The following is a 112,121-nucleotide window of genomic DNA, read 5'->3' as shown; positions in this document are numbered from 1 at the left end:
TGCAAAACCTTAAATCACCCATTCCCTTTGCACTGGTTTTGCAAAAGGCAAAAAGCATACTTCCTATGCTTTATTAGAACAAACAGAGCAGGAGTGGTTTAAGAAGTTTTCTGTCAACACCACTAATTTTGGGAATTTGGTATTCATCTTCCCTGATTCAGCCTGCAGTGGCAGCATTGGACATTCCCTGGGGCACTGCTCAAGCCTTCCACAGCACAGCATTGAGACAGCTCAGTTCATTGTTCCTCTGTGCTTTTTGCCCTCATTCAGATCAGGAATGAAGTGCAGTAGTAGCAGAATAAATGCTATATAGAGTAGAATTAATCTGATCTAATTATAGGAATGTAAACCTTTGGGATATCTAGTCTATATTATTGGAACAGGCTCCTTCTCAAGACAAGCCAGTAAAAAGACAGAGGTGCTTCCACAGGGAAATTTGTTTACCTTGAATGTTTAGCTAAAATGGAATGAATCCTCTTCCTACTCCATGATGCAGGGGGTTCTCTTTGCAGGGAAAGCTCTTTAATTTCCTTTACCACTAATACTATTCTGCTTCACAGAGATGTTGCCAAACTTAGAAATTTGGTAAAGATATTGTCTGTGTGATGATCACAGGCAGTGATCACATCCATAAGGAATTTATGTCCTATTGCACTTAGCTCCTTTAATTAAATGTCTTTATGAAGTGGGTAATTTAAAAAAAAAAAATAGTTACAAAGATAAATCTTTCCTTCAAACTTCAAAAAACTGCTTTTAAATTTATAGCTGAAACATTTTATGTACTGCTTTTTACTTCATTGTAGTATGACTGAAACTTAGTAAGAATCCTGGCGAGTTTATCTTGCTTTGAGAATATTGTTGAGAAATGGAAGGGAAAACTGTATTCAATGCCTTATGTAATAAAAAATTAGTTGGTCCTCTTCAGATAATACAAAAGAATGATCCTGGATGTTGTTTTTAATTCCTGCATGACTTATCACAGCAATTTGAATATACTTACAAAAATGTAATAAAACGAAGAGGAGAGAAAACATTGCAAAGAAAGGAAATAAAGAAAATAAATTAGAGGATGTTATTCTAAATGAGGGATGGCTAAAACATGGGCAGATCTGTATTTCACTCCTTTCTATGGAGGCTGTCCTGGGATTGCAAATGGAGACTATTGACAAGGGCCTGGAGTGACAGGACAGGGGGAAATTGATTCACCCTGAGGGTTTAGATGGGATTTTGGGAAGAAATCCTTTACTGTGAGGGTGCTGAGGCCCTGGCACAGGGTGCCCAGAAAGCTGTGGGTGCCCCATCCCTGGCAGTGTCCAAAGCCAGGCTGGATGGGACTCTGAGCAACCTGGGATAGTGGGAGGAGTCCCTGCCCATGGCAGGGAGGGGTGGAATTGGATGATCTTTAAGGTCCCTTCCAATCCCAGCCATTCTAGGACTCTGTGATTTGCATGTCTCCCCTCCTGGCATGACAGCCTGAGTGGTTATTTGGTGGGAAAATTAGAAGTTTCTCTTGCACGTGAGGTTTATAATACTGGGGAAGATTTCTTGCTTAGAGGGTTGCCAAGCTTGGATGAATGGAAAAGTGTGAGTGATAGAAGTGGGAGCAATGTGCCTTTTAGGAAGGCGCAGCCCAACAATTACATCAGGAGAGGCGTTGCAGAGACCACCATGGGTGCAAATGAGTAACTGTTTGCCCTTTGACCATTCCAGCAACATCTGTAAAAGCAGCAGCCTCAGTGGGTGAGCATGTATTTCCTCCTTGAAAACCCTGATTTCTGAGTGAAAGTAGAACTATTCTGGGTTGTTGACAGATTTAAGACCATCAGGGAACATGTCATTTTTTGGCTGTATGAAGGAGGAGACCACACTGTATTTTTCTTTAGATATTCCCCTAAGACAGCTGGGGAATAGGGACACCTCCATCAGTGCCCCATCATACATGCACAGCATCCAAAAGAGGAAGAGGAAAGACAGGAGGGCAGCTAAGTTCTATCTCATTATCCACACCAAAATAATCCACACACTCATTATCCCACAGAGCAGAGCAGCTCTGCACCAATGCCTTTAAGAACCACAGACCAAGGTGCCACAGTTTGACATATAATGCCCAACGAGAATCCAACCCTTAAGAAATTAATTAATTTTCATTTTCCAGTCTGTCAGTCTTGTTGAAGAGATTTTGCTCACTGTATAGCAAGGTTGCTGTGACAAATTTTGACAAAATCCAAGTTCAAGTGTTTTTTGGTTTCGCAAGCATATGAGCTCAGTGAGAAAGAACAGACTGAGATGACAAGGAGAACAGCCAATCCTGTTATATTTGTCTTTCTTATTACTGACTTGCCATGATAAATATGGAAAATTATATTTGGCTAGAAGGAGGCTGAGAAAGGGAACAGATGGCCACCAAAAGAATACTAGAGCAGCTAATAGTCACTGGCATATTTCCGGGAGAAAAATTTAAATCTGAAGCCAAGCAGAAGCATTATCCATTTTTTTCTGCTCAGGGCACTGTGCATGGAACTGCTCCTGCTATGCTCTGACTAGATGAAGGTGGGCTTCCTGAAATGCCTTCGCTGAATGGAATAAACAGCTCCTGTCCTGCACTTAACAGCTCTTGCAGTAATGCTGACAGAAATAGTTGACAAGGTGGGGAAAATGTTTGTGTTCCTACTGTATTTTCAGTGAGAGAGTATATTTGCTGTGGCTTTTTAATGTGTTGCGTGATTTAGCACCTGTGTTGTATTCTTTCCATGTATTCTATGGGCTTCATTCATTTTTGAGAACAGGGGAAGGAGAATGCCTTTGTGAATGAAGAGGCAATGGGGTCTTTATTTCATGTAGTTATGTATTTAAAATTTCCAAAATTTAATGCATTTCTGATTTCTGTGGCTAACATGGTAATGAAAAAATACTCTGGTATTTTGAGAATTACGGAAGTGTGTCATGATGCCTGATTTTGCAGAATGCTGTAAACCTAAAACTTGGTGACTGCGGGCTAGAGGGTGGATGAGGAACCTTGTTCTGTTTCTTTGGTGGTAACTGGAATGAGCAAGGTGCTCCAGGATTTGAAGGGCTGGAATACCAGGAGATGATAGTCTGGGATTGCAGCATTGGAGCTGTAGGATAAGGCTGAGCGCCACAGGAACAGGGAAACCAGGAATGAAATGGAGTGGAATAGTAACAGTTGCTGCAGTTTTTCTTTGGAGTGCATCTGCCTGACCAAACTCAGCCACAACAGCTCAGCTGCAGAGCCCATAGGGTAACTCCAGGGTTTTGCTAGAGCAGTTCTGCTGGGTCACCTGGATCAAGACCATCAAATAAAGCCACTGTATGGACTGTCCAATAAATCCACCTGCCCCCCACTCAGCCCCCAGCAGGACTGGTGTGGGCACAGATCAGTTTTTCCACTAATAAAAATTTATGTTATTTACCCATTTAGGGGAATTTTATGAAGGTCTGACTTTATTGAATAAATTGCCTAAAGAGCAATAAATCCATAGTTAGTAGGTTTTGAGAAAGAGGACAAAGAGGATCACAGATTTCCATGGTTTAAAAAAGGCATGGTTTTGCTTTTGCACTCTAAAAGGAGAAATGTCTGCCTCAAAATCTTGGTAATCTTTCCCCACTGAATGGAAATTAAATGTATTCTAAATTCTGTCAGCACATCTTGACACCCACTCACCTTCCTCCTTAGCTCTTGCTTAGTTTTAAAGATGTTTTTTGAATTTTTCATGCTCTGTTAATAAATCTACTTAAAAATTAGTAATATGGACATAACTTCCTAGATTTTTAAAAGTATTGTTAAGAAATAAAATGCCATTTTGGAGTCAAGATTCTGCAGTCTGCACAGGTACGTGAAGTCATTGTTTCTTTGGTTTTCAGTGATATCTTTTTCTTTATAAAATCTTGGCTTTGTATTGATTTGTAGCTAGAAAAGCATGAAGCAGTTAAGGAACTACATTTAAATGAAATGCAGTATTTTCATCAGCTCCAGGAATTGAAAATTATAGCTTGCAAGGAATGAAGTATGGATGAAGTGTGAGGAAAGAGTATAACATGCACTAAAATTAATAGTCTTACTAAGAGCTGGGCTGATATAATTAGTAGTTTTGAATGTGTATCCCAGACTCACCTTCATAACAAATGTGATTGTCCCTTGAAATGCAAGTTACAAGATTTCATGAGAAGATTGTCTGTAGATTGTCTGGTAAAATACCCTGGGACTGAGTTTTCCATGGAATCATCATCTTAAGAAATTCATACCCCTAAGGATACTTGGTGGCCTCAGCAAAGTTTGTCGTGCTCTAGTACACTCCTGCTTAGGATGCAGTAGTCTAGTGACCATCCTCTGTGGCATTTGCTGTGCTGGCACTTGTAATATTTTGGATTTACAGCACATCATCCCTTATCCCTGGCTGGGTGATCTCCTCTTCCAAAGATGGGAATTACTGTGTCCAGCAAAGCCAGATTTTAGTACTTATCCCTTTCCTGCCATTCTCCTGTGTTTCACAGCCATCAGTGACCCTTCATCTCACGCCAGAGCTGTTCTCAGTTTGTTCTAAATCTGAAGTTTGCCCTTGCTGTAGGGTTTGTTTATTCATTTGTGAACAGGAAGAGCACACACAGAGCACAGTTATCTCAGGGGCAGTTTCCAGCTAGTCTGCCTGGCTTCAGTGGTGTCTTCCTGCTGATGGTGACACAGCTGAAACCTACCAAGAGGCAGCATTTCCGCCATGTGGTCAGGTAGATCTGTACACAGAGTTTTAGCTCCATATTTCCTTTGGAAAAGTCCTTTAGAGTCTCTAATCTATGCAAGGGTGGATATGCCACTGGCTCTGGAGTCAGTCGAGAGGAGGCCATCAAGATTGTCAGAAGGATGGAGCAGCTCTGCTGGAAGGAAAGGCTGAGGGAATTGGGATTGCTCAGCCTGGAGATGAGAAGGCTTTGGGGTGACCTCACTGTGGCCTTGCAGTGCCTGAAGGGAGCCCAGAGGGAAGATGCAGAGAGACTCTTGACAAGGGCCCAGAGTGACAGGACAAGGGGGAATGGCTTCACACTGACAGAGAGGAGGGTTAGATGGGATTTCCCATGGGAAAGGAGGAAGAAATGGGAGGTAGGAGATGGGAGGAAGAAATTGTTCCCTGTGAGGGTAGTGAGACCCTGGCACAGGTTGTCCAAGAGGATGCCTGGATCCTGGGGCTCTGTGCAGCCTGGTCTCATGGAAGGTATCCCTGCCCGTGGCAGGGGTTGGAACTGCTTGGTTTTTAAGGTCCCTTCCAACTCAAACCAGTCTTGATTCTGTTCAGGGCAGGATGTGCCAGAGCCTTTGTCAGGATATGTTCAGTTTGATCTCCCTGTTTGCAGCAATACTAATTTGCCCTGAATATATATCAATATTACAGTGTGTGTGTGTGTGTGTGTATCAGCTTGCACGCAAGCATCCCTTACCCGTCTCACACCCAATTTATATATATATATATATATATATATATATATATATATATATATATGTTTATCTATGTCTATGTCTATGTCTATATATGGATCTCTGCAGTGTATTGGCACAGGTGCAGCATCTCATCTGAGTTGTCCCTGCCTCTTCCAGGCTCAGACAGACTCTTTCAGGAGCCCTTTTGATCAAATTCAGTGGGGTTTACTCCAGCCTATAGAGCAGAGCTCCAATGTGCTTTAGCCACAGAATTTTCTCAGTCTAAATTATCCTAAAGATTTGTACATTTCATTGCAGTTTGTTATTGGGCAGAAGTGTACAATGCTACTTAGCATGTTTATTGAAAAACTGCTGAAAGCAGCAGCAAACTCTTTAAAATGGTGAGCTGCTTAGCACTTTCCCCATATGGTTTATTTTTTATTTATTGCTGATACTATCTGCCCATTGGAGCCAATGGGGTTTTTCTATATTTCAGTAAACCTAAACCCTGATTTTATTTTTAGAAGCTGAATCAGTTTAATGCTTCTTTTAGCAATGTAGGAGCTCAAAATCTACGTAGTGATGCAGTTTAAAGTGGTCCTTCCAAGCAGACTTATTACCAGCTTCCAAGTACATATTTAGGGATGGCAGAGGGCCCCTTTCCCCTTGGCTGAGCACAGGGGCACACCAAACATCTGAGAGGCATAATAACAAAATAAAATGTCTCTGCCCCATCCTACAAAACAGCAGCTCAATTGAGAGAGCCATTGCCAGAGTGTGTAACGTGTTTTCAGCAGCTTTTGTGGCCCTCTCTCACACCTTGTGTTGGCATAGGCACTGTCACAAAGGAGGGAAATACAGAAATCAGGCAGGGGCTCCATAATTTTTTCCTCCAGAATAATTTTTATTAAAGCTTCACTTTATGTTTGCAGTCTTCCCACGTGGATGCTTTTTCTCAGTCTCAGCTGACTGTTCAAGAGAGGGAACATCTGGGCTCTAACAGAGTCTTCCATCAGGTATGTGACTCTTCAGCTGACTTCAAAAGTAGCTGAATTCTTGTTTTTTAAGTGATCTCTTATAATAAATGAATATGGGCAAGTCTTCTATTCCTTGTCCTCTTCCATTTTCTCTGTGGCTATATGACTGTCCCAAATGCTTGCAAGTATTTTGGTTTTCCTGTGTTCAGTAGTATTTGAGGCATTTCTTCTGCCAAGTTACTTTTGTTTCTTGAAGCTTTTGGGAAAAGTCTACTGGAATCCCAGTTCTAAGATTTTAAATGCTATTCCACAGTACTGGAATAAAAAAAAGTTGATTAAAGTTGATTGGTTTGAGAGCATTGCTCCTTTGCATTTTAAGAAAATATCAAACCTCACTCTTGTTGTCAAAAGCTTGCCAAATATGTTTCTATGCTTCCCTGAGGAGAAAAATTTCACAGGTTTATGTGGGCTGTAGTTTTAGCTCTCTAGACCTTATTCTGCATTTTACAGTGCATAGTTGATCTATTTCAGATTTATTTCAAATAATTGTTTTATTATTCACTAAAGAAATAGTCTACCTGAAAGAGTTTTCTTTGCTTCTAAGAGTTTGACTTCTCTGACTTGAGATTCAAGACGTTGATAAGACATACAAAGCATTCATAAAACCATGCCCTTTAATGTCTGACTGTAATTAACAAATGATATAGAAGTGTTTTGCAAATAATAAATGGGAGAAGTCAGGAAGAACTAGTAATCCTGGATTATTTAAATGAGCATAAGCACTTATTTCTAAGCAAAGTTTGCTGAGAGCTTGTCTTTTCCTCACTAATAAGGAGTACAGCAAATGAGCCCAGTCAATTTGAGCTCCATATAAAATGAGGGGGAAGGAGATATGGAGAAGCCGTGCAGGGAAGACTTCCCACTGTATCCACCCCTGGTGTTTGGCAGCAGTCCCAGTCTCTATTCTGCCACTGGGAATAGTTAATGATATTTTCTCCCATTGACACTTCATGGCTACTTACTACCCTGTGTGGGCTTTATTTTCCCTTCTCACAGGAGTCCTGCTACCTGGAATGGCTGCTGGGCTTCCAAACCTAGCCACCCTTTGCAGCTGAAGCAGTCGCTGCCCTGATGCTGGATGGAAGTGTTCTTGTGAGGAGTCTCATTCCCTAAATTGTGCTGGACTGCATGAACAACCTCCTGCTGCTTGTTAGTACAGCTGGAGCTGCCTTAGCATCTGCTCATTTCCCCTTTGCCTTTAGGTGTCAGAAGCGAACCACACACATTTTCCAAGGAGTTACATCCCTCTGGAGTTCACAGATGTGGCACAGAACTGCTTGCTAGGCTGTTTATGTGACATTTCCTTTTGCTTTCTATTTAGAGAGTCAGTTGTGGTGTCCTTGCTCTCCCACATCTGGAAGGTCAAGTGAAGCATGGTCTGGCTGCAGACACTGCAAACCCTCCCCCCTTTGAAAGCAGCCTGCCTCAAAGAGCAAATAAGAGCTTGCAGAGTGTCCTCCCCTCTTTTCAGGTGAGTTATAAAGCTCCTGGACAACTTGTTTGCCTGCTGAACCAGCCTCTCTCTAAGTACCACTGAGAGAGTGTCAGTGGCAAAGTGTCACAAGTGTATACGTGTGGGGGAAGAGAGAAGAAGGGTCAGAATTAGAGACAAGTATGGAAAAATGCTTCATTTTGAAAAGAACCCATTTTTACTTGCACACATCCTTAACTCAAACCCCACAACCACAAAGATGCTTTTATTGAAGTGGTACCAGTCAGGACTTCTTGCAAGGATGTGGTGGACCAAGCTTGCCCACTTATTAGTCCATATCCCATCACTTGGGTTCTGCTTCTCTTGGCAACCATGTGCTGGTTTTTGAATATGGCTTTGGTACCCTTCTGACACGCACAGACACTGAGCTGTTTTTTTGTCTCCACCCAGCCCTACTTTCTCAAAGGATGAGAAATAAATAAAGGAATCATTTAGCTTGGAGGAGACCTCTGAAGGATATCTGGCCCAACCTCTCACTACCGAGCAGACTTGGAGCAGGCTGCTCACATAATGATCCATTTATCCAGTTCATTTCCCACTCACTGGGCTCCAGTGTCACAGGCCCTGCTCAAGACAAAGTCCACGATGCTCAGTGCTTTTCTCCCACTGGCCAAGCCAATCACTTAATCAGAGAAGACAACAAAGCTGTTCAGACACCATTTGTTGGCATATCCATACTGGTTATTCCAAATAAACTTCCTGTCTTTCACTTGGTTTGGTATGGTTTCCAAGAGGGAAACCACAGCCCTCCAAGGCTGACCAGCATTGGTATAGATAGCATTTCTAGAAAGTCTATATACTGAATGAATCTGGAAGATGAACTTCCTTCTCTCATTTATAGAGATTTATCTTTCCATAGTCCAACAGCCTTTAGTGCTTTTGGCAGAATTTGCAGTCTGAATAAGCAGGGTGTTCTAGTGCCCAAGCTTGCTTGTTCTGTCTCAGCACAAAATTGACAGAGATTACTCAACTAATCCAAAATAAATATATTGCAGCTTTGACTCTGTGAATATAGCAGTTTTTAAATTTTGATTTTTTTTTTTTTTTCTGCTTGGCAGGAAAATGGAACTCAAGGCAATTTTCCTCAATTTAACCTTCCAGACAGTCTTCCTGAGAGTGATACCAGAGTCCATACAAAACCATCTGAACTGGAGAGCACCAGCATTGGGGTCAAACTGCCTATGACAGCTTCAGGTAGAATATCCCTGGATAAACTGAAAGCGCTGGAGTGACAGGCCTGCACAGATGAGGAGTGTGTACAGTCAGGACACTCAGGGGCCAGAGTTACCATGTTAAATGGCTGCTGAAATATTTAGCAACTTAGAGCACAGCAATATGGATGGGACTAAGTGATTTATAATTATCCAGCTTGGGGAACTACCCAGTAGGGGAATGATTTGACTAACACAAATACAGAAGAGAACCATGCAGTATAAAAAACAATGTATATTTATCTGAGACTTAGGTGGGGTAGGTGACAGCAACATTCCATTACAGGGATAAAACCCTTTCCTACTTCCTTGTGTCTGTGTCCCATTTTATTGATGTGGGCTAAATTGCATTTTGGGAGTTTTTGGATCTAGAAAGTTTCTGACAGAGTTAATCTATTTCTAGAAGGAGTCTAGGAAAAAAAAAGTAGTGGCCTTTTGCTTTGAAATGATTTAGCATTCCTGCATTGCTGGATGAAGATCTGCCACTGTTTAACAAAACACCCACACATGCATGCAACACATAGATTTATAATGCTCCTGTCTGAATATATATCCACATATAAATGATGGGAGTGGAGGTGTTAGGGCAGCTGAAATTCTATGCAGGAAGAATCAGAACTAGGAGAAATGCAGATTTGGGCTCCATTTAATTCCTAATCTCAAGCATCTGACTGATGATTTTTATCAGAAAAACAAGTACTTGAAAGCTTTGGTTAACTAGTCATTACTGACATTTTATAAATATAGCAATCAAACCAATAAAAATGTGACTTTTCATGTAAGTTATGGAGCCTGAGGGAACAGATAGACAACAGATGGAATTTTCAAAAAATCTATATACATAACTTCCCTCACAATTAAATAATTTTTACCTAAGCTCTCTTAAAAGTCTTGCTGACAGATGATGAGTGCTTTATTGAACTTAATACTGCAAGCCAGAAAAAAAATAGAGATTTGTATGAAATTGTAGAAAAAGAGAAATTTGAGTTGGAAGGGAACTCTAACAGCCTTTCTCAGCATCCTGCTCAAAGTGGTGGGCTGTACTGTGAAATGTTCCATTGTAAAAGCACTTTGCCATCAGGTTTCTGACATTTTATTGATTTTTGGTTTTACGTTCTTGTTTTCTGATTTAGAAGCCTTGAAAAATTTTAGAAATCAGCTAACAGTCTATGAGCAAAAAGAAATTTTCAATTATACAGAGCTCTGGTTTCTTGGCCTGGAAGCTAAAAAGATTGAAGGTTTGCCTGAAACCCAGAATAATAATTGTTATGATGATGAGCATGGTTCCTACTTAAAGGTAAGTGGAAATATTATGGTATTCGTTTTGAGCTCAGTAAGTTTGTAGTGATTTTATTTCAACTCTTTAAGTGTTGTCTGTGAAATAAATGTTATTTCTAGAAGATAAAGATTCACACAGTGAAAATGTGCCTTTTAAAGCTCAGGGGAGAATTTACTTTGCATGTCATGCAGTGTTGATGCAAGGTAGGTGGGCTGTGGAAGCATCACTTGGGATTTTCCTTGTTACCCTTATTTGATGTGGACTTCACCTGCGGCTAGCACACCATCTGTCATGGAGAGCAGGCTCAAACACACAGGAGCTACTGGGAAGCCTGGTCTTTGTTGTACTCCTTGAATCTGAACTCTTTGTGTTCTTTTGAAGGTTTTGCATGACCACATTGCCTACCGCTACGAAGTCTTGGAGGTCATTGGGAAAGGGTCATTTGGGCAGGTGGCCAAATGCCTGGATCACAAAACCAATGAGTTAGTGGCATTGAAAATAATAAGAAATAAGAAAAGGTGAGGTATCTGCTGACTTTAAACCAGTACAATCATCATCACCAGTGACAACATGAACAAATCAAAATCAAACCTCCTGTACATTCATTAAACACAGTGAGGGCAGAGTGAGGAAGGAGGATGTTAGGAACTGACCTGGACCCAGAGGAGAGACAGCCTAGGAAAGCAAGCACAGTTTCTCCAGGCTTACAAGGAGGTCTCTCTATGTGTTGCACAGTGAATACACAACCCAGGTAACCAGCTGTGCAGGCATGAGAGCAGGGAGCATCCCCACAAGGCTCCAAAACCACAGAAATATGCTGGAAGGCACCCATCACTTGCTTGAACGTGAAAAATTTTACAGTGGTCCTAAGCAACCTGTTCCTGTTTAGTGGCTGGTTACAAATTTGTGAGCTTGAAGCAGAGTCAGTGAAACAGATGTTCAGCTGTTTTCCTCCTCAGTGAACACTAAGTGTAAAGATGCTTTTCAAAATACACTGTCTGACTGGTAGGTGTGAAACATGGCCCTGTTCAACGAAAGTGAAGCATTTCCATAGATTTGAGAGCACCAGGATTTTAGTCTGGATGCTCACTGGAAACCTTCTCATTTAAAGGTTTTTTCAGACAAGTCAAATTAGGTACCCTGAAGTGTTATGTAAGGCCAGTGTATTTAGACTAGGAATCAACCATCAGAAATAAAAATTACAGTGGTTAACAGGGTTGAATGAAAAATTTTAATAATTGTTCCACTTGCTGAGCTTACATAAGCTTGTGGTGTTTGTAGCATTTGCAGAAATACAAATGCTACCCTGAGTTGATGTCACCATTCCTGTGTCATGTGATATTTCAGATTTCACAGCCAGGCTTTGGTAGAAGTGAAGATCCTTGATGCTCTGCTGAAGAAGGACAAAGATGATACTCACAATATCATCCACATGAAGGAATACTTCTACTTTCGCAATCACTTCTGTATCTCCTTTGAACTGCTAGGGTAAAGTACATTTTCCTTTACACACACCTTGAGGAGAATTGTAGCTCTTGTGCCTTACAAGATTTAATTTTTATGTCTTCTTCAGAAGAATTGGCAGCTAGAAAAGAACACTATCTAAATACAGACTGCATAACTGAGCCTTTGATCACCCAAGGTGAACTGAAAAAGGCCACGTTCAGACTTCACACGGGCAATGACATGATCCATCCCTTATTTTCTGTGCTGGGTATTGAAGTCTTCTTCCCCGAAAGACCTATGAGGAAAAGAGTAAATTCAGGACTGGTAAACTTCAGGGTATACAAGTATGAATAATATCAAATAATTTAAAATTAAAACTGCATCTTGATTTTTATACATCTTTGCTGCAGGGCATCTTAGGAGGAATTCTGGAGGAACTTTGGAGAAGTCAGATCATTTTATTCATCAGCCTTCTTGTAATCAGGGAATCAAACTGGAGTTATCCAGGCTACCCCCATTTCTCCACCCCTTAGGGTAAAACCGCCACTGGTGTATGTGCTAGAGCCCCTGCTGAAGATTCAGCATCATATGCACAGCTTGATCCCAGAGAAACCTAAATCCCTTGTGTTGCTGTATATGAGTCTGTCACTTACAGGCACACAGGGTAAGAGGTAACTTCATTCCAGGGAAGACACAGACCAGTCTTTTCTGAAAGCTGCTATGGAAACACACAGGAAATGGGATAGCCACTATCTTTAGCTCCCCACCATGGAGTTGAAGACAGGTTGTCATAGAAAAATGTTTGTCTGGTAAAATTTTCACTGCCTTTAAAATACCATGAAAAGCCTTTGATTTGTGGTCTTTTCCATTAAGTCTGGGAAACTTTAATTCCAAAGGAATGGGCCGTGCCTGCCACCAGTGGACACTCCAGTGAGGAAGGCAGAAAGCTCCAGTTGGTCATGTCCTTGCAGATGTGTGCTAGTGCTGAGGACACCTCTCACAGGGAAGAATTTATTCCTAATATCCAGTCTAAACCTACTCCTTTTTCAGTTTGAAATCATTACCTCTTGTCCTATCACTATCACTTCAAAAATATCTCTCCCTCTCCTTTTTGTAGGCCCCTTAAGGCACTGGAAAGCTGCAATGAGATCTTCCAGAGCCTTCTCTTCTCCAGGCTACTTGAAGTTGCTAAGATGTGATGGTCACAGGAGGGATATAAAAACCTAATGAGACCTGAATTGATATTGGGACGGGTTATCTAGAAATATTTACTGCTGGTTAAAAACCTTTAGACAGAAATTATTTACTCAAGATGCCAAATCAAGGAGAAATGACAGCAAAAGGAGACAGAAGAAAATTAATTTTGGTTACTGAATGATTATTGTTCTTGGTGAAAATCAGCACAGCTGCTTAACAGCAGAGAATTTATCAGGAAAGTTCACTGGTTTTACATCTGCTCTAGATCTGGGAGGTGTTTGTGCATATCACATGCAGAGCAGTGTTTGCAGGGAGGAAAATAGCTCTCCTTTTCCTCTGCATGAGTCCTCCATGTGGGAAGAAAAGCTCTTAACACACTGGAAACTAATCATGCCCTTAAAAATAAATTCCCCAATCTCTTATCTGCTCTCTGTCTGCTGCTTCTTTCTCCCCCACAGGATAAATTTGTATGAGTTGATCAAAAAGAACAATTTCCAAGGCTTCAGCCTGTCGTTGATTCGCCACTTCACTCGGTGTGTGCTGAGGTGCTTACAAGTGCTCTACCAGGAAAGAATCATTCACTGTGATCTGAAGCCTGTAAGTACAATCATTTCATCACCTGGTATTCTGTACAGAATAAATGAACTTGTCCTGTTCTTTATTGACTGAGAGGAACTGTCAGGAGAAACCCTAAAACCCAGTATGATGTTTGTACAGAAGCTGTAATTTATTTCAAATTATGTTCATGCTACAGTCAGCTGATTATTACCATTGATTCAGTTCATTCACCGAAGCATTAAATGAGATTATTTGGTTGCCAAAACATATGCAAATATGAATAAAATTCAGATAATGACTTTTTACTTAGAGTAAAAGTACTTGTAAAATTAGGTATTTCAAGATGAGAGACATTGTAATGCGAGGAGTATTCACAAGGCAGCCTGTTTCAGGTTATCTTGTTAAGTCTATTTAATTTCTTAGGCAAAACTATAAAATTAAGTAGCCTAGTAAATGGCAAAGGAATTCTGTGGAACAGTATTTAGGGTGTTCACCTGTTTTTGGAGGAACATCTGTCCAAAAAAAATCTTTGCCAGACCAATTTGCAGTGAGAAGAGAGACTTGCAAGATAACCCAAATATCTGAATCAAAAACGATTAGCCCAATGGGAAATCTGTTTCCAGGCAGCCACTGGTAAGGAATGATGTTAGCAGCATCACTTAGTGTAGTCTGTATTTAAATAGAGCAACATATTAGTGAAAATGTAGTGAGTTAACTAAAAGACAATTTTGTTCTCATTCAGCAACTGTACAGTTTCATGAATTTATGTTGCCTGAAACTCACATCTGTTATCCCATCTGCCTCCTATGATATTTCTTAGCACAAGGTAGAATATGGAGTTTCTCTGGCCTTTATGCTAGGTAATCACTGCCTCCAAAGCCTGGTTTTCCAGCTTTGATCAGCTCCTTTGCATTGTGAGGGATTCAGTATAAGAGACAGTCCTATGTGCATGAAGGGATATCGAGCTGCAGAGAGGGGATGCTGCTTCCCTTACTAGAGCACCTGGATTGTGGAAGTCAGTCCTAGCCTTGACTTTCACCAGCAGCAGCTTCTACTTCCTGGCACATGAAGCATTTCCTTATGTGCTAGTTACCCAGGAAACCACTTCATCATTATTTAGCATCCACCTGGGAAGTGTTCAGCCCTTTAAAGCCCTGACATATAATCACTGTAAAACTGATAAAAGTAGCCACCTGTCTGGTGAAGAGCGGAGAAGGAAATCCTTCATTTAGACAGACTTTTAATGAGGATAAAACTCAGCTTTGCAGAAGAGAGCTGAAGGCTGTGTTTGCTCATCAGTGCACATATCCCTGAGCTGGCTGTTTAAGGATCACTTCTCCAGCTGGAATTGCAGGAACCCAGTGCTATACCCACCTGCACCCAGCTAGGAATCCATATGACCCTGCCTTGTCCATTTATCCCTCCCTTGAGACCTGTGCCTCACACAGGTGGGGAGGGATGAGCTGACACAGAGTCTGGGGAAGGCAGTGCAGGGAAGAACTGAGGAGTGTGGCACCTTCATAGGCAAGGGGCTTTCTGTGCTTACAAAAGGATAGTTCTGGTTAATTCAGCACAGCACAAAGCCAGGTGCACTTTGGCTTTTACTAGACAAGCAACCCTGACTTTTGGGGAGCTCCCTGGTTGCCCTTTCCTGCAGCCTGGGTACCTTTACAAATCTCCTCTCTGCTTTGCACAATTGCACATTATTGGCTGTCTCTTCATGTTAGCAAATGCATTCCAAAAGAGGTTGAATTTTGAAGCTCTCATTATGCAGAGAAGTGTAAATGAGATTTGCATTCTGATTTTCACAAGTGTTCATTAACTTAATATGGTGCTAAACCCTTCTTTTCCCTGTGATTTTTTTTCTTTTTAGGAAAACATACTATTATACCACAATGGGCAAGGTTCAGTCAAAGTTATTGATTTTGGATCAAGCTGCTATGAAGACCAAAGAGGTTTGCAGAAAAGTCAATTTGATGTAATTTTCTTAATAAGCTTTCTTAATTTTAAATAATGTGGAAAAACTATTTCTTGGATTGGGCTAATATATTGACCTATGCCCATAATTAGAACCTGGTGAACTGTTCAGCCACTGATGGTGGAGCAAATACTGTTAAAGACAAGTAAGATATTACCATTCTTTTTCTTTGTCCCAAGCCTGATCAGCTCCTCTACTCCTGGTGAAATAAGAATTGCACTTTCAGGAGTGGTTAGCTGGAACAAACTTAAGAGGATAATCTAAATATTTTGCTTATGAAGAAATTTGTCAGATCCAGAGAGCCTTTCTCTGTGAGATGGTTAAATTATAATTGGTACTTTTTGTATGAATACCACAGGGAGGGAAATGGGAACTGTGCTTTTAATTTAGGAACTGTTGATTGATGCAAATGGAACACCTTCAAATAGGAAAATGAGCATGGATAAACTCAATCACGGCATTAGTAAAACAATTTCCTTCAGTGAAACTTGTTGAAGAACAATTTCTAAATAGAACAGGGGAAAGTGTATCACCCATTACTTTTAGGATGGGATTTGAAAATGTTTCCAGAGCCTATGTGAGCAATCTGTGGATAGACAGATTTATGATTCCTGAACATATGCCACTTTCCTGTGAAATCTGCAAATTGATATTTCATTTCCAACTGTGATATTTTTCTTCTTGTCTAACTTTTGATCCAGTGTACACCTATGTTCAGAGCCGCTTTTATCGCTCCCCTGAGGTGATTCTTGGTCATCCTTACGCTATGGCTGTTGATATGTGGAGCTTAGGCTGTATCATAGCAGAGCTTTACACAGGCTACCCACTGTTCCCAGGGGAAAATGAAGCTGACCAACTTGCCTGCATCATGGAGGTAACTTTTGGGATTGGTTTGCACACCCATTTGATAAACTACACCACCAGAAACAAAGAGAAACCTCAAGCAAGAAGGGAATATGATTGGCTGCAGCCTGGCCCTTCAGAGGGAGGTTTAATGCAGCCAAATGGCTTTTCAAGCCAGAAGAGCCCCCTGAGCCTCTCTTCCTCTAAGCTGAGCCTCTTTCCCAGCTTCCTCAGCTTCCTTTCATCAGACTTGTGCTCCAGCCCCTTCCCCAGCTCTGTTCCCTTCTGTGAACATGCTCCAGCCCCTCAATGTTCTTCTTGAAGTGATAGGTCCAGAACTGGACACAGGATTTGAGCTGTGGCCTCACCAGTGCCATGGAGAGAGGGACAATCACTGCCCTGCTTCTGCTGGCCATGCTATTTCTGATGCAAAGACATGTACAGGCAGCACTAAGGAATCCTTCAATTCCTTCCACAATAAGAGAAAATATTTTGCAGACATTTCACAGTGAATTGCAACATTCAACTTCTTTTCATAAGAAGGGCAAAATGCCATATCTCACCTGATGGTTGTTGTGTATCTTTATGAAATGAGGAGTAACTCTATGAATTCATTTTCTGTGAAGGTATTGGGTCTTCCACCAGCTGATTTTATCCAGGCTGCATCAAGGAGGAGAACATTCTTTGGTAATTTCTTCTGATTATTCGTCCTTGCTGGGTGCCTCCTGGGTAGTTAATCACTAATTAATAGCACTGGTAGAGAGTAGAGTCAGAGATCTTTAGCTAATTCCTAGTTAATAAAAATACTTCCAGGAAGAGGTATGGAAAAAAAGCAAAAGGATAAAATGAGACCTATAAACTAACCCTGAGCTCTGCTCTTCATGTCTTATGGGCCTCCAATTGCCAAAGTGATAGAGAAGTTGCTTTTTAAAAGTATTGCTGCTGAAAGGAATGCAGTGGGCTCTGGGAACTAGTTTGTATTTTTCATTTCTCTGTATATAAATTGGGTTTGGAAATTGCTCAAAGCAATCAAACCAACAACAGTGGTCTCTGGGATGTAACCAATCCTGTTTGCCACAATTCTGGTAGATTATCAATCCAACAGGGCAAAACTGGAGTTAGTGGGATGAACATATATACTGTTTATGCAACTTTTTAAAGTATTTAGTGAAAGTGTTTAATGTAACTTTCTGAGGGTGTCTCTTTTTTTAAGATTCCAAAGGTTTTCCTAAATCAGTAACTAACAGCAAGGGGAAAAAGAGATGCCCAGACTCCAAGGATCTAAGCACAGTGCTGAACACCCATGATGCTGGCTTCTTGGACTTTTTGAAAGGATGCTTAATGTGAGTTCATACTGTATGCAACAAGCTAGTTTTGACTTTGCTTTCATTCTTTTGTGCCTTTAAAATCTTGGCATCTCTTGTGTTTGCTTTTTTATTTTTCGGTGAGATGTTTTGAATTTGGTTTATTTTTTTTGTTTGTTTTGTTTTGTTTTCCACATGGCATCATTTGTATAACTATTATTATTGACATTTTACTATGCCTTCTTTAGCAGTGATTTCAAATTTCTTTCTAGCAGTTCAGTAGCACTTTCCTAAAGAAATTCTAAAGAAACTGCTAACTTGTGGTTACATGGGGAGGGAAGAAAAAAATCATCCCACTATGTTTCACAAGAAGGTTGCTTTCAGTGTTCTCTGTTTGCCAAGTCTGTGTGAATCACTGATTCATTTTAGTTTGCTGGTTGAATCCGAATTTTCAGAAAATAATTTCATTGGAGCAAAAAACCAAGCCTTAAACAAGAATGTTGGGTCCCTACCCTGATAGCAGCAGGAACTGCATATTATAAAAATGGTTTGATGCTGCAGAGGGTTTGATCAGCATGGTACTGACGTAAATGGGTTTTGAAGGCTGAAGAAGATCACATAAGATTTTTCCATGGTTATTGGATAAAAAGAAAATTTTTTTGTTTCAAAAAAATGTTCTCATGACCTGACTTTCAAAAGACAAGGCTGAATCTCTTGCCTCTTGCTAATTTTCAGATAGAAATAGTTGAATAATGATTTGTCTCCCGTGGATTTAAGGTGGGAGCCTTCCCTGCGCATGACTCCCGATGAAGCGATGAAACACACGTGGATCCAGGAGCCAAAAATCTTCCGGAAAACACAGACCCCAAGGAAGATGAGTGATGGCTCATTCTCTGTACTGGAAAATAGAAGAGAGACTATTCGTAAGCATGTTCCACCTCAGAACTAAGTGCATTTATGTCAGTATTTGGTGTTTCTTTGTGTTTAGTGTCATCTGCCTGGAAGTGTGGAGATAATGGATGGCTCCTGAAATGGGGTGGGTAAAGGCAGCATTCCTCACTTGTGTAGAGCTGCATGCCTTATGTTTTAGTTCAGATGTCTGCAAGAAGAGTTGGAAGTGCTGAAGAGTCACACGGAAAGCCCTTTTCCCTGCTGAGAGCAAAACACTATCTGACAGCACACCACAGTGCATGTCACTTTCAGAGCAAAAGAATGCAGCAGTGGGGGTTGTAAGATCCCAGAGAAAACTTTCACCTGATTTGCTGGGAATTTGTGTCAGTCCTGTGTTTTACCTGCAGTTAAAAGTCTGCAGTCTTAACCCTCTCATTTTAATGATTTATTGTTGCAGAGAATCTCTGGAAGAATGCAGCTGACAGAGTGAGAAGTGAACTGGCTGACAGACTGACTCCTTTCACAGGCACAGCAGAAAGTGATGTGCAGAACACAAGAAAACATGCTATTTCAGAGAAATATTTGGAAAACCACATGGAAAAGCCTATTAAATATGATCAAGCAGAATATAGTGGTGAAAGAGCTCTTCCAAAAACTTCTCTTTTTTTCCCACCGATTAAGTAACACAGAGCATAAGCTATGATTGGCTCAGTTGCACACCTAGTGTATTTCGTAGGTATTATTTGTACTCAGGAATATAAGCTATATCTGTCTGTTCATGGGCTGTGCACATTGTAAGTATATTTAATGTTCTTTTTACCCTGAAATCATCTAGTCAACCAAAACAGAATTTGAGAACCATTCCTTTTCCTCATCTCCATCTTTGTGATCAGAGATTCTTCACAACCAGCAGCAATAAAATGGAGACTGTAGAGGTGGAGAGTGGCTTATTCTTGGTGTTTTAACAGACTTTGGAATTTTATATTTTCCTGGATCTAAAAGAACAGATGTGTTGACTGAAGAATCTGAATCCTTTTACTTACCGCAGCATAAGACAGGAATAATTCATGGATAAGATTACGGAATTTACTTATGTATAAAACAAATAGGAGAAATCAAACCCAGCATCCTCATTTTCCTCCTGCTCCATCTTCCTCTTTTTATAGTGAAGCTGCTAGATGAAAACCATTGTCACACCTTCCTAGTAGATTTAGAAATGTAAATTTTGCTCTTTAGCTCTCTCAAAACAACAGAGCAGAGTGGTATTCTGGGCCCATTTCTGCAGGGACTCAACAGAAAGAATGGATTAAAGCAAGCTGATTTGATTTGGGAAAATTGTCCTTCGTAACAAGTTTAACTTGATACTCTGAAAAAAGCCCAACTAAAACCAAATTAATTTCTATGATCCCTATGGCTTATGTGCTTAATGTGTTTAATTTAGGTATTTCACTCTTCAAGCAACAGACTACTTTTTCACTGCATTTGTAAAGCACCCACCTCATTACACCTCTTGCATTTACTGGAGCTTATAGCTAGAAATTCGGTTGAAAAGGGATAATGAGAAAACTATCCTACCAAAAGCAGCTGCTACTTTAGTAGTGACACTCCAGCAGCCCCCAGGGAAAGAGGTGTTCAGAGGTGCTTAGAGTCACCATAGCAGCAAACTCCCAAAGGCTCTTTTGCAAAAGGAAAGGAAAGGAAGGATATAGTCCTCAAACAGTTCCAGTGTTACAGGAGTAAACAAGCCACCTGAGAGGTACAGCTGAATCATGTAATGGTAGAAGTCACCTCAGGGAAAATGGACTGCTGTCATCATCCCCTCAGCTTCAGGCAAATCCTGGGACTCCTGAAGAAACACCTGGAAAATGAGTGACCCAAAAAGGGCACTAGCCCATTATTGAGGGTAATTGATTGAAGAATTACAAGGATATTTTGGCAGACAAATACCATCCTGCTGTAATAATGACATTCCTGACAAGAAGGCCAGCTTTCAATTACAGAATTATTTGTACCTCTGGTGTCAGAGAGACTCCTTTGCATCTGAACCCTCGCGGAAACCATAAATGCTCCTATTCCCATTCTTCAGCAGAATGATGTACTGGGAAAAGTGAGATCTGTTCTGCACCATGTTATGGCACAGCACAGGCAGGGTGGGTGCACTGCAGAGTGTGGACAGAGCCCTTACCACATTTCTCAGACCCTTAGAACAAGAATTTACTGTTTGGTGCAGTTGCTGCTCATTCTTCATCTGCTGTGTCACATTCCTTTCACTGCTTAGGCTGCCCCAAGTTACAATATCTAATTCTCACAACTGTGCACTTGGGTTTTTGTCTGCTCTACCTCAGGGGTAAAGTTTGGGCTTAATTATATTGAGGTACCCTTCACCCCTGGAATTGATGTCACCCTAATGAAGGTGTAAATGGACTTCTGTGCTGGAGCTGTGTTTTCTTCACAATTAGTATATTTCAGTAGCTCTTTGTAGTAAGCATCATCATATTTTTTCTCATGGCGTATGTTGATGCGTTTTCCAAGGCATTCAGTGTTGAGGGAAAAGTGGCAAAGTCATCTAAGCCTATAATTCAGTTTGATCATCTTTCCGTATAGAAGGGAGATGGATGGTATTTCACTGCTGCTATGAATTTGCTGTCTTCCCTTCCTTGCTGACCTGCTGTTCTCTTTTAATTCCTGCAGCCTTCATGGTGATCTCCATCTTCAAAATCTTTCCTAATAAGGGCTCTTGTGGATAGCTACTGGATTTTTTCAGAGATGACAGAAATAAATAGAAATTACTTGGCAGAAATATCTAGCCCTGAGATATCATCACTGCTTTCACATTCCTCTGCAGAAACAAGTAGATCCATCAGACACAGAGGTAGCATCCTCATCCCTCTGCCGTTTGAAAGGAGATAATGAGAAAATCCTCTGTGTAAGAGAACAACCTACAAAATGCTGAGAATAATCTTCTGACTCATGTTCAGCTGGAGCCACCCTCAGACTTTTCATTATGCAGTCTCACAGAGAAAAAAACACTGATAATTTGCTTTCTTGAAAAGCCCAATCCATACATCATGTTTTGTTTCTCTATGTATTGTCATTTTTTAACCCCATTTTCCAAGAAAATGAGGTAGTTGCTTTCTTGTCCATCTCTGCAGATTGGCCTGTCTGTCTGGTTTAGTGGAAGGTGTCCCTGCCATGGCAGGAGGGTTGCAATGAGATGATCTTTAAGGTCCCCTCCAACACAAACCATTCTGTCATCTTATGATTCTATCTTCCAGTTGCTGGACATTTTTACAGCCCATTTTTTAAGTGATTTGGGGTGTGAGGCTGAGAGGGGTATCACAGTAGGGAGAAGTTCTAGGAATCCAACTGAGTTGAAGGGAAGGTGCAGCAGTGGGTATTTATAGGATGTCAGATCTTCAGATAACTGAGCTGTGAGAATACAAAGGCTCAGTGACCAAGCTGTTAGATTACTTCTGTCTCTGAAACCTCATAACAAAACTGTTTTGTTGTCTGTAAATAACAGCCTTTCTGGAATTGAATGCTTTCTGCATAATTGCACTTCACCACTGCTCCTGGGAGGGTATAACTGCAATACATCAAATGCACAGTCATTGCAGAGTACACATTGCTGGCCTTCAAAAGCAGAGACTCTCCTGATAGCTCCTGATCTACTGTGCAAGGATTTACCAGCAGGCATCAATTTCTGCAGCTCTGGGTGTGCCTGTGGCCTCCTGTTTGCTATGTGAGATGAGTAAAGCAAATTTATCAGCCTGGGAACTGTTAATCTTCAACCCTCTTTGTGCTTCCAGTGCTCTGAGCTTCCAGGTGACAAGTCTGTCCAGGAAATGGCTATGTAGGCACTGTTTATATTTATTCCAAAATGCCTTTAGCCATCATCTGGGATGCCCCTGCCTTTAGCAATATTTTTGGCACCTCTTTAAAGCTTGAAAAGGGAAAGGGGAAAAAAGAACTGCAGTCCTACAATTCCCCATTCCATAAATATCCCTCACATGCTGATGTGTCCCTGCTAACGCACTTTGCAAATTACTTATTAAAAGGAGAATCTCCACCTCTCTATCCTCAGGTTTTTTTGGCATCCAGGATTTTCAGCCTGTGGAGAAGGAAAGGGTTTTTCACAGCTGCAGTGGGACAACTCCTAGAACAGGAGGATTTGTGCAACACAGCTGTGGATAAACAAGCCCAGAGCATTGAAAGAGCTGGGAAATTACATTAAGTAAAGGTGAAGTCCTTTCACAAGGCAGCTTTTGAAAAAGTCTCCCTTATGCCACCTCTTTTCCTTCAGGATTGCACGTGTTACTCAACAAGGAGCTTTACATCTCCTGTGCTCCTTCCATATGTTCCTTAAGATTTGGAAGAAGTAGCCCTGCAGATGTGTGGCAAAAGGTGAGTCAGCTTGTCACCATCTTCCACAAGGGCTATAGCTTTTTGAAATAAAGAGAATCTGGGATGGATTCAGACATGGAAAAGAGGGATGTCAAAGAAGTGAGTAGCTGAATGTAAGGTTATTTTTTAGCCTAGTTACAATAGGTTCAAGTTACCACTCTGTTAAATACCCATTTGGGTATCAGCCTTCAGGCATTTTTAAACCCAATTTCTTTTTAAGTTGAATTTTTTGTTAAAATTTGTCCGAAAAGACCAGAGGTGTTAAATAACCTCACCAGGATGCAAATACTGTGAAATTATATTGACATTACTTCAATTGGCTCTATATAACAGTACTCTGCTTCTTCCTGCACTGCAACAGGGAGTTGCTGAGCTGGGGAGGTGTGGGGTGGAAGTTGTCTGTGAGTCAGGGATATGTGTGCTGCCAGCAAAGGATTTCAGCAGTGGAACAATCAGGGCTGTTTTGAGAGTACTGGGCATAGCATTTTCCTTCCTCCTCACCTTCTGAGTTTGTTGCACGTCATTATAATCCCCAGAGAGAAAACTGAGTGGAACTTCACTGCTTTCCTCTCCTGTCTGTCTCTGTCTGTTGCCTGAGGCAGATACTCAGAGGTGCCATTGCATCCTGTGATTCTGACTCTCCTCTTTCTTTTCACACTTGGCTCCTGTAAGAGCATTTAGTTTTCTACAGGAAGCAGATTTTATCTTCCTCCCTCTTCTCAGGTCATCTATAATTTTAAAATCTTCCTTGGCATGCTTTTCACTGCCAATCTGTGGTATCTTCCTGCTCCTGCACATCTCTCCCACGCCTCTCAGCAGTGCCATGCAAACACCACCACATCCTGTTCCACCCAAGAGACCAGGCAACTCTAATCCTTGTCACACAGCCAAACTACTTCTCCTTGTAATTGCAGGAGAGTTGCACATTCCAGCGGTGTCTCAGTTGCATCCTCCAATCTCACACTCTTCTCCATGTGAGGAAGGGATTTTCTGCCTAAAAGTGGAGAACAAGTCACCCATAGGCAGCTCTGCAAGATGCAGATCCACTTGCCTTTTTCCCTCCCCACTTCATGATTAGTTCTGTCTTTGGTTCATCCTCCAGACAGGCCAAAGTCTCTCAGTTTTGATATCCCTGTGCTGTGCTAACCTCCAAATACTCAATTTGCATTACTGTATCCCTCAGCCCTGGCTCCCCCCAAAACCAGAGTCTTGGGCCTCTGGAGCAGACAGTATGAAAAGTGTCAGCATTTGATTAGAGAACTGAAATAAGAAGTCATAAATATACTTGCTGTCTAAAGCAGGATTGTCAACAACATGACCTGGGATTCAAGCAATCTGTATGCAATTTGATCTCTTTAAACCCTGTGCCTGAGGATCAGATAGGTAACTTTCCTTCTCTATCGTTCATCTGTTCTTCCAACACTTGCCCCAGAAAAATAACACAAATGGCTTTTCTGCATTTTCCCTGCAAGTTAATAGGAATAAACTACCATATCCTCCAGAATCCACAGATCTGGGATAAGTTTTGTAGTGGATTATGCAATTGGGCAAATTGGAGACGATGGACAAGGCAATTCCTGGCAGAACTGGTGAGAAACCTGCTGAGGGTTATTGTTTTTATGTCATTACACTGAAAGGCCTCAGGCAGCACAAGAGATGATGCACTATTCTCCATTGACTCACTCCCACCAAGGTATACTACATGGAGCAGAGGCATTTTTCTTATTCTGCTCTTCCAGATTGCTATCACAGGAGCCCTTTCCATGTGCCACAACAGCTTCCTCTGATAAGCCCTGGCATTAAGACTTGGCTTCTTTCCTACAAACTTGTCCATAACCATCCCACCACAGTGGCACAATCAGGATTCATTTTAGAATCTGCAATGGCAAGACAAGTTCATCAGAAGAGCCCCTTTTCCTTGGTGAGGAGAGCCAACATTCACCCACCCTGAGGAGTACTGAGTAGGAGGTAAGCACTTGGCTGCCTTGTTTTGGTTCTGTAGGGCAAAAAAGGTGCTAAAAATGTTCAAAGATGTATATGAGATGGCTTAGTACAGTTTCACTCAGGCAAGGTGCCAGGGCATGTTATGTAAAGTGTTGGTCTTTCCTACATTTTAAATTGAATATAGAACAGTTGGGTTCCATCCCTCCTTCCTGGCAACCAGCCCAGCCTTGGGCACTTCCATTATAAACTGGGTTTCTCCTAGCTACCCAAGGTACCAGCAAGACTCAGAGACTGCAGAGATGATGGTGATCTTTTCAGGAATCAAGAGAATGCTCTTCCTCTTGTTCCTCTCTTGCCTCTGTTCTGGCCAGCTTGCATCTCCACTGCTGTGTTTCCCCACCTTCCTGGATTCTTCTAGCATGTTCCACCTCTGCTAGGACCATGAGGAACAGGAGCTGATGGGGTTGAGCTGCACATCCACACTGCCTCATCCACACTGTAGATTCATGGAGAGCTGCCTGGATCTGACATTGTGACAGGAGGTGCCTTCTGAAATGGCAGCATCTGCTTCTCTGTAAGTTGAAAAGATATCCTCTTCATTCTCCTTTGCCAAGGGTCATGCTCCAAGTATGTTGGAAAAAAAGGTATATTGAAAGGCTAAGAGGATTGGGAATCTTCAGCCTGGAAAGGCTGAGGGAACTGGGATTGTTCAGCCTGGAGAAGAAAAGGCTTTGGGGTGACCTCATTGTGGCCTTGCAGTGCCTGAAGGGAACCCACAGGAAAAATGGAGACTCTTGCCAAGGGCCAGGAGTGAGAGGATAAGGGAATGGCTTCACACTGACAGAGAGCAGGTTTAGATGGATTTGAGGAAGAAATTTTTCCCTGTGATGGTGATGAGGCCTCGGCACACTTAAATATGTCAGGCATAGGATAGGACATCCCTGGGAAATGTTTTTCCACTGTCAGGAAACCACTAAGTACAGATGTCTGATGTTAAAGCAGCTGGAGTTTAGAGAGAGAAAAATGCCACCAAGGCTGCTAAATAAAAACCAGGCTGTTGTTTTGTTTTATTTTAAGTATAAAAGAGAAATTGGCAGCTTTATTTTACCCAGATACAGAGAGAAAGAATTTATACCAGTTTGCCAGTTTCAGTAGTTTTGCTCTGCTCAGCTGTTTTCAGTTCCTCTTTCACATAACAGTAAAATATATGTTGCACAAAATGTGTCACAATGTTTGTCTAAAAATGGGTAAACTTTGGAGGGAGTGAGGTAGCCAGCCTTCCTTATGGTCATCAGCTGATTGCAAAGTGATTCTTGTCAAAAGCACTTTTTAGATCTTTTTTTGATTGTGACCCAGACAGAGACCTTTTGGCTCTGAATTACTGCAGGAAAAAACAGAAGAAACACTTGTTCTTATTGGTTTAGTAATGATATCTAGAAAGTGATTTGGGGTAAGCCCAAAGCATTTAATTTCGCCTAAAATAACATCCTGAAAGGAAAAATTGAAATGTTTGCTTTCAAAAGTATTAAACATTCAATTATTTTCAGAAAATATATTTAATGTTAACGATTATTTTTTCCTCCTTGGCAGCAGAAACTCTTTGTTTATATTAGAAAATAATTTTGGTCCCAGAAAAGTTACAGGTTTTTTCAAATCTTACATATGAGAAAATCTTTCAAATCTTACATATCAGAAAATATCTCCCAATTATTTTAGGTCTGGATACAGTAAGCAAGCACATTAAATCCAGAAAAATCCACATTTGCTCAGCTGTCAAGTACATCCACTGAACCCAAGGAACAGATAGTTTGAGGGATAGACATCCTAGTTACTGTAAGTGGAATTTAAGTGAGGTTTTTCTATTTGAAATCTTCTTTCTAAGCCTCTCTCTCTCACATCCTTGGTTTTTGTTTTAATTTTCCTTTTTACTACAACCAAAAAAAGTCATTATCCGAGTATTGTCAAGGGGTGAAAAGCCAGCCCAAAGGCTTGCTTTCACAAAGGAGGGTTGTTCTTCCAAATGTTTACTCCATTCTTTGTCCATAATGTATATTTAAATATTTCATCTATTTCAGAATAGCTGATTCGCAAACTACTTCTCTTTGAATTTGGATATTGTAATGAAATATTTACCAAATCTGTTTTCTTGATGAGGTACAGAGACGCAGTGGACTCAACTGACCCCAGAAGATTCTTCACCTCTGACCTGGGGCTGCACAATGTAAGTATTATACTGGTATGTTTAAAATCTCCCCTTCTTCTGTCTTTCCTGGTCATGGCCACACTGAGTTTGGGATTGCAGAGGCTGAAAGATGGACATGACTCTTCTTGGAAACATGGAAGTAGAGCTGGCAAGAGTAGGAGTGAAGTGGGAGTGTGAGGGGTTATCTGTTAGGAAAATGCTGTCAGATGTTGCCCATGTCCTTAGCTAGAGTTTACGAAACCAAATTCATTAGGTGCTAATGAATTACAGCAGAATTATTAACACAGACATCTCATTATTAACACAGACATGCAGGCCCATTGTCCCATCCATATAGACACACATTAAAATATCTTTAAATTATTGAAGATATTTACCACTCCCCATCATAGTTTTGTGGGAAATACACAATACCACAGACACATAATAAGTATACATTTAAATGCTGAAAAGTGTGGCTAAGTGCTAAGAAATACAATACAAACTACCCTGTGTGCTATCTCCAGTATTAAGTTATGCAGCATCTCAGTATCACATAAAAGGATTTACAAGGGGAGCTGGAGCCCTGTTTTAACTTCCCCCCCATGATATTTGCACCATCCTTGTCAAATGGAGTTCAAAAGCATCAACTCAGTGGGGTATTGCACCTTCCTTCGTCAAACAGCACCGGCCCACACAGTCAGCACTCCCTCAAGATGCAGCACAACCTGCTAATCAGTGTAGGCAATATTCCACAGGAGGGAGGGGCACTATTTTTATGGCAAAATTTGTGGGATTGATGCTATCATGTGCTTGTCACTCCAGAAAACCAGCAATAAAAACAGAAAAAAAGTTGATTGAACTCAATGGATGTTTCCTACACTCAAATTAGCAATGTAATTCCCTAATAGGAAGGAAAAATCTGAATGAAAAAAAAAAATTAAGACTTGGTGGAGCTGAAAAGTCACAGAATACTTTGGGTTGCCCAGAGAAGCTGTGTCTGCCCCATGCCTGGAAGTATCCAAGGCCAGGTAGATGGGGCTCTGAGCAATCTGGGATAGTGGAAGGTGTCCCTGCCCATGGCAAGGGTTTGGAACAAGATGAACTTTAAGATTCTTTCCAACCCATTCCAGCTTTGTGGAGATGTGGAATGGCTTCCCAACTTTGTTGTGACAGTGGTCCATTTTTTATACTCCTAAACAAACAAGCTGACATAATTTCTAGTTTCATTCCCCTATTGGATTTCTCCCAAAGTCTGGACAGGGCTCAATGAGGAACCAAGGGACTTGTCTTTGATTGTGTACCCCCCTAATTAGGCCAGATGTGGCCTTATCCAGCTTCTGGATATGGAAACATAAACACATGTTTTGCCAATAAACAAACACATATAACAATAGTTCATTAATGATTGAATTTATATATATAACATTTGGTTGGAAGATTCATCTAGAGGCAACTTTAGCTCAGGGCCTGTTGTTCATGCTTCAGTCAGGGTCTGTTGTTTAGACCTCAGTACTTCATCCTGTCACAGAATTTCTGGACATATCTCTCTGTCAGGTCTGAGGGCCACTGCAAACCTTCATTTGAACACAGTACAAACTTCTGAGTCATCAACCACCACAGAAACTGCTTCACTTCCTCTTCTTTCTCACACACAGTTGGTGTTTGCTTGGCTTCTCTGGGCCTCTGATTATGGGACATGAGGCACAGTATACTGTGGGAACCCAGGGCAAGGGGACTATCCCCCTGTTCGAGCCGGGCTCAAACCCACCACCCGGGGAGTATGCCAGAACACACCCCTGGCTCTTTGAAGAAGCCTCTGTGGTGTTCCAGATCTGATGGCTCTGAGAGAATATATCCATAACACAAAATTGTCTTTCTGTGGAAGAAATAGGTTCAATCAGAATTGGTATTTATTTTATTTAAAAACATTCAACTTTGTCTTATAGTTTGAAATCAGAAAAGCCATGTGTTATATTTCTAGAATGACAATAATATACAGAATGGTTTGGGTTGGAAGGGACCTTAAGATCATCTCATTTCACTTTCTCTGTCATGGATAGGGACACTTTCCACTATCCCAGGTTGCTCAGAGTTCCATCCAACCTGACCTTGGACACTTTCAGGCATAGGGCAGCCACAGCTGGGGAATCTGTACCAGGGCCTCACCAGCCTCTCAGAGAAGAATTTCTTCCTAATATCCAATTTAAACCCACTCACTGTCAGTGTGAAGCTGTTTCCTCTTGTCAGGCACTCCAGGCCCCTGTCAAGAGTCTCTCTCCATCTTTCTTGTAGCTCCCTTCAGGCCCCAGAAGGCCACAATCAGGTCACCCCAAAGCTTTTGCTCTCCAGACTAAAATATCTCATTCTCTCAGACTTTCTTCCTGGCAAAAGTTCACTAGCTTCTCAACACTTTGTCGGCCTCATCTGGACTCTCTCCAACTGTTTCATGTTGTTCCTGTGCTGGGACTCCAGAGAGAAAAGAGCCTCAGCCTTTTTTTTTTTTTCTCCAAACTTAACAAACCATGGAATTCTCAGCTTCTCCTCACAGGACATTCCTTCCAACACTTTCACCAGCTTTGTTCCCTTCGTCTGAGCCTCCATTAAAGGACCTTCACATCCTTCTTAAATTCTAGGGCCCTGGGCTGGTTTTGGCTGGGATAGAGTTAAATTCCTTTTTATCAGCTGGTATGGACTATATTTTGGACTTGTGCTGGAACAGTGCTGAGAACACGGGGATGCTTTAGTTTTTGCCGAGCAGAGATTAAAGAGAGTGAGAGTCCTCTGTTTGTCATCCCATCCCACCACTGAGGGGGCTAGGGGTGCACAAGGAGTTGAGAGGGGACACAGATGACCCCAACTGCCCAGAGGGATATTACAAACTTAAAAAGCCAAGGGATTGTTTTGTTTAGGCTGCACTATTCCTGGGGCTGCTTTTGTATATTAAGCACCTTTTGGGCTTCCCAAAACAGACTGGACAAATCCCCTGTTCTGATCCCCATTTTGCCTCTCAAATTCCCTTGTAGAGAAGCAGACAATGTCTGTGAGCTGCACAGAGCCCACAATGCTCAAGACACAGCAGGACAAAGTGTTTTGTGGGTGGGGGGGGGTGAAGCAATGGGAATTCAAGACACTTCCAATAGCTGAACCACTTCCCAAGACAGGTGACCTCAGGGAGCCCATCAACGTATATTTCCTCATGGTACTGACATAAAACCCTGTGCCATCAAAAGATGAAGCAGAAATAAACTTCTCTTTTCACTAGAAGTTGATGTGTGACCAGAAGAGTCATGAACTTCCTCCTGAAGGTTAGAGAGGGGAGGGACCTCTGAGTTGTTCCCAGCCCAGAGTGCCACTGACAGAACAGCCAAGGGAGGAAAGAAGAGAGTGGAACAAAAATGGCAGAAAACGTCCTCTATGCTGACTTGAACTTACCTGAACCAACGAGACCCAGAATCCTGACGGTCTCAGATGTCCAAGGTAGGTCCAGTGCTGAGCACTGAGCTTTCTTTGAATTCTCCAGTCTCTCTCCCACACACATCTGTTGAGAGAGGTCCTTGGAGCTCCAAAGTCCCAAAGAGCACAAGGGAAACATGAGGGCCAGTGCTGGAAAACTGCAGGTGGAGTGTCCAGAGAGGGTTTTGTTTTTGTTTGTATTTACAAAGGCAAGTTGTTGTAAGATCTACTTTTCTCTTGCTGAGGTGCAAGTGTGAGGCAGTGTCTGTGCTGTGATATTAAGAGTCATTTTTGTCCATTTTGGAGAGCATTCCAGAGCTGAACATCCATTGCTCCTGGCCCTGGCCAGTTGTCCCCCAGCAGGCTGAGATTCCTGCAGCAAACTGCTCCGGATGGAGTGGCTGCTGTTGCTGGTGTTCACAGCAGTCTCTTGCACAGCTGTTCCTGCTTCCTGAGCACAGCACCACTGCCTGGGGGCTTCTCCTCCTGCTCTGGCTGTCCAAACTGCTTGTTAAATGCACAGGTGGGAAATGGTTTATAGACAGGTTTAGTCTTATTTAGGATTAAGCACTTTGCAAACTTCTAACTGAGGATTTATCTTTCTTTAATGAGTTTAAAGTGATTGCATATCTGTCTGCAATATCTGCCATGAAATTAGATCCTAAAAATTAGCAGACTTCATAGAGTGTTTCTCTGTATTTAATTTTCATTTTTCTTTCCTTTCTTTCTATCCCCTGCTTTCATTCTGGCAGAAATTATTTATTGCCATCTAATTCTTGTCTTTAGCACAATGTGTGAACCCTCTGCACGTCTTTTCGGATGGGTGGAGTTATTAACACCAGGAAACAGGGTTTTACAATCCCTTTCAACAGATGAATTCAGGGCCTAATTGACCACAACAGATGCCACCTGATTGCAAGTTCCATATTCCTTAGAATTTTACCCTTGTATTCCTATTCAAAATTTTGATCAATTTCTAGTAACATTTGAGTGTTTTCTTTCTGGAAAGCTCCTATCCACTCTTCTATGGTGTTCACTGAATTTATGCACAAGATTTCCCAGATATCATCACCATCTTCTGAGAAGAGCTCAAAACCCTGACTTCTATCTTAGCTGTGTACAGAGATAGAACCCAGAAGGCTCAGTGTTGTATATCCTGATGACTTTGAGAGATTTATAACATTACAACGTCCTATTTTTTACTTTCTACCCACTTTTTATCTCCCTCTGACCTTGCTTTCCTCTCCATATGTTTTCTTTCCTGCTGTTTTGTATTTATTACCTGCAGATGATATAATAGAATTCACCACGTTATTTTCTCCACGTTATCGTGTTAATTTTTGATAAAATCTCAAACCACTCCAAATTTAGCATAATCTGCAGTTTTCAGGCTTTGATGTTTTAGTCATTCTCACCACTCCTGTCTGGGTGAACCTCCTTAGGCCACCCTTGGCACATTTCTTCCCTTTTGTCAAGACTGACAATGTGTTTATATGCCCCTGTACCCTCTGGTGTTGTCTGTCTTGGAGAGAAACTAATTTTCTTCCTGCCTCTAGCAAGTGCTGCAAGGGTGAAAGTGTCATCATGGAACATAGAATATCCTGAGCTGGAAGGGACCCACAAAGATCATCCAGTCCAACTCATCGCCCTGCACAGACACCCCAATAATCCCACCCTGTGCATCCCTGAGAGCGCTGTCCATACGCTCCTTGAGCTCTGGCAGCCCTGGGGCTGTGACCATTCCCTGGGGAGCCTGTTCAGTGCCTGAGCACCCTCTGGGGGAAGAACCTTTTCCTGATATCCAGCCTGACCCTGTCCTGACACAGCTCCAGCTCTTCCCTTGGGTCCTCTTCCTGGTCACCACAGAGCTGAGATCAGTGCCTATAATGGAGAAAAATACAATTTGTGCATAGTTAACTACAGTCACATCAACCAGCTGCTGTCCTTTGTTCAGCATTTCTCACCATTTCAGTAATTTTTGTTTCATTTAAGTTGATTCTCAGATCTCTCTGTGCTCTCTTCTTGGTCCCAGGCTCAAGTTGTACCTATGCAGAAGTGAAAGTGAAATCCCAAGAGACAAATGCTGCAGCAAACTGCAAATCATCAGGTGAGTTTAATTGTCTGTTAAAGTGATGAGAATTCAAACAAGAAGGGGAGAGGGGCTGATCCTGATGCCCCAAACATGCAGTGACACAAAACCATGAGGAGGCAGGAGGATACAATTGTCTGCTTTCCACACTCAGAGCAGGAGCAGCTGAGGTGTTGCATTCTGTGCCACTAAACACTTGTTGGCTTTCCTGGCAGAGGAATAGAAGGATGTGATGGGCCACACCCAGACAGTCCCGAGCCCAGGCTCCTGTCCCCCGCAGCACTGGGAAGTGAGCAAAGGAGATGAGGAAGCACAGGGCAGGCACTGATTGTGAGGACTCTCCTCCTTTTCAGCTCTCCTCAAACCCATGGCAGGTTGGCATCTGTTCAGTTCCTTGGGTGCAGGTGACCAGAGCCAGCAGGGAAACACCAGGACACTGAGCCTGGCTCCAGCCTGCAGATCTGGAAGGTCCCAGATTCCCAGTGGGAGCCTGGAAAGCGCACCTTGGAATGCAGGGCAAAGGTGCTTCTGTCCAGCTGCTCCCCTAATGTTTCTTTTTCTATCCTTCTGTAGGTAAAAGCCGTTGTTCCAGAAAACATGCTGCTATATTGGTGGTGATAATCCTCGTACTGGTCCTGGCAGTATATTTAATAATCACATGTAAGTTCTTTTGTTAGTGTCATAACAGCAATTAATTTGTGTCTCTCTCCCATGGTCTGAGGTACAGGGCATGACATATAAAGCCAGTAGGAATGGAAGTTTGGTTTGAAGGCAAAGGACAGCAGTTTTTAGCCAATCATAGCTATAAGAGGAAATCTGTAAGAGAGTTGAATGGTTTGAAAGTTGGAAATTTAAAGAGATAAAATAGCCAAAATCCCAATGAAAAACCGACAACATTCAAATGACAAAGAATTTATTATACACATGATTTGATGAAACAAGTGATGATTCGATAATGCCTACCAGTAATACAATTGCTATCTGTGAGAATCCCACAAGCTGATGAGGTTGTAGCATGAGACCAAGATGTCCATAACACCACAAATCTTAAAATAATTACGAATTAGAGTTCATTTGAAGGAGGCAACTAAATCACATCTTACAGGAGTTTGCTTAAGATCATAACAAATTTGAGCTACATAAACTGATAAATGATATTTTGTAGTAAAAAAATATCTTATTTTCATCAGAAAAAAATAATAGACCCAATTGGTATTTCCTTTAAAATTTTTAAAGAACCATTTTAAAATTTCAGGTGGATTTTTTTGTTTCTTTCCATCCTTTGATAGCTGAGAAAGCCTGAGAAGCTTCCACCACCAATAACTCTCAAGTCCCAGAGTTTGCCACCTGCTCAGAAATGCACATGTGGAAGGCATGGCAAAGTCTTTGATCCTTGGAACTTAAAGAATAGGGCTGGGGGAGGCAAGTCATTCTGCTTTTTTAAGGCAAAGAGTTCAGGATTGATATCTGACAGTGCTCTGACATTTATAAACATCCAACAGCAAAGGGTGGGGCAAATGAAAAACAAATAATAAACCAACAGAAAATAAAAGGATCTAACATTGAAAGAGGAGTCCTTAGACTTAGATCCAGGTCTGGCTTCAGTTATAGTTCTTTTGTGGGTCTCAGTATTGGCTCAGAACAGCTACAGACCTGAAAAAATACGCCTAAGAAACTTGAGATCAAGATCAAACTTGAGAAATTAAATCAAGGCAGTTCTTAAGTTCAAGAGCACACAGGTTTCACGTGTTCTCCAAATAAAAACTGTTGCTTTATGAGTTTATGCTAAGTTTTAGTTTTGTATGAATATTCCAATAGGTCTTGTTATTAACAAATCCAATGTTATTAAGATACAACTTGTTTAAATGGACTAAAGTGTTGCCCTTTACTCAGTGGAACATCACCTAGCTATTTAATGATTTTTATAGTACTCTCATGAGCAGAGTTTGCATTCTGTGTTGGGTGAAGGGGCTCAGTGAGGTGCAGCAGAGCTCTGACAGTGCATGGCACAGTGACCATTCCTTGCAAGCAGAAATCGTGTTCTTATTTCCAGATGGTCCAACTGCAGGCAGCCAAGAGGACTCAACAAGAACCATCCCTGAAGAGGCACTAGGTGGGTAATCCTCTGTCATTGCAGAGGGAGTTTCCAGAAGCCTGTGGCATTGACTGTGAAGGGGACAGGGGAAGCTGTGTGACTGGGTTTTGTTCAGAAGGGACACAAAGAAAGAACACCCCTCCCATCTCAGGAATACAAACCTTATCCTGGACACCCCCAGGATGAGCTCTGGAAGGCACTGGAGGAACAATCCCTCTGGAAGCACAGCACTGCTGAGAGCAGGATGCACAATAGGCTTCAACTGCTTTTCCAAGGCCCTCCATTACCAGCCTTTCGACTCAGTGCAATCCCCTGTGGCTGTTTAGGATCTGCTGAGCAAAGATGGGAAAGGCTGGATCATGTTTGCTGTGCTGCTCCCTGCCTGGTGATTCTGGGCTGCTGTCAGCTCCAGAGGCTGTGGGAGTCCCTGGTGCACTGGTGACAATTCCCAGCAGGAGCACACAGGCATTTCTGGGGCTGGAACTGCCTCTCTCACCTCTCTGTTATCATGGCATCCTTTGGTTAGTATGAACATGGATTTTCCACACCTCTTCTTCCCTTCTGCAGGCTGCCACCCACGATGGGAGAAACATGGGAGAAATTGCTACTTCTTTTCTCCAGAGGCAAAACCAAAGAGCTGGAATGCCTCTCGTGCAGAATGCACTGCCATGGGCTCAGACCTGGTGGTCATTGACAGCAGGGAAGAGCTGGTGAGATCCAACTCCTGGGGCAGCTGCTCGGGGGGCTGGAGCTGCCTGGCCAAGGGCTGAGCAGTGACACTTGTGCCACCTCCTGTCACATGTCCTTGGGCTCTGGACCTGCTGCGAGCCATGGACACGCCAGCCCTGGCAGTGGGAGCAAAGCCCTGCACAGGGAGAGGCTTCCTGGGGCTTGGAGTCCTTCTGTGCCCAGGCCTGATCCCATGGCAAGGAGAAAACTCCCTGCCCAGCTGGCTGGGGTTTTGCAGGGATTTAGTTCACAGGCCAGGGAGGTTGAACAGACACTTCTTTGTGAGAGCCATGGCTGTGACAAAACCTGAGAAGGCTTTGCCAGCCCCATCAGAAGGGAAAAGTGTCCCCGGGTATCAAGTCACACCTGTCTGACTGCAATGTACAGCTGTAATGGCACCGGTGTATTATTACATTTATTACAGTCATAAGGGGCATTCAAAAGGGTGATGACCTTCAATAGAAATGGAGAAATTCATCCTGTGGAGCTGTGAGCAGAGGTGCTGTGGCTGGGGGCACACTGCACTCTCTGTGCTGCCTGTGCAGCACTGAGCCCTCTGTGCCTCTGGTGGAGAAAATGTCATTTTCACAAATCCCCATTGTTGGCTTCCTTTCCAGAGCTACCTTCACTCCCAATCAAGATATAACTACTACTTACTTGGGCTCACACGCCCTGAAGAGGGGCAGAAGTGGAAGTGGATCAACAACGTGGAACTCAACCCAGCCATGTGAGCTCATTCCAGCAAGTCCCTGCCATGCAATGTCTGGGAGAGGAAAATCCCAAAGGCAGAGCAAAGAGCAGAGAGCCCAAGGGAGATCCAGGACTGTGGTTTGGGGGAAGGGGATTCCTCGGGATGCAGGTGCTTCAGCACATGCCTGTGCCAAGGAAAGGGAGCCTTTCAGGCCAGGGAGCACGGGGCTGTCCTGGAAGGATGGCAGGAGAGGACACAGCTGTAGCTCTGCTGGGGAAGGAAGGATCTGGCTGGATGCAGTTCCTGGGGAAAGGAAGCAGACAGGATGCAGGGACAAGAGAGAGGGTGATGTCAGCACCATTGGGTGCAGGGGACCAAAGCAGGGGAATGTTTCTGGATGGGAAAGCATTGCCCAGAAACTTTTGTGGAGCTGTGGGGAACAAAAATGTGGGATGGGAGGGGGATTCCAACAAGGCAGTTCCTGGTCCCAGTAGCACAAACACATCTTAGCAGCCAGGTCAGGTGCCACTCTGCCTTTCACTGCATGTCAGTAATGTCATCAAATTTTTCTTTTTTCCCCTGATCAGGTTTAATCTAAATGGATCTTACCGGGACTATCACTGCACAGCCATTGGATTTGGTGAAGTACATACTGCACCTTGTGATGGATCCCAAACAACACAAAATATGTGTGAAAAAGCTGCAACAATTCCATAAAGGCATCAGAAGGAGAGCTTAATAAAGAGGTGCGGGCTGATATGTTATGCTCAGCTTCCTGTAGGACCCGTGGGTGGGATGTGTCTCATTTCTCTTTAGCTGCCCAGTCTCTGCTCCCAGGCTCTCCTGCAGCCTCTCTCCAGACTGGTGGCCCAGCCCAGCCCAGCCTTTCCCTGATGGTGTCTGAGGCTGGAGGGATCCCCTCTGCAAGAGCTGGCACTGGCACAGGAGGAGTCTGGGACTGTCTCGTGCCAGAGATGGCATTTCCAGGCAGGCACTGCCAGGGGAGAGGAGTCCAGCCTGGGGACAGGGGTGATTCCAGCCTGATCCTGACTCTGCAAGTCACATCCATCCACAGCCCTTTGTTCCCAGCCCTGCCTGGGCACAAGGGGACCTTTCCCCACCTGGCCACAGCCTGGCCTTGCCTGCAGCCACAAGGGAAGGGCAGCACAGATTTCTGGTTGGGATCCTGTAGGGAAGGGCAACCCCACTCCTTGCCAGGATGGACAGGATAAGGTCAGGTGGGGTTGTATATAAATCTTCCCCTGTCCCAGACTGTTCCATGAGCACCTCGGATCCCTGAGCTTGTGGGGAGAATGGGAATCAGCGCAATCCTGTGTGGGGGAAGTGAAGGAATGTCAGATTTATGATGTGCTGGGGAAGGGTACTGAATAGAGACCAGCAAGGCCTGGAGAACAGAGTCCCAGGAGAAGCTGATCTGGACAGAAAACAGAAAAATGAAACCCACAGTGACCTGTGAAGGAGCTGCTGAGAAGTGTGAGAATGACCCACACAGAATGGCAACATGGTGCTCTGCCCTCTTTTCCTTGGAGATTGGTCATGTGAGGAAATAATGCCTGAGGGCTTTAGCTGCTCAGAAAATTCAATCCAATAGCAGAAACAGGTGGCACCAGGAAAACAGAGCTGTTATCAGGAAACATGGAATGTCACCAAAGCTCTGCCACTCTTCTTCCCTGGCTCTTGGGACCCTGGGCCTTTTTTGACTCCAAGAATTATCCTTCTTGCAGTGTTCTTTCAGGCTGAATCACTCCTCCTTTATTTGTGCCTTTTATGGCTTTCTCCTTCAGCTGCAGGATGGAGAAAGCTCTGTGAAGTCCTTGAGAAATCCAAGGCCTGGTTTTACCTCTTGGAAAAAAAATTGCTCAGTCAAAAAATCTGTACATCAGCATGTTGTGGCTATCGGAAGAGAAAACAGAATCTTACAAGAAAAAATTCTCTTTTTAAATTGAAAGCACATTTTGATGTCCCTCACACTCACCATCCTCCTCACTAACTACTTGCATCAAGATGCTTTGGAAACGTATTTGCAGTTCTTTCCCTGATTTATAATCCCCAAAGAACAGTGTAAGAACATGAAGCTGTAGCAGAACAATCCCAGTGTCAGACCCTAGGATCTTATTTCAGAAGGATTAGAGAATATGAGGAAGAAATTGTTCCCTGGGAGCATAGTGAGGCCCTGGCACAGGTTGCCCAGAGAAGCTGTGGCTGCCCCATCCCTGGCAGTGCCCAAGGCCAGGCTGGATGGGGCTCTGAGCAACCTGGGATAGTGGAAGTTGTTCCTGCCAATGTCGAGGGGTTGGAATTAGATAAAGTCTGTTCCAATCCAAACCATTTTATGATTCTATGATCAGTGAGTAACAAAAGTTAATCAAAGATTATTTGTGGTAGCAGGAGGCAGCAGCACAGGATCCAACTCTGACTTTTCAAGTCAGTCCCATGGGAGCCCTCTTGTAAAATGCCATGCTTTTTCCTTAGAATGTTTGCGTTTTTCCTCCTTAAATCATGGCAACATTTTAAAGTAATTTTCCAGTATTTTAAAGTAACTTTTCCAGTACGGTGGGTATTTCTGCCTTTAGCCTTCAAGAAATTCCTGTCATGTTTATCAACATTTATTTCAGGAATTGTCAGGAGGCTTTGTAGCCAAACTGATGAGGAAAAGTGAAGGTGAGTGTCTCGGTTACAAGCATCTGAGGTTAATAACAGTAGTTTTAGAGGATCAGATAATTCACAACTATGTTGACAGCATTTCTCAGGGGTTTTTTTGCCAGCCTGGAGAATCTCCTGTAGCTGTGAGAATTACCTTCTGTACTCGTGGATGAACATGAAGAGAGCTTTCACTCCTGAATGCTCTGTGGTTAAAAGCCACAATACTCTTTTTTGACCTCAGTGACAGGCAGGACTGAATAGCAGGAGCCCAAGCCACTCATTCAGAGTGAATAAATGCTGAATAAGCTGTTCTTAGAATGCCTGCTGTGCACAAACCAATATTCCACTGTCTCCTTGTATGTAAAATGTGCTCTGCATCAAGCATGTTCTGAACCTCCCTGCTGCCCTAATTCTACACACCCTTCTCATCCTCTCCTCCTCTGGATTCATGTCTTGCAAAACCTTTGGAAAAATCTCAAGCTTGTGCTCTCTGGACCCATTCCTTCTTCTCTCTCCTGGGGGTCCTCAGTTCCCTAGCCTCCCTGAAGCCACCATGCCTTAAGCCTTGTCACACATATCTTTTGGATTCTTCTACATCCTTTTATCTTTCCTTCCCCAGTGTCTTCCTGGGAATTTTGACCAGTCCAGCTCTCCCAGTTTAGTGCTTAAATGAACTCCTGCTGTGGGTAAAAGCTAAAGGCAACTGCAATTCAAATTATACTTATGGAAATATAACGTTTATATGGTTATTTATAAGCTGTCAACAGGAATACCTGGTGATGATTTTCAGCAACTCACCACTGCTCAGAATCCTTGACAATGAAAGTAATTGGAAACTGCAGGGAAAGCTTAAAGTGTAACCCCCATTCCCATGGTTTTCTGTTTGAAGTTGCCTGCCCAGGTACAGAAGGATGTTTATTTTGGATAAAGCACTGCTGAGTTCCTCACCAGCCTCACAGAGAGCTCACATGATGACATGATGAACTGGGGAGAGCTGCGTTCCTCAGGCTGTTTGAGCACACAGCACAGCCCGGATCTGTTCTAAGTACATCAGTTATTGTGCAAAACCAACAAATGAAATGGATGATATGCGTGGGCCTGTCATCCAAGCAATGCTGAAATTTCTATTGCACCTTCACTCCACAGGCAAGCCAGCATCATCAGGCTTTGTGTTCTTCTAGGTGAAGCGAATCACTAGCCAAATTTTCCAAAGAAGTTTAAGTAATCAGCACTTACATACTTGATTTTACTCCCTCGTCCATACAAAAGAAGAAAATAAATAAATATGAAATAAATAAAATTGGGAAAAAAGCCCCAAAACCATAAAAAAACCCAAAAAAACCAAACCCAAACAAAAATTCCCCACGCGACAAAACCAAACCAAACCCTTCTCTCTTCGTGTTAGTTCCTGGAATTTGCCGATGTTACAAGATCCTAGTGAGATTTTGTAGGAGCCGACTTCTTGTAAAGAGTCCTCATTTCCTATTTCTCGGGAGTTGCGGGCTGACTGCTCCCGGCTCGGAGCCCCGCTCGGCACCGGCGAGCCCCGCGGCTCCGTGGCCATGCCCCTGGGGGCCGGCAGCGGGGGGAGAGAGGGGAACGCGGGGAGCGAGCACAGCGAGGGGAGCGAAGGGAACGCGGGGAGCGAGCACAGCGAAGGGAGCGGCTCCAGCGCGGCCGGGCGGCTCCGCGCCCCCCAGCCCCGCGCCCATGGGTGAGCGCGGCGGCTCCGCGGGCTGCGGCACCAAAGGTGATGGGCCCCCGGGGGACATCGAGGCGCCGCGCTGGGATGCGGGGGGGATCCGGGACATAGGGAGTCGGGGATGCTGCCCCGGAGCCGCCGCACCGCTGGGAACGCTCCGCGTTGGCAGCGGGAGCGACTGCCGGGAGAGGAGAGCCCCTGCGGACACCTCGTCCCCACCACTGCCCCAACAGCCGGGTACAGGGCGGTCTGTGCTTCCAGAGCCCTGGTTAATGCTTCCAGAGCATTCCAGGCGAACAAGATGAGATTAAAAAGCTGTGGCTGTAGGATAAGGATAATTTCTCAGGGGTTTTGGGTTCCAGAACCGACGGCTTTTCTTATTTCGCTTATCCACGCCGTGTTTAGGCTCTTAGTGTCCACCGTCATTTTATCCCCGTGTTTGTTTCTTTCTCTTTGGATCACTTTACATTCTGGATGATGTAACTGAAGTTTCAGTAACTCGGAGTTCTTGTTCGCTGATAAGCCTTGTGAAGATGAGTTAAAAGTTTCTGCTCCCAGCCTGCTCTCCACAGAGAGCTACTTTTTAATTTTTTTTTCTTCTTTAACAGCTTTGTGTGTCCTGGGCTTTACTCCCCTGTCAGCTGGTTCTTATTTGTTATTTTGGGTTTGTTTGTTTTGGTTTGGTTTTTTTAAATTCCTTTATTTAATATTTTCAGGTCTGTTCTCAAACATCTGGCTGTGGCGAGCTGTCGCTGGAGTCCTTACCTCTGCTGTCATTTTGATTTCATGTATTCATTTTGGTGAGTAAGAAATTTTAAAAGAAAATATAATTAGCAATAAAAAAAAAAGACCAGAGTTTGGGATTCTATACTCAGAGGGTGCTGGGGCCCTGGCATGGGCTGCCCGGAGCAGCTGTGGCTGTCCCATCCCTGAAGTGTCCAAGGTCAGGTTGGATGGAGCTTGGAACAGCCTGGTCTGGTGGAATCTGTCCCTGCCCATGGCAGGGGATGGAACCAAATGATCTTTGAACCAACCCAAGTCACTCTGTGATTCTGTGTGAATCTGTGATTTCTGTTTGAAATTGTGGGCCGGTGCAGGAACGACTCCACATGCTTCAGTGGGGTTAGGGAGGGCTCAGTTTAGTCTTAGTTTACTTTTGGTATCAAGTTTGTCAGATCACTGTTGGTCTTAATCCAAGTTCAAGAAAACAAATAACAACAGGAAGATTGTCCTACTAATCTGCAGTCCTTCAAAAATGATACTATAATAAACAAAGTTATTAATTCAACTGTGAGGAAGCAACACATGCAAAAAACTGGAGTTGTTGGAATTTTTAAGTTGTAGAAGAGTCCTTGGGTGATAGTTTATGATCACCTTCTCAGCTACTTCTACCAACGTGTCCCTGGCCACCCTTTTAAGGATATGTCAAGAGGCAGAAGGGTGCAGGATCCAGAATACATAATTAGTTTACAATAATTATTTCAGCTGGTCAGAAGTAACAATGATGTGGCTAGATTTGGATTATTTTAGATGATGCAGCCAGAAAGCAAATCCTTTCCCAGCTGGAAGAAATGGGTAGATTGTTTTTTATCTTTTCCCAGTAAAGCCTTCTCTGGCCAAAGAGTTTCCTGTGTGTCCTTCCCTGGACCTGTGTCCATCAGGCTGGCTGTACTTCCAGAGGAAGTGTTACTACCTCTCAGAGAGTGAAGCTGCCTGGAACTTCAGCCAGAGCAGCTGCTTTTCCCACAATGCTTCCTTGCTGGTCATCGAAAATCATCAGGAGCTGGTAAGGGAACCAAGGGGGATCCTGTTTTCCCCCCAGTTCACTTCTTCACTTCTAGGGAACTGCTTCTCCAGCCTCCTCAGCTGAACAGTTAGGAAGCTGATGCAAGACCACAACGAGTCACAGCCTGCAGAAGACTTTGTGGCTCTTTTCCCGGAAAACAGGAAACATCAGTTACACAGTTCATGGTTTAGAGAATGTGTGAATTAAATTGGTGCTGCTCACAGCTATAAATAGTCATATTGAAGGCATTTATCCAGGTAAACACTGTTGCATCTCTATCTGTTTATCTTTAATTAAACAACTGGTTTCTCATATTGAGATAGGTTGATGATGCAGAAGTTGGCAAATACGTTAATTGTGACCTTTGGAGTTAGGAGATAGTTACCCAAAGTGCAGCTTGGAGCATTTTCTTTTCTATTATACCACAGTATTAGGAGAGATTCCACCCTGCACAAAGGCCTAGGAGAATCTATTCTGGATCTGTTCCAGACCTTGATAGCAGACCTTGATATTTTAGAATATCCTCTCTATAGGTTGGTCAACCCTATCCCAGTCAGCAGTCTCTGTATATTTAGATTTAATATTCTTTCTTCTGCAGGAAAGGCTAGATGGTTGTTTTGCTTTTGCCCTGGATCAAAGACTTTGTATTTTGATAGCTGGACTGAACATGCAGAACTTCTTTTCTCATGTGGGTTTATTCCTACAGAGCTTTATGATCAAGATAACAAAGCAAGACCCATGGATTGGACTCTATAAAAGAAATGAAGAGTTCTTTTGGGTAAATGGAAAAGCATTAGACAATGAACTGTAAGTTGATGTGGAGGGGTTTTGTTGGTGATATTCAATTATAGGGGAGTAAGAAAAATAAAACAGAAATAGTGACTTGTAGGAAATCTCTGTTATTATGTTGAAGGAATGATTATGGAGAGGGTTATGGAATGCAATTAAGATTTCACATGGCATTGTTAAAACTGTGGCAGATGAAAGTTGGGGGATAAGTTTGTAATGTTGAGAAGCAACACCAGGCAGGCTCATGGTAACAGACATCAGAGAAAGCAAAACCAAGAGGCAAAAAAGCAATGGGCAGAAGGGAATGGGGGGAGGAAGGGAAGGTTACAGTAACATGAATTCCTCATTATAGAATATACTTTGCAATAATACAAACTTGCATGTAAGCTGTGTGAGGTTTATAGCAAAGAGATGTGGGAGACTGCTAAAACATGTTTTCATTTTTATAGAATGCTCCTCAGAAAGAGGCTGCTGGAGGGAAAGGAAGATGTGAATTTATGTTGCATGGGCTGCTCTGTGGCCAGGGCCTGGTGTTCTGTGCCACCAGTGCCAGGTGTGGGGCACTTTGTTCCTCTCCCTGGCAGCTGTCCCATTTCCTCAGAGGCTGCTGCAGCTCATCCTGGAGCAGCTGCTGGCAGGAGTTGGCAGAATTACCACTGATAGGCATAAGCAATGAGATTTCACAAGTCTGAAATTACCTCTAAAAAATGGAAAATTTAAATACTTTTAAGTCTGTGACATTACTGGTGATTCACTTCATCCCCAGGCCCTGAAGGCTTCATCTGACAAAGGCATTTAATGTGAGATGTGAGGAGCACGTGGGCACCTCAAATTGAAAACTGCAGTCCTTCCCACTCTTTTATCCCATCTGCAGTACAAATATCCACTGTTGCTTTCATTTTCAGTGAGGTTCTTCCCATTCTTAGACTTCTGCCTCACCACTTGCCTCAAACTGCCCCTCCTGAAGGGGAGGGCAAACACCTCGATACGCAAGCTCAGGTGATACTACACTGGTGGGGTATCCCTTGGCTTTTCCAGAGACCATTCCAGTGTGCTTGGACTATCCACAGAACTTTATAGCACTTTGTTTGGGAACAGAGTTGCTGAAGGAATCCCTTACCTCTTATGTAGGGACACCTACACTGTGGAAACTGAGGTTTGCTTCTTGTTTCTCCCCACCCCCTTAACCATGGTGCCTGTTGGGTTCTGAGGAAGGGAGAAATTAGAGATGCATTTCCTTCACAGCTTTTGCTGGAACCTTTTCTCTGGATAGGAGGATGTGGAAGTGCAAGGTGGTGGTGCCCATCTTGATGGCACAACATCCCTGAATTTCAGTCTCCATTCTAAGGATGTATTTCACATTAAGTGACCACTAAACAGGATGCAGGAGTACTGCAAGTCCTGGATTTTTATTCTGGGCACAAGATACCATTAAGAAAATACAATCTCAATGGTGTTCTCTTCAAGGCACAAAACATAATCCTTCTGTGGTGCCTTGCCTGAGATAAATCAGGCTTTATTCAAAGAGAACCTGAGATGCCCGTAGCTGCCTTTGCTCTATTGCAATATTTGATTCTGGGTGTCCTAGTAATCCTGTCTTCCCTTCTCCCTGACAGGTTTGAAGTAAAAGACTCTGGCAGCTGTGCCTATCTGGATTCCAAAGGAGTCTCAGCCTCAGGATGTTATTTAACCAGGAAATGGGTCTGTAGCTTGGATATCAACTCAGCACAATAAAGGTGGACAAAGCCACCACCCCGACAGAGCTCTGATATGATGCCTACACGGGCTATTTTTACACTTTGGGACCTGGGAATGTGTCCCATCTCCTACCTAGAGGTGAATGACTTTTATGGTAGCCAGAATTCTCCACCCATGGAGGAAGGCTTTAAAGATACCATCTAAAAGGCTGTCTTCAGCATCTTGATAAGTCATTTCCTTGCTCCATTTTTCCAGCTACTTCCCAGCTGTAGTTTCTTTTTGTGTGCCATCAGTATTTCTTCCATTTACTCTTCTTTTGTAGGAGCAGCTGCTCTTTCTTTCCCTTTTGGGTGTGCAGTTGGAGGTTTTTGTTCTGCTTTTCCTTTTGCCAGGTTCTGTGTATGGGTGTTGAAGTGTTGTCTGCCTGGAGGGCTGCCAGTGCGTCATGGATACAGGGCAATGCAGAAGTGAACACTGTTGTTTTAGACAGGACCACAGGAAATTCCTCTCTTCCCATTTGATGGGATGTACCTTGCGTTGTATTCCATGTTTTGTTTATGTTATGTTACATTAATTTTGTTAAATCCCAGTGATAATGCTGTCAAGCTGATTTATGTAGCTGCACTGCACCTGAAGTTATCCTCACAACACTTTCTTTAGCCAAAAAAAAGTCACAGTAGATAAGAATATTTATTTACCTGAGCATCTGCACTGATGGTAGAGAGAAGAGCTGGAACTGGAAGAGTGATAGTGAAGCTGCAGGCATTAATGTGTAAATGTAGAAATAGTCCTCAGTGCAAGGAGGCAAAATCAGAAGGGAATGAGAGAATTAGCAGCAAGGGATGTTTTTCTGTGTTTTCCTCATGCCCTGTGCCTGTCATGGTGTGAGGCTTCTCAGCAAGGGGACATTTCCAGATGGACAGTCAGTGTTTCCTTGTGTAGGTGACATTTTCAGCAGCAGCTCCAGTGCTCTTGGGTTGCTGGGAGCCTGAACAGAATTAGGGCACAGTCCCTCTGTCTGAATCCCACGCATGTCTAGCAGGTTGTCCAAAGATTTAGTGTCATTTGACCCAGAGAAAGCAAATTTGCCTGGAAGGAATATAACTATCAAGCTTCTAGAGAAGGAAGAATGGGAAGTTCACTTTCATTATTTTCTGTGACAGGACTTAACTGTAGCAGGACCATACAGATGGATGCTGCCAGCAACTTGTGCCTTTCAGATGTTTATTTAAATATAATCACTAATTTTGCCGGATTACACTTTTCTTAATTGCTTGTATTCTTTATAGACACAGTAACAGGACTCTACAGTATGAAAAGCCTGATTATCTATTAATTTATATGTTGGGAGGAAGGTGTTATTCTGCAATGTTTTTAAATTAACCTGATTCTGAAGGATATGGTATGTGCAATAGTCCTGAAAAAATAGTTTACAGAGCCCCTGAATTACAGTGGTTTCTATCTTAATATTGGGATATTAAGAGTATTTTTCATCTTAGGCACCATTTTGGTGAAAAAAAATAAATTTGAAGCAAAGTAAAATATACAGGTTTTGAACATGAAAAAATCTTTAATCATAATGTTGGGGCTGACATGAAACAGAATATTTGATCCAAAAAAAGATTGTTTTGCCCTTTTTAATACCTCATAATGAGTCAGACTTTTAACAAAGGTTAAAAAATGAAAGCTCTTCTGGAATCTGACTCCTCAGGGATGCAATGAACTTCTTTGGTGATGTTCAGAAAAGAAGATGCAAACTCTTCCAACTTGCTTTACTCAGAGTGGAGTTTGATGAAGTACTTCAATGGTAATTTCTTTTTTCTTTTAAATAAGTGACTGCTTAAATTGTAGGTAAGTACTTCAGTAAGGCCCTGCAGAAAGTTGTTTAATTACATTAATAATAGCAAGAGGGCCCAAATCATAGATATTTCATGAATACTGTTAAAACCTTAACACCACAACTAATTTGAGAGAAGCCAGCATGCAGGGGTTTGTTTTTCTTGTTAAGTTCAGCATGAATCAAGAAGGATCTGCCAGAAAAGCAGCAAATGTTAACTGCATGGAGAAGGGTGTGCTGTGAGTACCCTGAAGTGAAAATTTCTCAGCAGTCAGAAATTCTCTCTCTGCAAAGCATGTATTATATAGGTATAGATTGACTCTTCAGACTCTTTCCTTTTCTTTGCTTCTCTGTCTAGAATAAGCAAACCAATCCTCTTCCTCCCATGTGCTGTGCTGAGTTTGGGGGATTTTTGTTGTTTCCTCTTACATAACAGCAGTTTCTCATGGGTTTTGAGCTGCTGATGCTGCATTTTGCATGGCAAATTTGTTGTTGTTTGAAGGGAAGTCCCTGAGGGTACAGTTCACTTTTTAATCTGCAGCCCTGAAATGCTGGACATTAACCCTCCCCAGGCATGTGCAGGTATGAAGAAACATCTCTGTGAAACTGCAGCTGCCTTTATTTGTGTGCATCATAGCAAAGATGAGATAAAGGCTCACCATCTCAAAAGCCATGTTAGGCTTGTTTCTGTTTCTCATTGCCATAAGGACTTAAATTCCAGTTTAACTGGAAAAGTTAAAAGTGCCATTTTTGTTACAATAGCACCATCAATTCATGACATTTCATTTTTGTCAAATATGGGAATCTAATAGAGGCATTAGGTCAGACTGCTCTTAGCAGCTTTGTGCTCTAGACCCAGAAACAGCATTTATTCAGACACTTCAATGCCTAAGTAATGCATTTACTGAGTGCACTCCCAGGCATAAATTTCACCAGTCTTTGGCTTTGACACTTCATTATACCATAACCGTGGTTGGAATTTAAAATGTAAAGGACAAAATATAGGTGGAGAGGAAGCTTATAAACTTTATTTCCTTGCAATGCCATGTTTGTCTTACAGCCCAAGCCCCTTCCCTAGTTAATCCCTTCTGATTCCAAGGCTCAGCATCAGAAGAGGATGGGAGCAATCAGCACATTAACCACAAGTGTTACAAGTCACTCCATGCCTAGTCTGCTGTCTACACCCAGTAGCTTTGCAGCAGCTTTGAAGAAGTCCAATAAATGCATTTTTTTCCAGCTCTCAGGTGATTTCTGTGCGTCACCATTAGACCCCAAGGAAAAAAAAAAACCCACGAAACCCCAAGCCCACAAACTTCAGCAAACACTAAAATTTGAAACCCAAATAAGAATCCTCAGCTCAGCAGCTTCCTGTGGGCAGGGGTGACAGCAGAGAGCCCAGCACAGCCTTCATCCCCCACAGGGACCATAATTCCTCTACATCAACTGTTTACATGCACAGTGCTCCTCCTCACCAGTATCTCTTCTCCTCTGACCCTTCCTGAGGCAGCTGCTGCCAAAATCTCTCTGTGTGAAGGCTCAGCACCCCAAAATCCTCATGTGCCAGCTTGCAGGCCTGTTGCAGGACCTGTCTTCTGACTTCTTAGGGAGCACAGCACAGCAAAGTGCAAATTTCCCTGCAAGTCTGATGAAAATTATTTACATCACAAGCTGGTTTGTCTGTAAAATGGGTCTTCTGAGGAGAAGCTGTCCCTGTTGTCTGGAAATGTGGCTCAGAGCACCAGCAAAGTTGCATTCTTCTTACAGATCCACTCCTTTAAGGTCTGGCAGTTATCTGCCTGGATCACATTTTTCCTTCTGTAAACAGCACAGTTCTTGTCAGCCTCAATGCTTTTTAGAGCTGTCCTGCTGAGAGACCAAAAGGAATGCAATGGGTTGCTGGGTTTAAACTCAGCACTGCTTAAAAATCCTGGTGGTGCTCTGAGTGAGAAGGGTGAATGATGCCCACTTGACCACCCCCTTGAAGCACAGCAGCTGTGGGCTGGGCACCCCCAGCAGGGACTGCTGGCTTCTGAGGGATGGATGCTTGGCATTATCAGTGTTACCAGGATAAGGATCTTCCCCATGCTGAAGAAAACTGCACAGATCCCAGCCAATGCTAAGTGGTGACAGGCATCACCTTCAACAGAGGCAGGCAGCACATGGTCTGCAAAGGCAGAGAGTTTCTTGGCAGGGATTTCAGCAGAAGTGTGTAATAGTATCTCTGTATTAATAAATATATGAGCTGTGCCTGTGGTTGGTCCTGGAGGCAGAAATCGGTTCCCAAAAGTGCCCAGCAGGAACCTGTTGGCCTGAAACTGGCCATGAAATAGACTCTGAATACATACCTGAGGCTGCAGGCTTAGATATGTGCTTTGGCTAATTAGCTCAGATTCAGAGTTGTATTTCCAAGCAGGGATACCACACTGTGCTTTTCCCAAAGATATCTTCCCCAAAAAAATCATCACCTGCTTTCTTTTACTCTGTGATCTTGCACTGAACTCCACGTTTTCTCCACATCTTTGGTGTCCGAGCCAATCCAGATATATTTGGTATCTTTGTCTTTGTTGTCTATAAATTCCTGTGGAATGATTAGAAGGATGTTACCTGACAGAAGAGCTTTCCTGCTGTGCCCAGGTCATGCTCCTGCCTCACGCACAGCTTTTATTTCCTCTTGAAGAGCAAGGGCAGGGATGCAGCCATGGCAGAGCAGCCCCTTACATCAGCTCCCACACATGACCAGCTTCCTCTCTTCCCAGAGCCAAGCAGTGCAAAGTCCTCAGCATTTCCTCTTCCCAGTCAAAACTGCTCTGGCTTCCACACTTGGCACCTCTTGTGCTTCTCCTCTTCAGCTCTGCTCTGCTGACATTCCCAAACCCAGCTCCTGTGCAGGGAGACTCAGATCCTTTCCCTGATGGGGCCCTTGCTTGTCTACATGTACTCTTGACATCCAGGCTATTTCCTCTTGGGAGAAATGTTTGGTTGAGGCCAGGCACATGCTTTTAGGGCTGCTGCAAGACTCACCATCTCAATTTCATCCTCAATGACAAGCAGCTGGGATTTCCTGGCCAGGCAGTGTTTCTGGCTGTCCTCCCAGCTCCTAGCCTCCTCGGAGAAGAAATAACATCTGCCCCTGTGCAGCTGCCACCCGGGGGGACACAGCTCACATGTCATGCCTGGGGGTGGACAGGGGGGAACATTTAGCTCCTGCAATGGATGGAATTCCTCCCCCTGTTTATGAGCAATTGTCTGGAAAGTATTCTCCAGGACAAGAGGAGGATATGTGGCATTTCTGACAGCAGCTCCTGGCAGACAGAAATGTAATGAAAATACTGGAAACTTTATATCAACAGAGGAGCAAGACTATGGTGATTAAAATGTTAGTTTAGATTTTGTTATCACTGCTCTGCAGGAGCACCATGCTTCCTGAGTTCCTATAAACTGCAGTGTGTCAGAGAAATGGGAACAGAGACAACAGAACAGTGTGCACCACACATCCTCTATGCTGGAAAGGACTAACTTGCCTCACCCTGTCCATCTTCACACAGCTCCTCCTTGAGCTGTTTCAGGAGCACTGCTGAGACAGTCCTCTCTGAAGAAATGTCACTGCTGGTGCTGTTCAGACCATACTGGGGCAAGCTTGCTGATTTTCCTGCTCTGCCCTTCAAAACTTGAACAGCCCAAAGTGAAAAAAAAAAAAAAAGAGAAAGAAGTCATGGTTAACAACAAGGATGAGGAAACGCAGTCTTTATACCCAGAGCTGTACTGTGAATGTGAGGATGTCTCTGTGTACATTGCCTGGTACTGACACAGTTATGAGCAAACTCAGTGAGTAAAGCACAGTTAGGAAAGCCCTCCTGGGAAGATGTTCATGGAATGGACTGGCTTTGAAAGACTTTAATTTCACTCCAAAACCTTCCTGCCATGGGCAGGGACACCTTCCACTATCCCAGGTTTCTCAGAGCCCCATCTACTTCCAGGGATGGAGCAGCCACAGCTCCTCTGGGCAACCTGTGCCAGGACCTCACCACCCTCACATTGAAGAATTGTTTCCCAATATACAATCTAAACATTCTCTCTGTAAGTGAAGCCATTCCCCCTTGTCCTGTCACTCCAGGCCCCTGTCAATAGCCTCTCATTTCCTGTATTTGTGTACAAGTTGACACCTTTCAGTGCAACGCTAAGGGAATTCTTCTCTCAGCTCTTTCAGAGGTTTAACCGTGTCTACAATGAAGGGGTGAAGCAGGAGGTGGGATCTACTCACACTGCTTGGCTTGTATGGCCACAACTCCCAGGAGGATGAGCACGAGGACTGCCAGGACCAGCGCCACGTAGAACCAGGCTGAGCACCTGTGCTGGCAGCCTGCAGGGAGGCAGGAGGAAGAGCAGCTTAAGGTGCTGGCACTCTTAAGCTTAACACTGGGGAAACAACAGAGAAATCATCTGCCTAAAATCAGTCTGCTGTCAGGAGGATGGAGCGGTATTTCACTTATCAAAAATCTGCATCCATTTTGCATCCATGGAAGTGGAATCAAAATGTTTGGTCACAGAGCAAGTGATTAAGGATTTGCCCTTTTCTCTTTTGACTTATTTTTCTCAAGCATTGCCTCCTCTCACCTACCCACACACACCCTGTAGGACCTTGCAGAGCAATTCAGGGTAAGTATCAAGGATGGCCTGAGGTGTCAGGGATGGGCTGTGGGGTGTTCCTCCTCTCTGCTCCCAGGCGTTACTGTTCCTGCCCTGCAGCACAAAGATAACTTCCCTAAAGGCACAGGAAGAAAAGCCCCATACTGACACCCCCTGGCACAGCACGGGGAAGTGCATCAAACCAAGCATCCCTCCAGCTGTTTGACATTCATCTTGTGTCAGAGGGAAACACTCAGGAAGCTGCAGAACCCGAGGAAATTTGGGATTAAGGTGCCAGTTCCACGAAGCACAGATTTGCACTGTTATAACCTCTGTTTCCCTGACCTTGTCTGCGTGAGATGAGCAACTGCTCCATCCTCTGGCTGCCTGACCTGTCTGGTGTGATGTTCCCGTTGCCTGGCAGGCAGCTCCTTCAGTACAGGGAGGGTGACAATCACCAGACAGTAATGGCACATGGAGACCTGGGCATTACCCTGCTTCCAAAGCCAAATGCATCCCTGGGACTCTTCCCCCCCCCATGAGGATTCTAAAAAAAACATGGAATTTTACTTTGCTTTACTACATTTTCCCACGCAGGGCACAAAGGCATTTTTAGAAATTATTTTAAAAAAAAACATCTCTCAGTATTATTTTTGAAAGGAAAAATGTAAAATCTGAGAAGCCAGGAAGAAAAGCAGCAGATGAAATTATAAATCAGACCTTCATTGAGAGAGCGTACATAAAAGCTCTTGATAACAGCTTTCACTGGTGGGCAATAGGAAAAACTGCATCTAGAATTAGTAACCAAACAAAATTGCACAATACCAGGAGTGGAAGTCTCTGTTCTGCTGTTCCCTTGGGGCTGGGGCTTCACATGCAGCTCGGCATATGTGATGGTGTTTCCTGTAAACAGAGGGCAGCGCTGACATTTGTGCCTGTGCCAGTCACCAAGTGCAGGAACAATAAAGGCGGAGCCTCTGTGAGCAGGGGGGTGTGTTTCCAGGGCTGCTTGTTCAGCATTTTCCTTTTCCTAGGCAAGATGATGATTTACCACTTCCTCCTGCTGTCAGCAGATGATCATCAGAAGATGATGATTTACCACCTCCTCCATAAGCTTTGAACTGTTGGGTGCTGTGTGGCTGGAGCAGGAGCCAGGCAAACAGGCTGAAGGATGGGAAGGAGCTGGATCCTATCCATGGCAAGCATCCCAGCTGTGGCTAAGCCATCTCAGGAGGTACCACAGGGGCTGGAGGGGCACCAGACCGCGACTGCTTTGTGGGGCAGAGATGTGCCAGATGAAAACCAGCACTCAGAGAGATGCTGCTGCAGCAAGGTCATTCCTGAGGGCATTCCTGACTTGTGAGTGCTTATCCCAGGATATTTCAGGTGCTGCCTGTAGTGACAGAGGAATGGATCTGCTGGTCGAAGACACGCTTTTCCAAAAGCATGTTGCCGAAACAAAACTAAAAATGGCATTAAAATCTCACCGTGTGGGTTCAAGGCACATGGATTCTTTCTGAAGATGTTTTCAATATAATTTACCTGGGTATTTTGCAGAGCAACTGGTTAGTATTATGGAAGGTATTTGGACATTTGGGACACTGCTTTTGGCTCCATAAATTGAGAGATTTTTATCCATTTGTGTCAAGAATAAGCTTCTGTGCTACCACTCTATTTTGTGATCACTGGGGCTTTTATAAAGAAGTGTTGTATTAAATTTCACTGATCAGGCAAAAAACTTGGCAGAAGAAGAGAGTCTCATTAGGTTAAAATGAGCCAGCATTTCATATGAGAATTGCTCAAGTGTGGAGAGGTTTTACAGTAAAAAAAAAGCCCACTGAGAACCTGATTGCAAATAAGGTTATTCATATCGGGGAGACAGCCTGTGCTTTAGAGAATCTGACCCAATTCTAACCTTGGCTGTTTTCTTTCTTTCAATTTATCAGTTCAATGAACTACAGAAAGTTTGTAAATTGAATGTAATTGTTCTCAAAACAAATGCTCTAAAAGTTTTTCTTCTTAGAATGTAAATAATTTTCCAAAAACACTCAGGACTTCTAAATGCACTAGCCCTGTAAATGGAGGTGCTTCTAAAATAAGTATTTTAGACATTCTGCTACTATTAGTAAATAACTTCTCCCTCAAGTGCATGTTTATTCCTTCAAAGAATATCTCTAAGACTGTAAGAAAAACACTCACCCATGCAAGCTGAATATTTAATCAAAATCATTCCTTCTATTACAGTGTGTACAGGCTGGTATGATTATTTGACTGCAAAGTCCTCAGAAGTCAGCAGGAGGTTTTAAAACACCACATAACTTTAATTCTGCCAGATGCTTCCACACCCTCACCTAATTCAACAACAAGGTCGAGATCTCTGCCGGCCACTCAAAATGAAAATTCACTTCCCTGTGCTTGTTGTCAGGTGCAGAAAAACATCTCTGTTTATTGGTGGGCATTATTAGAGGCTCCAGGTGGACCTGGTCAACACCCAGAGCAGCCCAGGAGGTTAAGGAGGGGAACAAGAAGTTAAGGGCACAAGCAATAGCAGGCTGCAATTGCTTGTGGGTTAGTTTGGTGATAGACTTGAACTCTCCTTGGTTTGTTTTTCTCCCAAGGAAAGTTCTGTGTAGCCACTCGGCATTCATAATCAGGCAACTCTCAAATTATCTGTGAGGGAAGCAGGACACAAAAACTGCCAGAGTCTTTAGCTGGGAAATGGATTCCAACGTGTGTTTAGCCTTGCTGGGATTTGGGAACACTTTTCTGCTTTTGAACACCCGGGTTGAAGCACATGCACAGTATCAGCACCTGCACCTAGCAAAGCCTGTGCAAAGATAGTGCCATTGCTAAATCCTCCTCAGCACACTTTGCCAGAGCAGCCAAGAATCCCCAAATTTGTCCTCATTATCCAGAGCCCCTGAGTGGCAGCTGAAGTCCAGCTGTAATCCAAGCCAAATCAAACCAAATGTATTTGAGAATAATAGGACATAAGAGTGGGGAAGGTGCGACTGGGAGCTATAAACAGTGAAGAAAAGATTAGTTAAGAGATTTTGTCTCTGTATACTTGAGATAGAATAACTAAGACTTGTAGAAGTACTGGGTGGATCTTTGTGCCTGGTTTTAAAGGAGATGGAAGCACTGGAGTATGAACAGAACATCCACAAAAATGATTAGCATTTTTGAGAAGTTAAATGTTTAAAGGGAAAAGGGCATTGAGAAGTCACTTAACAACCATTGCTAGTAACTTCATGTGAGAAAATATCAAGAGTTAAAATCAGTTCAACAAAAGTTTACTAAGAGCCATCCACATGTTAAAGATAAATTTCATTGGAACTGAGCTGTCCAAAACTGAGCTTCTCCTTTAGGGAGCATGATCAAGGAATGGTTTTGGATGTCTTCTAATCAAGATTTGATCTCTGTCTCCCTTCACAAATAAGTTTTATCACTTTGGATACTGGGTGAAATTCCAGGCAGGCCCTCTTTGTGTTGCACAGGTTACAGCAATGCAAACAACATCCATAGGTGCATGAACACAGAGTCTAAAGTAGTCTTTCTGCTATATATGTAATAAAGTGAACTAATTTTTATCTTTTGGATACCAACCTTGTAAAGATATATAAAAGGTATTATTTTCTGTAATTTAAGTGCATGTATTCAGAGCACCATAATCACTGTTAATCTCCATTGTAAGTAGAACATCTAAAAATGCTCATTACACAATGTTGTTTCCTTAAGGGATTAAATACAATAATTACTAATGAAAGTATAAAAACACCCTTAGTCTGATGCCACAAGCATTTCCTATTTGCTCATAATAAGCTGTCATTCATGTTAGATGTCATCCAGAATTTTGTCCAAATGCTTTCATGAACGAATTACATTTTTTTCTCCGAGTAGTAGAAATGTCACTTCTTCAGAAAATTTACCCTGAATACTGGCTTTATCCTTTGGGGTTTTTTTACAAAAATATGAAGTGATCACAGATTGATAATTTGGTTCTGGAAAATCACCACTGGAAAATTAAAGAGAAAGAGCAGGAAGTTTTTAGGGGACATTCAGTACTTCTTTCAGTGACAGTGGCTGCACTTCCCTGATTTACTAGTTAATTTACTGCTCCTTTTCCATGAAGATAAACATTGATCTGATTTGTGGGCTAGTTAGTAATTCAGTGGAGCATTGTCTTGATCATGTTACTCATTTAAAAAGAAATATTATGCTCATTACTCAACCAATGAACACTTTTTCTTTCCAATTCTGTTACTTAAAGCTTGGGACCAGACCTGAGCTGCTGCTCCTTGGTGGTTCTGCTTTGGGAGCAGCTTGGCTGTTTTGTACTATGAGGATCTCGTCCACTATTCCAACTTCTTGCCCTTCCCATGCAGCATCTTATGGCATTCTTCTAGATTTACCAAATTTAAAATGTGTGAGAGAGGAAGAGAGAAGAGCTCAAGACAGCAGAAAGTGTGTGCCCAAGAGGTTTTACCTGGGTTTGATGTCCCTGAAGGAGCGTGTGGCCTTTCCCTGGGCAGCATCGCCACGGCCGCGTAGGTGACATCCCCTGCCATCCGTGAGCCTGTCCCTCGGAGCTATGGAAAGAGCAGTTTCAACTCACTCCTTTGCATCCTGTCCCAAGTTTGCCTGCCTCCAAAACACTCACATGCTCTGCTATGGCTCTGAGGAAGGCTGACAAACACAAAAAGAGGAAGTCACTGAGTTACTTCTTTCAGTGCAGCTTCAAAGCCTGTTTTCAGCCACCATTCTGTCTCTTCTTACCCTTCAGAATACAGAAGCAAATGAAGATTAAAACCCATCATTTTCACTAATATATGAGAAAAAGATCACGTTGGTCAAAGCAGAGGGAATTCTCTAAGGAACACCCAGAAATGGGCTTACACAGGTATGAAAGGCTTGCTGGTTCTCAGGAGAATAGAGAGAACAGTTTTTGTGCTGTGGCTGTTTTGTGCTCCTGTGCATCTTACACAGCCTATTCACCTGAAAGAAAGATAAACAAGAAGTACATGTAGCAGCATAAGATGGCTTGGGGTTAATGTACTGAAACCACTCAGCTTCAAAAATGTAACTCAGATTCTAACCTGCTCCACACACAAAGTACTTCGGTTGTTTAACAGCTGAATTTAGGTGATATTGATGATGCATTAACATGAACTCAAAATAAAATTTAAAAAAACATGACCAATGCCTTTTACAAGAATGTTTCCATACTTTACTGTACCAGTAGTTACAAGGAGCTGCTGTTCCTACATTGCTGGAACAATTTCCTGCTTGAGCCAACAACTCCACAGATGGAAAATCTGAGTTGCCTTTATTACCTTAAACTCCTTTTTCATTACCCACCTGTTTGCTACAGGATATTTTGGTGACAGTGTTTTTGTCCTCTATTTCAGCTCAGGGGGAAGCCTCACAAATTTTAATTCAAACATGGACACCTTCTAAAACCTAAAAATACATTTAAACACTCAGAAATGGAGCCCTGTGCATGACATCCTGCTCTTGGTTTTGTACCTTATTCCCACTTAGAAAATTCCCTCCAAGTTCAACACAGAAAAGGTCTGAAAACCTACCTGTGTCTGTTGAAAATAACGTTTGTACAGGCTGTTTACAGGGGTTTGTTACATTCAAAGGGACCTGAAAAAACCAAAGCTCGGGGCTGTAACCTTCTATTACTGATTTTTCCCTTGCGATGTTAAACACTAGTAATGGTGTTAAGTGCACAAACAAAAAGGTGTTGGGTGGGGTGGGGGGAAGAAGAGTCTTTGATAGTCATGGAACAGATTAGTCAGAAGTGCTGCCTGAGTATGATTTATAAGCAATGTAAATCATGATGGGTTTATTATCTGATACTAGACAATAAATCGATACCGTGAGCTGCAGCCTGATAAGGTTTGTTTCACAGACACCTACATAGCAGCCACACCGCCAGGCCTCACATGAAACAGAACTTTGTCCTCTGAATCAGTTTCCCCCTGAACTTCTCAGCATTCTTTACAGCAGGATAGTTAGGCTCCGAAATGGAAAAAAAAGGTAATGAAAACCCAACTTGAACCAAACCAAATTGCCTTATTTGGGTTTTTTTCTGAAACTTTAGTCCATAAAGGAGAGTCAGAAGGTGGGTTGTTTGAATTCTCAGTCTCTTTCCATCGCTGCACACACACTTCAGCAGTCTTTTCTCACATGATTTCCTCCTAAACCAGAGGTAACCATGTGCAGTCTTGAGGCTGTTCCCTTTCATCCTGTCCCTTGTTCCCTGGGAGCAGAGCCTGACATTCCCTGGCTGCTCCTCCTGTCAGGGACGTGTGCAGAGTCAGAAGGTCCCTCCTGAGCCTCTTTTCCTCCAGGCTGAGCTCCCCCAGCTCCCTCAGCTGCCTCTTCACAAGCTGTAATCTGGGTTAAGTTTAATTTATTGCATGATTCACCCTCACCTTGTGTCTTTTGGGTTCTCCAGGTAGAGCCTTGCCTCGGTGCCTTTTTTCCTCCCAGGAAATGAATCTGGATTAATATGCAGATCTTACAGAACCCTGGGAGGCCCCTAAAATACCAGGGGCTGTGTATCAAACATCCATATGTCTGGGGAGGGGGGAGTGGTGCTTTAGCCTTGAATTTTCAGACTTTCTGGCAGAACATGGAGATATCTGAGGGTCCAGACTCTCTTGCAGTACCTGCAAGGAAAGCTGGTGGGATTTTTGTGTAGGATTTCTCTGCACATCATGTAGAGCTTGACGGGCTGGAGCTTCAGGGGCTCTGTGGGAGTAGGCAAAGGGATGCGAGCTCATGTCATTCCCCATCCTGATGTGCTCCTGGGTGCACACAGACTCCCCCTTCCCAACTGCCAAGCCTGAGCAATGTCACAGAGTGATGTTCTGGTGGCAGCACACAGTTGCCAGCTCCAGCTATGCACAGAACTAACGTGGTGACGACTGCAGATGCCACCTCTTCTTGTGGGTGTGACAGCATCACCCTCACTGCGTGTGGAGGCAAAGGCAGACTGAAAACAGTGACGTGGGCTGCAAAGCAGAATCCAGCAAAGCAGAATTCAGCCCCTCTTGCCACAGCACAGGCAGCTCAGCCCAGGGCTCCAGCTGCCTCGTAATGCACGTTTGAAAGACTTTGAACTGCTGGTCTGATAATAAAATCCAGTTCCCAAAGGCTGAGCTGCAACACAGAGGCTTCCAGGCTAAACTGAGGGAGTCCCATGTGTAAATGTCCAGTTTAGGTTTCAATTCTAAGCCTCTGCTGTGTCACAGCAGAGCCTGTTTGTACGATGAGGTTCAAAAGCAGCACCCAGAAGGCATGATCAGAGCTAGGGCTGAAACAAAGACAAATATTGCCATAAAGGAATGTCTGTGCATGGTTATCCCACACTGCAGCAGGAAGAAAGATCTCATTTAAACTTTTAAACTCACAGGCTGAAATTTATTGATCTATTTTGTTAGTCCTTCCCTGCTGTGCTCTATTCTGCCATACAGACATGGCCTGCCTTGCTTCAGGCCTAGTAGAGCTCCTGTCTCTTACCCTCATGGCTGAAAAATTCTGGGTTTGGGTATCACTTCACCTGTGGGTTTGAGAGCACTTAGCAAAGAAGGGCATCAATTCCAGGCTGCAGTTGGAAGAGCAAAAATAGAAGGACTTGCCTGAGCCCATCAGCAGGTATGGGGCAGGGGCTAGAAAGCTGCTGAGCACTTTTGGCCCTCAGCACAACACCCTTTTCTGAAGCTGTGCTGGTTTGGGCTGGGACAGAGCTAATTTAATTCACCACCATGGATTCCTCACCATGGATTTGTGCTGGGAGCAGTGTGGAGAGCAGCTTTCAGTAACTCAGGGGTGTTTTAGCTATTGCTGAGCACTGGTTACACAGCATCTTTTCTGCTTCTCACCCCACCCCAGCAGCCAGTGGGCTGCACAGGAGCTGGGAGGGGACACAGCTGGGACAGCTGACCCCAGTTGACCAAAGGGATTTCCCACATGGCATCATGATCAGTATTTAAAGCTGGGGAAAGAGGAGCAGGGGGGATGTTTTGAGTGCTGGTGTTGCCCAAGTCACAGTTATGTGTGATGGAGCCCTGTCCCTGGGAAGCTGTGAGTTAAATCCTTCTTTTGGTTTTTCCTTAAGTGTGCAGCTTTTGCTTTATCTATTAGAGTGTTATCTCAGCCCAAAAGCTTTCTCACTTTTACTTTTCTGCTTCTCCTCCCATCCCCCAGGTGTGAGGGATAGAGTGTTTCTGTGGGGCTGAGATGCTGATGGGGTTAACCATGGCAGCAGGCCAGGCTGATTGCTGATACCTCATGCATTTGTGGGTTGTTGCTTCAAAAATTGTAAAACCTGGATCCAGATTCATCAGTTCCCTTCTTTGCATGTATTCCAGAGCTCTTTCTGGAAATACATTCCCATGTAGAGTTAGAAATCCCTTAGCTGTTAATGCATTTATTTCATGTGAAAGTGCTTTTGGGTAAAAAATTTCTGTATGCTTGTGAAATTGGAAGCAAAGCTGTTGTAAAAGCAGGACAATCTATAAATTCTGTAGATTGAATGGACAAATGGTGCTTGTAAGCACACACAGCTTACAATTCTTCCAGAAGTTATTGAAATTAATACTGAATAGCAGGAATTAAGAACAAAGAACACTTCCTTCCACAAAACTTCCAGTGCTCTCTAGCCTTATTTCTTTATAAGTATATGACAACTTTAAATTTTTCCCCAGGAGGTAGAAATGCAACTATGAATGAATTTTTCTTGCTAATTTCAAGATTCAAAAACTCTTATCACATTGGCCTCAGAACAGGTTAATATAACAATGCAGATGATACAGCCCCTAAATTGTGATGCTTGCATTTAAGAGAAGTCTGAGGTATAAGAATCCAGCTTGAGCAAAAAAGAGTCCAAGTGAGCAGTAAGATCATGTATTACTTGGATGGAATTAACACACTTGAATCAGTCCAGCATGTAATATTTGCTCCCAGTGAACTGCAGCAGTGGAACTGGAGTAGGAAGCCAAGGGGGAAGCAGGGCGCTAACAGGAGTGCCCAGTGCTATGTGGATCTTGAATATGGAAAGACAAGGAGCTAGAGAGAAGAGCAGTACAGAAGAACAAGAAATCCTTTTCAATCCTAAATTTATATCACCACTGAGAGGTTTCAGTAAAGAATCCCAGGATGGGTCAGGCTGAAAGGGACCACAGAGAATCATCTGGTCCCACTCCCTCACTCAAGCAGGGCAATCCTAAGGCACAGGATTGTGTCCAGACTGGAATATCCTGTGAGGAAACTCCACAGTCTCTGTGGTCTCTGTTCAGGGCTGGGTCCCTGCCCAGGACAGAAGCTGTGCCTCCTGCCCAGGTGGAGCCTCCTGGGCTCAGTCCCTGCCCGTGGCTCTGGTGCCATTGCTGGGCCCCAGAGCAGAGCCTGGGCCCTGCTCGGAGCCCTCCCTGCAGCCAGGGACACCCAGGGCTGAGGGCTCCTCTCACCTGGGGCTCCTCTCCAGCTGCACAGCCCCAGCTCCCTCAGCCTTTCCCTGCCAGAGCTGCTCCAGGCCTCGAATCCTCTCGGCAGCCTCCGCTGGCCCCGCTGCAGGAGCTCTCAGTGCAATTGTAATAATGGATCAACTGGAACAACTCACATCAATAACATTGCACACAATTTATCCTCCTATGCTGAGTAATTGATGTTGGCTCTTGATTTCTTTTCTGTTAAAAACTGTTCTTACATATTTGTCCATCTGGTATTGCTCATGAACTGAACATCAGAGCTAATTAACTGTTTGAAAACTGGATGTCTAAGTTCTCTGAGGGCTGGGATTTTATGATCTGAGAGGATCTTCTCTGGGACACTTAAAAGAAATACAGTTTATCAAGAGAAGCTTGAAAGTCTTCCAGCATAAATCTTTGTACTTTGTCCCTTACTGCTCCTGATGCTTTTAACAAAATCCCCAGAATGTGTTGAAAAGAACTTAGGGGACAGTAAGTTACTGTCTTACAGCATTAATTTCTATTCTTAAATTTTCCTTAGATGTTGTTCCTGCAAACAACAACACACAGAGAAAATCCCCCAAAACCTCTAAAAACCACCAAAACTGAGATGCTCTCTAAGTGTGATCCTAAGTGTGCTGAAGAAGGCAGCAGCAGGAGGCTGCTGTGCTTTGAACTGAAGGCAGGCAGCAGCAGGGCTAGGAAAGAAACTGTGCAGTGTAAATCACACAGACAAGTGAACTCTTTCTCTGTCCCTTTCTCTTCCTCTGTCCTTCTCTGACAAACTCCAGACTCTCCTAACAGGTGGTTCTAACACTGCACTTTTCTCCTGTGCCATCTCTTAGTCCTCAAAACCACTCTTCCAATGAAGAAACACCAGATTGGAGCCTCTCAGACCCCTTCTGCTAGACTGGTGGATTTAGTTTCATTAATCTTACATTAAAATCAGCTGTCTTAACTTCTGTGTTTTTTTCCAAATGCTGGAAATTGCTTTTTACTTTACCAAAAGAAGATAGTGTGCATATATCTCACTAAATAGCTGGAAAGGACATTTAAATATTAAATATATTGATCCTTAGTTCTGCTTTGTTCCTGTCCACTTGAGGAACTTTAGGTACATTTGAGCAGCTTAATGCCATTATTTAAATGGAGACTAGTGAGGCCTGGAACTACAGAAGGAGCCCTGTTGAAACCTTGCAGTTTGCAGTGTTTCTGCTGCACTTCAAAAGGATGAGCCTGGGGTTTTTTTAACAGCAAAGATTTGTTAATTTGGAAATTCACAGGCAAGGTCTTTTCCACAAAAGTGAAGTGGGCTGGGCATTCTAGCAAGACCTTGGTTGTAACAGACACATTCTTCTCTCTCAAGGATTTTTTCATAGAGGCGCGCAGAGAGAAGAAAGAGAAAACAATTTCTATTTCTGCTCCTTGTTTTTCCCATGTGGAATGTGTTTGGAGAATTGTTTACCTGGGGTGAGTGCTTGACTGGATTCAGGTGAGGATTGTTTGAGCCTGATGGCCAATCCAACCCACCTGGGGCTGGGCTCTCAGAGAGGGTCACGAGTTGTGAGGTAGATATGGTAGGTAGAAAAGTAGGTATGTAGTTTTAATATCTCCTTTAAATGGTATATTAATGTATTATAGTAATAATAAAGAAATCATTCAGCCTTCTGAACTGGAGAACTGGAGTCAGACAACATAATTTCTTCTTATTGGGTTCATCTACATTTACAATACTTGGTGATCTTTTAAGTGCTTTGTCTGCAATATTTCTTTCTGGAAATTGAGGGGTCAGTGGAGAGTTGTGGTGGTTTTTTTTGTTTGGTTTTTTTTTTTTGTTTTGTTTTTGTTTTGTTTTGGTTTGGTTTTGTTTTGGTTTTTTTTTTTTTGCTTCTGAAATGGTTAACGATGATTTCTGACTGCTGTCAGATTCAGCAAGATTCAACCAGCTTTTTTGAGGGGTCAGGATTACCTCCTGACTTCACCTTTAATGTGTCAGCAGAGTGTCTAATGGTGATAAATCATGGGAGAGCAGTCCAGGGAGGATCAGCCCTGGAGCAGAGGAGGTGTGGGGTGAAGGAGAAGCAGAGAGGAGCTGATATGGACTGACCCCATTGCCCCATCCCCCTGTACCTCTGGGGTGCTGGGTGAGGAGGGGAGTGAAGGCAGGAATAAAGCAGCTAAATTGAGAAAAGAAGGAGCAGGGACAAGGTGTTGCTTGAATCTTTTTGTCTGCATTTCTCACTGTCCAAATCTATTTCAATTTGTAAAAGTAATTCACTTCCCCTAAGTCAAGTCTGTTTTTTGTGCATGATGGCAACTGAGAAGTGATTTATCTGCTTTAATCATGACCCTTGGCCTTTTTAATCTTATTTTCTCCCCTGTCCTATTGAATAGCAGCAATGAGAAAGAGGTTGGATGGGTGTCTGGCTGCCAGCTAAGGTCAATGTTACCAGCCTGTATTACTTTACACTTTTTTTTTTAAATATATTTTTGCTAAGCTATGTAAAATTCTAGTAAAACAAAGGCAGTGGATCCTGTGGTTCTCTCAAGAAGATCTTAAAATTAGTAGCAAGAGACCGTCCATGGGAATATTAACAGTAGACTCCTGAGTGAATTATCCTCCTGAAGAGGAGCAAACCAGTTTTAAAAGTCAGGCACCTGACTTTTAAATAAGCTGTTCAAATATTTTAGTCTTTTGTTTCACTTGCAATAAATCCCCTTTCATTCTTAAATTAGTTTTTGAAAGGTTGGAGTAGAAGTGAAAATATTTTCATGTAATGATACATAAAGATAGCAGAAAGCCCACCCAGGGAAAGGAAAACCAGTCTTTTATTCTGACAAGAGTTAACACCCCTCTCATCTCCATCCAAGTGTAAGCTTAAGGTTATTCACAGGTTGGCAGCAGAAATTGATACCAACATTGCAAGGATGAAGGTCAGAGGCAGTGCCAAGCCTTGAAAATCCAGAGCACTGTCTCAACAGAAGGGAAAAGCAATCCAGGAAAAACCAGGAATGCTTACATTTAATCATAATGCTCCCCTGGAATTTTCTGAGTGGGTTTGTACCTGCAGATGATGTGCAGTGGTTTTAGAGATCACAAACCTTATTCCTCTTCTGCACATTCAGAGAACTGGCTTAGTTTTTCATCCTGCTTCTTGTTATTCAAACAGGAACTTCATGCACACTTTATGCTTCAGATTTTATTTCACCAGAAAGAAAACTTCAAAACCACTCACACATATATATGAAATGCTTTTGTCACTTCCTTTTCTTTTGTGAAGTCCAGCACATGCTTTAACTGAATAAACAAAGAGCAATTCTGAGAAATGCAAATCCTTTCTTGGCAACGTGGTGTTGTGAATGCAAGGCAAAAACTTTGGGATTTTCCCTTTATTTCAGAAGGGTAGTCATACCCCTTTTACTGAGATGATAGATCCAGGAATCATGACAGAGATAAGCAACCAGGCAAGGACAGCAAAAAGCCAGCCTACAAAAAGGCAGATGTTGAAAGGAAGCAAAATGAGAGAATTCTAATTTCTGTCAGGCTGGCAACCTGTCACACCCTGTGGGGGGTCCACAGGGCTCCATCCTTGGCCCTGCTCTCTTCCACATCTTTGTAAATGACCTGGACACAGGACAGGAAGGGGTACTAAGTAAGTTTGCAGATGATCCTGAATTGGCGACAGGAAGGGGTACTAAGTAAGTTTGCAGATGATCCTGAATTGGCAACAGTTAGCACAATGTGTAAATGCATTGTTCCTTTTGACATCCTATCTTGTTCTTCTAGCTAGGAAGCATCCAATTCCTAAATACTCTGTTTGGTCGGTGATGTTGCCCATAAAATACAAAAATGCTACGAAAATCCTGAACCACAAGAGCTCAGGGTCTCTGGTCACACAACTGGTGAAGACTTTTTGCAAGTTTGGGCTTTATGTCTGATATATCTCTTTACATGCCTGAAAGCAACCATGGTTTAACAGGTCTCAGTGGTTCATTATCACTCAGATATGTTGATAAAATGAACCTGTTTAAGTCTGACATGGAGTAACATTTACTTTCGTGAACGTCCCTACAGTGCAACATGTAATAAACCCCCACTTGTCAAAATTCCACTTCAAAATATGTTTCATTTAAATGAAGATTCAAATTCCTGTAAGTGGCTTTGGCACCATCTAAAGAAGCAGGAAGCTGCCTAGAAGCTTTATGATACAGATCAAATGACACTAAAGGTGCTTTAATAGAATGTAGATGCTCTCATACAGTCAGAACAAAAATAAGAGGAACTAAATTCTGCAAGTCTTTCACTTTATTAGTGCCCATGGGAGCTCTTATCAGGCTGTGAATGTTCACAAGTTCAAAACCTTTTTTGTCTGGTAGCACTGAGGTCACAAAGCAGGCACCCTCTTTTTCCATCCTGTACTCTGCCTTTGGATTTCTTCTGCAACTTCCATCTTAATTTTGCCTTCTGCAGAGCAGCCTGGAGCAATGTGTTGTGTTGTAGAATCATGGAATGGTTTGTCTTGGAAGGGACCTTCAAGATCATCTTGTTCCAACCCCCTGCCATGGGCAGGGTCAACTTCCACTATCCCAGGTTGCTCAGAGCCACCTCCAACCTGGCCTTGGACACTTCCAGGGATGGGGCAGCCACAGCTTCTCTGGGCAACCTGTGCCAGCCCACCCTCACAGGGAACAATTTCTTCCTAGTATCCAATCTAAGTCAATTCCCTTTCAGTTTAAAGTCATTCCCCCTTGTCCTGTCCCTCTCCAGGTCTCTTAGAGCTTTCTTCAGGCACTGGAAGGTATCCAGCTCTGAGGGCTCTACACCTTCTTACCTTCTCTTCTCCAGGCTGAGCAGCCCCATGTGTCTCAGCCTGTCCTTGTGGGAGAGATGCTTCAGTTTTCAGAGCATCTCTGTGACCTCCTCCAGACCCATCCCAACAAGGTCCCTGTCCTGTGCAGATCCCCAGAGCTGCACACAGTCTCATTTCCTAACCATCTCCTTCTAAATCTTTCTTGCTGGGAAATAGGTCCCCATTCTGCAGCCACCTCTTATTTGTGGATGATTTTTAGAAAAATAATGCAAACAGAGTGTGAAGAAGCTCTTGGACAACCTGATTTGAGCCACCAGAAAATGGTACTGTGCTTTCAGCAACCTTCAAGTCTCTGAGTAACATGAAAATGGTTGCTGCAGGAAGTGGAGGTAACTTCTACACATGGGCAGCCTCTCTTCTCTCCTTGCCAGGGCTGAGGTGAGCCCTGCCTGTCTCATCCACAGCCTTCCAGCTGTATCAAGGCTGGATGGATCCACTGATACCAAGTCAGAGGTGAAGCTGATAGTAAAAGAATTTTAAAATCATGGGGATAAAGGGTTAAAAGGAAAAATAAGCTTAGTAGGCCCTGGAAAAATCAACATCCTAAGCACATGGAGAACTCGTACTTGCTAGAACTGCACTGTGTAGTTAGTACATGATAATTGATGTAATTGTTAGATGTGATGATTGTTTAGTAATTAAATATAATTACTGTTTAATCATAAGAATAATCACGAGAAACTGTGGTCAACGACCTAAGAAAGATCATGAGAAACTCATGTCAATGTATACAATAGGACAATATAAGTTTAATAATTAATATGTGAGTCATGTAATGATAGAATATAAAATACGTTCAGCTCGAAAGCCATCTTGGAGTCAGATTTGGGTCTGTACCCCTGATTCCCAGAGCTCTTAATAAAAGCACCTGCATATAATCATATCCCATGATTATGTGTGTTTCTGAACACTAACAAAGCCTTGAGAGTGGAGCTAAAAGTCTTGAGTCTTGACAAATACCCCCCCTCTTCTCTGTGCTCGGACTTTCCATTTGCAGCACCTTCTGTGCCAGTCAGCACAAGTTCTTTAACTTGCCATTTATGTCCAGTTGGTGCTCTCCTTTTTGCAGGAGGAATCCTTATAAATGGGATAGGAAGTTGGAATGTGAGACCTCAGACACAGTTCTCACATGTTTGACACTAAATGCTGCTTGTCCTCCTCTCCCACAAGATTGCCAGAGGACCCTCCAGGAGCCCTCAGGAGTGTTGGGGTTAACAAGGGAAGGAATGAAGGTCTCTGTGGGTGCCAAAACCCTGACACAGGGGAGAAATAGCTGCTGCTGCTACTTTTGTCAGAGCCCTGCCCCAGCAGCACATCAGTGTGTCCTGCCATGGGGCAGCCCAGCTGCCTGGCTGCTGTGGGGATACCCATGAGAAGCTTCTACTTCACCACCTTCCCTTCCTTCACCTCTGTGAGTGAGAGGGGCTGGGAATCCTGGACACCTGCCTGGTCACCTTTTTGGGTTTGAGAACACACAAACCTCAGAGGTTGTGGGCAGCACTGCTGGACACTGCAGTCACTACAGTTTCTGCACCCTAAAACTTTTGGACACAGTAGATCCCTATAACCAAGCTTCTAGAGAGTTTTAGTGCCAGCAGGAACAGGATTATGTCCAACAACCTCTGAATAGGAATAACTGGCAACTAAAGACTTAATTTGAATGATTGTGGGCTTTGAGATTGACATCTCTGAGGAGTGTGTTCTATTTTTTAGGTTTACCTTGGAGGGTTGGAAAACAGCTGAAATGGGGTGTTTGAAAGAGAGGGATATGTTTGATGAGCTCTTATGCAACTTATAAGCAAAATGACAATTCTGCTGGACTTCAAGGAATCATGCATGGTCAGGCACTTAGACCTTCCCATCTCCCTTTAGAAACACTTCAGTTATTGAAATGCTTGATATTTAACATGGGCTTGTGTGAAGGTGTCGCTGCTGCTGTATCTGTCACTCTTGCATAATTCCCTCCCCTTGTAGCTTTCTGTGCACAGTATTCTGTGTCCTCAGCACTTGGTCCTGAACAACAGTTTCAAGCAGAAGAACAGTGTGTGCAAATATCACTGATGCCCAAACAGCTGCTCGTGCTGCCTGAAAGCTGCTGAGATCAAATGAAACCTTTCTTGTAACAATAAAAATGATCCCTGAGAAATGCCAGCCTGGGGGAGGTCTTTTGTAACAGAAAATAGCTCAGTTTGGCCCTGACAAACACAAACCAAAATCTGTAGTTGTACTTAAGTGCAGTTTATTCAAGATAGTTTTTGACTGGTTTTTTGTCTCAGAATCCCAGAGGGAACATCCAAGGTGCAACAGCTGAAAGCCCCAAACTGCCCTACAACCCCTCCTGTCTCAAAGAGCCTCTTCCCAGGAACTCAGGGAGGGAGATTTCCACATTGTAAGTTTGAGACTCACTGCATTCCTCTTAGAGTTCTGTTTGCATCAAAATTAATTATTTACATAAGTCATAAACCACATGCAGACCTCTGGTTTCAGCTGCACCAGAGTAAAGCAGGGATAACCTTAGGGCAGTTGACTGAAAATTCCTGGGTGTGAAGCTGGCATCAGTGGGACCTTCAGGACTTTGTCAGCAGATCCATCTCCAGTGCATCTTGTCACTAGTGGAACACTCACCATCCTCATCTGAGTGATCTCCTGTGAGTTATTGGAGCCAGCCAGGCTTTAATCAATTGAAACAGAAAAAATATGGGACTTAATTAATTGCAGAATTACAATTTATTTATATTTTCATTCCTTAATATACAAATAATATTAGTTTAAAATCATGGAATTATGTAATAAAAAAAATAAACTTGTAAGCAACAGTTTAGGTCAGCTGTGCAAAGAATGGACAGAATTCAGTAGTTTAGCTTTTTAAGCCCATATTCAAACTGGCACATCTGGAATAATAATAAAAACAAACTGCTATGATGTTTCCTGCAAAAATATGTTTCATGCAGTATTAAAAATTCCAGGTAATCTATCCACTACTACTAATCTATCCACTAATACTAATCTATCTACTATTTTTACAGGCGATATGCCTGAAGTGTCAATGCTTCCAGTAGGATTTCACAATGATTGAGTTTATCTTAATGCATCATAAAATCTTTACTATCAAGGCCTTTTGAACATTGTGCATAAAATACTGCACTACTTTTTGGCAGAAGGCATCACATCCTTGTTGTTATTATTTATGATATGCATTGTAGATTGATCTGCTCAGACTCAGGAAGTTCTTCAAATATTTGAAATAAGGTTACTCAGAGGAAATCTTGAAGGTATAGCATTCAATACTCTTGAAGTACTTTTTCTATATCCCTAGGAAAACATATAAGGGAAAAGTTGGTGAATTATCAGATGGGAAGGCCTCCACCCTCCTGAAAATAGCAGATTTATTATCCAGGGATACTAAGCTTGCGTCTGCTAACTCATACAGATCACTTAAAAGGAAAAAATAAGAAATTTTTAAAATACTATTCTCAGTTGCTTTTATGCTGCTTGTTCAGCTTTAGTCAGCTCCTCAGTTTATACTCAAAAGCTGAAAACTTAAAGTGAAACAGTGGCCTAAATCCATGGATATTTATATCCATAAATGTGCTTGTTTTGGATATGAATTTATTCTCCATAGCGAAGAGTTCAAAACCATGAAGTAAAGAAAGGTTTTCCCCTTCCTACTCTGCCCAGTGCAGGAATAACAACCTGCAATTATCTATTTTGGGAGGGAAAATGCTGAGGTTTTTTGACCTAAGCCAGAGGATTTCCTTTAACTGGGAGCTGTAGCAGAGCTTTAGGTGCTGGAAAAGAGCAGTTTTATCTGCCGAACTCCAGGAATCAATCAGGTCAGTGTTGTATAACTCAAACTTCTGGGAAAAAAGGCTACATAAGTACTTCATATTTCTATCAGTTTAAACGGAATAGAAATTCTGATACATTTTATGGTGAAATAGAGACATCTAGTGACTATTTTGCGTGATTCAAATGCAAATGATTAATGGAGGAGGAGAAAAAAACTCCTTCCAAATTCCTGAATAGCCTTCTAACAATACGTACATCTTGATGTATAAAATAAATTTAGTCTGGCTTTGCATTACTGACACTGAGGACAGTTTAGTGCCTAAGTACTAACACAGTTGGTAATTTATGTTGCATCTTTAAAGAATCTTCCTCAGAACAACTTGGCTGCAATCTCAAGCAGAAAAATGCCTTTTTCTATTGAACCATCACCTGCCTGTTAAGGGAAGGGCAAGATGCTGCAATGAGAAGGGGAATGATGTTGGGGTTGCAATTAGGTGGTCTTGAAGGGCTCTTCCAACCCAAATCATCCTTGGATTGATTCCATGCTGCCTTGGACAGGAAAGCTTTTAACCCTGTAATTTTCTGCTCCCCCACTTAGACACCTAAGTCTCAGCTATTTACAAACTTCTGCTTCCCAGCTGGTACCTCCACAGTCCTCCCACTTCCTCCTGAAAGGTCAGTCAGGTACTGCAGCACTCTGGGACACTTCACATTTTCTCATTGTATTTTAGCAGCTTTCCTAGTATATGGTAGAGTATCACTTTCTCCCTTGGCTGTCCCCCTTTCCATGACAGAAGAGGACATTGTGGTTCTTCTCCACTCTGAAGAGACCCACCCCTCCCCACCCCCCACCCCAGCCAACTTAATGTTTTTATAAGGTTCTAAATCACATTATCTTCTGGACCACATATAAGTGTTCAAGAAATGTAAGTTAAAATAATTGTCTAACAGGCTTTAAATTAACATCTTTCCCTCCTATCCAGAGAATAGTGAGTGCAGAATTTGGATCACTATCCATAATAGCCTGTAGGAATAAGGTGTTTTTACCTTTACCTTAGATTTTTTTGGTAGTATACCTCTGTGCCATCACTGTTGATGGGTTAAGATGCAGTTCTGTGTATTTGTAGATTTTTGGTGTAATTAATATTTTTCTTAAAAAGCAAAAATACTCACAATTCTGCCTTTTAAGCTTTAGCCATGTATCTTTCATGGATACAGTCCAAGGTGGGACTTGCTACCTTCTATGTGGTGACTTGGACCACTTAAATAAAAGACAATGACCACAGCTCTGCTGAGACCCCCCTGCAGGGCTGCATCCAGCCCTGGGATCCCAGCACAGGAAGGACAGGGAGCTGCTGGAGCCAGGCCAGAGAAGGGACACCAAGGGGAGCAGAGGGATGGAGCAACTCTGCTGGGAGCAAAGGCTGAGGGAACTGGGATTGTTCAGGAGAAGTTTTGGGGTGACCTCACTGTGGCCTTGCAGTGCCTGAAGGGAGCCCAGAGGGAAGATGGTGAGAGGCTCTTGACAGGGTCTGGAGTGACAGGACAAGGGGGAATGGCTCCAAAGTGCCAAGAGAAGGTTTAGAGAATATGAGGAAGAAATTGTTCCCTGGGAGCATAGTGAGGCCCTGGCACAGGTTGCCCAGAGAAGCTGTGGCTGCCCCATCCCTCACGGCCAGGTTGGATGGGATTTGAAGACACTTGGTCTGGTGGAAGGGGTCCCTGCCTGTGGCAGAGGGGTTGGGACAACATTGTCTCTAAAGTCTATTCTAATCCAAAGCATTCAGTGATTAATGCAGAACCTTTTACTAACCAGGATAGTGAAGGCCCATTCTCAAAACATATCAGTGATATAACCTGAAAATGCCAAAGTTCATCCTTCTTCTATGGTTGGCCCCAAAAGGGCAAAATATTGCACTCCTTGACTTGACGCCATAACTCCAAAGAACCACGTTTTTTGCCTTTGTTGAGAAAATTTGAAAATCAACATGCGAAGGAAGCATAGGTCAGACTCAGCCCTAGTTTAATTCCGAGCTTGGTAGTGCCCCAGGGATATGAGAATTAGCACATGGTAATATGAGGATTAGCTGGTTGAAGAGCGGAAGTTCCTCTGTGAGAAGAATTCAAAGCTTTGGTCTCATTCTAAGTTACCAAAAACTCCAAAAATTTAGAAAAAAAACCCACCAAAATTAGAAATTTCTATGGAGAGGAAAATCCAGCTAAAATAAGGAAGTGGGCCTTACAGAAACATTTTTAAACCCAGCTTTTAAAAAATAATTTTATTCTGTATGAAATATTTTTTTAAAAAACAGAAAAACATTATTTCATAAGTATTTAGTTTTGTTTTTTGTTTTTTTTTTCAGCAATATCAGATATTCTTTCTGTTCCTCCCTATATCATTGTGTTCTGGTTTCAGCCCTGAACGATGGAAATTTAGGAGGAAGTGATCTGATAATCACAAACCAAAGCAATCTAATAATCATGAACTGAGTTTTCTGTTGAAACAATTTTGAATGTCCAGTTGGTTTGAGGAGACTATGAACACACTCAGCATGCTGCCAGCTCAGGTTCTAAATAAAAATTATGTGTGGGCTGAAAGTCACAGTTTATGAGAAAATTGATCAAAATCTCAGTTTTTAATGGAACACACACCAAGGTAAGGGAGTAAGAATGAAGAACGGTTTATCAAAAGCTACAAGGTGAGAATTTATATTTGGAAAAGAAAGGTACTGGTTTCCTTCCGTTCTGCAGACCTCTAAACACTTACTTTGACCTAATGTGGTGTGATGGGAGGAGATCAGAAATAGGGTTGTGTTTTCTTGAGCAAGTCCATTTTGATACCAGACCTGAGAGCTGAAAGCAACTTTTCAAAATGGCAAGTGAGGTGCTCTACGCCGTGGTGTCACCCAAGGAAAGAGTGAATTTTATTTCAGAAGCTTCAGATACAGGTAAAAAAAATGTTCATTTTAATATTACTTATTTTCTTTGCTCACTGATGCATTCTTAAAACTTTCACTCTTTCTTAAATTGTTCACAAGCAGCTGAAGTCATGTGGAAAGCCTTTTAAAACTATTAATACCCAACTCTGTTTATTATATGTATCTACTTGTGTGGCAGATTCATGTTTATTGATAGAATGAATGCTGAATTCTAGCAAAAGTGAAGATTGACCTTTAAAATCCCATTCTGGCTTTCAGTAAGATGACTGAAATGAGTCTTAAACACATTAATGTTCAGACATTGAAGATCTTTAGAGAGATTATTGGAAAATCATTGACAACTAAAGGTCACTGGATAGACTTTTCTCTCCTGCAGTCCACTTACATTTTGTATTTTAATTTGATTGAGTTTCTTAGACACCAGAAATATTTTTAAATTCTGAACTGATAGGTCTATTTCTATATTTTTCCTTCTCTTTCTTTTTTCTTTCTTTCTCTCTCTCTCTTTGTCTCTCTCTCTTCGAAACATTCCGTGCTGAGAAAAATACAAGTCAAGATTTAACAGAACTTTCTCTAGTTTTGAAAACTGTTAGTACTGCAATTTGTGTATAACCTACTGATGCCTTCGCCTCTAAAACTGCATTGCTTAAAAAAATTATTTTCAAAAAATATGGCCATTAAAGGATTTGGGTAGGAAATAATTCATGGCTTTTAAAGAAAAGTATCAAATTTTACTTTTTCAATTCTGATAAAAAAATAGCTCTTTTCTTGTTGTAAGACAATTGAGCATTGAAAATTTATTTTAAATTATAATATTCAGTGGTTCCAATAGGTAAGAAAAATATGTCCTGAGTATGCCAGTAAAGCAATATTTATTCTTAAAAATTAAATATGTGTATTCACTCATTGGAACAGAGTATGAAAAGCACCTGTACAAGTGTGAAATCCTTGTCTTCTATTGTTAACTCAGCTTGCCCCTTAAATTGCATGACCAGCTCTCTGCAGAAGAGCTGCACTGCCAGGACAATCCTCGGAACTCCAGTGTAGAACTGTTCCCTAAGGATTTATTGGAGATGCGCCCTCATGCCCAGGACAACTCACTGTGAAAATGTCTCAAACTTGGAGAGCGTAAAAGTTTGTTCCATCTCTTTTTATTTTTTCCCCCAACTGTCCCTTGAATTTCCAGATATATGTTATAGTTTTAAGTGCTTTCACACAGCTTTTAATTCACTTCAGTGAATCATGCTTAAAAACTGCTGTATAAATTATTAACTGAGAGCCTCCTAAGCCAAGATCATACTTCTGAAATTTGCCAATATAAAGTGCTTGGAAATTCAGAATCTAAAAAATTCTAGTGACCAAACATGAGGCTAATTATGTAACCGAATTTCACACAAAATGCTTTCCTTATGTTTTAGAGTATGCCAGTACGGTGTCTAGCCTGTCATAATAGTTTTAAAAAATATTTTTAAATGCAATATCTATATTCTTGTCACTTCTGTGAATCTTGCATCCCTGTTGGTGTCCCAATAAATGCTTTACTTAAATAGCATCCTAAAGCAAGAATTTCCACAGGTTGATTTAATATCTTGCACAAAGAAATACTTTAAATCCATCTTGAGTTTGGCACCTATTAACAGCACCAGTGTGTCCTACTAGTGAGATATAGCAGAAAAAAAATCACCTATTTATATAACTAATATTTTTTCATGTTCCTATAGTTATAAAATCATATTTATACATTCCTACAATCTTCAATTTCTTTTCATGTTCCATCACTTTTGTACTTGAGAGCACAAGTACAGGAAACTGATCCCTCATCTTCTGCCAGATGCTGTTAAATTGTTCTGACCACTCTGCTGTTGCCTGTGAAAGATGCTTAGTTCTGAAAATGGGTTGGATTTGATATTTTTTGTAAATCTAAGGTTGATCTCAGGAGCTCTGGCACCTTTAGGAGGTTGCTTTTCTTCAGGCAAAAAAAAGAAATCTTATTTCATGCACTGTCAGTGAGCAAATTTTTTGAATGTAGCTCCTGGGGAATGAGGCAAAACATGCAAAGCAGCAACCCTGGAGGTTGTGGTGTGTTGCAGTTGATATAAAAATACAGCTCCTTCCTTCCTTCCTTCCTTCTGCTGTCACGCCTACCAAAAACTGCCGGGGTCAGTGACACATCCCAGCGTGTCACTTTGGGGAAGCTGACCCTGACATCACTTCTTATACTCTGTGTTGGTTGCAAAAAATTTGTAACACAGGATGTGGTAATTTTTATAATGGTTGTGACCATGAATGTCACAGCCCTACTTGTGGTTTATTAAGAAGTAAACGGAAAAAAAAAAAATTAGCCAAGAAAAGTTGCCAGTGATTAATTTCTGCTTAAAGATTGACAGAATATATAAATGAGTGTGTAAGATATGGAATAACAACGAAAAAATAGAATTCATAATAGAGTAATTTAGTGTATGGTAACTGAGAGTCACCTAGAAAGGTTTGTAAAATTGTCTAAAATTTAATTAATTAATATTATTTATGTATTTATTTATTTATTTGGAATACTGCACTGAAGAATCACTGTTGCAGGAACTCTTCTTGTACTTTCAGCCCTTTTTGTCCCTCCAGGTGATCCAGTCACCTATGCTGAGGTGAATATGAAATGGAGATCTGACACACCTGACAGCACACCCAAAATTACACATTCAGGTATGGCAACACCACAGGACACTTCACATTTTCTCATTATATCTCAGCAGCCAAACATCATATTTTTCCAGAGTATGGGAGAGAGTCACTTTCTCTCCTTGCTGCAGGTGATTTCAATCCATTTTTTCCTGCTCCCCACTCCTGAAGGATGCTTAGAACATGCTTAAAATTCATTTTGCACTGGAGGCACTTGAAAACTTTTCTGTTCATTTTAGGAACAATTTCCATGTGTTGCTTTTCTCTTCCGAATGAATTTTGGATGAATGAACAGGCCAACAATAGTATTTAAAGCAAAACTGAGATACTTTTGAGAAGTAATAGTCAAAAAGCAAAAATTCTGAACAGCTTTTTGACAATTCCAGAAAAATTGTGTGTATTTTCTTAAGTTAAAATTTTAAGATACTTTAAACTGTCTCAAGCCGTGCAACCAGCCCTGAAAGAAAATTTTGTTTTGCAAAGTGAAATAATAGATTGGATATGAATTTTGACTCTTGGGTATGAGGTGAAAATGAAGAAGAGAATATTGCATTATGATGCATAAAAGCAATTAATATATATATGGAACAAATGTTAGCTGTGGGAAATGCTAGTGCAAAAAAACATTTCCACTGGGGTTTAATTTGGCCTCACAACAAGGAAAAAGAAACTGAAAGCTTCAGATGTTTTTTCTGAGTAAAAGTGGCAGTCGGGCAGACAAGGGAGTGGGCCAGGTGGAGACCCTGTTACAGAGACAAAACTAATTTACTGGCTTCACTGAAATGCCCTGTGATTCTATCCCAGTGGATCCATGCTTGGAATACAGCATGGAAAGTTGTCAGAAATGCAATTTTGATACAGGGCCACTGACCTTCTGCTTTTTGTCTCCTTTTTATATCCCAGTCCTCAATTCCTCCAGTCCTTTCTCTGATTCTGGCTACACTGTCTAGGTATTTTAAAGCCTGAATAGGACCTTCAAGCTTTCCCTGTGGGTCTTCGGTTGTGCAATTAACTCAGACAATTAACACAGGCTAGCACAACCACTGCAGGCCATTTTCCAAGGAAAAGGCAGGGCAAGTTCCAGATGGGGCAGCACTGGCAGTGCTGTGTGTGCACGTGGCAAAATTCTGGCAAAGCTGTGCTCTGCCACCAAAGGCAAGAGGTTGTATTTTTAGGCTTCTTCTTGACAGTTGTGATGATTAAATTTAGGAACGGCCAGGAAAAGGTTTCTTCTGACCCTGAAAGTGTGATTTTTAATAGTTACACACAGGTTTGTATGCATATAAACCTACACACACACATACACACACATATATATATGTGAAAAATGCATATTTATTATTGGTTTTTCGCAAATGTTACAATTAATATTATATGTGTAACGTTAGAAAGTTATGCTGTATTAATTCTCTTACGTATTGTGTTAAGTGTAGTTTTAGGTTACAACATAATGTTAAAATAGAGACTAGGTATGTGGGGGAAGATTTTTTTTTTTAGGGATGAGATACTCGCTTTGAGGAACACCTAAATCTTCCAAAGGAGAGGAATTTATGGCTTCTTATCAGAAGAAACTAATTTCTTCAGGCCTTGCTCAGACTCAAAGACACCAGGGGATTAAAGGAAACAGTTGACCTGCAACAGACAGAGTTTCTTGTTTAGAATAGAACGTATGCATAATCATAAAGGATATATGAATATGTAACAAGTGTATTGTTTTAAGGGTGATTCCTTTATTCACAAGGGATGCTTTTCATGACTTAGTGTCCGAGAGCATCCGGACGTCTGTAATTCTTTGCTTTTTATTGTATTGTAATTGTCCTAACTCTAAATTTTATTATTCTAATTGCGTTATTATTTTTATAACCATTTTATTATTATTAAACTTTTAAAATTTTAAAAACCAAGTGATTGGCATTTTTCACATATATACACACAGGTGCAGGAGGGACAATGGTTTTTCATACTCCATAGTTCAGAAGAAAAGTTGCCTTGCTTCTGCCTGTGGTGACACCCCTGTCCCTTGTCCCTTTGGCAGTGACCTTCTCAGAGAAGTCCCCTTGGTGCTACATTGTGCTCACCCTGCTGTTCTGTGCTGCGGTTCTGCTCCTCACAGTCATCCTGCTGGCGGTGAAATGCTACAACCGCTGACCCTGCTGCCCCTCCGGGTAAGCCCTTCCCAGCCCTGCTGGACTCCCATGCCATGCCTTGCCACTCAGGGCGCAAGGAAGCTCCCAAATCAAAGGCTGGGGTTTTTAGGCAGTCACAGTAACGCTCACAGCAGGTTGAGCTTCAGTGAGGTTCTCTAATTCTAGCAGCTTTTGTCTCTTTTATTTCCAGTCAGCACAGGAAGGTTCTGATTCTTCAGTGGAACGGGACATAGTGCTTGTTTTATTTTACATTATTTTGGCTGAAGAGACAAAATGGCGACATGCCATCAGACTGATCACTCTCCAGTTATGTCATCCCAGATCTCTGTTAAACCTCTGACCTCTCCATATATGGACAAGACATATTCATTTTATTTGGAATTTTCTTAATCCTGTAATACCAGTAATCATCCAACTATATCAGTATATGTATCAAGACATGGGCTCAAGCTCCTGCACCAAAAGGTGGATTTGGGCCTTGTTTAGACAACAAAAATGACCAGGTGGAGACCTACTTTTAATTCACATCTGACTTGATTCTGCACTGATGTGCAGCACAGATAAACTTTTGGATTATATGCAAGTACAAAAACTCACAGACAAAACTGGGAATGTGAAAGGTTGCACTGAGCTTTTTTATAAAGCCTGGGCTTGGACTTGATTTTTCTTCTTCTGACAGCCTTTAGTTGGATTTGTATGAGAAGGATATTGAAGAAAGGGATATTGAAGAAACTAAATGTAGTTAGTAGAGATCTCAGTTTCATTTTGTCATTGGCTTGAATTAAATTATTCTGTTCCACTTGTCCAGAAGAGCATCTCACAATATATTGTTTCTGTCTTGGGGCAGTAATTGATTTTTGTATTTGTTTGTTTAGGTTTCTTCCCCCCACATGTCATAGCTTCAGTTAAAATGAAGTCCTCCACTGGAACTGAGGCACCTGAAGTTCAAATGCATTTGTTTGTAATTATGACCTTATTGTCTGGTTTTATATTATTTCTGGATCTTATCCATTATAACTTCTTTGTGGCAGGCTGCAGAGGATTTGCAGATCCTGAGTAGGAGGAATCTGTATAGCAAATATTTCTAGAGTATTTCTTGGATCTAAACTTACCTGTACTTTAATTGTTGCTGCTGTTGGTAATGTACCCCACCTTTATAATATATATATGCACAGAAGTCAATAAAGGGATTCAGTAAAGCACTTTTGCTGATGTTTGTTTGGTTTGTTTTCCTCCAGTCTTCTGTTAATCAGACTGGAAGGAAAATAACATCTAGTATTTGTATAAGAGTCAGTTCTTGTGGGGTAGCCCATTTATAGCACACCTGTTTTATAGATCTTGCTACTTAACCTTTTTTTTTGTTTTGTTCACACTTACCATTGCCCTCCCCTCTTCAAGATAAAAATGTAGGAAAAGAAACCCAAAAAGCCAGAAATGAGACCTAAGACACAGGCAAAATCATAAGACTGGACATTTGGTAATATCAGAATATTAGAAATACTAGATGGGTGGTAGAAGACAGTGCAGTATGAGGATAACAGCAGTCAGTGAGGTGACAAAACCAAATATACCAATAGTACTTTTAATAATCTTATTTTTTTAAATAGTTGAATACAACTCTGTTTCAGAGGAAGGCTACATGACTCGTATTTTCAGGGAGGTCCTGTTTTTATTATCTAGTGAAGTGGCACAGCCACTTCTGCATTTCTTTTACTTTTCTGCTTGCAAATGTTGTCAACGGCCTCACAAGTACCCTGGGTCATACACCCCTCAGATTTCAGTGTGTGATGACCTGCAGCGAGAAGGAGGACAATTTACTTGATTTTATGACAATTTCCTGGATATTGGCTTTGTAGCCTATTCCTCTATGAAGTACAAGAAGAGACAAGAAAAAATATTTTAATTGCTCCTGGCCTTCTCATCATCCTAAAAAATATTAAAAGTTTCATGTCAGGCCTCCAAGTTTAGTCAAAAAAAATTTCTTGGCGGTCTGAGAGGGGCTGATTCCCATTCCTCTGTGATGGGGGATCTGGACAGGCTGGATAATTGGGCTGAGACCAAAGGAATGAGGTTCAACAAGACCTGAAGTGCCGGGTCTTGCCCCTGGGTCACAACCCCCAGCAGCTCCAGGCTGGGAAAGAGTGGCTGGGAAGAGCCCAGCAGGAAAGGGCCCGGCCCTGCTGGGGCACAGTGCATGGCCAGGTGGGCGAGAAGGCCAAAGGCTGCTGGCCAGGTCAGCAATGGTGTGGCCAGCAGGACCAGGGCAGTGACTGTCCCCTGCCGTGGGCACTGGGGAGGCCTCAGCCCAAGTGCCGTGTCCAGTTCTGGGCCCGGCACTGCGAGATGGACACGGAGGGGCTGGAGCATGTCCAGAGGAGGGAACGGAGCTGGGCAAGGGGCTGGAGCACCAGTCTGATGAGGAGCGGCTGAGGGAGCTGGGGCTGTTGAACCTGGGGAAAAAGGAGGCTCAGGGGGGACCTTATTGCTCTCACACCTCCCTGACAGGAGGGTGCAGCCAGGTGGGGAAGAGGATCTGCTCCCAGGGAACAAGGGACGGGACAAGAGGCCACACTCTTAAGCTGCGCCAGGGAAGGTTTAGTTTGGACGTAAGGTAGATTTTTTCATGGAAAGGGTGATTAGACATCGGAACCGCCCAGGGAGGCGGCGGAGCGCCCATCCCTGGAGCTGTAGGAAAGATGCACGTGGCGCTCAGAGCCACGGCGCGCCGAGGCGGTGCGAGCGTCCAGAGGCTGGGCTCGCTCCTCTCCACGGTCCCTTCCAGGCCCAGTGTTCCCGTGACGGCGCCGGGCAAAGCGGTGCCCGCGGGTTCCCACTCCCGCCAGCCCCCCGCGCACCCCGGGGCCGCCCCGCTCCGCTCCCGTCTCCGCGGCAACCGGGCGGGGCCGCGCCGCCCCTCGGCGCCGGGCGCGGGGCTGGCCGGGCAGCGGCGGGCGGAGCGTCCCGGGAGCGGCGGCGCGGGCAGCCCCGGCAGCCTCGGCAGCCCCGGCCCTTCTCCCCCGCGGTTCCCCCGGCGGCCCTGCCGGCGTTCCCGGCGCCATGTGCGAGCCCAGCAAGCAGGACATCGCCGCCATCTTCAAGCGGCTCCGCTCCGTGCCCACCAACAAGGTAAGGGGCCGGGCCGGCGGGCGGGCAGCGCTCCGCCGCGGTGACACGTCGCACAGCCGGCGGGGCGGGGAGGCGCGGGGCCCGCAGCCGGGACAGTAGGGAAAGGCCCGCTGGGCCCTCGGGATGGCTGTCCCGGGAGCGGGGAGTTCTTCCCTGCCTGCCCCCCGTCCCCCCGGCCGGCATCCCGCGTCCCGAAGGGATGAGCGCCTGGGGAGAGATGTGCGGCGCCCACCGGCTGCCTCAGGTCAGCTCCGCTGGGCGTAAGAGCAAGTTCCCAACCAGATGCAACCTAAACGACCTAAAGTTAAGTGTGTGTTTATTTTGTGGGTTTTTTGTTTGTTTGTTTGTTTGTTTGGGTTTTTTTTGTTGTTGTTTTTTTGGGTTTTTTTTTCCCCCCTGTTTTTATTATCCAGTGAAGTGGCACAGCCACTTCTGCAGTGATAGAAGTTTGTTGGTTTTACTCTCGTTGGGCTCGTCCCGGGCTCAGGTGGGTTTTCCCGTGGTGTCAAGGTGGTTCTGCAGTGCCCGCTGGGCTGGGAATGGTGGCTGGCCACAAGTGCCTTCAGCTGCTCGGTGCTGCTTGTTTGTGTTGGCTTTGCGATGTACGCTGAGAACACAGGTGAAATACACACCCACCAGGAAACTTCGGATTGGCATTATGAAGGAACACGTTAGGTTTGTTTTCTGGGAATAGGAATCCGGATGTCTGTCTCTGGTCCAAAACTGACTTCCACTCTCTGAACACAGTGCATTAGGACTGTACAGGTCTGGTTTCTCAAAGCGGAGCTCAGAGGTGAGCACGCAGTTTCTAACAAAAATATTCTTAAAACTTGCCTTTGCAGTGGGGTAAAAAGTTTATCAAAGAAAGGTCCTAGTCCCTGTGACGGGGGTGAGAGATCTCTTACAAGCTCCTGAAATTCACTGGCACTCTGCCTGGAAATTGAGTAGTTTAGGGCTAATTTGGTGCTTTTTTTTATATTGGGATCACAGGAGAACTAGAAAGTACTGCCCCTGCCTGCTGAGCATGGAGTGCCTCGAGCAGTTCCCCTGTGCCGGACTTCTTGTTGCGGTGTAGATTTAATCAGGTGGATGTGGTACCTGTGGTTGCTCAGGTGTATCTGTCTCCCCATGTCAGATGTCACACAGAAATTCAGTGTTTACATAGCAATAGTAGCACAATGTTTGCTGCCACTCACCGTGGGCCAGTGGCAAAGTGGCTCAGACACAACTTGAAAACAGTGCTCTGGTGCCCGGTCTGGGTCTGGGTGACCTAAGAAGGCAGAAAGGGAGAGTGGAAAACAGCAGCTTAGATCTCACAGCTCTCCCACTCCCACCTGTCTGACCCTTCTCCTGAAGTAAAAGTTGTTTTTTCCATCAGTTTCTCCTCTCATGTTTGTGTTTCCTTTCTGTTATGTTCTTAAGCAGTCTGTCTGCTCCTTTTATTTGTAAGTCTCTTTTTTTTGGAGGGGGGTGGGGGGGGAAAGAAAGACAAGGGAAATGCAAATATTGAAAAGGGTTCTGGATTAAAAGCTTAGTAATTTGCTTTAGCTGTGCAGTTTATGGGTAGAGTTTGGGAAGAACTGCCTGGTCTAGGCAGGCATGTGCATTTACACTGTTCTGGGTGCTCTGCAGTAGTTCTTAGTGCACTTGAGCTTAGGAAAATAATTCTCATTTAAATAAATGTGCAGTTTAATATGTGGGTTAGAGTGTGTTGAAAGTGATGTTTTAATAATTATTTTGAAATTAACATCTGTAATTTAATGTTAGTTCTGTTTATGATGAGGTTTTGAGTTCTTGGTGTATTTTGGTGTTACATAATGTAAAGCTGCCTGATGGCAGCAGACTGTTGATCAGCTACCTGATGACTTAACAAACATGTTACAGTTATTAAATAGGATGTATTTTGTACCCATAAAAATGTTCATAGTCCTTAAGCTACTTCATATTGTTAACTTGAGTGTTTGAGTTCTACAGCTCGAGCCCTTTGAAGACTTGCACACTCAAGGATGAGCTGAAAGTCTATTTCTGTCAGATCTTTTAGATAACGTTCCTCTGAAAATGCTTTTTCATTTCTTTCTTTCATCCTGTCTGCTTGGGCTCCCAGTGTGCATGTTCTGCTGGTGGTTTATCAGTAGCTGAGTTTTGTTATTACAGTGTGTGTTTGGGTGTGGTTGGTGTTTGTGTTGGGTTTTACCCCAGGATGGACTCCACTATCTTGTGTCCCTGAAGTCATTTTGAGACGATGACACTTCCAAGACGGGCAATCCTCTTGCCTTCCCGTGGCCAGCACTGCAGCTCCCTCCCTGCTGGTGGCATTCCTGGCCAGGTGGCTGTGCTGTGAGTTGGCCCTACCTTTGCTCCGAGTCCAAGTGCAGAGCTGCTTCCCAGTGGGATCAGCTGCCGGAGTGAGTAGTGCTGATGCAAGAGAAGGAGAACTTACCTGGGGACAGTGGCTGGTGACTCAGTGGAGCTGCTGGGGTTTAGATCCCCGTGGCTGAGTGTGGCACTGCCTCCTGAGTTCCAACCAGATCAGTGTTCAGGCAGCTGGATCCACAAACCAGGTATGGATCTGCCCTGGGGCTGGAGCCCCAACTCCAGGGGAGGTTCAAAATGTAAAGGCTGGAAGTCTCCATGGAACCCTGACCTTGGGGATAAATGCTCTTGCTGAACCCACTCACCTCTTCTGCTTGTGCCAAAAATAGCATTTCTATCAGCTATTTATGACTGCATTTCCATAGCCAAAGTAAATATTTTATTTATTTTTTTGTTAATGTAGGTGCTTTACGCAAGGTGGATGTTTTATGATTTATTAACTGTTTGCTGTGGATTATACCCAAATCTCTGTGTTTGCTCAAGAGCAAACATCTCAGTTAGGTCTTTGGCTGTTTTTTTTCTAAAGTGACTCTTACTGAATCTACAGGGTGAAGTGTTTCAACACAAAATAAACAAAAAGCATGCAAGTGTATTTTGAAAGCACTAGATTATTTAAGCATAACCTTCAAATTTATTTAGTCCATACTTTAGTTGCACCTAAATCTGTACAAAACTTGCAATTTGTTCGGTTTTAAAATGGAAACAATTTCATAGGGTGGCTTGGAAATTGATTTTAATTTCTTCCCCCTGATTCTTCTTAATATTTATCTAGTGGGAACCACTTTAAAAATTGAGAAAACTAAGCAAAATTAGTCTAAATGTTAGTGAAACATGCATCTGTTTCTGTTGCATAACATTGATGGAAATAGCATCTCCTCCTTTGCTTTCAGAAGAAGATTGGAAGTTCCTGCTTGCATCTCAGTCCTGAAAGGTACATTTTTATGCCTGTGAATAATCTCCACAGGTGTCTGGTAGGGACTCCTGTGTGAGTGAAGATACTGAGCTGTGGCAGGCAACTCCAAGGTGATGCAATTGACTTTAAGATGTTGAAATTACAAAGTGCTCCTAATTGGAGGATAGAAAAGGGAAAAGAAGAGAATCTTCAGTTATGTTTATGACTGAACTTTTAAAAACATGGGTGTTTTTTTTAACCACCCACTCCAGATTCTTGTTTCCCATTTGTACTCCAGGGAATTTCCATGAGATTTCCAGCTGTAAGTCAGGTTTGCTCTCCTGTATCAGAAGTGAGACCAGGGTTGCTCTCTTGGCTTTGGTTTCAAGCAAAATCTTCTTATTTTTTGTTGTCCCCATCCTCCTTTGGCCTTGTAAGAAAAAGCCTGGAAATAGTCAACTTAAGAGAAAGATGAGTCTCATGATTTTTAAGGAGCTGTTTCAAAGAATTTGGAAAAAAAAAACCCAAACAAGTTCTGGCTACTTAGGCTGTGTGTTTTCTTAGAATATGGCATACATGAAGTCTTACTCATTCTTCTTTTTCCCCCACCCCTTCTGTGCCATTCTTCCACCTGAGCTTGTTTCAGGGACTCCCTCTAACCCCTCCTGTTGTCACCCATTCTATGTTGCTCTCATTGCTGCTGGATGCCAGTGAATGCCCCATTTCCATGGACAGGAATGGGACATGGAAATAACATTAGTAGGTGTTAGGTCCCTGTTGAGAGGGAAAGGCAGGACTTGCACGTGCAGGAGCTATGATCTCCATGGTTTCTGTGTGTCTTACCAGGCATTACCTAACTGAAGCTCATCCGTAAAGTGTTCAGTTGTTGATGAGTTAATGCTGGATCTGCTGGTGAGCTGTGCTTGTGCCTGATAAATTTGGACTGCCCAAGCTGAATAGACCCACATTAAACTGAGGTGTTTAGCCTCAAACTGCTCCTGGGCATGTAGTTGAAATGAATGTGGATGGATGATGGGTGACATGACTTGAGCACAGACTCAGGGCTTGTTTGACTGTGTATGTGCAAAAAAAATAGAGACAAAAATCTCTATCCAGGTTTCTAGAGAGAGTTTCTGGTAAGAAGACTTCTTAATTTTATTTTTATTTTCTTGTTCCGCTTGGCAAGGAGGTGCTGGAAGCTCTGGTCTTCTTATGATGTTCCATATATTCCCACCTGTCCTGGAATAAACTTATTTTTTATATCTACATATAGCTAGAACTTCTGCTATCTGAGGATGCATTAAGTTTATAGGAAGATGTTAAAGGATAAAGTTGCAAATTGGAATGCTGTCAATTTGTGTGTAACAGTTTATTTCTCTGTGGAGTTATTTCTTATTAGGTGCCCCTGGGCAGATGCTTTTATTGTAAGAATACTTCTGTGCAGTCTCTGAAAAAGCATTGATCAGATAAAGTCCTGTCATGCAGGAATAGATGTGTACACATGGAATTAACTCAGAATAGCTGTTTCTGTTTAAAGTTGTTGTGCTCCTTGCGTTTGATAATTGACTTGTATCAGAAAATTTTTTTCCGTTTCTGGCTTTCCTTGGTTGAAGAAGCACAAAACTCAGAATAGCTGAAAAAGGACTTGAAAGTTGTGGTCTGCTGACCTGCAGAGTGTGTGAGACACACATGGACACAGCTCTTGCTGTTTTGGCTGAATGTTAGATGTTCAACGTGGTGGCAGGGGGTAGGAAATTCCTGGGCTTGTCCATGCAGTAATTGTGGACCTGGTTGCTTTTCAACCAGCGTGGCACAGACCGTGGAAAGGCTGATGTGGCAATCAGTGTGTGATGAATCATGCCAATATCTGCAGAGGCTGTCTGGATAAGCAGTGCTCAGAGGCCTTCACACAGCTGGCTTGCCATGGCTTTCCCTGAGGGTCAAGGTTTTAATACAGGAAACTAAATAATGATGGCATTTGTTCTGCTGATAACCTTCTGGAGACTCAAAGGTGCAGCATGAGGAGAGCCTGCCTTTGGGGAAATATTTCTTAACCACTTTCCTATTCCAGCAGTGCTGGAAGTGCTGTGTTAAACATGTATTTGAACTAGGCTGATGTGGGTTCTGTGACCTGATTTCTCAACCTGTGTACAGTGGTTATTTTTGGAAATGGAGAGGCTGTAGTTGTGTGGGCAGATTGTGTAACCCCTCTTTAAATATCTAAAATTAGGATACTTGGAGTTGTCATGTCAAACGCTGTAAGAATGAGTTCACAAAGTTGGATCACTGTAGGAGTGTTACATTGACCTGTAATAAAAGTCTAAGGCCTGTTTATGCTCAAGTTCTGTTACTGATGTTTCTTTGCTTGCTTTAAGGTGTGTTTTGACTGTGGAGCAAAGAACCCCAGCTGGGCAAGCATCACCTATGGAGTGTTTCTCTGTATCGATTGCTCAGGGACCCACCGGTCCCTTGGCGTTCACTTGAGTTTCATTCGGTAAGTATTGGTGTGTTTTGACAGTAAAATTCACCCTTTAATAGTCTTGTTTGTTCACAGACCTGCTCAGAGAGGAAACCCATTCTTCCTTCAGCTTCTGGTTGTGTTGACTTTGCTATATCAGATAGCTTCTTGGGAATTGTGTTCTGTTTGCAAGCTTTGCTTCCTGAAGCAGCTCATTGCTGTGGCACCTGAGTTCTGCCCTTCCAAGCCAAACTATTCTGTGGTTCTGGTACTTGGGAAGTGCTCAGGCAGCCAGCTGGTGCAGTAAATCTGCACCCTGAGCTGGTCCTATTCCAGGTGAGCTGACTCAGGGCCTTTTGGGGTTTGATAAATAACTACAGATTACAAAAATAAAACAGGTGGGGAGAGAAACACTTGACAAAAAAACAGAAACAGAATTATTTAAAATGGCTTTGGTGGTGACAGTAAAAACATTTCTTTGTGTTTAGGTCAACAGAACTGGATTCCAATTGGTCCTGGTTCCAGCTGAGATGCATGCAGGTTGGAGGAAATGCAAATGCTGTACGTATTCCTGAGTGTTTACTTTGCACACTGAAGCTTGGTAGGCTTGGAAAATGTTGTCTGTCCTTACTGCCTCTCTTCCTGGGATTATTTTTATTTTTCCAGTCCTTTTTCTTTCTTACCGCATTCCCCTGCCCCCACCTCCCCATCTTTAAAGAATTCCTCTTGATTCTGATTTCATCCTCCATCCTTGCGCCTTCTCCATTTTGCTATAGTCTGAAAATGTTTTGGTTTTTTCTTAGAAGACAGTGATGAAAATCACTGCAAAGCCCAGATCAGATTCCTTGTCAGTACATGTCTAATTTGGACAACTGCTCAATGATGGCTTGTAAAGCAAGCTTATGGCCCCTTCCTGTGACCATCATTCCTTCCATGGCTCATGAAAAACCATGCCAAGACCCCTGGAACTGCCAAAAGTCACCCTAGTTCACTTAAGTTAGCACTGAAGATAAGACATGCTGCATTGTTGGAGGGGGTCTAGCAGTGTCATGGTTTGGGCCAATTCACATTGGCTGTTACTTTCAACTTGATTTCTTTATGTACTTACACAATTTGTTTGTAAATTGGAGTTTTGTTGACAGCTGTCTTGTTCTCAATCTCCCTTTTTGTTTTTTGTAAGCTCTTTGTCAATCCTTTCCCAGCTTTTTCCACAAATAACTCAGAGTGGTTCCTTAAGTTGGCCCACCCAGTTGGGAACATGCAACTTCCGAAAGCAATTTCTGCTGAATGCTTATCCCTTATATTTTTTCATTTGTGCTTGGTTCTGAGTATTGTTTCTTCAGGAAGCTTCACCCAAGCTTGCTTTCCATAGTGTTTCCCTTGACAGTTTTAGCATTAAGTCTTAGACATCTAAAGACATCTTAAGTCTTTAGGGTTTTTCTATTTTTTTTCCTTTTTACATACAAAAATGCTGAGTTCAGGGTCTTTGTTATTTATCTTCTACTTCTATATTTTCCAGTCAGGTATTTTTCTTTGAATTTGGCATGCAGCAAGTCACTGTATCAGGCTTACAGATCTGAGTGGTTACATAGTGTCTTCTCCCTCTTTTTCTTCTGCCTGTCCTTGCTAAGTTATTCTTTTCTATGTTAGTACTGCTGTTATATGAATGTCCTCATCAAGTTTCTGTTATGCCACTTAGTACATAAAAATCACACTTTTGACTAATGAGAAGAGAGAGATTTCATTGTTAAGAATAGTTTCTTTTTTAGCCAAATGCTTAAAAGCCTTGATTAAATGATGCCAATTCTGCTATGTAAAGGGTTTGAGGCAGTTGGAAAGAAGAGATGGCAAAGTCTGAAAAAGTCTTCTGTTAGTCTTAGAAGGCCTATTAGCAGCAAAATAACAAAACTTTAATTGTTTAATTTTGTGGGATTTTGTCTTCCTTCTTGGATGTCACTGTTTCCTGTCATACATTGTACCAAGAGGTGCAGTATACAAATACCTTAAATTCTCAATGGTCTGGTTTGGATTCCTTCTGAAGATTAATACTTGAAACTTGAAACAACAGATTGGTAAATTGTCTGGACATTTGAAGTAAAATTAATGCTTTTCTTTTAATGGCACTAAAAAACCATTCCCTATTGGTTTCAGTTAAATACTAAATTTTAGTTTTACTAACTACTGGCTAGAAGCCTTGCTAGATTAACATCAATCTTCTGTGTTCTGTAATTGCCTGCTGATGCTGAATCCTGGATAACAGCAGTCCTGAGCTTCCCTGCTGTGTTTCAGATAGCTAGTGTCCTTAGTTCCTTGTGTTTTCAGATCAAATCTCTGTGGTAATTGGAATTAGGGTTTCTAAGAAGCCACTCTGATTTATTAATTCTATATAAATACACAAGTCTGTAAACATGCAAACATAGATATGAGCATAGACACCTCTTTCATTTTTATGAAGACTCATTTTGATACTATTGAACATACATTGATCTCCCCAGCCTGAGAGATGAATCCAAGCAGTGCCTTGTAGAATTTTAGGAATGTCCTGTGGAGCACAGCTACTGGCAATCGATTTTACCTCTTCTTTCCTCTTAATCACTTAATTCCAGAACAAGGAGTTTTTGTATGTAATGGAAGCTTGCATTTGTATATGCTCTTAAAGCATCACACTGATGTATTGGGGTTTCTTTTTCTGTTTTATTTACATGTAAAGAAGTCACCTGAGTGGAGTTTCCTCTGTACTTTGCAGATTACTTAGACTCCATAATTTAAAAGATTAGATTTAAGCAGAGGAGCAATTTGCTTCATTGCAATATGTTTTTGTGTCAAGTATCATTAGCTTTTAAGCCTGTTCTTCACAGCATTTTTTGTGTTCTGCTTCCCAGTCTGCTTTTTTCCACCAACATGGGTGCACAACCAATGACACCAATGCCAAGTACAACAGTCGTGCTGCTCAGCTCTACAAGGAGAAGATCAAATCTCTTGCAACACAGGCCACGAGAAAGCATGGGACTGATGTGAGTAGTGTGTGTCCTGAGGCCTGGAGATTCCTGATAAACTTCCCCTTCTTTCCCTCTGAAGTCACTTTAAATTTCTAATCAGTAATACAAAAGATAATCAGTCTTCAAATAAAATGGCCGTTTCTCCATGAACCATGTAGTAGTTTTATTTTTGCTTGTCTGAAATCGAATGTCTGAAGGAGTACAGCATGAAAAATTAATGGAATGAAAAAGTAATGGAATTAACTACAGTCTGTGTGTGATTTAAATGGGATTTGTTTTGAACAGGTAAATTAAGTAATTTTTGGTATTTTTTCCTTAAAAAAATAATATCTGGGAAATTAACAAGTTGTGTAGAACTTTCTGTTCTCCATCAGAAATGCTGAGGCAGTTCATGCAAGCTGTCAAAACATTGTTAGGTTGCTGACAGGAGTGTAGCGAAGTATCCAGAATTGGTGTCTGAAGTGTTAAATGAGTTTGACAACAGTTCTTTTCTTGGTACACAGAAAACATGTTTCGATTGTTTAATTCAGGTTGTTAAAGTTTGTGACTAGTTCATTTGAAATTGATGAGATGAGTGGAAATTAAAAGCAAGAAGGGTTGATTCTTTTATCTATGCATCAAACAGCATGAAATTTAATAGATAATTATAATCTTAATTATTCATACTATGGAAAATAGAATTCACATCGTGAAGTTCAGAGAACATTTCTTTTGATTTCATAAACAGATTAAGATGTAAAATGTGTTCAAGTAAGTACAATATAATGTGTATATCTAAGTTTATGGCAAGTTCCCCAAATGACTCTTTGAGGAACTGTGATTATCTTGCTTCAATTACAGATTCCATCCAGTAGTTTGATATTAAATATTTTTAAAATTCACTAAATATTTAGTAAATACTTTTAGCTGTGCACTACAAACTAAAGTAATTATGTGTTATTTAAATTACTGAAGTAAATTGTTCAGATAATTGCATTTGGTACCAACCATCCCCTCCTCTGTCACATGTTAAAACATTCCTTTTCTGACTTAGTGATAGAGCTGATTGCTGAATGGTGAAGTGAACTCGTACCTTCACTGTCCTTTGTGACGATGTCATTATTCCTGCATGGAGTAGGAAGAGCAGTGATAAAAGATTTGCCTGTGAGTGATCTTGAAGTGCAGGTCACAGGTTGGAGTCCTGTCCTGGGGCACTCTGGAGACCCCAGCCCTGAGATCTGGCTTAGCTCAAAGCTCTTGGCTGATCCACCAGGAGCACATGAAATATGTCTGAATTCAATAAAAAAAGGAATGTCATCTACTGAACACCCGATAAAATTGTAAGGGAAAAATATGGACAAGAAAAAAAAAATCAATACTTTTAAATTCTGAAAACAAAAAAGAGTAGTTTTAAGATTAATGCATTGAAAAAGAATACATTCATGCAATTAGCCTGTAAAATTATGTCCTTTGATTTCAGCTGTGGATAGATGGGTGTGGAATGGCACCAGCATCACCTCAGAACAAAGAGGAGGAAGATTTTTTTGCATCCCATGCTTCTACCAAGGTACAAATCACCTGTCTAATTCTTGCTTGCTTTCTAAACACTTTGGTTGACTTTGAGCTCTATGGTGAAGATTAAACTCTGAAAGAAAACTTTATAGAGAAAAGGTAAGTCAGGGAGTTAATACTTATCTGCTTTTCTTTCTGTGAGTCTCAGAATTCTTCCTGGATGTGAAACACTTCCTAAGATGATAATTTTAAATGACCCAAATAGTAGCTAAATATGGAATGAAAATCTATTTTTTTTTTTTTTGTAGACACAACAATTCCACTTGGAGCTAGGATTTCTTCCTTGGGAGTGCTCTGATATAAATGTACTGTGTGGTACCTTGGGTTTTCAGACAGCAAAGTGTAACAGTTCTTACAACATTTTTTGGGACCTGGTCACAAACCTGCCTTTTGAGGGGGGATGTGTTTGAAGGGAGTGGGAGGATGCACCAGGAATGTTGGGAGGACTGCTCACAATCAAAAATGTGTAAAAAACACATTTGTGAAGTGCAAGAGCTTCTAGTGGGGCGAAGATGTGGTGATACGTAAGTAAATCATCCAGAATACAATAAATAAATCTATAGCACAGTTAAAATGCATATTACTGGTTTTGATGGTAAACAGAATTCTTGAGAGCAGAATTATAAAAGTGCTCAGGAATGGATTGAAACCATCTTGTTTTTTATAAAGGTAGGCATTTCTTGTAATTCTAATAGCTACCCTTATCTGTACAGGTTTTAATCCTAACAGCTGTAATCATAAGAATTCAGTATTAATAAATGAGTGATGCTTAGGAAGTCTTTAGCTAAGTGCTCCTATTTATTTGGTATATTCTATTTTCTGTGCACTTTTGATTCTATCTGTTTTTTTCCAAGGCAAATGATACAGAATGGATGTTACCAGAACCTGTTTCTCTCCAGCAGAAAACTTCAGAAAACATTCCAGAATCCTGTGAAGGTATGACTGATTCTTTGTTAACAATAAGTTGCATTTTCTGATATTCTCTTAGTTTAGTCTCTTTTTACCCTGCTTTAATAGTTAAATAACCTAAACATGCTTTATAACACAAGAATTTGGGGTGCCTGCTGCCCTTTTAGTGACTGGGAAAGCTGTGATGGAAATACCACATTATGGGGTCTCTACCAGGCTACAACCTGAGTACAGTGCTAGTACTTCATTCTAAAGAGCCTCCTGATATTCTTACTCTTGTTATTGCTTATCTTTTAGGATCAGAACATGGACCAAGTGTTGATGGCCTTAGCACGTCCCCACAGCCTGCATTAGGTAATGAGTGCAAGCAGCAGAAGAGAGCAGCAAGTGCAGGGAACCCAAACATCCCTTTGGACAGAGAATGTCTGCCTAGGAAGAGCTGTGGAAATAGATTTTGCTCCCTTTTCAGAAGTGTGAACATAAAATCTTGGATTGGAAAGATCGTGTGTTGATAGTGCAGTATCTTCAGTGACCAGTTAACACTGAGCAGTTTGGCATACTGTGAGTAAGGAAAAAAAGCTGATGGAAGTAGAATAAAATACCTCAGTGATTTGTCACTGTGAGGCTTGTCCTGCTTGTTCTGCTTCTGAAAACAAAGTGTTGATTCTCAGCAGCATAGAGTAAATGCTGTCTGGGTCTCTTTCAGTTCTTTAGGCAGGTATGGTCTTCATCACTGTTTTTATTTGGGTTTAGTTATCTCAGAGCTGGAGACTACAAAAGATTTCACTGGATGCACTTCCTGCTTTTCTCATTTGTATCTTTAGCACATTCTCCTAAAGCAAGTGCTTTTCCTGATTGGTTTTGACATCACAAGTTCTGTCTAAAGGGAAGAATTTCTGTTCTGTTTATGCCCCTTTCCACACAAATTTCAGCTCAGAGTAGTTTTTCTGTGTGCACAGGCATCCAGGAGGGTGCTGTAGGAGCAATTGATAATATGACAGTAGGAGCTGTTTATAATGCTTGTGATGTTTTAGTGATGCAGGTATGTTTTATATGTGTCACTGGTGTGTTTGAACACAGCCAGTGCCTTTCTAGACTGGAAAAAACTTATCTTGGAAGTTATATGAGGTAGAGGGGAACCCAAGTCTGATTCAGAAGAGCAAGTCCTGCTTTCCTGTTCTGTTAACTAGCAGGAATCTGCAGCAGACAACTGAGCTGTAATTCTTACTGCATATTTTCAAGAGATGCCAATCAAAGGTAGCTCCCCACATTTTCTTGGAGATATCCACAGCTCTGTTACATAGTCTGGTTTAGTATTTCAACCCTTCCACTGTAGAAAGGCATGAAAATAAATAGCAAAATCTGTTTTGAGGTTGATGTTACAGAAATTTCCTTTTGCAGTTCTGGAATTAATAAAAATTGTATGTTAACTAATGTACATTTAATCCTTGCAGAGAATACCACCTTCATAAAAAAGAAGCCAAATCAAGCTAAGAAGGGGGTAAGTGTATGTAAACAATGAGTATTTTTAACTGTATTATAGGTAATTTAAAATAGTTTAAAGCTAGTTTACAGACTTGCTTCTGCATGGGGTCTTAGCACTTTGTTAGCATCTAGTCTCTGTAAAAAGGCAGGAAGAGAGTTTAGTGGCTCTGAATGATGGTTCAAGGCACAGGAAAACTGAGGAAGGCAGCTCAAGTTTTGAATGTGTGGCTGTTGCAACTCAAAAAACAGCCCTAATAGTCACCCTAGAGCCACCCTAATCATGGGCTGTCAGGGTGACAGCTTGTTACAGGGTCTCATTCCATTTAAGTCTGGGCCACTGTAGGACAGAAGATTTTGAAGGTTTATTGGATCAGAAAATTTAGATTAAATCCCATGATTTTGTGTTCCCCCTAGAAGACCCTATTACCCAAGAGAAATTTTTTATTCTGAGTGGTTTGTGCAGATCTGTTCCCTTCCAGTGAGAACCGAACTGGGTTGACAGGTGCAGGTACAGTTTGTGATCTGTGTGTGCATGGCCTGGAGCTTTTACATGAAGGCTTTAAAACCAATAAAAGGTGAAGATAAATGCATTGTGAATTTTACTGTCGCTGCAGTTTTGCAGGTGAGGAACTTGAAGTCCATAATAAGGAAAGTATTTTCTCTGCTCCAAATTGTCCTTGCTGTCTGCAAGGACTGCTCCCAGACAGGATGTAGTGTTTGCTGTTTCTTTCACATCTGGCTGTTGAGTCAGCTGAGGTGGTTGTCTCAGTTTTAATATTGGGGCTTTTGGTTTTTTTCTTTTTCAATAATTCCAGCTTGGTGCCAAAAAGGGTGGTTTGGGAGCCCAAAAAGTGAGCAGCCAAAGCTTTAATGAGATTGAAAAACAAGCGCAAGCTGTAGATAAAATGAAGGAACAAGAGGATCTTCACAGTAGTAAGAAAACTGAGAAGGAAGAGCCACTGTAAGTATGAATTAATTATACAATGGTAAACCATTAAGCCTAATTTAATGAGCTAATTTAAATACTACCATAGATTAGCATATGCAAATAAAACTTCTGTTCTTCAAAAAAATGCCCAAACAGACATGGTTAAGATAAGCCAAGCAGTAATTCCCTCTGTGCCTTTTTTTGGCTAATAAATAAATATATAAATATATATATATATACAGTTTATGGGCTACTATAGAAAATTAAGTATTAAGAAGACTCTTGGCTCTTAAATTCTTTTCATTTCATGCTAATTACCTAGTTTATTTTGGTTTGGTGTAGGGAGCTCAGTACTATTGAAAGCAGTCTTTCTAAGAGCATGGGGAATTATCAGCTTGTATTTACTGGGTAAGACCAGGGGAAGTTTGTCTCAAATTGCCTGATTTTCAGGTGATTTATACTGGAACTGCCTTCACTTTTACCAAAACCCTTTGAATAATTCTGTCTGAGGTCTTAAATCTGGACCAATCTTAGATTGGTCAACCTTAATTAATAGATACTCGGCCCTAAAGCTCAGAGGGTGCTGTTCCTGATTCTTCTCCTATGTGCTTTTGGTTTTTAATATTAGTTGCCATCAAAATCATATTACTAAATAGTTGGTCATTGTACACTTTTGCTGTTACAGAGCTTGGCATCCTGTCAGATGCTAGAGAATCCATCCTATAGCCTTTTAGGAAGTTTTCTGAATTGTTACATAATTACAGGATCACTTTTTGCTCATGATATCAAGGATTTTGGTCTATAAACTCTTCCCCATTCCATTTGCTCACTTTTATGTTGTCTTTGCAGAAATTAATGTTTTAGTTGTGTTAAAAGTGCCAATCACAAGGGGATCATTTGATGTGTTTTAAGCACAACATCAGGGTTCATGGTGTTTGCCAAAAACTACCAGTGGAGAGACTCTAAAGTAACAACTAAATAATAATAATAAAAAAAAAACCAAACCTCTATTATTCTTTATCAATATTGCCTTTGACTGTATAATTTAGTTTGGAAGAAAGTCCCGAGCAGTATCTTGGGTTTTGTGTCAGAAATGTATAAATCTAAAGATTCAAGCCAACTTTTACTAAAAGTGCTGTAACTCTTCTGCAATAAACTAAACCCTCTAAAAATGCTTGTAAACATGAGGGATGCACATACACTGAGTTTATGGATCCAGTCCCAGTGGAGGCCAGAGAACTGTATTTCCCTGAGATTATCAGTTTGGTGGATACCAAAATGAAGGGAAGGGTGAACTCTGCTAAAATTGCATTTCTTCCAAATAATTTGAGTGGTGGATTTAATTTTAAAAGCTTGCATAATAAGCTTTAATAACTTAATTCAATATGACTTTGTTATGTGGCAAGGAGTGTAAGTGATTTTTTTGTAGTTTAATATTTGTAAGGAGAAAGAGTTCTAAGACAAATGTGATTTTAAATTCTTACACAATTTCCTTTTGCTGTGCACTGACAAGAATAGATAGCTGAAATTACATCTACAGACTTGATCAGTATTCCCATTTGTTTTAATCAACAGCAAATAAGATTTTTATGTTCATAAAATAGATTTCCTGAGGAGGGCTGCTAATTTTGCTGCATACAGTGCTGGTAGATGTTACCAGTTATTCCTTTCTGCTTTGCAACCTGTCTACCAGCAGCATCCAAAATTTCATTTGACTTTCTTGTGATAGTTCATTTGTATTTCGTGCCAGTTGAGACTTATGGATTAAAGTATTGCCGAGTTACTCGTTAAAAGCAATAAAAAATGTATCCCTTTTGTCCCAACAAATTACATTTAAGCAGTATTCCTGCAATTCTGTAATCAAGATGAAAAACCTCAGGCTCTGCTGGACTGATGTGACTGGAAAATACTAAGATAGTTTAGAGGTAAGGGATAGAGACCTAGCTGGGCCCAGATGTGCCTTAAGGGAAGACATTAGAAAATACAGTGCTACAATAAATATTATTAATTTTCTACTAATATTCCTGGGCTGATAATTCAGTGTAGAATTGGACATTTCTCTGGTAACTGTGTTTTTTCCAGTGTATCATCTTTAAGGTTGGCCTACAGAGATCTCGATATTAAAGCAAGAGAAGAAACCTTAAACCTCTCTCGTAAGAAGAAAACGGAACTGGAGAGGCTTGGCATGGGATTGGGCAGCAACAGGAGGTATGTGAAGTTCTGGAAACTGAAATACTCTGTGGTTTTATGCACTTATCCCTCATTTTACTCAGGAAATGAAGAAATTATTATGGACTAGAGCATGTTATGGAGACTTGAGTAATATCAGCAAAAAATCTTTTCTCTGTCAAAGGGAAACTTCTGATAGATTTAAGTTCTAACCTGCCACACAGAGGTCAACTTAGATTGTGTTTTCCAGATGCCAGAATGGATTTTGTGTCCAGAAGTCCTTTCCCTGCTTGAGAGAACAACAGTTTTCCAAGAGTTTCCTTTATTTTAATTCCTCTTTCCTTAAATGTTTGTATAGCTTGGGTTTCTCAGCAGGCTTCAGAAACTAGATTTGGGCTTTGAGTTCTTTTTTTTTTTTTTTTCTTTTAGGGTGTGAGTTTTGTCATCTCTTTACATGTTTGTTTTCTTCCTGTCCCCAGTGGCATTTCTCACTCAGTGGCCTCCGAGATGCAGACAATAGAGCAGGAAACTCCTGCAATTGTGAAACCGAAGAAGTACATGGATGATGTGGAAGACACTTTCTTCTCTTCTAGCTCCAGGTATTCTGTAAGCTTTGGATTCTGATGGGCCCAGAAGTGTATGCAAGTTCCATAATAATATGCACAGTGTTTTGGAAAGCTGAGATGAAAGCAGTTTGATGTTCTGTACACACCCAGCATGTTTTCAGGGGAGATCTGAATCAGAAGAGTGGTGGAAAAGTTGGCTTTCCCTCTGTGACAGATGGGTTTGTGAAGGAGGGGAGCTAGCTTTGTTGGAAAAGTGGTCTGATCTATGTGTTTGTAGATTTTATCCTGTCCAGAGTCTTGTCTCTGCTTGCACAGACAGTTGCCATATAAACTTTTATTTGCTGTATTCCAAATCCACTGAACTTTTTGTCAGAATGACTTGTGTTCATTCCTTTTTTTTTTCTTTCTTGTGCTGTTGCCTTCAAATTAAATAAGCATTGAAGTCTGTTATTAGATGTACGACAGTTGCATCATTCTCTGCATGCCAAATGCACAAACTTCAGTCTTTTTGAGGTATTGTGCTGGGTGTGTTGTGTGGATGTCTGCAGTCCTATTTCAGAGACTTTTATGTATCTGAACATAAAATGTAAGCGAAAAATAATTGAAACATTTGTTATCAGAGGATGAATGCAATGCACACTATAAAATATTGCTCTTGGGAGAAGAAAAATAATTAAATCTTTCAGGCAGTAATTGCAATGAACCAGCTGTTTCTGGACTGAGAGGTGTTGCTTTCATAAACTGCCTTTATTGGATCTGTGTCACAGCAGCATGAGAAATTGTACCTAATTGCTTGCAGACAGGCAAATAAAAGCACAAAGTCTTTTGTGTCACTATTTTGTAGTGCAGTCACTGCAACAGAAATACACACGTGCGTCCAAGGAAAGTGGCAGCAGTCTTGTAAAATAAAACAACATTTCAGTGCTTGCCTTGTTTGTTCCCTGAAAAGACCTCTTACTGCTCTCAAATTATTCATCAGCTACCAGCAGGCAAAGGATGAATTATGGAGGAGCCTTTTAATGTGTTGTGGTTCAATGATTAGAGGATAAATTGTAACCTGGCTGTTCCCCACTCTTGTTCTGGTTGGAGCTGGGAGGATCTAATTGGAGTTGGTACACAAGTTAATTCTCTTTAAAGAAATAACAGTCAGATTTGGACTTCTTAAAGGGTATTGTTATGCTTTATTTCAAGCTGTAACTTTGAAATAGAGGCAAAGTAACTTTAGCATCATCTTAGTATATGCTCAAAAGCAAAATAATTATACTGGATAGTAGAGTGTTGATAAGTTAATTAAGCAAGCTAAAGGTCTCAAGGTTTAGACATAAAATTGAGGCCTCTAAAGATCCTGAATTTTGATGTTTTGCTACAGTTAGTAAAATCTTTATTATGTCACAAAATTTTATTTTCTGTTAAATGCCATTTTTTTTCTCTCACCCACCCCAAATACTGAAGAAGTATTTTTGGAAAGCTACAAAAATCTGAGAGGAAAGGTTGGAGAAAATAAACACTTTAACCTAAATCAGCTCATGCAGCCCCTGCCCAATACCATGGTTTTGGTGGCCAATGTGAGACTGGAAACTTCAAATCCATAAAGCACCTTGATTGTTTGTTATAATGGAATTTATAAAATTGTGGTTTCTTTTTCTCTGTCAGGAGAGAGGCTCCTGCTTTTTTAGAAGTTCATTCCAAATCTGTCCCTCATATTTTCGATGCTCAGTGATGAGATTTTGCTGCTGCAGGGGTCACATTTCTCATAAACTGCAAAAATTGTGGCCTGACTATTCATAGTACAAACATGGAGAATTTTCTTTTTTAAGAGTGTGTTTCACAAGATGCAGGTGCAGACTTTAATATCCCATCTTGTTCTACTGAATAGTTCCATTCTCCTGTCCCTCTGTGGTTTTGATCATCTTTCTCCCCATCCTAGTCATAGCCAAACCTCAAGTAAATTTCTTCAAGCACAAAATCTTAGTCTTTGGCATTTTAATAGGTTTTGGTAATTTATTTTTTTTCAAATGCTTTCCACGTATACTGAGGTATGTGTAGGTAATCAAAAGGGAAAAAAATCAAATCATGTACCAGAATTTACAAACATGCTTCAATTTTTTCTGTTTTCTTTATTTAGTGTTTTCCTCATGGTTTTGATGTGCAAGATAAGATTACCTTATTAAATTCAGACTCACCTTCAATAAACATGTTTATAGCATTTAATTTTAATAAAATGTGTGGCAAAACTCACAAGTTGTTAATATTTGGATTAAAAAAAATACAGAACCAGAAATAAAGGCTTTCCTGCCTGTTCTGAGTCATTGGATTCAATGGTACAAAGCTTCTAAAGCAGTATTGTGAAATCCAAATTACTCACTGATAATTGAAATTTGGGTGAAAACATACTTGCTAGTGAACATTTACAACAGTCATTATCTAACAACAAATATCTTCACACTTTTCAATAAATAACAAAGTTCTGACTTTTCAATAGGTTTTTCTTTGCTTTATTCTAGGTACTGTGATTCTTCAGATCTGAGGAGCAGCACTTTTTCTAAATGGGATGACAATTCAGATGCTTTTTGGAAGAAAGAAAATAATAGTAAAGACATTGATATATTGTTAACTTCAAAAAGCACAGGATTTTCAGACAGGTACACCAAGAAAACCAAACTGATATTTTTCCAGAAAGCCCAAGTTTTAATGTGATTTGAGTCCTGGTCATAGTAGCAGGATTTTCTTCAGTGTATAGTAGGAGAATTTGGCCAGAACTTGCATCAGCAATTTGCATCAGCAGTCAAGGGATCTGAATTTCTTTTGTAAGCTGAATTTCTTCCTTACATTTTAAGCACTGTCTGTTGTGCTCAGAGCTGTTCAGTGCATGTAGTGGAGGTAATTCCCAAACACTTCCGGCAAAAGAGGAAGTAGACAAAAGATATGGGGAGAAACTCAAATATTTGCCCTGTTCTGAGCTCATACCTGCTTTGTTTATTGTGTGATGAATCAAAGGAAACCTTGTTAACAAATGAATGAAAATTTGGGGTGCTCAGTTCTGAGGAGGACTAGAGATACAAACAACAGGTCTGATTGTGATAATAAAAAATATCTTTTCTCTACGACAACTGTATTTCTATCTTTGTAACCAAGTAGAAGATGTAAGAATGGGGGCGGGGGGGGGGGTGTTTATATGCTTGGTGTTTTCTGCTTCTCTTCTTCATATTTTTCATTTACCTGTACGATGCAGTTTGAGCACTTGAGTAGTTGCTGTCTGATTCCTTTCATTCTGCCACAATGGGGAGGAGGTTTCTCTCCCTGATGCAGTTTATTTTCCCTCCAGGCCTGCATCCCGGCGTAAGCCGGAATATGAACCTTCTGCAAACGCAGATGAGGCACAGAAAAAATTTGGCAATGTCAAAGCCATTTCATCAGACATGTTCTTTGGAAGGCAAGATCAGGCTGATGTAAGTAGGAAACAGTGATAAGTATTTTTAAATGTTAAAATATTCCTTGGCTATAAAAATGGTATTTGTGTAAGAGAGAAGGCAATAAATAGTTAAAATTGGCAGAATTAGTAGGCTTATAGATTTATGTCCCCTTGATTATTTGTTTGATAGAAATGTAGAAATTTCAGATAATTTATAACTTAATTTTAAGGAATTGCAATTGCATGTAAGACTGTACCTCCATCATTCTTCTTTCATGATAGAAGTGGTAGACTATGATTTAGCAATCCTGATTTTTGATAGAATCAGGCCTAATTTGTTCTAGATACCCAAACTGATGCCAACAAAGCACTGCTGAAACATCTTCCTGCTATGGATTTGTTACATGAAAACATTGTTAATGTTGTAAATCTAAAGAAATTTTAAAGAAATTGTGCAGTGAATTGCATGGAGTTGAATCAGCCTAGAACAAAGAGATTAGTATTGTGCTGCATTTTGGAGGCAAGATACAGATTTTTAATGAAAAAATAACAGTGTAAATACTAATGAAAAATATAATTAATGTGTGCAGGGAACTTGGAAAAAGTTGAGTTAAAAATGTCATGTGGTTGGGAGGGTCAGCAGGATGTTAATTGCAGTGCTTTCCCCTTGGTTTCACATTTTTTAGCTGGTGTTTTTAATGGTTGCACAGTTTTCCAGCAGTTGTAGGGTAACTAACAGCTAGTGGGACCTTTGGAGTTGCAATGATAAATGTGCCTCTTGGGTAAATCAGAAACGAGGTGGTGGCAAACTCAGTTTTCACAAAGTGGTGTGAAAACTGAAATGGGCACAACTTTCAGTATGGTCCACTTCAGTTCTAAATGTCTGTAGTCTCTTAGATTATCTGACATGACCTCAAAAGGTGACAGCAAGCTGATAAAATCCTTTTTATTCTCAATTCTTTTCCAGTATGAAGCAAGGGCTCGGCTAGAAAGGCTTTCTGGAAGCACATCCATAAGTTCAGCTGACTTGTTTGAAGACCAGAGAAAACAATCAATGGGTATATATCAAACAGAGTGAGAAACTGGAGCATGTGAGGGATGCAGGCCCTGGCTCTGCTTCTAATCACAGTCATCACTGTGTTCTGCAAGCAAAATACTAACAGCTCAAATAGGCATGGCAGGTGTAGTCATTGTTTAAAAATTAACCCCTTGAATTTCAAGTTCTCTATTTTTAATTCTGTAAGTTCAGTATTTTATTCTGGGACTGTGTTACAAATAACATTTTATTTTGCAGATAACAAATTTGCAAACATTTATTATTTATTTTGTAAATAACATTTATCAAAGGAAAATGGTATTATTTTCCAATGAGGTAACATAAGGAGCTCATTAGCTGTCATCATAATACTGGATCTAGAGAAAATCATTAATAAAATGTTGGTGGACTTAAAATTCCCATGTAATCTGTTGCATGGCATATCCATTCAGTGGGATATTGGCTTCTACCTCTGGCCTTGCAGAATTATTAAGGAAGATCTTCACTTGTATTGTCTGTTTCAAAGATTTTTTGGAGCAACTCACATGGGAGAGTGTAGTTCATCAAATCAGAAGGGAGGAAGATTAGATTGAGTGAAAAGAAGCCCCTTAGGGTATTGAAAATGTCTCATATTTTCTTTCCAACACTTCTTGGATTGTGCAATAATGTGCAATGGAAAAGATGGCAAATGCTGGACCATTGTAGAGGCTTAATCAGTTGACTTTGATTCCTTAACTTTTGAAGAAATTGGAAAGAGTTACTGAAGAACTTGAAATCTGTGAGTAATTATTCAAATAGGCTGGAAAAATAGTGTGCAGCATCTGATTTTACTTTGGAAAAGTAGGAAGGAAAAACCCAAAAACTAAACTGACTGTTTAGTTTTGGTCCCCTGAAAGCAAGTTTGAATACACTGACTAGCAGAGAAGTAACTCCTGTTACTGATTGCTTAAGTAAAAGTGGGGCTTAGGAATTTGAAATGTGAAAAAAATAATTAAGGAGGGAAGAAGATATCAAGCAGAAATCACAGTAAGGTGCTTTTACCACTTGAAAAAGCATTTGCAACATGGTGTTATAAATTCACACTATTTCAAATGCGCAGAAACTTCCTTTCTTGCATGTCTCTGCTACACTCCTCACCCCAAAAACTGAGGGATGGCCCTTCTTGGAGAAATGCTACTGAACTGACAGTTTGTCTGGTGTGGGATTTATGCCCATACTATCATTAGTTCCATAAAATAAATGTGATCAGGACGTTGTCAACCAAACCACCACTGTAGTTCTGGGGTCCTTGCCAGGATAAAACATCCTTTGCTCTAAGGTTGTTTTTATGAGCACTGATGAGGTGTCAGGGTAGAACAGTGTACAGAATGCTGTAGAGAGGTTTTTAACCAAAGAGGGTGCTGCAAGAAAAGGCCTTTTTGCATTATTTCAAAGCTGATGCTTATAAAAGTCAAGTGGCTTGACTTGGAGGTGCTGATTTGGAAGGAAACCACGAGGAAAGATGGTTTCCTGCCTTGTTTACATGAACTTTCTCAGACCAACCAAACTTAGCCAGCAAATGATGAGGGAATTCTTGTGGCTGAGAAGTGGTTGGAGGTTCTCAGGTTATTTATATCTGCAGATTTTATTTCTATGAATGATCTTAGTAACAGAAATGCCTTAAGCATTTGATGAGTGGAACAGATCATAAGTAAGTCAAAATTACAGCTCAGAAATAGGGCTGTTCTGAGGGAACTCTTGAAGATAAAGAGCATCTATAATACTATAAAACCATTCTGGGTTAAAGGATTGAAGTGGGAAGTTCTCTGAGAGAAGTAATGAGACAAGTAATCTGTGCTACAAACCATCCTCTTATCTGAGGTAAAACAAATTATATCCAGGATTGTCTGTCTCAGCCTGCTAAGGAGGCAGTGCCTTTAACTTCCCAGGACAGAGGAGCTACAGGTTCCCTCTCCTTCTCTCTCTTCCTCCTCCACCCCTGTTGAAAAGATTAAAAGGAGCCCCCATTTGGAAAATGTCTGGTTTGGGATGGTTACTCCCTGGAGCCCCATTTATTCCCAAGATCTTTGGGGTGACCTCACTGTGGCCTTGCAGTGCCTGAAGGGAGCCCACGGGAAAGATGGAGAGAGAAACCTTGACAAGAGCCTGGAGTGACAGGACAAGGGGGATGGATTTAAACTGACAGAGGGGAGGTTTAGGTTGGATATTATGGAAAAATTGTTCCCTGTGAGGGTGGGGAGGCCTTGGCACAGAGAAGCTGTGGCTGCCCCTGGATCTCTGCAAGTGTCCAAGGCCAGGTTGGCTGGGGCTTGGAACATCTTGGGATAGTGGGAGGTGTCCCTGCCTGTGGCAGGGGGTTGAAATGAGATGATCTTTGAGGTTCTTTCCAGCCCAGGCCTTTCTGTAGTTGACTCTGTGATCACTGTTCTGTGATTCTGGTTTACTTGGCTTTGTGCCTTTGACAGCATCCCATGTTTGATACTAAGGCATGCCAGTAATTATTTTCACCAATGAGTGGATGATAGTAATTGTTAGTGTGTTAATACTTAGCATGCAGTTAGTTTAGAGTACAATTAGAGTAGTTAATGAATTATCTTTGATTTCTGTTAGCTTTAGACCTGCACTTTCCGTAATAACAGCAGAGCTAACTCTGTCCAAATTTTAAGGAAGGCTGGATTGCCAGCATTGTTCTGGAGCTTTAAAACCTAATTTGTTTATATTTACTGTAATTTCTGTGGATTTTTCCAAGCCTCAAATGTAATGCAAAATGTATGTGTTTATACAGCATGGAAGTCATCCCTCTGCATACACACAAATAGAGTTCATCACTTCACCTCTGAATGCACCTCTGAAGTGCATTCATCTTTAAATTGCAAGGGGATGACAGCTGTTGAGGATACAAAACACCATTGTCACATTCTTGAAGTACAGAATAAGGCATCTACTATCTAAACATGATTGCTTTGCTGGGAATGCAGAGTGTAGAGGTTGACACTCTTGTGTGGAATTATGAAAACCTGAAAACAATCCAAAGGAAGATGCATTTAAGACATTGAGATCTCTGTCTAGTGCTCCTAGTCATACATTGTACTTTGGGGAGCAAAAAAAAAAAAAGGTTTATTTTAATATAGAATTCTGTTTCCTCTGTATGTGTGTTCTTCTTTTAGGAAGCTACAATATTACCAATGTCTTGTCTTCAGCTCCTGATATAGCTCAGTTTAAACAAGGAGTGAAATCTGTTGCTGGGAAACTTTCTGTCCTTGCTAATGGAGTCATGACATCTATACAGGTGAGTAAAAATGTCACAATCTATTAACAATCAGTTAAAGCCTTTCTGTAAGGATTTAGTACCATGGATCCTGCCACTGAATTATCTTTAGGGAGAAAAGAATGCATTTGGTTTTGAGCTCTGTAGATCTCTCAAAGTAGACAGTAAATCTTTATAATTTAGAAAATAAATCTGTATCTGGTAGCTCACCTTCATTGGGATATCTCTTTTCTTACAATTAAAACAAAAAATCCCATCATGAAAGTTATTTGTTGTCACTCTATTTTAAACTCATCACAATTCCTAACTCAGAATGGAATAGTTTGGGTGGGAGAGATCTGCAGTGATCATCCAGCCCAACTCTTGTGTTGGCTCTTTAGTTTACCTTTGATCCATGGTTCTGCACGAAATAAGCCATCCCGGCCTCAGTGTGCAGCATGTTTTGTGCTCCAGTCACTTGGCAATTCCTGTATGAGGTCATTGGGAGCTCTCAAATGTTTGAAAATCAGGCTGATTATCCTGGAATTGTACCCCAAACTCCAGTTCTTGGAAGCACTGGTCAATTTTCTGAAAGTCTTCAAGACTTCAGCTGCTATTTATTGCACAAATGGAAATAGAACTGATTTCTTTCCATGGAAAACCCACTCATATCTGGTTTGGTATTTGTTTTTGCTTTTCTAGGATCGATATGGTTCCTAACTGCAGCTAAAGAAGGATTTCTCTTCAGGCACACAAGTAATCACTGCTGATTCAAATGAAGGTTGCCTTAAGACTGATGATGTTTTTACCTGTTCCTTAGTGCAGATTTCTGACTCAGCCTTTTCTTTGTGCTATTTCATCATAACAGAGCAGAAATCTTGCAGCAACTTGTTACATTGCATATACTTTTTCTTTTTTCTTCCTTTCCAGTCTTTATTTCTTAGCAGCCTTATTGTTAGATAAGCTGGGAGCTTTATTGTATTACTGGCTCTGTCTGTGAGGCAGGAAGGAGAGGTGGTGGTGTTTAGTAGACTGTAGCAAAATATACATTTAAATTAAACCTGTGTTGCCAGGAAGTAAAAGCTCTTGAAGTCATAAATTGATGTGCATTAAAATGGTGGGGAATTAGTGGTTTAAAACAGTATTCCAGCTAGAAGGTTTTGTGCTTAGATGTGAAGTGTGGAGAAGTCAAAATGTGGTATTGCTGAATAGTGGATTTCACCTTGTTGTGGGAACAGTGTATTTATTCCTAGTTTCGAAAGTTACAAAAAAATTTGCAATATAGAATCCTTAAGTGCTTTTAAAAATTCTGTATTGTGTAAAAATTGAAAAAAAAATAAACTTGAAATAGTAATACTAAGGGCCTAATAGAGTATCTAATTAAATAGTTGTTAAAAATGTTTAGCATGATCTTAGATTTTTGATAAATTATCAATTATTGAGTAAGGAAATAGTGGGGCTGTGTTTTAGACAGTCTAGAATTTATTGCTGATGACATCCTGCATAAAAATTATTATGACCTTAAAGAAAAAACTTTCCAACGAAGAATTAATTCAAGTTAATTCTGTTCTGTAATTTTCTTAATTCAAATTTGTAAACTGCTGATATCTAATAAAAACAATTGGTATAAACTCAGTTTTGAATTCAATTTCTGTGTGTGGTCATAAGTATCCAGCTTTCTAAATACTGTCATCTGTATTTTGTCTATACAGTGGTCTGGTAAAATCAGCCTTTAGTTTCAGATAGTCAAACTTGCTTTTTTATTAAATTGCTGTAGTGATTTAGAAATCTAAGTACTGAAGGTGGGGTAGAAAATAAACTACTGGACTGAGATACTATGTTAAATACAGTTAAAGTGTAGCTGTATTTGGGATTTCATTTCTACCTGCCTCTTATCTAATTCCCACTTCTGATAACCTGTTCTTGTGGTTGTTGGGTTTAAATTTATTGAACAAATTTATTCATCAAAAAATTACTTTTCTTTTTTAAGAGAGTTCCAATAGGAGCATTTATTCTGCCTAATGGTACAGCTTTGCAATAAAAGATTTTCTCCTACCCTATAGAGATTATTTTGGTAATGTAACAGAAAAATGCAATGCTCAGAGCATGCTTTGGTTTTCCCTAATTACAGGTCGCAGTGTTGGCTTTCTAAGCATTCTTCATTTGACTGTACACATAAATTTATTACAGATAATCAGTGATTAAGATCAGCTTTTGGAGTTGTGATACACAAACAGCATCCAAACTTGCAGAAAAGATGCTCGTCCAGTGTCTGGACTGCATATTCAGACATCTGAGGATGGATGCAGATGCTTCAATTAGGGCAGAGGAGTGTAAAGAGGTGTAGTACTGTCCTCATTTGTAACAATTTGTGACAGCTACACTGCAGTAAGTGTGGCCTGGTTTTATGCATTGTTGCAAACCACTCCTAGATGGAAAAATACTGTCTGTCTACCTATCATCTATCTATAATCTGTCTATCTATCTAATCTATCTATATGTTTTTGTGACAAGCTTCTAAGGGAGATTTGGCATTGGTCACCAGTTGTGTTTTGTTGCATTTCTTCTTCCCTTAATTCCCTCTTCCCACCATTCCACATCTTGCTTTCTCCAAAAACAGCAGCAGCAGGGAAACATGCAAGTTAAGCTTCCCTCTTAAAAGTCCTGTAAGGACACTGCATATAAGGGAAGGGGAAGAGACTTTAGGGAGATTTCAGGGAGTTTATTTTGGATGGTTAAATTGAAAGAGCTGAAAAATATTTAAACATCAGAACAAGGATTAATTCTGTGTTCTGTATTCTCCTTCCCCAAGGAAGCTGTGAATGGAATCTTCTTGTGCTCTTGCTTTAATACTGTCTCTCTGGTCTGTTCCACATCAGTTTGTCCCACTGCTGGGAGAAGTAATTGCAGAACCACCCAAGATATTTTTTAGAAGGATTTTGCAGTGCAAGAATCAGCTGAGTGACTCCACAGCACAGGAGCCTGTGAGTGTTGGTGTAGCTGCCTGTATTTTCACACTGCTACTGTCCTGCTCGAGCCAGAGGAGTGCAGCCAGAAGAATTCGTCATTAATTGGGGCTGAAGCTGAAGGCCACCTAGAACAGGCTGTGCTTCTACAGAAGTCAGGACCTTTTGCATATCCATGTATATGAGACTGGATTCTCTTGATGAGTAATGGTGAAGCAGACCTGGAGGAGTACAGAGCAGGAAAGTTGAGGCCATTATTTGTTCTGCTGCTTGCAGACACTCAGTGGCACTGCCTTTGTCACCCTGCAAGATCAGCTACATCTGTCAGTGATCACCTTAATTCTCAGAGCTGGGGATGGGACTGGGGTGCTCAAAGGAGTGGCTGAGGGGTTCAGCCTGGACAAAAGGAGGCTCAGGGGAGACCTCCAGGCTCTCCAAAACTCCCTGACAAGGAGGGTGCAGCCAGGGGGAACTGGGCTCTGCTCCCAGGAAACAAGGGATAGGACAAGGGGAAATGGCCTCATGCTGTGCCAGGAGAGGCTCAGGTTGAACAGCAGAAATTCTTGACAGAAAGGCTGATTGGGCATCAGGTGGTGGAGTCCCAATCCCTGGAGGTTTTAAAGAAAGGCTGGATATGGCACTCAGTGCCTGGTTGATAAAGTGGTGTTTGGTCCTAGGCTGGACTCAAGGATCTCAGAGGTCTTTCCAATCTGAATGATTCTGTGACTCTGTAATGAAAGGCTTCATGCTCTGGCAGTCATTTGCAGCCTTTCTGGCACCTCACCCAGCCACCCCAGGGTTGTGTGCCCCACGCCCTGGCTTTGGGTGTTCTGTCACAGCAGGCAGACAGACCATGACTGGAAACCCCAGACAGGGCATCAAGGCAGGGAAGGACTGGTGGCTCACCAGCCTGGCATGGAAACACAGACTGGGGGGGTTCAAGAGCCTCAGGACTTGAACTGGCTCTGCCAGGAGTTGCTGGAGGGGTGACCAAGCAGAAATCCGGGAGGGGCATGGATGGGCAGAATCAGGGGCTGAGCATCAGCCTGCTGAGCTGAACCCTCACCTCCGGGAGCAGAAGCAGCCTCACAAACTTGCCAGCTCATCCTCCTCACAGGCTCTTGGTCATTCCTAGCAGGACAGTATTAACTAAGTCCTTTCTCCCTCAGAAATTTGATTTCTCTGTCCTGTTTGCTCACTTTGCCTTCTCCTTATTTCCTGTCTGGATTACCTGTGCTCATGTCTCAGCAATCCTGTTTCCCAGTTAGGACACACTGGTTTTTGTAGCCTCTGACCTCGTGCTCTCAGCACTTTTATCACCCACCCTTCTCTGCCTTGCTTCCTTCCCCTCAAGTGCCATTTTCCTTGCAGTTACTTTTAGCATGATGAAGCCAGTTTGGTGGGTTTTCTTCCCTTTCTTAATGACATTAATACCACTTACTAATACCAGTTGCACTTCTGTGCTCAGTTTCTTTTCATTTTCCAGGACCTGATAGACAAATGTGAGAAGTTTGGGATCAACACCCTAGGGCAGTGTTTGAGGTTCCCAGTCTGCAGGTTTCAAGTAAAACATGCTTGTTTGAAAGGAGGGGCGGTGAGGGGCCAGGGAGGCAGGAGCACACACCCCCAAGGCTGGGGAAAATGGGGAGTGGGCAGAAATATCAAGGCATTGCTGAAGTGTATCATTCATACGTTGCTGCATAACTGAGTTTTAACTGCTGCTCTGATCAAATTTGGTTGATAAAGAGAGGAGCTGATGTAGCAAATGAACAGCAAGTGGCTTTTTGCCTTGTGTCAGAGATTACCCTCGCTGGCTTGTTTTCCTAAGTTTTCTAAGCATCTATGGAAATAGTTTAATACTTTCACCTCCCTCTGCTCTCATGGAAGCTGTGACACTCCAGCTCTTGCAGGATGTGGCAGCAGGATCAGAGGTCCTCTCCTGGGTTGCAGGGGGTTCCTGCAGTCTGGGGGTGGGTACCAAGCAGCAGCAGAGGCAGCAGGGCTGCAGAGCTGAACCTGCAGGCTGGGGTTTAACACCCTCAGCCTAACGGGTGATTTTCTTTTACAATCAGACTTTTCAGGTGAAGGACATCTTACATGCACTTAGGTGAAAACTAAATAGACTGATCAAAAACACCAGGAGGAAATGCTCTCTTCTCTGACTATTTCTCCACGTTTTTTTGGCTTTTTGGTTTTTTTTTTTTTTTTTTTTTTTGGTGGTTTTTTGTTTGTTTGTTTTGGTGGGTTTTGTTGTTGCTGGGATTTTTTTGTGGTGGTTTTTGTTTGTTTGGGTTTTTGTTTTTGTTTCTGTTTTTTTTACATGAGCAGACCAGAATCCAGAAAATATTTTGTTGACATCAAGGATGAATTACAGCCCATTTCCCAAATTGCATCCAATCTTCTTCCACTGGTACAGGAGAGGAGAGATCCCTTCCCTAGGGATGAGGGAGGGGCAGAGCCATAGATAAAAGATGTCCAGAATGAGCTCAGAAATTCAGACTGGAGAAATGCCAGGAAACTACACCAAAACAGCATCCAGTAAAGTACCTTCAGGGAGAGTCCTGCTTGCATGAGACTATTCATGTTATGCAAAATCCAAGTTTTCACTAAAAAAGAATTTTAAAAAATCTCATGGTCATAGTTGAGGAAATAAAATGAATGTAACTAGGAATTCTGCCTGAATCTCTACAAAACCTGCAGCAGCAAGGTTCATGTCCTGATGACATGAGGTTCATGTCCTGGGTTTCCTCTCTTTTGTCCTAATTTCCCTCAGCAGGATGGCCAAATGGAGGGTGATCTAAAGCTTCTCCCTCATCTCTCTGACACAAGGCCCTCCAGGTAAGATGAAACAAGTTTTGCCCTCTGGTCCCCACCACAGGAACTCAGCCACTATGATTTCTCCTGACAGCAGAAGGGTTTCTTGAAAAGAAGGTCCAGCAGTGGCACCTGGTGTGATTTTTGGCAGAACCCACTTACCCTCCCCAGCCATTGAGTACAGCATTGTGTCCCCAGGTTGGTGACAGCCCCACCAAGGGAGCAATTCCAGGCAAAAGGTGGTGGAACAACCGTGGGGAAGCTGTGCCTGAGTAGGGTGCCTGCAGGGAAAGGATCCCTGGATCCAGGGGGCAGACCCCACCACAACCACAGAGACACCCACCCTGGCAACCAGGTGCTGTGGCTTGGGCTGCTGGGAGGGGCAGGAGGCTCTGGGGCTGTCCTGCTCCAAAACCCAGTCAGCCAGGGGCAGGTGCTGCCGGGGTGAAACATGCTATTTTCAGGAACATACTTGGGAAAGTTTGTGGGCTTGCAAGTCTGCTGAGATGAGTAAACAGCACTGGCTCACTATTTTAATTTGGGTTTGGGAGTGGCTTTGAAACTTTAAAATCCTTTCTGCAAAGCTTTTTGTCACAGCTACAGCATTCTGCTTCCTTCCCTCAATGCATGAAGCTGCTGGGATTTTGTATAGGAAGCACATGTGATACATGGCTAAAGAGAGGAACAAAACTCAGCAGGACTCATTTCCTAAAGCAGCAGCTTCCCCCAAACCTGACAGAAGGAAATTCCTGAATGGATGGAAGAGTGGAATGCTGGAACAGTTTGGCTTGGAAGGGACCTTGAAAGCTCATCCTGCTCCACCCCCTGCCATGGGGCAGGGACAGCTCCACTATCCCAGCTTGCTCCAAGCCCTGTCCAACCTTACCTTGGACACTGCCAGGGACAAGGCAGCCACAGCTTCTCTGGGTACCCTGTGCCAGGGGCTCACCACCCTCACAGGGAACAATTTCTTCCTAATATTAAACCTTAATTTTTTCCTTCAAAACAAGGTGAGTCTGAAAACTTCTTTGCTAAATTCTTACTTGTGTTCTGTCAAAAAAAACCCCCAAACAATCAAAAAATACTAACAGGTGTCCTTTTTCTCCCCTCCTTCCCAGCAATGTGGCCTCAACTCCAGTGATGGGGAAAGGCTGGAAGAAGCTGGATTTCACACAGTGGAGGCCGTGGCTTTTGGAACAGAGAAGGAGCTGCTGAACATTAAAGGCATCAGTGAAACCAAAGCTGACAAAATTCCGATAAGGATGTTCTGGAGCTTTAACCCATCCTGATTTTCCTTCTCTCTCCCTGTCAGGCTGTACCTGCGGCAAGGCAGAGGTGAGGCCAGGATCTGTAATACCTCTGACCCTCCATGTCTTGCCAAGGCTGAAGTTTGCTGTCAGTGCCGATAGAATGGAGGTGCTAAAGACTGAGAACTCCTTTTGTCTCCGGGATGCCCGGTCCGTGTCCCGGAGAGGCTCCGTTCCCGCTGGCACCGCAGGGACGCTCCCGGGGCAGCGGCGCAGGGAGCTGTGGGCTCAGCCTGGGAGCCGTGGGCAGAGATTCCCGCTGGGCTGCAGGCACAGGGCAGGGCCGGGAGCTCCTGGGCAGCTCCCACGGCAATTCCCTGCCGCTCCCCCTGCATCCCGCCCGGACAAGCTGCGGAGAATCCTGGCGGCCACAGCTGGGAACTCGCTGGATTGGAAGCAAAGCTGAAGGGTTTGTCCAGCGAGAGAAGCGGTGATTTACAGAGCAAAGCAGAGTGGTATTCCACATGGGGAATTCGGGATTTGGGATGGTCCCCCCAATCCCTAATCCGTAATCTCTCTGTTCATTTTCTTTTGGATGCTGCAGCCTGATGGGCTGGGGGAGCTGCTCCTTTCCGTTTCCATTTAATTTTCTGCATTTCATTGATTCTCTGTGGAAATGTGCTTTT

At 42.1% G+C, this 112,121-nt stretch overlaps 5 protein-coding genes and 1 long non-coding RNA gene across 20 annotated transcripts; 5 read left to right on the top strand and 1 right to left on the bottom strand.

Annotated features, from left to right (window-relative positions):
- The first annotated feature begins 2,298 nt into the window (after positions 1 to 2,298).
- Positions 2,299 to 19,596, top strand: DYRK4 (dual specificity tyrosine phosphorylation regulated kinase 4). 2 transcript variants are annotated; one of them, XM_021546051.4, is made up of 14 exons: positions 2,299 to 2,646; positions 6,361 to 6,444; positions 7,787 to 7,936; positions 9,016 to 9,151; positions 10,368 to 10,465; positions 10,829 to 10,965; positions 11,795 to 11,935; positions 13,549 to 13,687; positions 15,522 to 15,603; positions 16,328 to 16,500; positions 17,096 to 17,156; positions 17,683 to 17,812; positions 18,551 to 18,696; positions 19,122 to 19,596. In XM_021546051.4, the coding sequence occupies exons 1-14, from the start codon at positions 2,623 to 2,625 to the stop codon at positions 19,346 to 19,348; spliced, it is 1,728 nt and encodes a 575-aa protein (XP_021401726.3). In that variant the 5' UTR covers positions 2,299 to 2,622; the 3' UTR covers positions 19,349 to 19,596. The 2 variants fall into 2 exon arrangements, with proteins under 2 accessions (XP_021401726.3, XP_021401725.3); XM_021546050.4 differs by having other exon boundaries at positions 2,301 to 2,646; positions 10,302 to 10,465.
- Positions 19,597 to 30,427: 10,831 nt separating this feature from the next.
- Positions 30,428 to 37,037, top strand: LOC110479025 (C-type lectin domain family 5 member A). Its single transcript, XM_085568656.1, has 7 exons — positions 30,428 to 30,674; positions 32,683 to 32,757; positions 33,313 to 33,399; positions 34,793 to 34,852; positions 35,402 to 35,544; positions 36,181 to 36,290; positions 36,842 to 37,037. Exons 1-7 carry the CDS (start codon positions 30,593 to 30,595, stop codon positions 36,969 to 36,971), a joined length of 687 nt encoding a protein of 228 aa, XP_085424782.1. The 5' UTR covers positions 30,428 to 30,592; the 3' UTR covers positions 36,972 to 37,037.
- A 3,498-nt stretch (positions 37,038 to 40,535) lies between these two features.
- Positions 40,536 to 47,973, top strand: LOC116183133 (C-type lectin domain family 2 member L-like). 3 transcript variants are annotated; one of them, XM_031503655.3, is made up of 5 exons: positions 40,536 to 40,668; positions 41,337 to 41,420; positions 42,222 to 42,406; positions 43,113 to 43,213; positions 44,812 to 47,973. In XM_031503655.3, the coding sequence occupies exons 1-5, from the start codon at positions 40,629 to 40,631 to the stop codon at positions 44,927 to 44,929; spliced, it is 528 nt and encodes a 175-aa protein (XP_031359515.2). In that variant the 5' UTR covers positions 40,536 to 40,628; the 3' UTR covers positions 44,930 to 47,973. The 3 variants fall into 3 exon arrangements, with proteins under 3 accessions (XP_031359515.2, XP_085424781.1, XP_085424780.1); XM_085568655.1 differs by having other exon boundaries at positions 40,553 to 40,632; XM_085568654.1 differs by lacking the exon at positions 40,536 to 40,668 and adding an exon at positions 40,727 to 40,943.
- Positions 47,733 to 55,980, bottom strand: LOC110479035 (killer cell lectin-like receptor subfamily F member 1). 5 transcript variants are annotated; one of them, XM_031503654.3, is made up of 7 exons: positions 55,843 to 55,980; positions 52,182 to 52,259; positions 50,992 to 51,090; positions 50,257 to 50,397; positions 49,752 to 49,903; positions 49,196 to 49,308; positions 47,733 to 48,596 (listed from the first exon to the last, which is right to left on the bottom strand). In XM_031503654.3, the coding sequence occupies exons 1-7, from the start codon at positions 55,922 to 55,924 to the stop codon at positions 48,461 to 48,463; spliced, it is 801 nt and encodes a 266-aa protein (XP_031359514.3). In that variant the 5' UTR covers positions 55,925 to 55,980; the 3' UTR covers positions 47,733 to 48,460. The 5 variants fall into 5 exon arrangements, with proteins under 5 accessions (XP_031359514.3, XP_085424778.1, XP_085424779.1 ...); XM_085568652.1 differs by having other exon boundaries at positions 47,733 to 48,593; XM_085568653.1 differs by lacking the exon at positions 55,843 to 55,980 and adding an exon at positions 53,556 to 53,686.
- Positions 55,981 to 57,571: 1,591 nt separating this feature from the next.
- On the top strand, positions 57,572 to 78,459 carry LOC146763369 (uncharacterized). Of its 5 annotated transcripts, none has more exons than XR_014951881.1 (4): positions 57,572 to 59,453; positions 75,054 to 75,134; positions 77,146 to 77,275; positions 78,133 to 78,459. It is a non-coding gene; the product is annotated as an uncharacterized LOC146763369 (long non-coding RNA). The 5 variants fall into 5 exon arrangements; XR_014951880.1 differs by lacking the exon at positions 57,572 to 59,453 and adding an exon at positions 60,839 to 62,308; XR_014951878.1 differs by lacking the exon at positions 57,572 to 59,453 and adding an exon at positions 65,477 to 72,446 and having other exon boundaries at positions 77,143 to 77,275; positions 77,448 to 78,459.
- A 1,741-nt stretch (positions 78,460 to 80,200) lies between these two features.
- Positions 80,201 to 106,043, top strand: ARFGAP3 (ARF GTPase activating protein 3). 4 transcript variants are annotated; one of them, XM_085568646.1, is made up of 17 exons: positions 80,201 to 80,383; positions 86,024 to 86,142; positions 86,595 to 86,667; positions 88,989 to 89,120; positions 90,565 to 90,651; positions 90,905 to 90,961; positions 91,511 to 91,592; positions 91,863 to 91,919; positions 93,020 to 93,066; positions 93,866 to 94,011; positions 96,061 to 96,186; positions 96,627 to 96,746; positions 99,218 to 99,355; positions 100,039 to 100,162; positions 101,093 to 101,183; positions 104,329 to 104,450; positions 105,111 to 106,043. In XM_085568646.1, the coding sequence occupies exons 1-17, from the start codon at positions 80,315 to 80,317 to the stop codon at positions 105,126 to 105,128; spliced, it is 1,608 nt and encodes a 535-aa protein (XP_085424772.1). In that variant the 5' UTR covers positions 80,201 to 80,314; the 3' UTR covers positions 105,129 to 106,043. The 4 variants fall into 4 exon arrangements, with proteins under 4 accessions (XP_085424772.1, XP_021401738.2, XP_085424773.1 ...); XM_021546063.2 differs by lacking the exon at positions 90,905 to 90,961; XM_085568647.1 differs by lacking the exons at positions 80,201 to 80,383; positions 90,905 to 90,961 and adding an exon at positions 80,457 to 80,693.
- The last annotated feature ends 6,078 nt before the right edge of the window (positions 106,044 to 112,121 follow it).

The sequence above is a fragment of the Lonchura striata genome, chromosome 1A, assembly GCF_050655825.1.
Source record: "Lonchura striata isolate lonStrDom1 chromosome 1A, ASM5065582v1, whole genome shotgun sequence".
Classification (NCBI taxonomy): Eukaryota; Metazoa; Chordata; class Aves; order Passeriformes; family Estrildidae; genus Lonchura; species Lonchura striata.
Note: the sequence above shows the minus strand (reverse complement) of the source record. Positions and strands in the feature narration are given on the sequence as shown.

Bases quoted from the DNA above. Each gene is read 5' to 3' on its own strand.
- ARFGAP3 (XM_085568646.1), top strand. From the start codon at position 80,315: ATGTGCGAGCCCAGCAAGCAGGACATCGCCGCCATCTTCAAGCGGCTC. The intron at 100,163-101,092 runs GTAAGTAGGAAA...ATTCTTTTCCAG, and splicing joins GAAGGCAAGATCAGGCTGAT to TATGAAGCAAGGGCTCGGCT. The intron at 101,184-104,328 runs GTATATATCAAA...TTCTTCTTTTAG, and splicing joins CCAGAGAAAACAATCAATGG to GAAGCTACAATATTACCAAT.
- LOC110479035 (XM_031503654.3), bottom strand. From the start codon at position 55,924: ATGGCAGGGGATGTCACCTACGCGGCCGTGGCGATGCTGCCCAGGGAA. The intron at 52,260-55,842 runs GTAAAACCTCTT...CTCTGTTTACAG, and splicing joins TTCAGGGACATCAAACCCAG to GAAACACCATCACATATGCC. The intron at 50,398-50,991 runs GTGAGTAGATCC...GGGCTGTTCAAG, and splicing joins GGCCATACAAGCCAAGCAGT to TTTTGAAGGGCAGAGCAGGA.
- LOC116183133 (XM_085568654.1), top strand. From the start codon at position 40,742: ATGCTGCCCCGGAGCCGCCGCACCGCTGGGAACGCTCCGCGTTGGCAG. The intron at 40,944-41,336 runs GTAGGATAAGGA...TAATATTTTCAG, and splicing joins GAGATTAAAAAGCTGTGGCT to GTCTGTTCTCAAACATCTGG. The intron at 42,407-43,112 runs GTAAGGGAACCA...TTATTCCTACAG, and splicing joins TCGAAAATCATCAGGAGCTG to AGCTTTATGATCAAGATAAC.
- LOC110479025 (XM_085568656.1), top strand. From the start codon at position 30,593: ATGGCAGAAAACGTCCTCTATGCTGACTTGAACTTACCTGAACCAACG. The intron at 33,400-34,792 runs GTAAGTTCTTTT...TCTTATTTCCAG, and splicing joins AGTATATTTAATAATCACAT to ATGGTCCAACTGCAGGCAGC. The intron at 34,853-35,401 runs GTGGGTAATCCT...TCCCTTCTGCAG, and splicing joins CATCCCTGAAGAGGCACTAG to GCTGCCACCCACGATGGGAG.
- DYRK4 (XM_021546050.4), top strand. From the start codon at position 2,623: ATGCTGACAGAAATAGTTGACAAG. The intron at 11,936-13,548 runs GTAAAGTACATT...TCTCCCCCACAG, and splicing joins ATCTCCTTTGAACTGCTAGG to GATAAATTTGTATGAGTTGA. The intron at 18,697-19,121 runs GTAAGCATGTTC...TTATTGTTGCAG, and splicing joins AAATAGAAGAGAGACTATTC to AGAATCTCTGGAAGAATGCA.